This window comes from Anabas testudineus, chromosome 3 (assembly GCF_900324465.2).
Source record: "Anabas testudineus chromosome 3, fAnaTes1.2, whole genome shotgun sequence".
NCBI classification, from domain to species: Eukaryota; Metazoa; Chordata; class Actinopteri; order Anabantiformes; family Anabantidae; genus Anabas; species Anabas testudineus.
The window spans coordinates 2616516-2760694 of NC_046612.1; the positions used below are offsets into that span (position 1 = coordinate 2616516).

Here is a 144179-nt window from a genome sequence, read left to right on the forward strand (position 1 = left end):
TGTTATGAAATGACAATAAATGAGAACATAAGAATTTAGCTGAGATAATTGAAAGTCTCTTATTGGCTGGAAGGACGAGCCTCACTCAGTCACTTTAAGGCCTTAAGTTTGGGTCACAGGAGACTTTGACATTTCGCCACATCAGGATAAGTTTAATAGAAAATTATTCAAAAGGTTCATTAGATTTTAACCACCTGATGTACTGACAGATGACTTTATTCACAGGTGAATATTTGATATTTATTGTCTACTTGTTGCTTGTTTTTGCTTCCTGTTTTGTCTCTGCGTACCTCACGGTGCCGCTGACTCACAGTACAAGCCCGTTTGTCAGGTTGGTGTTGGGTTCTGGTCACTGCGGGCCTGGGGGGCACGGGCGATGCCGCCTCACGTTCTCCCCGGGTGAAAGGTGAGAACTCTGAGAACAGAGCGTTCTGGTCTGATAGACAGGACCTGCCTGCTCTGTTCTGCATGCTTGAGTTTGGGCAAGGGGTGACACGGGGGTGGGGAGAGGGGGAATAGGTGAGGGGGAGAGAGAGATGGGAGAAAAGGTTCAGTGCAACTGAGGACAAATGACGGACTTTCACATCCACACAGGGAGAAAAAGAGTGATAATGAGAAAGACAGATGCATGACAGGAGGGTTAACAGTGATTTGGACAATAACAGTTTTAAGACGTGGATTTTAAATTAGCATCAATTCAATGTTTTCATATTAACTGTGGATCAAATGACTGTAATGTGAGAGGGGGTGAATCCTCAGACAGTTAGAACCTGACGCTGCAGCTCTCATTGACTTGTTTTGGTTTTATAGCTGCCAACTTTACTCCAACTACAGGATTATTTCACAATATTTAAGATTTAAGAAACTAATCGGATGGTCAGGAGCTCTGCTGTTTTAAAAAAAGACGTTAAACAGGGTTCACTGGACGTGTTTTACTTAAATAGAAACGTTTTCCCTTTTTATTTTTATTTTTAAAATGACTAGAAATCTAGAAATAATGTTCCACATGTCACAGCGTAGACATCGCGAAATCTTTCTGTCACTTTAATGCTAATGTCCCTCCAGCAAGTGTGTGTGTGTGTGTGTATGTGTGTGTGTGTGTGTGTGTACACTTAATTACTGCGATCTCTCCCTCATTGTGATTGCCCCTCTATTAAATTATATCATATTTAACCGGCACATACTGCAACTACTATCACTGTTACTAGTAATAAAAAATAAACAGTCCTGAAGTGTGTCGGTACATTTTAGTGATCATTTCTAGATAATTTTTCATTCTTCCTTCATGGAATAAAACCTGAAACACACATAATGACTGTGAAGAAATACAGCTAGGGTGTCCGGTCTGAGGTGTGGAATAACATAACATACAGTAAATTACTTTGCACTCCCATTGCCAATTTAAATGTAGTGAGACAGGTCAAATTTCACCAATCTATCATTCTGTAGACACGCTGTTTGCCTGTTATTTGACACTTGTCCTTTCTGTCTGTCGTGTAATGATGGAGGATGGAGCAGTTGTTTCAGAAGCAGTGGCTGTATAAAGATTGAAGGATACCAAGAAATAAAAAAATAAATAAAAAGTTGCCGCCATGCTTCATGGCTGTCTTCAGAACAAAACAGATGCGCTTTAATTTATGGCCACTTTCTGTGATTGGAGAAGAAAGCTTAGAATCGATCTAGGGCCTCTCTCTTTCACCTGTTAAGAGCTTTCCTCGTAATTGGCTCCTGCCATCACGGCCACTGCCAAAACTGCGGCCTTCTCCGTAGCACAATAGTATGTTAAAGTATGTGTAAACTGGGCCTATTTTTCTTCTACTCCGGCTATTGATTTTTAAATGAAGTATCAAAGAAAATCAATAGTAATCAACAAATAGAAGGCAACACGCTGTAGTGTCAGATCCTGGGGCACAGCTTAATCAATTTAGATGCCTGTCACAACAAGGGGACGAAGGGGAGATGTAAAAAAAAGAAGTTCAGAACCTGGTTTGAATGGAAAGTGAGTTGTGGGATGAGCCATTTATCATTAGCGATGAAGAGAGATAAAAAGAGAGAGATGCCAGGCTTGTCATCTGCCCAGCCCTTCCGTCTCGATTCCTCCAGGCTCTTCTCTTGCTCCTGTGGACTGTGACAGAGCGCTCACCCATACTTTGGGGCGAGTCATGTAAATATATTACAGTATCCCTTAGGCCCGAGATCAGGTTACACCACAGCGAGAACTTTCCAAAGAAGCCTGTCCAAAATGCTTAATGAATCTCCAAGTGAACTGTAAAACAGGTAGTCTACCTGCCACTCGCTGTCAACACCTAGCCATCTGTCAGTGTCACATGTCTGCTTTCTCATCGCATACCTGAATGTTGAGCCAATGCTGGGCCCGTGATGGACCCGCTGTGAAGGAAGTCGGTTACTAAACCATGAATGAGTGACTGATATTATTTTAATAGATGAGCACAGTTACACATGGTGTCCAAACAATGGACCAGTATCTATTCGAGAAGTTCACCCAAACCTAGAAGCTTACGTTTGTGTATTTTTTACTGAACAGCGTTTTTCCTCCAGTTGAGGCTGCACTGAACCCAAGAATCTATCAAACCGCTTTTGGACAGTTTTCTTCCTATGGTACTACCATCGGTTCCCCGTTAACCTCCTTCTAATTCTGGTCAAATGTCAATCAACTGGGGCAAATCGCTGCTCACTTCCATTCATTTTGAATACAAAAGGACAGGGAGCTGAGCCAGTTCTCCCCTTCAGGCTACACTTTCTCAGTCAATCTGAAACTGTAGCCAAGTTTATGTTTTTGCCCTTGCAGGTCTATACTGAACTGTCCACCCCCCCCCCCCCCCCTCCTCTCCACAGTCCCCCCCACTCACTTACCCACTCGGCCACCAGGAGCAGACTGCCGTACCAGGCCTCCCTCCAGGCCACAGCGCTGCGAAAGTGACAACATAAGGTCCATTCTGTTCCCTGTCACTCACAGCCCCAGGCCCACTGTTAAATGGAAAAGGCTTTTAGAGGCTGTAAATGGGGAATGGAAGCAGAGAGGGAGGTGGGACACAGTGGACATTTCCGTGTGTGTGTGCTGTACTTAACTGTAGTATGTGTATGTGAAAAGGCTTCCTTGTAGATCGGAGATTACTGTGTGTGTGCGTGTGTGTGCGCGTGTGTGTGTGTGTGTATGTGTGTGTGTGTGTGTGTGCAGCACATCTAAAGAGCACAGCACAGCAGGGAGCTGGGGAGCCCACGCTGCAGCACAGGTGAGGCTGGATTAGCCTTTTAAATGGAGCATGCCCTGTAACCCATGACTGTATCCACTGGCCTATTGTTAGCACTCAGTGTCTCCAGGACCAGTTACAAGTAAGAGTCTCCACTCTTAAGTATCAGTGTCTTTGTTTAAATAATTTACTTTGTAATGGAAAATAGGTTTTATCCTCCTTAGTGATAAATGACCTGTTTGGTCACACAGTCACTACAGTGGCTGACTCATATGTTACAATAAAGCTGATTTGATTCTAGTGCACAAATTAATTTCCACGTCTTAACAAAACGTGCAACTTAAACGTTTGCCCATAGCACGACTGCAGAAAAATATAATGCATTAAATGCATCCAGTCACAATGCCTTTGCACAGATATATGTCCTCTAGCAGAGCATGGTAAGCAGCGCTAAAAGCCAGATTCCTCAGTGATCTCGTTTTATGATGAGGGTTGTCTGCATCAATCCCACAAAGGGGTGAATGCAGGGACAGTTTTGATTAATGGATTATTAGCGCAGCTTTGAAGCCTTGTGTTTTCTCTCTCTTTACCCCGACTGATTACTAATATTTATAACCATCAGCCATTTAACTGGGGCCGGTTTAGATGTAATATAGTGCTTCACTGTGGGTCCTCATTTAACCTTGAGGACTGTAAAGCTGTCAAGCAGGAATAGTGTAATATTCACTTTAATGAAAGGGCAGAATACAGCCCACACTGGGCAGCTAAAGCCTAAAACTTCAATTACATAATTTTAGGCAAATTTGAGAAGCGTACCATATGTTAGTGAATGAAAAAGGAAAGTTTTATTTCAAACTAAGAGAAATTTTAATGAATGCTGCCATGGAATTTTAATAGTGTCTGGAGCATGTTGTTCTCTCCAGATGTAATGAAAACAGCGATCAGCATTAAGCAGTTTACAACCAACACATATTTATTTTAGAGCACATTTTTAATACTGTCATGATTTAATCAAACTATTTGGTTTTTATGCTCCACTGCACTTCTCTGCTCTTCTCTCATTCATTAAAATACAAACGTTAGATATGAAAAACAGACGCGAACTGATTCAGCATCAGGATAGTTAAAGTTAAATTCTTATTTATCCAGATGCAAAAGATTTTTCTTGAATCTGTGTGTGTGACAGAAATCATAAATACTATATGGAATTTCAGATTTTTCTCTGGCTGCATGACAGAAACTATACTCAAACCTACAGTAATTACCCACAGAGGACAGAGAATGGAGAGAGATGGATGCTGCTGATTGGATTATAATTGATCTGCAGCTGCACAAGAAAGCTGCATCAGGGCAGGGGACCCTGCAAAAATATGCTTTTGCATGTAAAAATTAATGCATAGTATAGAAGCCTGAGGCTCGTGGTCGCGAACAGCTTTTATCTGTTACTGCAGAGATCGTTTCTGAGGTTTTGCAGACTTGATTTTTCAGATCAGATTCTTTTGTCACTGAATAAAAAAAAATTTAATATAATTTTACAAAGTCAAATTGTACTTTTTTGTATTGTTTCCTTTTCTAAGAACACATGAAATCTCTTCTGTTTCTTCTTTAATCTTAACAAGACATCAGTGTTTGCATTTTCTTTGACAGAAAACAAATTTGTCCTGTTTTTCTTTATTCACTTTTTGTTCTTGTTTTCCTTTGGAGGTTGTGTGGTCCTGGTTTCATAACCTCATGTAATTTACAAAAACAAAAAATGTTCCAAAAACATGAGGCTGAAACGTCTCCCTTTTAATTCCAGAACAGTACAGTGGAGGGACGAGCTTTCTGTGTGACAGGAGTGATGGATTGACTGTGGTGTGTTGTGGTGTTGTCAGCGGTGAGTGTGATGGTAGTCAGCTGAAGGCGCTCACCTGTCGCTGCTCAAGTGAAGTGAGGGGACGACTGGCGCCGACCCAGTCTAAACAGGAGTCGGCCCTCGTTGTCTGAACAGGTCCGCTTCACAATGAGCACATCCCAGGGAGGGAGAGTGAGGGGGAGACACGGAGGAAGAAATTCAGATATTCACACACACACAGACACACAGACACACAGGAAATCCCCCAGTCGTTCACACATATCTCTGCTGCTACACACTCCTTTATATTTGTTGGTTAGCATTTAGCAACACACTTCCTGCCACACTGACTACAACAACATCAAGACACGTAACTGTAGATATGACCAAAGTATTTATATCAACAGTGAAACTTACATGGAAGCAATGAAATGCGAGATTATCTGCATCAGTGTTCAGACAGTTTGTGTTTATTTGTGCAGCTGTGTATGTTTCATTGCACAACGTATGGACTCGATGGTGTTTAATGTATTTGTTGATGAGTGTGAAGCAGCTGATGTTTTGTGTGATTTCATCCTAATTTCTTTTCTTTTTTTTCCAAACATGCTCTCTGAGACACACCCTGCCCTTCCTGATCCCAGCATGAAACTCCCAGGCTCCCTGTGTGTGTGTGTGTGTGTGTGTGTGTGTGTATGTGTGTGTGTGTGTGTGAGAGTGATGGTGGAGACAAACCATCTGTTTGGCTGAATCTGGGTGTGCTTGATATACCGTCTGCCTTGGTGTGGCTGCCCTGCAGATGTTTTGGTTGTTTTTAGCACGGCGTTGTTTTTGATTTCTCCTCGTCTGTTTAGAAATGGAGGGATTACATCCCATCCACTGTGGGACATTTGAAGAAGTGTTAGTTAAATCTCCCTGTTGTGCCCCTTCTATAAAACTCTCCATGCCCTTCCACTCATCCTGAGACCGATCAAACACATTTACAACATGAAGCCAGAGAAAGAAGAACCACCCGAGTCCTGTGTTTTCCTCTGATTTCTTTCAACACACGCTTGAATTAAGAACATAACCCGATGCTCTGTTTTTCATTAAAACCTCTGGTTGCTTGTATCTGTGAGGTCAGAACCACAGCACACTCCCAACTTTGCTATAACATGGGTTAAATTTCACGATTAGTTTGCAGCTGTAGTTCTCGTCCTTGGCTCGGGTGGTGTTATATCGCCTGTATATCGGCTGTTTCCTTGTAAAAAATGTTAATACAGCAGTTTTATGATGGCTCGGAGGAAGATATGTGTGTGCCACCGTCAGCTACAAAGCAACAATGAGGAAATTGCTGCAGTGTTTTTCTAGAGACATTTGTTAAATCCTACTTTTGGAAAGGAGTCTCTTCTTCCCCTTTAAACTGTGTTACCATCTGAAATGTGTGTTTATGCTACGCACACTGTGTGAAGTGTGTAGTGTCTACAAAACTGTAATCCATCATGTGAAAAGAATGTATGCACGTCTAAGGTCGAATTTCTTTTACTACTACCGTATGTTCTATGTTGCGATAATATTGGCTCTCATTCAAAATGTCCCATTACACAATTAAGTGTTTTTTCAACTTGCATCATAGAGGAATTCTGTCCTCTCATCATTCAGTAACATTTTAATTATGAGTGATTATGAGTTATTCCCTGAAATGATAAAGTACTAGCGATGTAATTTGAGAGTAAATGTCAGGAAGATAGTTTTGTAACGATCCCTGAGTCTGGCGTGGATCTATCTATGACTAAGATGATAAAACCAGTTCAGGCTCTGTGCATAATGAACTTTTACTGTAGGTGGAAAACTACAGTAGTTCTACTGCGATTAGGCTTAGGAGAATTGATTTGTTTCCCTCAGCTTCAACCATCTGTTTTTTGGCATCTGTCATTAAAGGAAATGACTCATGCTGACTTGAGAGAATCTTCTGGATCCAGTTTATCTCCCTGTTGCCTACAGAGCCTCTTTGGCTCAGTGTTAGTGGGATCTCACTGAACAGTCTTATCTGTTGGTGCCAAGGCGGGGTTATCAGCTCTGGCCTACCTCAGGCATAAGGACGTCAGACCTCCCACAGACCGCAGCCCGTTAGTGATGTTTTATTTCTTGTAGAGGACTCCTTTTCCTGAAATAACACACCTTAAATAATATAAATACATTTAATTTTTAAACTGCGACACGTCAGCGTTTTTTACACTTAGTTCCCATCACTCTTATCTGATATGTACATTTGCTGTTGGTGTTGGCAGTGTTTGTTTTGGTTGAAATTCTCCCTACAGTATCTGAACTTGGCTCAGCTATGCGAGTACAAATTAGTCAATTGTTATTCTTGTCAGAGAAGGGGCAATAAGCCTACACTTGCCCCATGTGTTTTGAGTTGGCCTGAGTCTGAGAGGGGCGGGTAGTGTTGACTCTCTGGTGAAAAGTGGCCTTGATCCATCTCTGCGTGGTCACTTCCAGGTCAGGCTGTAGGCAGAGTTGTTGCGGGGCATGGAGGAGGGGAGCGGCAGGATATCAGAGACAGGCCAAATAAACAAACCTGTCAGCCGTAGCATGGGCCTCTGACCTCTCCTGTCCCATCTGTTTTCTTATCTACTCCACTGCTAATACTGAGAACAAGTGACACCTCTTTCTGGCAAGTACTCGCTGTTTTCCTTCCACTTAGCCACAGCAGAGTTGCACAAGATACGCACACGGTGAGGAAGACAGTGTTGTATGACCTGTAGAGGCAGAGCTATAAAAACCTGGTATTTAATACTCATAATAATGAAAATAAAAAGAAAATGAATGACTAAAATGGGCTTTCCTTATTTTTTAAGCACCTGACGTGCAGTGAAACATTGTGGTGTCCACACAGAGAGACCACTGCTAACGATTATTAAATCTGCAGAGAATATAAAAAGGAGAAGACAGCATCAAAAGACAGTTGGTAGTAATAAAATAATAAAGCTACCACTGGACAGTAGCACGTTGTGCAGCTAAAGGCTCCTAAACTTCGTTACTTCTGTTCCTGCTTTTGTCTTCAGTCGGTTAAGGTCAGACGAGACAGATTACACCAGTAACTACTGTGTTTATAACCAGAGGCATACACTGTCCTTCTTTCTCCACCTTCTCTCCAGCTGTTACTCTGTGTTGGCTAAGAAAGCCATATTGAGCCATCATCCATTTAAAGGGGCGGAACAGATAGGCGGTTGATGGTGCCAATCATTGGTGAGGGCGGAGGAGACGGAGCCTGTTAATGAATCCCCGAAGGGATAAGGATTGAAAGGAGGGAGTGAAGGGGAGGAGCGGCAACAGGAGAGGAGGCATCGAAGGTGGAGTGTGTGTGTGTGTGTGTGTGCTGTGGTGGTGATGGGGTGACAGGATGGCACACTGCAGGAAAGTCTGCTCCAGTAAGTCACATCTGCCAGTGTGGGCAAGGGCCATGCCTCAGGGCTGCGAGGTTAAAGGGCACGACGTCCCCCAGCAGAGCGCTCAGATCACATATCCAACCCAGTCAATAAAGAGGCTGCTGTCACTGTTACAGACACTTTCTATAGACTTAACAGAGGGTGGAGCATCACAGTGGTTTGTTCTTTATGTCTTCTGGGATCCTTGTAACTGAAAAATTGCACTTTGACCTCCTCTATTAAAAAAATATATGTTTTATAAAACAGCTATTTGACTTTTTATCTGCTGCTTTCTAACTGGAACTTAACAGTCGGACTCCTGATTTCTGTTATTAAAGTCCTGATACTTACTATCACACTGTGTTTATGAGCTAAATGAGAAATGATGCTTTTGTTGCTAAAACCAGTTAAACTAAAATCTGTTCTCTACATTTTTACTTTATTCTTGAAGTGAAACTTTAAAAATAGCTCTAATACCCGTCTCGCTGTGATAAATTCTAATCTGGTGTTAGAGTTGCAGTTTTTCTTGGCGTAGTTATGGTTCGGTGCAGTGGGAGGTTCCCTTTCAAAGCTGGCTCAGAGGCTGCTGACCAGCATTTAAAGAAATACGACCTCCAGCTGTGTTGTCCTGCTTTCTGACAAATCAGAAAATAGGTATCCCCCTTTTCTTTGACCTAACCACCATCTGATGTCCTGGAGCCACCCTAACTTAAAGTTTGTTTTTCCTAGATCATCAGATCTTGTACCCTAACCTACTCAAAAGAGTGGGAGTACAGACTGCAGCCAGCACCCCTCCTTTTTCATTCCTACCTCACCAGTGTCTGTCCCTCCCCTGCGTCTACTCGTCTACTGGTTTTGCAAAGCCCATGACCTCCGGGTGCAGCTCCCTCGGCGAGGGATAATGGTTTATTTTCTGTCAAAATGCATTTTGGTTCCACTCTGCTTAAATTTTCAGGACAAATTCACCAGTTGTGCAACTTGAACCAGTCATGAGCTCACATGTTTACAATGCAGCGCTGCCATTGTTTGTCACACTTTTCAAATAAAAGGTAGCCAAGATGGACAGTGTTTACTGGATGCTGGGAGCTGTCAAGGGCTGCGGGTGGCAGCTTTGTCCACTGGGATGGTGTTTGAAGGCTGATTTGATTATTGCCCAACCTTCCCCCTCTGCTCAACTGCAGCCAAGTGGTGCCTGTCTGGATACTTCAGGGTCACCTCTTGGTTTGGACATTACTGTGTTTAAAGGATAAAAGACAGTTTCTTCCTTAAACAAGATGTGTGAATAAAACTAATGCTTTCTAAGTTATCTTTTGCCATATTTGTGTTGCCACAACTTTTCCTTAATGTGAAAATGTCAGTGGAAAAAGTCGTTTAAGACCAAATGGGCTGTCATATGCCTTTTACTTAAAGTGTTAAGTCATTGTCTTAAAAGTCTGACTGATGGAGTGTTGTTCAGATAGTCGTCCCTGTGTCAGGTAGAGAACTTCTGAAGCTCTGTGAAAGTGACTGTTGGGTTCTTGTCCCCTCCCTGATAATTAAGATCCTTATTGACTCGTTGCTTTGGCCAAATATTCCTGGAGGATGAAAACTTCTTCTGTTTTGTAATTACTGAGTTCACCATGCTCCTGGGAATACTCAGAGCCAGGTTTAATACTCCTGCTCTTACCACCAATTGTATCACAAAGGTCTGCACTTACTTGTACATCATGATTTGTTTTCATCCAGACATTTAAAGTGAACTGTGGGACTGTATATACTGTACAAAGGTGTGGTCTCCAATCAAGGTATAGACACATCTCAAGGACAATCTAAACCAAAACAGAGGCACCTGACAACAGTTGGGAGTGCCAGACTTCAGTTTGTAAGTGTTGGACAATGCTAAACTTTAATTTTGTTATTAGAGGTTATTCATTATACAGTACATGTTCTGCAAAATGATCAAACTAAAAATGTTCTTAAGTGACAATGTGTAAAACAGCTGCAGAAACAATGGAGGTACTGTACCGAGGGTCGTGATGAGGCAAAGAGAAAATCTGAGTCCCTACATGAGCAGCGAGTTTAAGACCTTTAGAGAATCTAGAACTGTTGTTTTTGTCATCCTCATATTTCACAACCAAACCAACTGTACACACCATCCCAAGGTTTGTGTGTCTTTTGCAGTGGAACTATTGTTGCCTGAACGTCATTACAGCAGGGACAGAAAGAAAGCATGCTAATCTTTTTGGGTGTTGAGTTTCAGCCAGGTCTCTTGTCTAACAAGCTTGTTGACTTTCTGCAAGTTGGTCAGATTTCTCTTTTTAAGCTCTCCAGACACAGAATACCTACTGTATAACCCCATATCAAAGGACAAAAATCCCTCAAAACACAATCCGGCTGCAATTACACTGCATACAAAGACGTAGTTGTAGTTTAGTTTATTGTATTGAAACATAATTATTAGGACACAGTTGTTAACACAGGCAAAATGGAAATGGGTAAAAGAAAAGCTAAATAATTTAACAAAAGTAAAACAATGAATTATAATTTACAGCACCAGCGTTATTGTTAATGCAGTGATTCCACTAAACACTTGTATGTATTCATGATGTCTGCAGGTACATTCATAATTAAAGTGTTTGGACTCTGGTGCATGTAGCACCTGAGGGCGTTTCTCCCAGCTCGACTAAGCATTTGTTTAGCTGTGTTGAAATGCGTGCGGCAGTGTGTCAGTTTCCATCACACGGTGTGTTTCTGTGTCAAATCTGCTGAAACAGTAGCAGGTCCGATCGCCCTGCACCACTCCCACCGCTGTCTGATTGACACCTCCCCCCGTTCTTCCCCATCTGTTGCGTGAGACCTTTGGAGTCATCTTCTCCACCTCCTCAGTTCTCCTGTTTCTCCTGACCTCCCTCATCCTATTCTTTCTCCCATTTTCTGTCTCCCAGGTACTTCTTTATCCTCATATTCATCGAGCCTCATCTCCTTCCTCCACCCTCAATGTCAACTAATTAGGGGGGTGAGGAAAGGGCAGTACAAAGACCTTATCTGGCCCACCCACTGACCCCATTCCACCCTTTTCCAAGCCATCATTTCTAGTCATTAGCCCTGTCTTAGCCTTTTTATTAGGGCCAAGAACGCCTGGACACAAAGGGCTAATCATGGGATACGACTAGCTGGACTGTGTCACTCACCTTTGGGACTGTCCCCTTCCCGTCCCACCCTGCCTACTTCTCTTGTTCGTCTTTGGTCTGCTGCTCAGGAGCTGAGTCTCTAATCTAGTTGCTGGTCAGTGAGGCAAACCGTCTGTCTCTTCTCTTGCCTGTCATTAAAAGAGATGTTGTCTTTCTGACCTGCCATTTGATTATATGTCATCTCCTGCTGTACCTTGTTCTGTTTTGGACGACAAATTTCCCTCTTTTTGTTTCCTTGAGACAAGCTGCAGCAGAGGAAACTGAAAATGCAATGTGAAATCCTTCTTAAATTCAAAGTCTAACATTACTAATAGTTTGTAGTGCATTTCTGAGTCAGTAACACATGAGGGATCCCTCTGCTGCAACTTGACATATCAGCACTTCAATATTGTACAAATACCAGCTTCCAACCTCCTGAAGCTTCTTTTTAGCATGTGAATCTCCTGAGGACACAAAAACTTCTGTGTGACCTTCCTCCAATGTTTGAGTTTGAGTAACGTGTTAAATTAAATCTTTCCATCGTGTCTTATTCTTCTGTCGTGGTTTAGGCCCCAACCTGAGAATTAGCAGTTTGTCTCAATTAACCCAGTATTTGTAAAATGGTATTAGATATAAGACACGTAAAATTCATGCTCTTGTTCAAATTGTCTGGATACATGATTAAAATAATAATAACAGTTCATTTACCTGCACAAACGGAGATCAGTTGTCGAAGAGGACCGATTGAGCTTGGTTTGTTTCCCTGTAGTAGTTGTTGCTTCTGCAGCAGATTTACTTCATGAAGCTTATTGATTTGTTAGTGGGACACACTGCATTCTCATACTAAAGGAGCCTGTCCTATGCTGGGATGCTTCTGCCATTGAGGTTGATGAAGTAAAAACTATCACAGTTGTTCTCATACGCAAAGAAACTTGTCTCGTCATGAAATCACAAGTACACAGTTCAGTCAACAGCTGCTTGTTTACTAGCAGGCGGCATCCAGCCAGTTGAAACCAAATCATTTTGTCGCATGCCAACACGCCTTCCTCCTGACTGCTGCTGTGTGATGAAACCGTTGAGCGGTTGATTTGATGGACAGAAAGCCGCTTAGGTGCAATTGAGGGGAAAGTTTCCCATGTTTTCATCAGAAATGTGTTACAACTCGCAAGAAGTCAGAACAAAGCACCCACACTGCGAGACTGTCATACTCTCTGCTTGAAGTTGGCAGGGCAAGCTCGAATTATAGAGAACGCGTTTGATCTTTCAGATCTGTTTAAGACAAAGCGTGTTCATCATCTTAAACTTCTCCAAAATCCAGGTGCATTGAAATGTTGTTGGTACAAGAAAAATGCAGCGCTGGTCTTTGGATGTTTTGTTCTCAACTTTTTTCTTGTTATTGACCTTTTCCAGTCTGTTCCAGTTCTTTCCTGAGTATAAACCACATTTAGAATCACCGGTTTATTTTGGTGAAGGGTTCTATGTGTAAATCTTAGTTCATTCATTTATTTATTTATCAAATCAGCTACTTCTTAAAACCAGACAAAGCATCTGAGTTGCTACCATCCCTGCTAAACTGTCTGTGTGTCCTAACAGAGAGCCTTCAGGGTGAAATGTCCTGGCAGAGCATAAGTATGTCAGCAATGCAAACAGAACCTACAGGCTTACCTGCTGCTCAAAGGTTCTGCACATAGCAGCTACTTCTTAAGCCCATTAGGGTGGTGTTCACCTCACACTGCCAGAGGTTTGTCTGTTAATTCCAAAGGTTTCACAGGTCATTTCTGCAGCAAACACGCTGCATACAAAGAAGTGTTATTTTGTATTTGTGTTATTTTATATTCGTAAGTTCTTTCATTGTACAGATTTGATAGTTTGTCGATGCAGCTTTCGTGTCTAATGGAACAAAAACCTCTTCATTCTATTTACATCTATAAAATCATTGCATGGATGTATTTTTGTCACATAGGACGTTGACTGATGTCGTTCTTCTGATGGTTTCCTCCTCTTCCTCCTCCTCCTCCTCCTCCTCCTCCTGGATTAGAGCAGACCTCCCTGCTGCAGCTCTCACACAGACCTGCTTCTTCTCAACTTCTCAGCCTCACTTCTCACCCCTGTGTGTGCTCATGTGCAGAGATGCAGTGTTTTGTATGAGCATGTTTGAGTGTGCATGCAAGTGTGTGTTGGTATGTAATGTGGTTTGTTCGTGCACAGTTGTTTGTGTTTGTATGACTATCATTGTGAGGACCAGCGTGAGTTTTTAACCATTGGACTGAGGACATTTTCACAAAGTGAGGACATTTCAGATGAGATGAGACGAAAGTTTAAAGAGCAACTTCGGGGTAAAGACCAGATTTTAGGGTTGGGGTAAGGCAGTACACGTGATAAATAAAAAATTGAAACAGAGTAGATTAGCATGGGGCCTGCACGACAGCAGGGGGCTAGGGAATGCATTATGTCAATGAGTGTCCTCACACTGACTGCCATACAAAAATGTGTGTGTGTGTGTGTGTGTGTGTGTGTGTGTGTGTGTGTGTGTGTGTGTGTGTTGGTGGTGGGGGGGGGCGCATGTGTTGGCTTTTGAGATTTAGCAGGAATGTTTTGAGGATCACTCTGTTTCAGATTTCACCTCAGTTTTAAAGGTAGCATGGGAGGTTGGCGAGTGTGTGAGTGAGAGAGAGAAACAGGGAGGAACAGAGGGGAGGAGAATGTGGGTAGATGAGGGAAGGGGGTGTTTAGGGTAAATCTTTCCTCTCTGAGAATAATTTGATCCCTCGGCTTGGCTGGCTGCTCTTGACTGTGTCTTGTTCTGTCCGTCACTGAACAATGCAGATGGAGTAGCGTTACAGGTCGGAGGGGAACACTGATTCTCCAGACAGGTAGTCACTGCCCCTCCCTCCGTCCTCCTCCCGGCCTCCTCCCCACATCCCTCTCTCTTTCTCATGCTCGCTCTCATCCCTTCCCCTTCTCTGCCCCTGGTTCTTATGTTCTCATTGTATTTCTCTTTCTCTCTCGCCCCCTCCGTCTCCCGTTGATTCAGTAGACAGGTAGTTTCCTCTGACCCCACGGCCCCCACCTCCACCCCCGTCCTGTCTTTTTTACACAGCCCCATGTGCATTCCTTTGCAGAGATTAAGTATTAAGCACTAGCCTGACCCCCTTAAACACCCCATTCAATACACACTGTTCACTCTGTTCCTTTGTTTAATGCTCTGACCTTTATCGGACCGTTACACAAGAAGAGTGTTCATCAAACAATAAGCTGTTGTTTAATTGATTCCCAATGGTCGTATAACATGTTGTTAACCATATTTAATTAGCTGCAGTCGTTAAGACCTGATGTCTTCATACTCAATTCAATTCTTTTACAAAAAGGGCGGTACATATTTTAACAGTGCAGGATACAGAGATCACACAAACTCCTTATTCAAAGTTTGAATAGTGTTCAAAGCCAAACATTATTCAGAAACAGAGAAGTCGGGTGTAATTAAATGGGGAATTTTTGTGAAATTGTCTGCTTTGGGTCACTTTTTCATTAATTAATTTATTTATTTAGTATTATTATTATATTATTATTGCATCAATTACATTTCAGTTGCTACAATTTTTTTTTCAAGTTTTGTTGGACAACAAACTCAAACTCACTCCCATTAAATCTAAGGTGCACATAACATGATAGCATTACATAACAGTAATGTTTTATCAAATAATTTACAAATGAAACTCACTTCATGCTTTAAACTTATTACATAACTCCCACAAATTGGACATGTGAAATAAAGTGTAGAACATTTTCTCTCTGGTCAAAGGTTTGAACTATTCTTACTCTTAGGAATTTCACTGACTATCTCTGTTTATTTATCAACTATTTTTTACTTGTCTGTCATTTAATTTCCTAGATTATCTTAAAAAGCTCAAACATTAGTAGCTGGTTAGTAGCTGCAGTTGTCTCTTCTTTTTTAACCCTTATCAGTGTGTTTTATGCTTTTTATGGAAATTGTCTTGTAATTAACTAAATGTCAGAAATGTTTTTATGAAATTATCAGTAAATTATCTGCTAAACAAAAGGCCTGCTACCCCCCATCACTTGACATGAATCATAATAAATGAATATTAACAAAACTGCTAACGTCTTCTCCTCAGCTTTGCTTCGCTTTAACAGCACAGTGTGCTGTCAACCATCGTCCTCCATCGTCAAGGTCTTTTTGCCCTTGTATGTTGTAATACATGTGATTATAATGTCTAAAAAAAACATAAAGGGACACAAAATAAAGGGAGAGTGCTCGTGCAATAAAATGGATTATAACTTTTCCAAAATGTATGATGTAACATCAGTCCAACTTTTCCGGAGCTTCATAAAACTCCTTCTCTTTCATGTCAAGCATTAGAAATCAAATTAAATCCTCAAATGAATTGACTCTTTCAAGTTTACAGCAACAAATACATTTTCCTATTTTCCAATCTCCTATTTTTTCTCCCCTCAAATGTACAGAAAGTCCATTAGTACCATTTATCATTAACCTCCCTGTGTGTAAGTTGTGGATCCACGTGGCCGTGTTAGTTTTTCTCCCTGCGAAAACACAATCATTTCCCAGCGCTAAGAGCCCTTAATGGACTGGAATGGGCACTCTGAGGCTCATTAGCATTAGCCAGCTTCCTACTCTCCGTTAATGGAGAAATGCTCTTTATATTTATAATGCTTTTACAGGGAGGGGCGATCAATATCATAATCTACACGATTGTGGAATATGAAGTAAGGTTTTTTTGTGTGCATTAGGGAGAAAGTATTGGTTTGAGTTGCAAAACAAGAAAACACATTGATAAGGGTGTGGTTGCTGTTTAGTGGATATATGAAGCCTGATGCAATAGGTAGAGCATAAAAAGATTCTGTTTATGTTGTATTAAATGTTGCAAAAGGAATTAATGAGCTATTAAAAGTTTGCCTGAAACTTTCGAATCCTCCTCACTTTTGTAATTCATTCGTTTTCTGGATCAGGAACTGCAGACCACCCACTCAAAGATCAAATAAATACCGTACATGTTGGAAAGTTGACTCAGTGCAAATACAGAATGGCCTGTACACTGTCACAGAGTCAGAGCATGCTGACTGGGGTTTTGTTTGACTCTGGTGAACAACTTCCTGCAAGTCTTTATCTTCTTTCTTTGAGCAATGTAAGACAGACTTCATGGCTGAGCTTGGTTCTTGGTCCAAAGGGGGGGCTTCCTGAGCACCTCTTCTTCCTGTGAGTGTGTGCTTGTGTGCAGTGTGAGAGATTTCTGCTCTTGTGTTATCACTGGTGTTGAGAAGTGTGGGCCAGAGAAGATTGTGACCCCAGAGAGGAATCCCGTCGCCTGTGCCTGCACCTCATATATACGTAAGCAGAGGTAAAGGGTCGAAGCGTGAAACTGTCGTTAGATATTTGTTATTTTTGAGGCAAACACCATCATGCATGTTAACTCTTTATAAGACTATATTCCACAGATGTACTTTAAATACGAGGAACAACAACCGTAAGCAGTCATGCACAGACACACACACATACTCAGAAACACCAGGAAGCTGTAAAAACCCTCAACAGCCATGGTGGTCTGCTGGGATCTGTCTCCTTCGGGGCCTGGCTTTACAGTAATGGACCACAAGAAGGACTCAAAAGCCACATCATCCTCATTCCACATCTCACACACACATCATTTTAGCTTCAGGTTTATCCTCACTGCACATTCGTTCTCCTCCCTCTGGATTATTTTCACCTACTGGTGAATGTGCTGTTCTGGACTGTGTTTATGTTTCTGTCTGTTCTGGTCTCTCACCACCTCTCTATCGCTGAACCTCTCCACTCTCCATCGAGCCTCGGGACTGATGTCTAGATCACTTGTTCTCCATCACCAAGGTCAGACTCGTATGTATTATGTATGACACACATGGATCAACCCGTGCTGCTCTGTCAGTCCTGTGTCTTTGCTTCATGCTGGGGGAGAGGTGCGCTGATACCGGAGCAGACAGTAACTTCAGCAAGTTTACCTCCGGCACATATTGATCAGTACGGCTTAAGTAAGTCGAGTCATTAACTAAAACGACTACGGTGGCAAAATGAGATACCTGGAGGAAAACATCTCAGGGCATTTCCAGGGCTGGTTAATCCAGTTATTCTCTGTAAAGAAGCATCCGGAGGACTTTTCCTTAGTGTAAGGCTCATTTTGAAACACACATAATAAACCATTTACTAAGCACCAGCCGTGGAGTCAGTGCTGCTGTGTCTGTTAAGCTTCTCACTCACAGTAACAGGTTGAGCTCTAAACGTGAAGAGTCGTTTTTGAAGCAGTGGGTCCCTGATTTCAGACAGAGAGATTTCCAATGTGCTGACTGAAACATTTCAGGCTCATTCATTTAAAAACATGAACTTTGTAAAGGATGCACTTTATATACTGTAACACGCTAAGAGTGGGCTGCTTAAAAAATCATGCCTGAATCTCTGCTAGAGGAGAGGCAGCTGCTCTCATCCAGACAAATAACCACATTCAACATACAGCAGAACTGTGTGTGTAATGTGCATGAGCAGCCTCGGAGACACTGTCCCTAAACGTCCCTAATAAATGAAGACATCACCATCGACCCCAGTTTATACTCTCACTCACTTCTTTCTTATTTATCTCTCTATGTCATTATACACAGATAATACCTCCTCTTACTCACTGTCTATAACACTCAAATGGATAAAGATTGATTTTTGTTTCGATAATGTTGCTTATCTGTAAGTTTTCCTTCAAAAGATAATATAAAACAATTAAAAAAATGATGCAATTACAGTAAAACCTTCCTTCAACTGTGATAGATCACTAAACACTCAAATTAAATCCTGTATATGAAGGAAAAATACATTTCATAGTTTTAAATAATGTCTTTGTTCTTATCTTAAATAAGTTAAAAATACGTTTTGGACATATTAATAATAAATAAATAATAACAATAAAATAATTATTGTTATTTAGCAGAATTTCCTGTCTTACTGCATCCTTGTGTGTTCAGTGATTTTTCATGTGGATGTTCAAACACATGCTGAAGCACAGTTTACACAGCTCAAGTAGCCGCTCTTTACAATAATCCCCATCCTGTCTCTGTCTCACACAGATGTAGTATAGCTGCTTCGTTTTCATTTTACACACAGAATCAAATACGTGTGTAGAGAAGATTTAAAGCATGAGAGTAAATTCAGATGAACATTTAGTAGTGTTTGTGTATGTTGTGTACAAATCAGTAAGTCAACCTTTATTAATTCCTATTAAAGAGCCTGTTTGTTGTAGGTTCATTCAGAGTCCAGCAGGTGCTGCTGGAGAGCAGCAGAGTTGACTGTGTGTGTGTGTGTGTGTGTGTGTGTGTGTGTGTGTGTGTGTGTGTGTGTGTGTGTGTGTGTGTGTGTGTGTGTGTGTGTTGTGAGAGTCCGTCCCCACAATCTGGGCTCGTCACCAACCTCCTGTCAGCAGACAAGACCACGACTCTGTTCGTCTCCAGAGAGACGCTGATAGAAAAAGCCGCAGCAACACTAAGTGGCAATTCACACCTGAGACACAAATGTTTGCAAATTACGCTTCAACCTGCTGTTGTTACAGGATCCAGGATGTGTTTTCTCACTGCATCAAGACCACTGTTAGTGATACTGTGGTCAGCTGCTGCTCATATGTGGCAGTTTAACCCAACAAATTTGGCCCAACAAGTGAAGGCTACCGTTAAACCAGTCCAGCTAACTGGTTGAACTGGTTTTCCAGTCACTTTTAGAAAACAGTGCAAATCATCTTCAACAGCTGACTGATTTCAAACTTTGCAGCCCTGCTCACTCAGTTTAAAGGAGGTAAAAATATAAATAAATTAATTAATGATAATGAAAGTGTTTTGATATGATGCATTTTTACATGATTTGGTTGAAGTGAAGAAATAATCATGACTAAACCAGATGGTCGGTTTGTTTGTATCTCCTCTATGTCACACTTTTAATCTGGAACGGTTCATCCTGTTCAGACTCTTTGGGTTTTGTCACCATCGTGTGTTTACCAACACAGCATCACTATCCCACAGCGTCACATTATCGTCAAAGACTGACGCTCCAGCGTGTTGTTGATCATTACCGTCAGTATTGAGTTCCCTCGGAATGAGAATGATTTTACTTGTTCAGGCACCACAGTCATGTTTAGATGTCACACACTGGACAGCTAAACATGATGCCCCTCTATGGCAAAAAGAAGACTCCATATGTCCCATGAGCACTTCTCTGATCTCCTGATCCATCTTCCTATTTCCTGTTAACAGGGTATGAACTCTGGAAACTGAACTGTGGATGTACGGCTCTGACTTAGTTAATCTCGACTGATCCCTCACCACATGAGGAAGTTTTGTCTTTTTGCTTTATGACAAATCTATCTTCTTGAGTTTACTGTTATCATATATCTGTTTTCATTTTATTTTCATATGAACTGAAGCCATATGAAAATAATATTCTTTAAGACGTTTAAGCATTATTGAACTAACACTCTTTGAGGATGTAAGGGCATTGTCTGAAGTAAAAATTGTCTTTTGTAACTTGTCTAATCCTCTTTCCTTCACCCAGATAAACCATCTGTTCTGGAATTCAGATTGGATTTCATACAGAGTTAAGAAAGCTCAACTAAGTAAATTCCCACAATCTTACCATTACACCATTACAGTATGATGGACACTGAAAGATATCTGTGTACACTGTATGTTTGGTAATATATCAGCCAGCTGTAGACTAACTCTAACCCTACAATGACATTTGTGGTTTGTGGTGAAAAAGAAAAGTGGTGTAAATGTTGATTTTTACCTGCAGCGTCATGAAGTCTCCAGAAGCTCTTACTGTAGCATGTTTTCCACATTAATTAGCAATAAGTCAGCACATGGGCTACAGTACATTTATATTACATGGTCCAGCAGCTAGTGGGGAAATTAACTGGTTGTTTCTAGTTTCTAGTGCACAGGTGTCCATATAGGTGAAGTGACATTAATGTTACTGTGTCTTAAGGTTTAACAATTAACTAAAATCATTTGGCAGGATTTAATTTAAAAACAGTAGGTATCAAGGAGGAAGTGTGGCTGGTGTGTTCAGTAAGCTGGTGTTTACTCTGAGGTAGTGGAGACAAGGCATCGTCCCCAGCTCCTTCTTTAGGTTGTGGCTCCGAGAGGAGACGATGGAACTGACTGGGAGCTCTGATGCAAACCAATAGGAGATGAAGACTAAACTAGTCGTTTCGAGTTGTTTGTCCCTACACGCTCATCTGACCCAGGTCGGTGATAATAACCTGTCCTTTGTTGCATATACAGTCGTAATACTTGAATATTTAACTTCATGTTATCCTGTGGTAGGCGACTTCTGGGCCATCAGCCACTGACATGGTTAAGCTGTTTAGAGTAGGTGAAGAGATTACACAGCTTATTATCCACATCTCTCTCTATCTCCCCCCTCACTCATACACCCCTCCCCCAGGGTGGCCGCATGGGGCCGCTCCGAAATTTAATACCATGTCTACAACAAGATAAGGCTTTCTTATGGACAGATTAACAATATGCCCATTGTTTGTTGCCCCGGTGCAGTCTTGCAAGCATGCAGACACAGGCAGCCCAGGTACGAAAGTGAGGGAGACAGGTTGTCCGACGTGAACTCTAGCCGAAAGAGAAACAAATGTGAAAAGAGAGAAAGAGGTGGACGGTGGGAAGATGGAGTGCTGAGGAAGAGATGGAGGCTTAAAAAAAGAAGAACGTTAGGAGACAGAGGAGAGAAGCAATCAGAGAATATAGACAGACAGAGAGGAAAAGGCAAAGAGAGAAAAAGAAGGAGAGAAAGGAATTCAGCAACCTCAGATAGTCTGTCACTACTGGGTCAAGTGCGGCATACTTCCCCAGTAACAAGAGACTGGGGAAGGCATGTCAGCAGCCAAATTGGCCCTCAAACCCACTGACAAGGATTGTCAGCAGAGAGGGGAGAGAGACTCTTTCTGGCAAACTCTCATGCCAGGGTTAATCACTGGCAATTACAGAGAGGAGGTGCAATCAAAAGGTCGTGATGGCGATGCACTGGAGTGTGTGGGCTGCGGTATTCAGGCGTCATAAGCCACCATGACTCAAACCAACCATTTCTCAAATGCTGAAAAAGTGTATGTTTCAATCCTGGAGAGTCTTTATGCATCTGTGTGAACTGAATGTTGAGGAAGGACTGTGTGTGTGTGAGGGGTGGGGGGCGGTAGGATTACGTGGGTGGGGATTCTGAGGTGATGAAGCTTTAAACTCGGGGTCCCCAAAAGACCCTGCCATCTTGAGCACCTGGTGTCAGATCATGTCAGAGGGCAGGGGGCCAAAAATTCCAAGTTTGAGCTGCTGTGAATGTGATGATGGTGAAAAGGTGCAGACGGATTTTTCTAATGAGAATTTTATCTTAGTAAAAAAAGATTTTTCTATATTTAAGATTGCAGGTCGCTCATAAAGTAGATAAAGTACCAAAAAAATCAGCTGAACATGAATAAATCCATTTAGATTTAAATACACTTTAAGTGTAAAATACTACAATAAACTCTAATATTTATTATATTTATCCCACGGATGCGGTGCATGCTGCACTCCTGCTCTCATTGCAGACTGTTTGTATTCACATGGTGACAGTTGACAGCTGTTTTTCCTTTAATAAGATTAGGCTAAAGAAATTAGTTGTGCACTCTTTAATCTGCCATTTAACAGAGGGGCCCGCCTGGGGCTTGCCTTATCCGCTCCTCCCTGAATGGCTAATCAGAGATGGTTTGATTCACACAGGGATGAGCACAGGGCTCCTCTGCACATAGAAACTAACCTGTACAAGCTAATAAATGAATATTTTCCCCTCTAAAGGAAAAGATGCAGAGTTGCTTACACCGGAGCCAAAGTGTTAATTTAGATCCCTTTGTACACATATGTATGTGTGTAACTCTAACAGTGTCCTCAAGTAGTCACACATATACAGTACAATACTTTTGTACTACATTTGTTAGAGGAGAGGATGGTTTTTACAATAATTTCATTTAATATGTTTGGTTAAACTTTCTTCTTCTTTGTCTTATCTATTCACTATGTTCTGCAGTAGATGTTGTAGTTACAGCTGTTCCTAAACGTAATGCACACAGTGCTGGTGCAGGAAGGTACTGTCACCCACATTTGCTCTCAGAAGGGGTCTCTACATGTTGGTTAGTGTGGTTTCTCCGCAGTGGGAGCTGTAGTGGGCTGGTTGGGAGAAATCAGCTCTGGCACAGCTGCACAAACGGGCCTTTTACTGGGCAAATCAATCAGGCAACCCCAGGTTTGGGCCAGTGCCCAGAAAGCACAGTTTGGAGGGAGTCTCACCTTACCCCTCTGCACTGGCTGAAAGGAGCCACTATTATCACTTTACAGCACTCACCCGGCCTTTCGTTCTCCACTTCTAGCATCATCGTTCCTCCTCCTGGTTGTATTCTTCTCCGGTCCTCCTCCTCTTTCTCTCCTGCTCTGGTACCACTTACACACTCCAACTTAGCTGATTGCCATCAGGAGGCTGTGATCTGAGGAGAAATGTCATATCGTCCGCTGCTATTGGCCCTCAAATCAGTTGTGACAGTTTCTTATTACATTGTTTACCTGCCTGAAGGCGGAGGCAGCTGTACTTTAACCATATTCAAATCTACTCGATCTACAGAGACCACAAGTCCATGCCTAGCTTCTTGAGGCTGACATGCGGGTTATAATGCCTACTGTTATTCCAGTGTGGATTGGTTGGAGAATGAGGACCAGATGGAGAAAGTTATCATGGATGTGGAGATGTTTATGACAAGGAATAAACAGGAGCTTGCTTTAAAATATCACAAATCTAAGACGCTCCCATGGAATTCCATTTGGGATTGAAATGTTTTGAGTGAGGTCTTGCTGATGTTGGAGCTGTTAATGGTTACAGGCCAACAGATGGATAACGTTTCTTTGACTTCCATGATGACTTTCTTTCTATTGGAATACTTCAGGTGGTTTGTTTCTGCATTTGTAAAGAAGTATTATAGAAGATATTCGTGGGACATTGCAGATTAAGATACATAAATGTTTTGCCATAGTTAATTAAAACTGCACAATGCAATACATCAGTATGCATCAGCTCTGGGTGTAGCAGCACTGGCTTGTTAGGCATGACAACTCCTTATTGTTCCTGCTTCTTATCTCAGGAAACAGGTCATCAGGTCAGAGAGATTAGATTGTAATATGGCAGAATTTGACAAGCGAGTGAAACTGGTTTCTTACAGTTTGTTGTTTCTTCACCCGTCACAGCTCCTTCTCCTCCTTCAGCTCTTCAAAGGCATGTTTTAAACTCCTCCTGCTTCTTTATCATTCTATTAAACTTACAGTGTTCAAACATAAAGAGAAATCTGTGCTGTGTGAGAAAGAAATGAAAAGAAATGACACAGTGGCTGAATCTTCACTGACGTAAAGAAACATCTCACAAAAACGCTGCAAGAGGTCGAATTAGAAAAGCTCATTTTGTTCTCTTAAATATTGACTAAATACTTTTCTCCTCCAGTCATTGCATATTAATAATACAGGTGAAGGAATGCCATCCACGTCTGCTGGTGGTCTGCCAGGGGCACAGTAATTGTAGAAATCTCCAGACTCTGACAATTAGTTAATTGAAAAATGATGTACCTGTCATGAATAATAGAATAAAGTCTGTGAAATTAGAATTCAGAGGCACAAATGAATGCTCAGCAGCAGGATGAGCAGACACCACTGTTTGGCTTTAGTTTTCCAGGTAATGTCTTGGTTTTAGGAATTAATTTATTTAGACAAAGCCGCAGAAATACTTCACTCAAACCTCAGTTGAGCAGGAATCCTGTAGGAATATAAAACTACTGTATATTGCACCTGAAGGAAACACGGCTGCGCAGAATGAACCCAGATGTCTAAATTCTGTTTTCTATGATAATTTAATTTGCTGCACGCTGCAGTAATGTGTTCTTTTTAAATCCTATCGATGTTGAATTTGTCACATTCACATGTAAACAGAACCGTGCAGACTAAATAATGTGGACTTGTCACAATCATTCACAAGCAAACAACACATATGGTTCATATTAGAGAAATTTAAAGCAGACTGCCACTAACTGTAAGACCTTGACTGTAAGTCACATCTAAGGAGTATATTCAAATTCCATTCCTATAAATTATCATTATAATATAATAATTGTGACAAATATACAAACTAAGTACTCTGTCCTCCTGTACTTACCAAAATAAAAAGCCATGCATCTTTAAATTTCCTATCAGGATTCAGTTCAACATCAGCATCCAGCAGCACTGCCCTCAAATTCAGCAGTTCTAGTATGAACGCTCTGCTTATTATTTTATCTTATTTATTTTTTCACCCAAATAATCCAACTATTTAGAGTCAGAGGTTTTTAGAGAGTTAGACCCTGGTGCTTTTACTTTTACTGCACATTCTTCATTTTCCTCTTTCACAATTACATTTTTTGTGCATAATTATTTTTCTGTCCATTGTTTTTCTGCTGAAACATTTGAGAGTTAACTCTGGGATGTGTTGGTTTGTCGTTGTAAAGCTTTCCTAGTTAGCTCCAGTGTATAGCCGCGGTTATCTGAACAGGGCCAACATGACGTGCAGGGCTTCTTTACACCTGCTGCGAACACTTCCGAGACTTCTCAATTCCCTGCTTTTGGCACCCAACCAGAAAGCATCTGTCACTGTGACTTCTATTGACCAGCTTTAGCCCCAAGCTGATAAATAATATAGAGACATGTGCTGTTGCTCATGGTTTCTGTAAAACTCTAAACTCTACATTTATCCTGCTTCAAAGTGTATTTTTCTGTAAGGTGGGGAAATTATTGAATTATGTTGATTTTATTTATAAATAGTTGAATGTATTTTTTTTACTTATCTGAATTAAATTCAGTTATGAAATCTCACACACCTCATTGCGAATGAATTCTCCATTCCAAGAGTTCTGTGTCTTTCAGCGGGGCTCCTTTGCTGTGGTGACAGATAAATCAGCTCTGTGCAGGGCTCTCCCTGCACTGACCAAACTGATCATTTACCATAGGAGCAGGAGCCAAACATTAGTACTGCCACCTCTCTGTTAGCTAGCATGGTGAAGTGCTGCACTGGCCCCGTGCCCGTTTGAAACTGGTCGGCTCTGGAATTACATCAGAGCAAGGATTCCATGACTGAGCTGTATTTACAGAGGACATTTAGATGTTGATAGTCTGTGCTTACAAGCAGATACATCATTTATATGAATAACGGGCTGATAGATAGTGTTTAATATTTATGAAGGGCTTTTAATTGAGCCCACTTTTCACTGGGTGCTGGCAGGGGCAGAGACTTCTGCTGGTGCCCTGTGGTGTAAATGATCATGGCTAGTCACTATAATGCTATTAGGTAGCACAAAGAAATAGCCAGTCCCTCTTAAAATGCCACAATTTCAGTTTAAACTGTATTTAAGAATCAAATCTGAGGTCAGTGGCATGGGAACAGAAAACAGAGACTTCAGCTGTGGTCTAATGAGCAACAAACAAAAATGCAATGAGTAGCTGACATTCTGCACATGTGACCCATCGTCCAGTCAGTCGTGAGTCATGAGAGAGCACAGGGGATACAGTTTTCATCTCGACTTCCTGCCAGTAAACACTGAAGCTTGCTCCTGTCAAACAGTTTTGGATGTGTTGATGCATCTTTTATTGCTTTTATCGAAAATAATACTCCAGTATCTTGACCGATGTGCTTTACCAGCACATTTCTGGAATCAAAGCTGCTCCATGTTCAAAATGCAAAGAGGAACCCAAAACAGGTTCTACAAGGATTGAACTCTTAGTTTAATACAAACATGTTTTTAGAAATTAAAACAAAAAACAAAAAATATGTTGCACATGATTTAGTATCGACCAGTTTTCTGGATCCAGTAAACCTGTGTGTTGCCTCTTAAAAGGTGCAATGTTTGGATGCAAAGGTTAATGTCCGCAAGGTCTATTGTGACTGCAGATAAATGCAACCTGGCCTGTTGAGCCCTGTCTAACACTGACAAATTGACAATAGATGCCTTAGTGAAACCATTTAGATGAAGAATGTCATAACAACAGGCCGAAGTCTAAGTGACATGTAACACACTGAGCACAGCGGTTGTGAGGAGTTTAAAATTGTAAGCAGTGGTATATGTGAAGTCTGCTCTGACAGCTCTGACAAAGACGTGAAAGAGGAGTGGGATTGTCTTGGAGAAGGGGAAAGCTCTGGAAAAGCTGTGTTAAATGCTCTTAGCAGCAACGATCGAATTCTGCTCGGCCTGCAGAGCTGACGGGGGGACTTTTGACACGCTGGGAGGTCTTCTGATGGACAGCTTTCTCTGCAGGACATCCCTTTAAAAGAAGTGGGCTGCACCCTCCAGGGTAGACATACCTCAGCCATTCAGACAAGGTGAGACGGATCCCTCCACGGCTCCTCCCAGAGCTCAGTGAGCTCGACTACTGAAGCAGATCTGGCGACAGGGTAATAGGCCAATTACCAGTGATTTGTACTGCACTGGGCGCGGAGGGAATGTTCACCGGACCTGACGCTGCCAGACAAATTTGACACAAGTATCACAATAATGCACTGTCATGGTGGACTCTCCCTTAGCTTAGTGTTGAATTTCAGGTCAGCGTCTGTAGGTGGATTTTTCTTTTCATTTTTAGAGAAGTTTAATATTTTATATGTAAAATTATTATTATAAACATACAAATAAATGATCCTCTAAGCTTATACCTCTACAGTTTAGTCTCTGTACTACGGCTTGTTGGCATTTCTTCTTCACTTTTGGACAGAACTTGTTCCACTTCTTCTCACACTATCAGGTTCCCCTTTGTCTCTCTTCAGCTTCACTCACATGCTCTCTGTCAGTTAGTGAATCTACTGTATCTGCATCTGCTATTGCTGCACTGAAAGGTAGAAACTGGCCTTTTTCACTGTGGTGACACTGGTCAGGGAGCTTTCAGTCTGCTGCTGTAGAGAGGTGATGGTGATGATGGAAAAACAAATATATCCTCAACCAAGCACAATGAACTTATAAAGTTAAAGTAAAAAAACAAAATTTTTCATGTAAAGTGTTGTACAGATGATTTCGGGAGGCTCTGCTCAACAAAAGATTATTGTAGGGGAAAAAAAGATGATAAAGTAAACATGCTCCATCTCGTGCTGGAAGATACTGCTGACTTTTTCCACATTTATTATTATTTATTAACATCACAATCTTTTCCAAACCTTTGCCAGTACTTCACAGTTAAATTATTATTCAGTTTTACGAGCAGAGCATCTTTTTTACAAAATCACATTTTGGCACACATTGCACATTCTGCATTAACAATTTAAACAAAACAGTTTCTTGAAAAAAATAAGTTTAGTTTATATGATTGTATGATTGTGAAATGCTTTTGCTGTTGTAGATACTCTTGAAAGTGCTTCAAGTCCTCTGTCAGTTGTGTGTGATGTGTCTCTCAGAATATGACTGATAAATCAACATGGTTAATGTCAGTGTTCATCGTCTGCATTGTAAAGTATCATAATACGACTTCAGACATACAGTACATACTGTATGTCAAGCATCTACAGTGTGTGAGTGATTCCTGTCTGTGTCAGCTCTCACTATCACTGTCTGCTGCTGCCAGTGCCCATGTTAACCCCAGCTGTTGTGCTCTAATGACAGCCAGCTGTTTGATCGGCTGTGTGCCTGTCACTGAATATGTGTGAGAAACCTGTCGCTTGTTCCCTTACTCATTTCACAATCCCACCATAACCACAGCCTGCACAGTAGCCAGTAAATGTAACTTATAGTCATGGATAATATGGTTAGGGCTTTAAAGACTGGGAATTCTTTAGCTGTGTTCACTCATAAAGTCGTGTTGGAGAGGAGAGGGTGCACGTTATTCTACGCATGCCCTGCTGTGTATCCTTAAAATGTTACCTTGTGCACAGAGGCGCACTTGTCTTTAGTGCTGTTTCGGACAAGTACATCAAGAAGTAACCTGTGGCCTCTTGGAGACCTAATGGTGTCTCTTTAGTGCCATTTGACAGCCCTGACCCTCCGGTGTCCAAGAGATGCATTGATTTTAGTGGCAGTAGGTGGAAATGAGCCTTCCTCCTTCCTTCCTTCCTTCCTTTCTTCCTTCCTCCTTCCTCTCTTGGTTTTCAGCAAGGAGCAGCGTTGGCTGATGTACAATGGTCGTCCTCCATGCTCAGGTGTCTCAGTGCAGCATTAAGTGTGACCAGGCAACCCCACACACAATCAGTTCCTTACACTGTGGAGGTATTGGCATACAGGTCTCCATCCTGTGCTAAGCATGCCACTGAGTAAGAGATACCCGTTCATGGTATTTACAGGAGGAAGTGCGGCTCTCTAAATTAGGACAGAAAAGTGGTGCGAATTTGTGCTGCTAATGTTTGCTGGCTCATTATGAATCCCGACAGGGGTTTAAGTTGCAGCACTCTGAGAAATCAGACAGTTTGTGTTTGTTTGTGTATCTGCTGTGGACAACTTTGAACTGGTGTTTGGAGGATAATCTTAAGATGAGTTTATTGGAGATAATTGAGTTGAATCAACAATTTTCCAGCATGGTGCTTTGCTTCGTTTCATCTGTGAACAAGGATTTCTTTTCAGGACGTGAACTCAGACAGCAGCGTCAGATATTTAACTTTTAACAGCGTTCTCTTGCTTGGCCCATAGGTTGTAGTCATGTTTGCACACTGCAGAATTTGTCAGTTTGATTTGCAGAATAACTCACTGTGAGATAGCTCTGCACAGCCCTGCTGCTGTCAAATGTTCATTTGATAATTCATTAGATGATGCACACTTATTTAGTTTGAATGAAACTTGACTGTAGGTGGTTAGAGATATTACCGTATGTTGGAGGGGAGTCTCTACTATAAAATCTCTGATAAGCAAAAAGATAGATTGTCCCTAATATCTCTGTAGTTCATCAGCAGCATATCTCATGGTGCTGTCTGCTTGTTTTTCTGCAGGTGCAGTAAATTAGATTGCGTAACACCTCTAAGTAACCCAGTTGCAGTCTGATTTAACTTTACATGAGTTACACGTCACATACAAGGCTGGATCAATACACACTATATAAAATTAATTATTCATAAGTTATAATTCACTGTCTGCTATTAGCACAAGTTAATCACACAAGATCAATAATATGGTAAATACATGTTAACATCTCCTTATACTGGGTCCCAGAAACACAGAAACAAAACAAGGATCAAGTAAAAAGATATTTTAGAAAACATTTTAAAACAAATCAGATACACACATTTGTAAATTCAGGTGAAACAATTACATTGAAAATCCACTAAAGCACCATCATACCAATGCTTTAGCATGGTGCAGCCACTCCAATGCACAACTTATCCAGCTACTACAATTTAATTTGCCCCCAAAACACTCACATTCCTGTGCACAGCAGCAAATCCATCCAAGTATATCATCAACATGTATCTTAGTAAGTCACAACCTTACGGTGCCGCCTGATGTATTAGTACTTATGCATGCACTTATATTCTTCTTGTACTCGTTTTCTGCTGTCATTAGGAAAGTACATTTCCTCTGCAAGAATAAACCAGTGTGACCTTTGACCCCTGTTAATCAATCATGGAGACAGACAAGGCGGGACCAAGAGATAGTGTTGTTAATGCCCCAGCAAAAACTCAGCAAACATGACGGTTTTCATGTTTAAACTCAAGTAATGTGAGAACTTTGGGTGCTTCAGGAGAATTCTTTAAAAAATACCAAAACCGGTAGAAATACTACAAATTCTTCAGAGGAGCCAGATAAACCAGGAACAAACAAACAAACAGGAGAAAAAAGAGCTGAGATGCAGCTCATATGTCAAGTTTTAGTGTGGTTGTATGTGAGCTAATGTGCTCTAATCTCCTCACATAGCTCTGCTCCAACCCTGATCTTACATACAAATTAGATTTTGTAGAAAGCCAAGACTCTTTCTTTAAAGATCTACTTCAAACCCAGTCATGAAGATAGACAGTGAGGTTGATGATTCAGGTTTATTCAGCAGGCAACGTGCAGCTGTATATACAAATCTGTTGACAAACGCTACTGAAATGCTAACCAACCAAAATCATTGTGATGTCAGAGGTAAATGTCTCTAACTCAGCAGGGGTTGTGAAACGCTAAACTGTTTCAGATTTCAAACAAAATCTAACAATCACAGTCTGAGGAAACACAAAATTGTGAACACAGCTGTGCTTAAACTTCACCTCACAGATGACCTGACGTTCTCCTTGAAGAGTCTCAGGTATGGAGCAGAATTCACGTTTCCCCCTGAAACAGCAAAGCATCCTCACAACATCACACTCCCCCCACCATGCGTGACCGTACGTATGATGTTGTTTTTGTTCAAATCTGTTTGGTTTCTACCAGATGTATCAGGACTCTTGTCTTCCAAATATTTGAACTTTTGACTCATCTGTTCACAGAACATTTTCCCAAAGGTTTAGATGACTGCATCTACCTAGTCATGATAACTGACCTAGTGAGTTCCTGGATGAGTCGTCACACAGCTCTTGGACTGATTTTGGAAGATAAGCCACTGGTGGGGAGGCTCCAAGTCTTTTCCATTTGTCCATAATGTCTCACACTGTGGATCTGTGGAGTCTTAGATTTATAAAAAGCTGTTTAAACTTTCCCAGACTGATCGATGTAGTTTAGTGTTTACTTCAAAAAATGCAATACAAGTAGAAAAATGTGTCGGAAAAAAAGTACAGTATGAAAAAACGCAGTAAACTGACCGACTCTGTTTGTAGAGTATTGACATTGTATATACAGGCTATATAAATGCATATCGTGTTCTGAAAAGAGGATGCACGGGCTATATAAACGGGCTTTCCTTTGGATGCACATTTACTGTAGATGTATTAGAAAAGGAAGAGACGGCGGACAGGCTATCACTGCTGTGTAGTATGTCACGTGTCAGTTTACATGTCTTTACATCCTCACTCTAACGCAGTCCCACTTTAATCTACTGACCTATGCTGTTCTGTCACCCTGACATGTTTAACAAATACTGTCTGGTCTGGACGGGACACGCCACGGTGTAACAGAGGTGTTGCTGTCTGTGTGTACAGAGGCTGATGGATTATGTAGGATTCAAGCCTCCTTATCAATATGTTCACACTTCAAGCGCTGCAAAGACAAACACGTGCTAAATACACATATAGACATTCACGGGGAACAGCATCCCATTTAAAGACTCAACTTTTATTTTGTTTTCTTTTATCTTTTCTGGTGACTTCCTGTTTAACAACCAGACCACCAGATGGACTGTGAACAGTGAACAGAAGTCCACCCTCCCCCGTCCCCTTCAATCACTCGGCACAAAAGCAACAAAACACGCCTCTGTAAATATTTCAGTGGCTTCATCACCTCGTCCAGGGTCCTGCTGCTCGCTGTCTACTGGTCCTCAGAGTGAAGCATTGTGTGTCCAACAGCAGACTGTTTTGTTTTGTACTGCTGGACATGGCTGGTCTGTTGTGGAGAGGCAGCGGTGCCTGCATGCATGCAGTAGCAGAGCAGAGGATTAGGGTTGATGTTTCTCTGTGTCTAACTGGCTGCTTCGCCGCCTTGGCACAGCAGACACAATTTACATCATTTAGTTCTGCTCACTAGAGAGTGAAAATCCAGTTTAAATGGACTTCAGATTAGACGTTAAGGTTGGGAAAGAGTTGTGTTTCTAACTACTAACTCCTTTATCTTGGAGCAAGAGACAGAACAATTAAAGTGTTTGTCTGAAATGTTGCATTTAATGACGACAATGACCGGCTCTTCTCAGTCTGTTTCTTTACTGTATTAAAGGTTTTATAGTTTGACGTCTTTTGAGGAAAGTTGTTCATGTTCACAGCCCAAGATGATTGCTGTAATAAACAGGATTCCTCTTTTAGAAAGGACTTGCCCTTGATGTGAGCCACTTCCCTTGGTGTTTCCCTGAGCGAGTCTTCAGGGAGCGCTTTCCAATAAGAGTAATGTCCCTCCAGTGCATGGCCACCATTCAACAATTTACGGGCAGATTACAGATTCTAATAAAATTTTTGCAGCCTTAATTAAAAAATCTGCTTGGCATTTTATGATAGTTCAGTTCCCCTCCACCACTTCTATCCAATTTAATTATTCTGATGTACATAATTAGCATGAGCTTGCCATTGTTTCACCTCATTTGCATATTATATTGGATAATTGAATGAGAGTGGCTGATGATTAAATTAGGGTGAATGACAGATGATTCAGCTTGCAGTGTGGAAAAGTTAACAGAATGAGCAGACTGGGAATACAACATGTACCTTCTGAATATTTATATGTTCCACCGTGGTCGCCCCCCTGCAGACGCACTCTGCTAATTTAAAAAATGTGCAGCACGGCAGCGGCTAAACTTGCGAGTCACAGGAGGCTGTTTCTTCACCTCTGGCTGCTCCTCAGTGGTTTCTACTGTGCCTAAAGAGGAACTGGCAGCTGGGCAATGTTGAGCATATGAGAAATACTTTTTTGGATGTTTTAAATATGTTCCTCCATCATCAAGGCAACACATTTAAAGACTGATAAGACAAATGAGACTAGTGTGGGGAAACTCATTTCCAGGCACTTGCAATGTAAACACAGACTCCTGGTGCCGGCCTGCCTGCCTGCCACATTATGGACGGGCTCAACTTTGATGATGAAGGGTGTCTTGGCAAAAGGCAGTGGTACCTAGTTTAAATAAATTTGAAAAAGACAAATGAGGATATAAAAGGCAAACATATAAACTACTGTACATGTAAAGTCAAAGCTACGCTTGAATGTTTGCGTTGATAACAATGTGTTTTTTTCCTTAAATGCACTGTAATTAATGTCACCAGGCATTAAGATTATATCTACTTTTCAACAACATAGAGCAGTTTTGGAAGGTTTATTAATATTTCCTCATGTTGCTTAAACATTTATTTCTTCATTTTGTAAATTTGTGTAACGACACGATGTAATTAGCAGCTCAAATTCTTTCTCTCCCCAGATTCATCTCGCTCTCTGGAATGTTTCCACGCCGGGTTCGGGCAGGATAAATGTTTAGAGGGAATATTTGGAACAGCTTTAGCCTTTCACATGCTAATGTAAGCACTGGTGGCACAAGAAAGCTGGCCTGACCCAGGGGCCACACGGTGACACAGTCTGCTAATTCAGTGCCGGCAGCCTGAATTTGTTTATGTGTGTGTACGAGAAATAATGCACGTCATAAAAAGGAGGACTTTGAAGGGGAGCCGCTATCCCCGGATGATAAATGCCCCCTGCTCTTCAGATATAAATAACTCTTCCCAATAGTACAAAAGCCATCTCAGGAGTGACTTATACACCGTCATTTCTACAATAACACAGGGCTGTGTTTCTAGCCCTGGTGTTCCTCACATACTCTATTACCCTGTGGGAATTTTGTGAAGCCCTGATTTGGACACACACTTTGTCACTATTTAATTGGGATATTTTAAAGATACTTCCTGATTCAGTTGGAATAAATATCTTCTGCTAAATCCTCAAAACACAGGGTATAAAGCACGCTTCACTGGTTTACTTCAAGGAATCTCCATTTTCAAACACAATTTGCAACACGTGAAACTTGTGTTTGTCTTTGTCTTGCACATACCTTGTAAAATCTCCTCTGTTCCCTGTGTTATAGTACACATCAGTACACAAAGTGTCGTCTCATTGTCTGCCCGGAGTCATTTCAGGGGGCAGAGGAATTTACAGTCTCTGGATCTGTCAGTAGGTGGTATAGGAAACTGTAAAGATAAGTCCCTACAGCAGCTTAAGTTTAGCTTCCTTTCCACAAGAGGTTTCGGCATCTCTCAGATCTCACAGATACAGCCGTGCCCTTGCTCTTATCAGGAACCTGACCGTGCCCACTTCCAGTTTGTGCTTAGATAGAAAGATGGACATCTGCTGTGTATGTGTGTGTGTGTGTGTGTGTGTGTGTGTGTGTGTGTGTGTGTGTGTGTGTGTGTGTGTGTGTGTGTGTGTGTGTGTGTGCGTGTGTGTGTGTGTGTGAGCTTGTATTTGTCAAAGTGTCTGTTGCTTAACACATCTCAGATCTCAGTGTAAAGGATGTTCAAGGTGTCTGGACAAGGACCTCTTCTGTTTTGGTGTAATTTGTGCTAAAATAATAAAATAATTAACTTACGTTTGGTATAAAACCAACCATTAATTTAATTTCACTTTTAGACACTGGCTCCACTGGTTGTGTGTCTTTCTGGTTGTTGAGTTGAGACTAAACACACAAACCCCTTTAAATATTAAATATTACTTTATGTAATAGCAGGTAATAAAATGCTTAACAGGAGATGATGTAACTTCAAACTTCTGTTGATTGTCAGTGCTGATCATTTATTTTTGAGGAGGTAACAAGACTCCATGTTTGTCATCTTAGTTTAGTAATATTTGCTACGTAGAGCTGTGAGGATGGCAGCTATTTTTGTCTAACTGTTTTGGCCTGATGGTGGCGCTACATGAAAATAAAGGTACTCACCGATGTTGTTACTGTCCATCCTGAACAGACGTGAATGTGTGAACCAGATTTCACAGATCAGTCGAGATTCTGCACCAATATTAACATGATGGTGGCGCTATAGATGAAAAGAGATCACCAACGGATTTGTCCTCCGGGTACTAAGGGTGTCTGTACCAGTCCATCCAGTAGTGGTTGAGATATTTCAGCAGCATCATAAAAACCTGCACATCTACACAACAGTGCCTCAGGTTTGTTGCTTGTTGCTGTTTTATACGTTATCTACTCCACCAGTGAGGGGCTTGTAAAATGATGCTGTACTGACTCTAAACAGCTGCACAGTTTCCTTTATTCAGCTCCAACAAACCAAAGTAGAAATCAATTACACAGAAGTTGCTCAATAGTCTCATCAACAGCTTCTTCATTGCTCCTGTTATCCCCAAAATCTCTTTCACTACTGTTGCAAAGAGCCGCTCGACGTGAGCTGACAGGCAGAGAAGCTGCCACCGCTCCAACCTCATGGCCCTGCCCAGCTATCTGCGTTTGCTTTATGTCTTTTCCTGCAGCGAGCACTTGATGAAGGACAATTTGTTTGGATGTTTAATGCTGCAGCACTGGCTGCTGGAGGATTATATGAGATGGCCCAGTGATTTGTGGCGGCTGGTAGTGGGCTGGAGTAAGTATCAGTGCACGTGAGGGGGAGAGTGTGTGTCTGCACACATACAATGTGCATGTCGGTGTGTGTGTGTGTGTGTGTGTGTGTGTGTGTGTGTGTGTGTGTGTGTGTGTGTGTGTGTGTGTGTTCCACGTCGTCCCTCTAACACAGACATCAGTTGTCTTCCATCCTGTTTCTTCTGAGCTCATACATTTATGAAAACGTGTCTCAGCTTCTATAGGAAGACTTTTGTCATATGTTTGTTCTTTTTCACACCATAACGTTCATTGTCTGCTAAAAAAAACAATAATCTTTCAGTTTTATCATTTCAAGATGTATGAAAGCCTTCTCTTGTCGAGTCCTCTTATATGTCTTGGCAGTCAAGAATCATTGACTTATCCTGTGCAGCTTCACACACTAAAAACTCAGCCAAACGCTACTGTGAGCTTTACCAGATCTCACACACTGACAGATTTTACTGACCAAGAAAAAAAAGCCAAGAAAACTATTTCATGTTTCTTGCTAAGCACCATTTAATGTAGTTTTCTGTTCTGTTTCTTCGCTGCCATTAGTTCCCATTCATTGAAAACGCTAACATAAAAGATTTGGAGCATCCTTTCATTGTGGCTCAGCAGTGTGCCATCCCACGACACCGACCAATAACCTCTGTTACAGAATCTGATGTTTATTACGTTTTTGTATTAGTGTCCCTTTAAAATGTGGCTCGGTTCTTGGGAAGATGAACCCCAGGGTACTTTTATCCTCATGAGAGCGGAGAGATCACCAGTTACATCTCAACTGTTGTCCAAAACATCTTGCGACAGCGCTTCATTTGATCCTGTCGAGGCCCCTTTGAACGCTGCTGTAGGACACAGTCCTGAAGGGCTTCACCCTCACATGATAAAAAAAGTGAATTATTGGTTTGTTTATCAAGCTCTTAAACCCTAAAGTGCATTATTAAACAGAGAGCACATTAAAAGGAGCGTATTGTTAAAAGTGTTTTTAAAATCTTGTAAATTCCAGTAATTTATGTCGCAGTGGTCGAAGAGGTTCACCCCAGCCTTCTGCTTTTAATTTGGTCCAGCTCTGCTCTCTGGGGTCTCTACCTGTGATGCTGCCTTTTTTCCCAGCACAATCTGACCGATGTAATCTCCTCAATTAGAGCAGTAGCCTCAGACTCAGGGAGCTGCTGGTCAAAAACCAAAAGATCTTTGGATCAAGACAGTTGTTCGTACACCCTGTGTGTGGGGCTGAGGTTCCTTTTGTTCGTTCATAAAGTTAAAGAACCGTGTGTGTTTTTTAAATATGACACTTTTCTCATATTTTTGTGAGAAAAGGCTCGTCCTTCTCACCAATAAAAGAAAGTCAAGCTGAGATGAGAGACGTCAAAAAAATATTCTTAATGTTTCCTGACCAATAAAGTACTAATCAGGTCAATGTGATCTAAAACCAGGCCTCAGTACAGACAAATCATCTACTCTACAGCCCTGGTATCAGACGTTATTGTTCGTTCAATACAGAAATGTTACAATAACAATGCTAACATGAGCATTTACTAATTAACACAAACTAATTAGCACATAACACAAAGTACGTCTGAGGCTCAAAAAAAAAAAATTACCTGATGACATCATCAAAATCTACTGGATTCATGGTCTGAGCGTCATGACGGATGTTTCAGTCTGATCCAAAGTAGTGGACCAGCCCCAGAGTCGTGGTCCTGTCACGGCTGGACTTTAACATCATAATATAAATCAATTCTTCATTCTTTTATTTTATTACATGTTTATTTTATTAGGTGTCATTTTACATGGACATTTTCCTATATATATATATGTGTATATATATATATATATATATGTATGTATGTATATATATATATATGATTATTGTTGGATGTTGCTGCAAATCAAGGTTCTCTGACAAACACAAAAATAACTTCAAAACATGAAACACATTAAAAATATTAAAAATAATAATAAAAAAGAAGCTTCAACAGTGACCAGATCTTGTCCGGGTGTTGCCTGGGACCATAAACCTGCTCCATCCTCTGGGGACTCCCTGGCAGAAGCAACAATGGGTCAGAGCCCCTTCTTTGTGCACTTGCCCTCCCTAATCAAACTAGCCGGAGGAGTGATTGGATTTTAATACTGCTGGGCCCGTCGTAATGGTGTGATGGACGGGGACTGGTGAATTGGAGCAAGATGTCAGCCCTCCGAGGCCTCCATTAATGATATTGCTTCATTTCTTAAAGTGGCAGGGGACACCTGCAACTAGGGGACTGCTCCACTTGGCTACCTTCTTTACTCTCTTTCTATTTTACTGCTTTTATCTCTCTGTGACTCGGGACCATTTGTGTCGCTCTCTGTGTGTCCTTAGTGTGGTGGACCGTTTCTTGAAGTGGGCTCAGTGTGTGTGTGTTCCAGGCTGCTGTGGTGACACTGAGCCCCAGATACTGTAGATGAAATAATTAGTTTGCTTTGTTTTTAACAGCCAGATACATGTAGGACTCAGGGAGAACTACATGCACACGCGTTTTGAATGGGTGTATTGACATGTTATATTCCACAAGCGTTTGAAAAGGTCGATCTGTGTCTTTGACTGGCAGGTACATTAAATCAGTGGCGTTTACATGCCAGGTTCTGCTCCACATGCTGTAATTAAAGTTTGGTTTTGTTCCATCCCAACTCACGAGTCACAAGGTTAATTGAACTTTGGCACTAAATCTAAAAAACAAAGACTTCCTGAAAACATTCTTGAACTCCTGAACTGACACTGATATGACCCTGATGAATGCCAGAGTGTCTCCAGCAAAGCTTTTGATGCCGTTCCTCATTTTAAGTGACTCACACTCGCTGCCTCATTGTTTGCTTCCAGTGACACGTGTTTGTCTTCCTCGTTCGGCTAATGACAGTTCGGTCTTGTCAAAGAGGGGAGGCAAGTACAGGTGAACCCTCGCTGTGTTTTATAGTGAGTCATTGTCGAGTGGGGCGCCTCCAACCTTCCTCTCTCCTCCTAATGGGTGTTGGTGTGTTGTTTTTGCAGTAGATTTACGCGTGGGTGGGGCTCTGTGATTTACAGAGCTCTGACACTGTCTCAGCAGCTGGACCAGAGAGGCTGATTGTGGCTTTCTGTGTGGCTTTGTGTGTGTTCCAGGTGAGCCTGAGGCCCTGCATGCACACACCGTGGGCAACATGGAGCAGAGACTCCTGTGTGCACGTATGAGAACATCATGCACGTAGACACACTTTATTGTTGTGTAATTCTGCAGGCAGATGCTACATTTGCATTTTCCTCTTTAAAGGTTTAGCAGAGGACGAGGACATGTTTGTTGTCCTGCAGGGACTGAAGGCTCATTAAGTTTTCAAAATTACTCCAGTTGAGTTTTCTTTTTGTTAAAATCCAGACAAAAATAGAAGATGATGTCAAAATATGTCAACACTACACAGAAATACTAAATCTGTTTTTAAAAAAAAGAATCTATGTGTTTTTAATGCAGCTTTCTGAAACACTCTCTGCTTGTTGGCCCCAGTGCTTTTAAAAGTTTAAAGGATAATATGTGGATATTTACTCATCGTGTCAGTTTCCTATAAAAGCAGCATTTATTCCCCGAGATCGATAATACACAAGTAGCCTGGAATTACACATAGGTGTTGATGCTGCCCTTTTACGTTATCAGTGTAACCTAAGAGTAGAGACGACTCAGTTCTTGTCAACAGACGTTAAATTGACCATTACCCATCTAAGATAAATTAGTTCTTAAATTTCCCATAAAAACCCTGAGAGGAGCAAAAACACAGAACACAATGTAAAGATGTTGACACAGGAGTTAAACCTCTGTTTGACTGTGTTGTGTGTGTGATCTGAGACAGAGGAGCTGTTTGTGCACAAATAACAGGAAGAGTTCATGTTCCTGTTCTGTTATATGATTTAATTAATTTAAGCTATTGAGACCCTCGGCTTGCTCATTGTTTCCCTACTCCAGAGCCACACTTTCTCTCACCCCCCACCCTCATCTCTCTCTCTCTCTCTCGCTCCCATTTCAGTCTCTGCATTAAGTCAGCCTGTCAGAATGCTTCCCTCGAGAGTTCAGGACTTCCAAGTTCGTCCCAGCAGTTCCTCGGCTGGTGGCCCCAACTGGAGCAGCGAGGTCACAGAGCGCCGGGTGTCGACGTTTTCAGGCTCAAACGCGTAAAACGCACACTACACCTATTCAAACATGTTCCCTTTTCTATGTTGTCTTCTCCCTTCAGATGTGTTTCTAATGAAGAAACTCTTCTTTTGTCTTAGGATGAATGTGGCCTCAACATTCCTGATAGTTTAGATAGATAGATAAATTACCGATTTTTAAAGTCATAATATATTATAGAAAATGTACTTTATGAAGAACAATTTCCCTGGATGAAGGTGCATGAGGGATAATAATAATGGAAAAAAATATAACAACAACAACAATAATAATAATAATAATAATAATAATAATAATAATAATAATAATAATAATAATGACAAATATAACAACAACAATAATAATAATAATAATGATAATAATAATAATAATAATAATAATAATAATAATAATAATAATAATAATAATAATAATGACTTTTCCTCTGTTCTTTTATTTATTTATGTTATTTTATTTATTCTTGATTCAGTTTCAGATCTGATTCCTTTAAAATGCCCCAAATAATAAAAGTGCAGTCAAACTGGATCCATCTCTGTGATCTGCCGGTGGCGACACAGGTTGTGAGATCCAGTTACGGTTGGTTAAAATACAACATTCACAGTCATGTGTGGAAATGTGAAATCAAGATTAAAATATTTAAGTATAAGCAGACATTTTCTTCAAATCACTGAACTGTTAAATTTTGCGTTTTTTTACAGTTTTTTATGACATTAATTAAAAATCACCTCCAGAAAAAAACAAGACAAATAATGAATCGTTGCTTTTTTCTTAATTATGTTAAATGTAGAGTTTGAATTAATCATATGTTACAGCTCCATTGCTCCTTTTGCTAAACTGCATTGTCTGGGTAGGAACCATGTACAGTTCGTGTTTAGTGGATGATTGTGACGGATGATGCTTTAAATCATCTTTAAAACAAAACAGAAAAAATTCCCAGAGTAAGAATAAAACAAAAAAAATACGATATCAAATATTAGAATTAAAAGAATTTATCGGAGTTGATGCAGAATTGTTTCATTAGACTGAATTAATACGATTTCCACTCCTGAACCACTAAACTAAAAAGAATTCGCTTCGTGAACTGAAACAACAACAAACTTAAATATTAACAATTAAATATTAAATATTAACAATTAAATATTAACATGACGTTTTTTAGTTAGTGCTAAATTAGACCTGGACACACTCGGGTGTTCAAAAGGCCAAAAAAAATAAATGCAGCATGTGTTTGAATGTTAGATTCACTAGAAAAGAAAGAATTGAAAATGTGAAGACAGTAAAAAATCCTGAATATTCGCTGCTCAGCTGCGCGCGTCTGTCAGTCACCGTGTCGAGTGTCGGTGGGCGGAGCTGCAGGTCCTCCGTGCTCACCTGGTGATCTCATTACGTCCAGCCTTCCACCAATTAGAGAATTACATCACACCTTTAAATGGACTCGTCTTCTTAATCATTCATGATGCGGTGTCATTCCCCCTGACAGCGTCTGGTTGCGCTGTGGCAACTTGACACATGCACACTCGTTTTCGGCTGCGGCCCAATCACGCTGCTGCTGCGAGTTCATCGCAAATACCGCGAGAGCTGAGGAAGTCAAACAAATAAAAACATTTGTTAGCAGTTAATTCGCTTCAGGCCCAAACATGTTCCCGTTAAATGAGGTCAGTCCGGCCCGTCACTGGTCCCACACTGCAGCTGGACGTGTGCGCGCTCTGGACGGAGATCACCGCGCTGTGTTTGGGTTTTGGATGGAGACGCCCATTGATAAACTTGATCTTAGGCCTTACAGGTCCTCAGACGTCGTTTTATGGGTGTCAGGACAGACAAGCAGGATGACTGAAGCGGAAAACGTGAAAAACGTCAGCTGTGTTGCAGCTTAATGAACTTCTGATGATGCTCGTTTAGAGTTGGCTGCGGTTCCGTTTGTCCCGTTCAGTCTCACATCCATTCCTCTCATTGAATCAGTGGCATTAATGGAAATAATTCTGATTTTACAGGTGTGTCTTTATTTATTTGAGCGAACGTGGCTGAATTAAAGCTGATATTTGGAATATTACTAATATTTTAGTTAATGTTCGTTTCACGCGCTTTGGATCCTGGACATGAACTGTTGTGGCTCCTTTATGATTTTCTGCTGGAGAGCAGCAGATAGGCCTGCATTCCTGTGTGTTACCGCCATTGTTATTCTTCTTCTTCTTATCTGTGTTATCTTAATCTGCTCACATTGTTTTCTTATCGTATTCGAAATAGCTCAATTACAAATCTATTATCTGTCTTTTGTCATTCAAACTTCCGACCAACACGCGGTCAGAGCAGCCTATTAGATTTTCACACTAAATCAAAACACACTCATCAGTTATTTGCTGTGTTAGAGTCCAGTTCTGTTCCTCGATGCATCAGTATAAACCGATTTATTCACTATTTAATTTGGAATAAAACTAAATAAAACGCGACTCTCGCCTTCCACGATTTAAATTCCTCACAATCTCACCTGCGTGTCCGTGTTTCCACTTCTATGATAAAAAGCATTTTAAGACATTTTAAGAACAGATTCATCCACTGGTTTTCAGTTCCTACTCCTCAGCTGCACTGTAAAAGAGGTCACTTCATTTATTCTGAGCTGTCATCTCGGCCTGACCCGTGCGCAATAACGCAATTCACTGAAGGAAAATAAACCGAGCAGGAGAAGTGACCCTTTACGAGCTGCTCTCTGCTCCCCTCACTTACGAGGGGCTTCGGGGAGGGTGTGTGTAGCTATGTGTGTGTGTCTGTGGAGGGGGGTTAGTTAGTTTGTTGTGGCTTCAGTGAGTGTATCGCTTGCAGGTGATGCCAGGACTAGATAAGAGGTCGCTGATCCCTGCGCGCTGTCTAGACTCGGCTTGTGACTCTACCAGAGAAACTGGACTGAGCACAATTTACAGCAGATTTTTGCCCCCAAGATAGTAAATGACCACCAGCCACAGAACCGAAGGGGAAAGCAGCGGAGATGGATGAGGATGATAAGACAGCAGAGCCTCCAGGCTTCAGTTCAGACAGGCCAACATGATGGTGATGGAACAGGACGAACGACTTGTTCAGTTCAGTGAAACTCGAGTTTTTCCTTTTTAACGCAGTGAATCTGTTCCTCAAACACAGACACAGAGGATTAGTATGTGTCCAAAATCACAGATAACTCGCTGTCATGAAGACTAACGACCTGCTGCCTGTTTGGATGTGGACACTGATTTTTTTATTTTTTTTTTTTGTTGACACCATTAAATCTGATTCAGCTTCTGTAACTCAGCTGCTGTTCTCGAGTTTTTTGCTGTAATAAAATTCAGCTTGATTTTTTTATAAAATACGATTCTATCAGTTCCAAATGCAGCTGTGCGCCTGAACAGACACTGGGAACGAAGACACTTTATGTATTCAGCTTTTTTTATTTTTATCAGTTAATAATCCCTTTACGAATTGTTTTCCTAACAATAAATAATATAACAATAATTTACTTTTTGTCCGAGAAGCTCAAACAACCTTAAGATGCCCCTTAAGATGAAGTATTTTACAACACGAAGAAATATCATGCTCTGACCTTAAGACTCGACAACGCAATGAACGTATCAAAAGAAAATTCTCATGATAAAGAAACAAGACACAGAATGATCACAATGAAATAGCAGAATCTGTTTCCAACTTTGTTTCTGATGGAGGTTTGTTGTAGTAAATCCACCGGGAGCTCTTCTGTACATCTTCTCTCTCCGCATCAAGTCATGCAACAATTGTTCTGCTTTAGTTTTTGTCAATGAAAAATCTCCAACAGAAAAGAACTCGGAGTCTTTGTTCCATCGGCTCCATGTGAGAAAAGAAAAAACCAAAAACAAGCTCCTCTCTGTAGTTTGGGCGATGTGATGAGCTGCTCACATGCAGGGGACCGGGATCATGCTGCAACTGTCCTTGCAGGAAGTGAAGGGGGGGTCCGACAGGTCTGAGGGGCCCCGTTTCACGTCTCCACCGGGCTCGGTACCATACTGTTGGGGGTGTCCGGTAGCTGAGAGGACAAAGAAGTCACGTCGCTGCCCGAGGAGTTCCCGAGAGAGCCCGATTCAGAGAAAGACACCTGGAGACAGGGAACACTGTGATAAGACTTTTATTATAGACAGATGACAGACAGACAGACAGACAGACAGACAGACAGACAGACAGACAGACAGACAGACAGATAGATAGATAGACAGATAGATAGATAGATAGATAGATAGATAGATAGATAGATAGATAGATAGATAGATAGATAGATAGATTATTTCCATTATTTCCACGCACCAGTTGTTGGAAGGCTGGCTGGTCCAGGTCGCTCTGCAGGGCGAACTCGCTCAGGGCCTTCCATGGAGGCTGGTAGGTCTGAACCTCCACTGGGTTTCCCTGCACGGTGCTCTCATGTCGGATAGGGCTCCCAGCCACAAGAGGCGTCCCCGTGAGGCCCTGCAGGTTCTGACGAAATGTTCAAAACACATTTTAAAATCTGTCTGTGTCCAGGATTTTATTAGAAACGCATCAGCTGTTTGAGTAAAGCTTGATCTGGGCTCTGATAGATGCAGAGGACGTTTTAATCTTTCAGGTCAAGCAACTGAAGCCAAAGCTATTGATGCATTATTCATTGACTAAAAGTTTGAATACAGAACAACTCTGGAGCCAAGTGGAAAACCTGCACTGTGATCCACTTCAACTGTTTGGAAACGAGTCAAAATAAGAGCAGAAGACTAGAACCAGCAGTCAGACTCATCCAGAACCGAAGCAAACACATGTTTATCAGGTTTGTGTTGAACCATCAGATTAAATACCCACAGGAGGATTCTATCATTTTAAATAAAGCAAACAAAGAATCAACGTGGAATAAACGATGGAAGTAATCAAGTGGTCAAACTTACGAAGATGCTTACAGTCTTATCACTGTGCTGCTGCTGCTGGAGCTGCTTCATCAGGATCGATTTCTTTTTGTCTTTGCAGCGCTTGTTCTGGAACCAGACCCGGATCACCCTGGGGCTCAGGCCGGTCATCTCCACCAGCTGCTCCTTCATCAGCGCGTCCGGCCTCGGGTTGGCGTTGTAGCAGGTCCGCAGCGTGTGGAGCTGCTTCTCGTTCAGCACCGTCCGCACCCGCGTCGTCTTCTCCGACTGCTTGTGGACGTGGTTCCGATGCGGGGCCTGCCGCACCGTCACCGGGTCTGTTGAGGACGCAACACATCTGTTAGAGGCCTGGAGAAGCCTTTGACGCGCTGCTGCAGCGAGCGGCTGTTCTGCTGCGTCGTTTACGCAGGAAAAGACAATAATGATTTTAATGGATGTGATTTCTTCATCTCATGCATGGAAATAAAAAAGAACTTTTGTCTTTTCTCTTATTTTTAACACGTTTAACTTCCTGCATTGCTCTAAAATCAGGGCTCGTTTGTTTTCCTCTGAAGTTGAGGTGAACCTCTGCCGCTGCAGGCGCTTCTCGTTCCTCTCAGCTCGTTTGAGTCGAGCTTAAAGCAGGAAGCTGCTGAACATAATTCAAACATTTGCTTTGTTCTCTTTCTGTTGGCAGGAGCCCTCGAGGTGACAGCTCGGCGCACACGCGCACACGCACGCACACACGGCCACGGCCGCGACTTAAAAACCAGATAATTCAGATAATAGAGGCCGGACGGGTCAGTGGTGATGAGAATAAATAGGAAATGAGCTAAAGAAGGAGGCAGCACACAGAGTGCTGAGTGCACAGAGACACGGAGGCCGAATTAAAGGAGTTCAAAAATAGAAATGACTGAAATCCTAATTTACAGCTTTTTATTTATTTAACATTCAAGTTTTGCTTCTAAAGTAGTGAAACATGTCTCTCCAGTATTTCTTTAAATTCAAGGGCCCTTCTTAATAATAATGATAATAATAATAATAATAATAATAATAATAATAATAATAATGATCTGACCTGCCAGGTGCAGCGGTCTGTTGGAGTGGATGTGTCCGGGGCTGATGGGGCTTCCTGCGGAGCTTCTCTCCAGCAGGCTGTGGTCCGCCCGGCACAGCAGCTCGTCTTCCCGCAAAGAGAACTCGTCTCCCGGCAGCAGCTGCCTGCTGCACACCGAGCACCGAAAACACTCGATGTGATACACGTTATCCCGGGCTCTCATCACCAGGTCGCTGCTGCTGAAGCCCAGGTTGCATTTTGCGCATTTTATTCCAAACAACCTGGAAAATTGAAAAACGATCAAAGCATTAAAACAGAAGAAGAAATGTTAAAATTAGGAATAATAAGAACAAAGTTTCGGCTGAAGTGGAGGAGATTTAACTGTTGCTCTGATACTTTTATTAATAAATGTGTGGTTTTATATTTTTACTGTAGAATTGTGGATCAGCTTTCTGCTATTTAACTTTATATTTTGATGTGTTTTACTGAGCATTTTAAAATCTAAATTAGTGTTTTTATTTATTAAATAGACCCACGTTTAACTTAAATGGAAAATTCTTAAACGAACTGTTGTGTGTAAGGTAAATATCTCCAGTAACTCCTACCTTACATAATCTCTTTTGCAATAGGTTTTGCCGTCCCGGACGAAACAAGTGCAGGTTTCATCCAAGTACTGGCTGCACTCCGCGCACTTCAGGCAGGCTGCATGCCACTCCAGGTCGGGAGACACTCTCAGTATGTACTGGTCATGGATCTGACTTCCACATCCTACACACATGGCGAATCCTGGCTTCTCTGTGAATCCAAGTCAAACACTGTGAGCACACTCTCGTTTATTACTGTCGTTCATTTATTAAAGTGCAGTTTGCGCGTCTCAGTCTGCGCTGAACTTCTGTCTATCAGCTCTTCATGTAACACATGGAGCTTCTGCCAGCTGTCGTCAAACTTTACACTGAATTATTTCATTTTCTACAAAGGAAAAAAAAACGCGCAGTCACAGAAATAACGCGCAAAATTGCGCTATTCTATAAATTCCTTCAGGACGCGGCGCATTGCTGAGTATATATCACGTAGCCCACAGTGACGCCGCGACGAAAACAGTGTGTGCCACTGGAAACTCAGCGAGCACTGGTGCTGTACTTACTTTTGGAATGATCCCCCATATCACCCAAGAAAGAAGAGCTGAAAATAATATCCACCATACAGGAAGGGTGCAGGGGACGGTGGTAGAGGCAGAAAAGATGAGGAGGTGACTGGTCCTTCGGATGCCTCCCTGATAAGTTGTGTCTCTTCGGACTGGAGGGGGGGAGAGAGGAGGCTGCAGGGTCCCACACGCCGCTCCTCTGACGTCATGACGCCGACACCGGATTATCCAATCTCTCGATTTCTCTCAACCTGTGAAAAAAAAATCAATCCAGGGCAAATTTATGGATGACAAGAGTCCAGTAATGCAGATATTGATGTTTAGTTTCTCCTCACAAACAGTCAAAGGGAGAAAAATAAATAAAATAAATGTTGCACAAAAATTCTTCACACTAAAAAATAATCATCTTATTATTATTCTTATTAAAATCTGGCAAAGTTTCTACTAAATTTATTAAGTTAAACAACATTTTAACTTCACACAGTGAAACACCGGCTGCTTGTTGGGGTTTTATTTTGTCCACGTCACAATTTCTTACATGATGTACACAGAATATTCACACAGACAAGGCGTCGTTGTCATATAATTAATTTGACATCTGTTGTGACTGTAGTTTTTACTGACCTTTTTAAAATGTTACTTGTTTTTTTTTTTTTTTTTTTTTTTTGCAGTGCTGCAGTGCTGCTATATGAAACGGGAAAAACTAAGCATATGTATATATATATATATATATATATATATATATATATATATATATATATATATATATATATATATATATATATAAATATATATATATATACAATTCAAAGCATACAGTCCAGTCTGTGGTCTGAGGTCATAGGACCCCTGCTCACAGCTACTTGAGAGCGCCATCTACTGGACACAAACTGGAACATCACTCATTACAAACAGGTTTGCTTTAGAAACGCTGAACACACGGAAGATTCATCTCATTTTAATTCTGTGAAGATATTTAAAGGCTGATTTTATTTACACAATTCCGTCTCCGCAGTTTTTTCAGATGCCGGCTCTTATTTTGAAAGACACACCCTCCTGCTCATGGAAACCCTGGTTTGATTGGATCAGGAGCAGCAGCTTGTGCACCTGACAGCTTCAAGGGGCATTAGTTCATTAATCAGCGACATGAGGCCTCGGAGATGTGTGGATATGATGTCGAGTCTGTTTCTGAAGCTGCTGCAGGTCAAACTGTTTGTCAGCTCGTTCATGGTGGTTTAATCCCTCAACATGTGAGGTGGGCCTCCTGCAGCCATTTGAGATTCACTTCAAATTGTAAAAGCACCACGTTACCTCCAAACTAATATAACGTAACAAACTGAGAGTTGGTTTGTGGAACTTCTCCTGTCACCAGTGACGCTGTAGAAAATACAGAGATGAGTTTATTGAGCCTCTGTCGTTAATTGAGCTAATTGTTGTTGGATCCTGTCTGACCACTGGTACCAGCTGTTTGAAGGTAGGCAACACATAACACCTGCAGCTGTCCGTGTTACACTAGGTACAAATTCACATACACAGTCATACGTATCCTACTGTTTTTTACTTCATGCATCACAAACAGCTCACAGACCACAGTTTTATTATAAACAAACACAAATTGAACCTAACTCAGTGAAAAGCATTCAGTAGTGGTTGATATGAGGTGAAAACGCAGGAGAAAAACAAACCGAGCAGCATCTATACCACAAAACAGCAAACAGCAGAACAAGGAGAAGCATAGATGTGAAGTTAGCTGTCAGTTTTATCAATAGAAGAGTCATCTCATATTTAGGATGAATTAAATTAAATCTGTAACGTGGCTCTTATTGAGCTTTATTTCTAGCCTGGACCAGAATAATACGCTTTATGATGAACTCAATACTGAACTCAGCAGCATCAGTGAGTCCACATTTCACTGCAGGTTTTCAAACCACTTTAAGTTCCCTTCGTACACAGTGTCTTAAATATAACATTAATTTGTTGAATATATTTTAAACACAGACTAAGCATTACCTCGATTTTTAGTCCCCAGAGAGCTTATTACAAGCATTAAATTTAAAAGTCTGAGTCACTGTCACTAAAGATCTGTGAGAGCTCTGTAAGCCTCAAATGTTGTGGTTCCCTTTAAAGAATCTCCTCCCCGGAGTCTCTGCTAAGCTGGACGTGGCTGTAGTTTCAGAAAATACTGAGGTCAAATCCCAGGGCACTGTTGTCAGGACCATGGAGAGGCGGCTGTTGTTGTTGTGATAAATGTAGAGGTGGAAACAACAATGTGAAGATTAACGAGGGGACAGAAACAATATAGAACAAGTAACGCTGCTTTAACGTCGTCCAAATATTTTCTCAGAGGTTCTTTTGTATTTAACTTGTATCTCTGCCTCACTACTACTTTACTTTTATTAAATGAATCATTGCAATAATAGAAAATAGACAGATTCCTTCTGTGGACACGTTAAATGTGAAGTGTTGGTAAATTGTGGTTTGGAATACTGTGGATTATTTATTCTCGTTGTAGTGCAGCAAGATAAAATATTTGGAAGAGCTCTGCAGGTCAGAGTTTCATATACGTCTAACGTGCAGTGAAAAATCATGGGCAGCATCATTGTTAATAACTTTCAGTCCACGTCTGGCCATCCTGGCTGTCACTCCAGCATAAAAGCCTCCCAGAAGAATCTGTAATCACAACTTGATGGGGCCCATTAACCTCATGAAATATATATGTGTGACTGAAATCATCCACTTAAACTTTGGCAAGAGCCAAATGTTCTTGTTTGGTGAGGGGGGGTGGGGGGGTTCTGGGCTGAATTACTGAACTTTTCACAGTGACTTCTCTTCTCTTGAATCTTTTAGGGTTCTATGGCACTTTGCCTCTATTGTCAGACCTATAACTAATTTACTATGGCCATCGCTGCGAACTCCCCGAGCTGGATTCAGTTGAAGTTGTGCCAGTTTGTTTACGTCCAGTCCAACGTTCTCCTGTAACGTGCTTGTTATTAACTGGTGAACTCTAATATCTGCAGTTTTTAGCATGTGTTACTAGAACCCTTCGTGTTCCTGTTGCCAACATGCTTCTTATCACAGTTAATCTCAGAATGTGTCTTTAAAGGAGCGGTAATTCATTTCATTTATTTTGCGTTAATGGTAGAAGAGGTGTGCTGTTGCTGTTGAAGTGAGATGTTCAGTAGCGTTCAAGCCTAATTACCGGTTCATCTTTCTGCACGAGTTGTGATGTTAGCACTTCTCCCCTCTTGTCTTGGCCAAGATGAAACCTGCCTCATACGAAACAGTGAATATTTCAGACGCTGGCCTTGATTCAAAATCACTGAGGCTCTAAAATGATTCAACAGTAAAACATAAAAAGCTTTATTTTCCTAAATGTGTCACTGTCCTTGGCATGTTTGGGTTGTGTTCGACGCCAGTACTGTGTCATTTTACCTGGACGCTGACATGTGAGCTCAGCACATTGAAAATCTTTATTGAAGTGTTTGGTAGCCAGTGTACTGTTACTTCATCCTGAATTGATTTGACGTCATGCCCTTGCAGTTTGTTGCTTGTGATGCTTACACCGAGCATTTCCAAATGTTATCTGCCAACACCTTGTTCTGAACTCCTCAGATTTTTATGGCATCATATTTTATGACTATATGAACAACAGCAGTTTCCTGCTTAGCAATGGAAATCCTTGCTCTCCTCCTAAAGCACCAATTGAAAAACCACTCATACGCTCGATTTACGGTATCACGGAAATCTGCAGTTCAGCCAGATGCTTTGTAAAATTCACATTTTAATGTACTTATTGTTTTGCCATAAATTTCAGACAGTTGATTGGACTCTAGAGGTTTGGCTGCACTCACAGACCAGCCTTGATCGATAAACTATAGTTTATGACGTGAGGAATTATAGCAGATTTGATCTAATCTAGTAGTTTTACACCAATGCCACCTCTCCTCTGTCCTCTGCCAACCGTCTCTGTGTCCAACTAGGTCCATGTTTAATCACAACGACTCCCTTTTACTGTATAAAGAGGACTTTATTATATCTTTGAAGTTAACTTGCAAAAAAGGGAATCCGTACAGAGCAGAATCAGATCAGCTCAGTTTAACGTACAGACAAGGACTCTAGAAACACAGGATGTTACTGGAGTTTGAAGGCAGTTCATGGATTTTGATGGATGTGCTGATTGTGTTTCAAACACACTTCAGTCCACACTGGCAGCTGTTAAGCTGACTGGGTGAAGCGTGTTCACAGAGCACAGTGTATCTTGGTATATAGATAAATGGAAGTTGGTAGTTGTTAAATATCTGTGATATGTCTTGTTTATTGCAGAGAATACTACAGACATACTGTGCATTATTTAACCAACATGAGCACGCACTCATCCTCTCTAGGACCTTCACAGTGTGAGAGGTGAGTGGATGTGAGAGCCACAGACCTGTAGTCATTTAGTTCACCTGTACACTTTACTTTGGGTACTGGGACGATACAGGCTGCGTCAAACCTGTTGAAGAACTTAAGTCCACATCATCCACTGGTGTCTGGTGGTTCTTTTGTTTTTGTAGCCAGTGAAGTTGTTATTTCCCCCCCCACACACACACACACACACACACTTCTCTGATGTTGTTCTCTATTGTATTTCTGTAGTCATCCTCAGCCTGCTTCAGTTTCCTCTTCAGCTTACGTTGGACATGTGTGAGCCTTTCTGTGTCTCCATTTAAATACCACTGTTATCTGGTTAAGGATAGTCTTGATCTCACACAGTTATAACAGTGTCTCCACAGAAGTTGATGTAATCCATGAAACACTCAACCTGTCTGTCAATGTCCATGCTTTCCCTTCTGCTTCCAGCAACACGTTCCAATCTGTGCATTCAAAGCCGTCCCGTAGAGACTCGGCAGCCTCAGGTGCCCACTTCCTGACAGTGTTGGTTGCAGGTTACTTCAGTACACAGGGTTCATAACATGTCTGCAGTAGAACCAGACAGTGGTCTGACCTGCCGAGTGGAGGTAAGGCAGTAGAGGTTTAGGCCTCCGTGACACTTGACACTCCACTAGTCAGGAGACAATCTGTAGAAATCCAGTCAGGTGTCAGATGAGAGTCCCAAGTTTAAAATCTCCTGATATTACAACGATGCAACAACCTGGTAACAGCCTGATGGACGACTTCACATGCAACATTAGCATTTGCTCTCGATTGAATGTAAACGAGTATTGGAATGATATGACTGAATTTTCCTGCGAACATAATACAGTCTGAGACCATTTGTCCGGTCAACATATCCTCTGCCTGACAGTAATATGACCAGGGTTACACCATCTCCTGTATACAAATACAGCAAGTCCTCCACCTTTGTCTTGCCACTCGCCTGAGCATCTCTGTCTGCTCGTAGCAGGGTGAAGTTTGGCACATCCACATGGGAATCTTCAGTGTTTGGATTCAACCTGAATCAGTAAAACACACCAGGCTACTCTTTTGTTCAGTATAGAGTTGACATTTCCCATGATGGATGGATGGTGGGAAAGATTTCTATCTCCATGTCTTAGTCTTTAGTTTATCACCAGCTCGACATCCACGGAGAGACCTCTTCAGCTCAGCTGGAGTGAGGTGATAAACTCCAGGTTTGCTTCGTTGTGATAAAGGACGTCATCTCTTGTGTAGATTCTTTTTCCCACACTAATATCCATAGGTGATTAAGATATAAAATATAACTCTGGTTAGTTATATAGTATGAATGTGTAAAATATGTCCAAGAGAGTGAACATTTTCAGGAGCTCGAGACTCTCCTCTTCTAATCTGTTCTTAAAACATCAAACCTACTCTTGCACATCATTTACCATGTACAGTAAGTTGTAGTGTAAATACTAAAATCAGTGTATGAATGTTAAATATTCTTTAATTGTTTAAATGTACATGTTCACAGACACTTCGTGCTTCCTCTCCGAGACATTTGAACATCAACATTTGAACTTCCTGAAATGTAATTAATACTGGAGCTGCTTGAAGGCTCTAAATGATTTTACAGAACCAGCAGTGACTTCGCTTCGAGTCCGCGCGTATGTTCAGAGTCAGCGAAAACTCAAATTAATGTAAGCACTCAAGCTGGAAGATATTAAAACTGTGTAAACAGATGTGGCCTCAAATCATTTTATAATAACCCCAAAGACAAAAAGGTCAAGTGTTACCTTTAAGATATTACATTATAAATAGTTTATATACCGTATATCACAGCAGAGATGTTATGACCTGCATCCACAGTTATTTGTGACGGGTCCAAAAACAGTGAGGGGAAAAAAAATTACATCGTCATTCAAGCGAAGCCGATCTGAGAGGGGAACCATGTTGCAGATTTATAATTCATCATTCAGAGTTAATGCAGTATTCACATGATAATTAGTATTAATTTTTGATTGGTGCCTCAGGGCAGCTCTGCATTGTTGGGCTGAAGAACCTGTGCCATTATTACCTTATTAGTGTAACTGTCAGCCGCCTGTTTTATTTTACAAATGCGCGTCTTGTATTTTATTATCGGCTGCTCTCGTCAGCACAGAGCATCAGTCATGTTGCTTATTAGTGGCTTTAACAAGAGGCCGTGTCACTTAAATGAAAAAAGTAGCACCTCTGTTTGGACCAGTCAAAACAAAGCTGTCACTCTGTGCGTGACACCTCAGCACCCACAGAAACAGTCAGCGCAGGCAGAACGGAGAAATAAAGAGAATCACAGTCCACCTTTAATATCAGGATTTACTCTTCAAACACAGACACAGTGTCAGGGTGGGATGCAGCTTTATCAAACGTGAAGACACAGTTTTGTCATTTTCTCACATTAAAGTGTACGTGTTCATTATACAGTGTGTTTTAACTCCCTGAAGCAGAGTGGAGACGATGGCTCAGCTATAAATGAATCAATAATCAATAATTGATTTATGGCCAACTATTTAGTGGTTGCAGCTGAAACTAAATTTGATTAGTTTTTTTTAATACTAATACTAAATTAAGTTTCTTTGAGTTGTGGAACATTTGAAGCAAACAGTTGTTAAATTGAGGCACACAATCCAGGCTTCAGTCGTCTTCATTGTTCACCACAGCGTTCTACTTCCTGAGCAGCTGATTAACTCAGTTGTGTCACAATCTGCCTGTTTTGTGAAGCACCCGTGTTCTCACACCTACGAGAAGCTTTTCTGTGTGAAGGAAGAGGTTTCAGCATCACTTTGGGGTATTTTATTAACAGGACAGCAGGTGCACGGCTCCCTGACCTGCTCCCTCCACCAGCTGTGAGTGTGTGTGAGTGTGTGAGTGTGTGTGTGTGTATGTGTTTGTGTAAGATTGGCAAATCGACTGGTGACTCTGGTGAACCAAACACCGCCTGCTGCTGCCTCCGTCAGCTACTTTCCAGAGGAAACTTTTGTATGCAGCTTGAAGCTGAAGGCGAGGCGGCGTGCTTTTCTGTGCTTTTTTTTTTTCTGTCTCTCAAGTGAAAAAACGTTCCTCTAGATTGACAGCGCCTTTCATACTCTATTATCCGGCCTGGCTTTTAACTCCAGGAGAACTGTGTTCACAAATTGATGCTCTGCTCCTTTGGGGCTGTAGCTGAAACATTAAATTGTACTGAAATATTCATATGTGAGTGCATTTAGCTGAGAGCAATTGATGTGCGACTCCCTAGAAGCCAGATGGAAATTTTGCAAGGCCCCAGCACACGCTGGCAGACACCCCAAGCTCAGGCCGAGGCAGCGAATGTGATTTAGTCTTGGCTACTGGATTCAGGACGACTGATGTCGGTGTCCTTTCTGGTGGCCAGAGACACTTTATGATATCTGTGCAAACCGTTTGGCAGCTTGAAGGCTGTCTAGGAGCTCAGGACAAATAATAATATAGAAAAGCAGTTTACCGGCCCACTGCCCCTCTACTCAGGCTGATAAAATCACTCACAGAAAAAAGCATTAATAAGAAATATAATGTTCCGACACACTGATTAGGGACCAAATTTAATATTAGCATGATTCTATACTATTAAAGCAATTTCTAATTTAATGAATTCACTTTTCCATCTAGTGTCAGGAAGTTGAGCACAAATGAAAGACTTAAATTAAATGTTAAATAAAGTCAAATAAAACAGAACAGAGATTAATTTAAATGATTCATTTTCACTCACTGTAGGAATTTTTGTCTCAAATCATTGTATATAAGTGACGGTAAATATTAAGTCAGGACTTTTATGAATGTGTTCCAGCAGTATGAGACTGACTGTGAATATATGTCTCCAGTACGACTCGAAGAACTGTTGAATTCGCTGCAGACATTTCCCTAAAGAGTTGTGCTTTTTACTCTTGCACAACTCAGCGATGGCTAATTTGCTGTTCATGTAGCAAGTCATGCATAACTCCATACTTACACGTAGAATTGCTGAATTAATTTTGATGTTCTGTAGATTTTTTACATTCAGCTCTTTGGAGCACAAACTGATGCAGAGTCCCATCTCCCGGAGGACTAAGTTAGTAGTGTCCTCATTGTTATCACATAACTAGCGTACATGTTGGTCTGATTGATTATAACTTCTACAGGAGTATTTTTTTAGTTTTACATTACACACACTGGTTTTTGTTCCTAGTTTGTTACTGCTCTTACAAAACTGATTTCTGTTTAATATTACTGCATTTATTCAGAGTACTGAGTTGAGCTCAGGCACCCAGGTGACAGGTCAGGATTTTTGTCCACTGACCCACTTTCACTGAAAGAAGCATAACAAGCACGACAGGGAAGGGTACCAGAACCTAACCCCATGTAAAAAATTCTGCAGCCATGACAACAGTCTCCTGAGTGGATTTCTTCCACCAAGCGACCCTCTGGATCCTGTGCACTTAAGAAGTATGTTTCGAAACGAGAACCTGAGAAGCTTTTTAAAAAATGATGTATAATTTATTTGTATTTTTCTCCTGCTCCAGAGTCTCTTGGAAGGACGTCCTGTGTGAGACGTGTTCTGAATCTGTCAGACCGCAGCAGTAATGCAGTCGGCCTCACAACATCTATTTGTTCTCAATGAGATTGACCCGTTTTAAACATATACCCAGCTGTTTGGTGCCGTGCGGCCGTATTCTAAATCTCATCCAGACACTCGGGAAGAAATCCTATTTAAAAACAAGATCACCTTAGTGTTGTTAGTGTCACTCATTGAGAGGTACAGTATGTTTGTATGTTGAATATATAAATGTAGAACATTTGCAGTTCCAGTTACTTTAATGACACCAATAGGTTTAATCATGCTGTACTTAGAGCAAATATAAAAATGAGACCAGCTGGAAATGTACTGCATCGAAACCTTTAACCTACAGTAACTGTTTGTGGTCAGTTGGTGCATTAGGAGCGAGCTGGAGACCATGACGTGCACATTATCACCAGTTTATTACGACACAGAGCAATGTTCATTTGCAGCCATGTTTCTGTCCACGTGATAAAAAGTAAATGCAACACTTATTCTCTATTTCTGTGGTCTCCACTGACTCCTGAGGGAGTCAGTCTGCTAAAAGCTCCACTGTGTTTGCCAGCTTGCATGAACTTTGTCTTCTGTTTGGTGCTGGGCAGATAACAAATAAAGAGAAAAGCCTGAATGTTTGACCAGGGTCCTGAGGGCCTGAGGGGATTCAGTGGCTCTCCTATGTTGTGGTGGACATTTTACCAACAATGGTTTAGGTTTCTTGTACCTTTAAGGCAGAAACACACCAAGCTGATGTCAAAGAATCAGTAGCGACAAAGGCCAAGTGTCAGCTTCATGTATGAAACTCTCCCTACCAGAAGGTGGCAGTAGTCTGTATTTGTTATTCCATCACGGGAAGAACAGTTAGAACTACACATATACGTACAGAGCTGTGAAAAAGTATTAGAGCCCTTTCCTGATGATAACGATGAATATTTTTTGCATATTTGTCACTCTTAAATGATTCTGATCATCAAAATAATAATACTTTATAACCAGAGATAACCTAGGTAAACACGAAAAGCAGTTTTTAAATGAGGATTTAATTTAAAAAAAAAAGAAGTCTGGTCCTATGTGAGAAAGTAACTGGCAGTAATTAGTTGCACACTGTGAACAAAGCAGCATTTACTATTTTCAGTCTACAGTTTGGTGTCAAATCCTATCCTATAGCCTTTGAAACCTACATGCAGCTGAAGCCTCTAGAGCTCCGCTGGAAACAGAAGTGTGTGTATATATATATATTTCCTCATCGGTGTGGCGTCTAACATGTTGGTCCAAAATCTCCCACAGCCTAAATGTTTAATTGGGTTGAAATCTGAAACGATTCACATCCTTTTCATACTCATCAAACTAGTCAGTGACCTCTGGGAGCGTGGTCAGCCTGGAAGAGACCAGGATAAAGGTGACCACTCAGAACAGCTTGTCCTCTCCAAGGGGACGAGGAGCGCAAACCACAAAAATACCCCACACAGCATAAGAGAGCCACTAGATGCCCTCACTGTAGGGAGGTAGTAGTAGTAGTAGTAGTAGTAGTAGTAGTAGTAGTGTTTTCCTTTCATTTGTCAGTCGCCTGTAGACGACAGTTGAGACTTTAGTAAAGGTAAGAGCAGCAGATTTGGTTCATTCTCTGTTCTTTTACATGGAAGTAGCCATTTAGGGCTCTGACTTACTGAACGGTCCAGAATATGGAGCAAACATCTGTTATTTGTAATTTGTGTCAGAAACATGAATCAATGTCTTGATATAGAACGACATGTTAAACTTAATGTACTGACCCAGATGATGCTCGTGCAGTCCTCTCTCTTATCACAGTGGAACGAAGGATAGAACCTGACACACTAGTTTATTTAATACATGTAGCATTACTCATAGTTTACTAAAATCAAATTATTGTTTAAGATAACAACAAGATGACAAGTATGATTTTAAGGGTCATTTGATTTTGCCATAAAGCCACAGAGTAATATTTACTATAGCTAATAAAATGCATTATGACAATATACACAGCTAATTCATAATGGTAATTAAAACGTAAAAATGATCTTTGCAACTTTATTATTGGGAACATAAATCTAATATCAGCCATCAGACTGTTACTTCTGTTTTATGATTTAACCAAAATAATTTTATTTTATTGGGAAAATCATTTTTCCAAAGTCAGCCTGTTCACATAAAGGTTTAACAGAGAGTTTCCAATAGTTTATATTAATGGAATAATTTCTCATAGACACTGTTGCTGCAGGGATTTATTTATTTTGAAGAAGGAAGGAAGTTGTGACCTTATTGTACCCGGAGTCAGTGCAGATGTAAATCTCAACTCGGTTAATGAGAAGGAAAACAATGATCATGTAATGTTAATGCAGTTAAAGTAACTCCCTCTGTGCCATTATTAAAACATTTCAATTATTAAGTGTCTAATGGTCACTGTTAATTCACTTATCTTCCCGCGAGCGTGGCAGGGACTGTACTTCTAGTTTCACTGGAGACATCCCAAAAGCAATTTACTTCTTAGCTCGTCTCCTAAAGGTCTGCTCAGTGTCCCCGCCTGTCAAAATTCAACTCTTAACTCAGTCTGACCTGGTGTGATACGTATTGACAAATTGGGTTCATATGAATCATTCAGACACATTTGTCATGTACCCTTTAGCTGGAAAGGAAAGATATTTGGCATCACATACTTTGTGTATACTGCCTTTATGATGTACAAATCTCTGAGTGGAGCGAGGTGGACTCTGAACCGTAGGTGTCGTCTCCTCTTCTGCACAGCTGGGTGAGCTGGAAGGAGTTCAGCTTAGAGGCACAGCACGTCCGCTTGAGGCATTAATGCCAAGGCAGCTGTGACAGACAGAGGTTGAGCCAGGGTTTGGCACACACGTTCAACAACAGCCGAGTTCATTATTTATTTACTTGTAGCGTGGCGTGCGATAGGGGTTCTTGTTTGTGTAAACGAGACCGAGGTGACAGCTTTAGTAAATACTGGGAGGCTGCAGATCTAGGTTATCACCTTACATGTCACTGGGTTCATTTGATTTGATTCTATATTTAGGTTGTTCCAGAGCTGGGTTGTTGGTACAATTAGATTTTTTTTTTAAATATTAACTAATGACGAATCTTACACCATGTTACTGTTTTTACCACATGGTTTTAAGCCTGTGAAGAACAATAGTGTATTGCTGCTGGTCCGTATTTAAATCGATTAAAATTCTCATCGTCTAAAAGAACATTTTAGATTAGTTCACCTTACTGTTGTTTAGCCAGGTTTTCACTTATCTCCCAGTTTCTCTGGTCATGATCAACTATTCATCATCATGCTTTAATAATTTAGACTTAGAGTAAATAAATGCTCCTAAAGTGGTGTGATAGACAATTTACTAATGATTTGCATAACGAAGCTAAACACACAGATAAAAATGTGGAAACAGACACTTGTGGTAGTTTCTGTGTAATAACTATGAAACTGCTGTAAAATGCAAAACTACCTGTTTTTACTTTATTACATGGTGAAACTGTACGAGCAGTGATAAAGATGGACGACATGTCAGCTGAAGTGAGGCCGTTTTAGTAAAGACCAAAAACCCCATTTTTTTATATAGAGAGATGTAATATTTCATACTGATTTTTACGTTTAGTTGGTAATTTTTTCTGATGAGTCAGTTCCACAATGTTTCCTGCTGCTTTTATCTGTTCTTTAATTATAGTAATCACCATGATACTACTTTATTAATGGGTTATTAATTAGTTATTATTGACAAAACACCGTTACATTGGTCTATTTGTGTAAAACAACCAAATATTGATCACATTCGTTCAACTGCTACAGCAGTATTTGTAATTGTCCCTTTAGTCTCTGTATTTACACATGAATTAAACAGGGTCACTAAACTGCCTCTCAGATCTTACTGCTCCCTGTGTTGATAATTGTAACCAACAGCAATTAAAACAACCTGGACACGATTAGCTGATGTAAATCATCTTAAATCATTTAGATTAAATCATGTTCAAATAATGATGCTAATGAAATAAAGTGTGAAAACGAGCCCGAGAGAACAAACTGAATTTCTGAGTTTCGAAAATGCTTCAAATTGGCTTGTTAACAAAAGGCAGTGACGTAGGAGCAGTTACAGAAATACTAACTTTTATTGTTGCTATTTTGATTCAAATGACAACACCTGCATTTGGCAATAACTTCCTCCATATCAAGTTTTACAAAAAGTGTCAGTAAACATTTAAAGTGCAAAGAATTTGCTTGCCATTTAGGGCACATATTTTTTAAAGGTTCATGCTACAAGCACTCCAATCTAGGTTCATTTGAGTAATCCAGTCACTTACCTGTTCATTTCACCCACACAAATAAACCCTACAAAAACAAATATGCTTTTCAAATCGAACAAAGAGATGACAGAAAGGTAAAAATGATGAAAAAACACTGGCTGTGTTGATTCGCTAAGCCAATCTTACAGTTTGTACCCTGTGGCTGTTTGAACAGAGAACAGCAAGTTGATATTACAAACTAAAAGAAAACATAACGAGAAAGATGCGATAGAAAACACTCATTGGAACTGCAGAGTTTAACAGTGTCTTGGTTTGCAACACTGTTCAGCATTTAGGGTTTTGTTCAATGTAGGCTTGAATGGCCCTTTGCTGGTTTTAAGTCATGCACAGTTCAGTGCATTTAGGACATATTCAAAAGTGAGAATTCCTGATGAAGAATGTGTCCGAGAACACATTGGACACCCCGCTAGAGGGATGGTATTGTCTGTTGTGCTATAGGAGGGCGTTTCTGATAGAACAGTAGAAATTCGTCACATAGGAACAAGAGAGGTTGGTCAGTATGGCAAAGGGCCTAAGAGTTCTTATTGTTATTAAGTTCTACTATTGACTGAACATGTCAAGTTAAGGAGAGTCAGTGTTAGCTGGAAGCAAAGGCTCAAGCTTGATCTGAATTGGCTAAGACTGGATTTACACAGCAACCGAAAGATCCAGTTTTAGAGAGTCCCTCTCGTGAGATATATGCCAAACAGAGAGGCAGTAAAAAGAGAAACTGTTTCTGTGTAAATGTAGTTTATGTATCTGACATGTGCCCCAGAGGTGTGTCAGCTGGTCCCAGGAGCCGGTACTTCTCCTCCAGGGACGGTTCAGTGGTGCTGCCCTGCAGGTGGATCAGTGGCTTGGTCTGCAACAGCACGCAACCCTTTCCCCGGCCTCGCCTCTCCTCTTGGTTCCTGCGATTGAAGATGTTTATTCTGTGGTCCAGTTCAGGACTGGCCTTTTCTGAACCTGTAGGACTTGGGAACTTAAGGTTAACAGGGTCCACTGCCAAGCCCTTTTGAGCAAGGCAGGAGTCCTCAGACAGGGAGGAAAGTAGCTCCTGCACCACCATGCTGGGGTCCCTGCATGGGTCCTGGCCTGAGAAGGAAGCAGGGCAGCAGCGATGAGAGCTATAGCTCTGACTGAGGTCCTGAACTGTGCTGCTGCTGCTGCAGTCTGTCAAAGACGAAGCCGGGGTGTGGCTGCTCAGGCTGTGGGGCCGGGCCGTCAGGCTGCCGCTGGACCGCGATATGCTGGTGGAGACGTCACTTATAGCACTGCCCACCCGCTCCATAGAAAGCATCGGGTTTGACTGGATGGGATTTATATTAGTGGGGAGGTGGACGTCAATGGCAGCCGTGGTGATGATCCGGGTCCCTAAGCCAGGGGCCCCCGCATCTTGAAAGATATTTAGAAAAGTCAGACGACACAGATAAACCTCAAAAAAGTCACAGTAAAGAGGCACAGCAGGGGACTCTGACCAATGAAGTGTGAATTAATTATGCTGCTGTCTGTTCAACAGATGAAATGTTTTAAATTAAATGTAGTCAGAACAGTCGTAACAAGATTCTTTTGCTAGGCTAAAAATGTTTAAACTACATTTAAATATTTCATCAAATCTTCTGAAAGGCCAGAACTAGTTAAGTACATAACCAAACCAAACTATTACCAGCTTAAAACCAGTCAAAAACACTTTTTACAATTCACCAGTTAGCTTATTTTTTATATTTACTGGAGTTATGATGGGGTGCATAGTAATGACTTGTTCATATTTCTTACCACTGCTTGCTTCACTGTAGTATTGGCTGATGTAGTTGTTCATGTCATCGTGCACAACTGGACACGAGTTAAAACAAAAAGAGAACAAAATGATTTGTTTCAGTTGACAAGGCTCCGACTTAAATGTTGTATTTCATAGTTTTCTATCTTTACATTCCTTGTTTTTTTTTTAACCCTCCCCACATTCTTGATTACTGCAGATTAACATACTGTCACCTACTAAATACATGGAACTGCTGTAAAGAAACATTAACTGCAAAAGATCAGAGGTGTTAAAATACTTACAGTAGATATTTACTGAAACCATCGGCCAACAGACCAAACCATCATCATTACATTCAGATTAAAGTACTTACACATCAAGTATATGCTATTACTAATCCCAATACTTCATGTAAGTAGCTAGAAAGAAGGACTTAACAAAGATACAGTTATTTAGTCATTATCATACTGCTGTTAAATAAACTTCTATGCACTTTACTACTTTCTGAAGACCCAAAAGCGTAGTTTTTACAGACCCACTGACTTGTTTGTAGCCTGTCATTATATAAAGTATGAGTAGAAGTGTAAATATTGAATATTAGCAGTAGTATTCTGTGACTAGAATTGGATTTCACGCCTCTTTATCTCTACCTTGATCTATTTTAGTGCAAACTAAAGTATTCTCTACGTTTACAACATAGTGTTGACATGAGATGACTTCTGCCCCAGGCTACAGGTGCTTTATAGGCAAGTGGTCAGGATCACAGACTGCTACACTGTGCATTAGCTACATCCTAGTGCACCAGAAATAAACAGGGACGGGGTGGGGTTGGTTTCAGGGATGAGGGAGTGGGAGCTCTTTGTTCAGCCTCTGATCACTCCGGTCTACCGGGCCTCAGTGTGCGTGGTGAATGGCTGCGATCTGCTCGCTTGATTGGTCTTGAGCTCACTATCCACTGGCTGAGTGCGAACCCAGAGTACCCTGAGTGCTAGCCCCTGTCCCCCGGGACATGCTGCAGACTCTGATGGGTAATTTCATTTATTTTTCAGTCTAAAATATTAATCCCCGAGCTACCCCTGGAGAGGAAGCATTGCACTCACTAAAACAAGACCGAGACAATCACTCCACAATTAATAACCCATGAGTCTTAAGAAAAAAGAATGGGCTGTCCAGCATGAATAAAAGGCTTCTTCTGCCTGTGACAGTGAAGTTACCAGGCTGTCATCTATCTGTGAAAAGAAGAGGTGACATGCTGAGGTGCTTTTAGTTCAAATCTAAACTATCATTTTGATGGGTGAGTCTCACTTCTGCACCACACGTGAAGTAGTGAGAGTACACCTCACTGCAGCTACTGTTTTATATTATAAAGAATCTGCAGGAACTTCATGGCTTTGAACAAATGTTGCATGTATTGTCGACCACAGAGGGTTTTAGCCACTTCAGTCAAATTGCTCTATGGGAATATTAGCCTGTTGGTTTATTTAGATACTCACAGTCTGCTGGGAATTAATCCTGACTCTGTTGTACTTTGTTTTATGCTAATTAGCAAATATTTCTTATTATTGTCATTGTGACCACTGGGCATTAGCATTTAGCTCCAAGTCTCACAGAACCATTTAGCATGGTTTGCTCTCATCTGTTTGAAAGGACAGAGTGTGTATTTCTACTCCACTCTACTGTCATTACTCACTGAGAACTCCACCGGCTCATTGATTAACACTGATTGTCAGTGGGTGTTCTTTAATCTACATGGTTTGGTACTTTGAGATGGTTAAACCATGGCTCTCCTGAGACAGACGCTCTTATCGAGAAGACCATTGAGACATTTTGTGCAATACTGGCCGATCAAATAAGTTGGAGTTGATTTGTGTTGACCTGATTTGACTTGAGCTGTGGTCTGCGTGTTCATCTCTGTGACCATGTTTCTGTAAAAAGCCCCACTTGTTCCCGAGAGCCAGATTTCCCTCTATGCCCTTGAGGTAATTTTGTGGCCACATTGGAGCCTCCTGGTGCCCTATTGTGGTTTGCAGGTGAAGGGAAACAGATGTTGACAGGAGCCCACTTTTTTCCTAACAAGACCCAAAGCACAGAGCACTCTGTACCTGAAACAGCCCAGTGGCCTCGGCTGCCTCCACTGGCCCCGCCATGAGGGAGGTGGTAATAGAGATAGTTGGGGCATTACGAGAAGCCCATGCAGGCTGACGTGGTGTCGGAGAACGTGCTTGTTTTCTCCAGGATTCACCACATCCTAAAAGCTTTTTTGCCTTTATGTTCAGTTCAGAGCACCTGCAGTCAGACGGGTGTCGTGTGTGAGCACTGAGGGGCTAAGAGCCTGGCCTCGAAGATGCTCCAGGGCTACTGCTCCAGATTAACTGTACACTGCTCTGGCATCAGGTTCACCTGATGTTACACCACTAGAGACTTTTTGTTCCACATAATTATGTACATACAGTATGCTGCGCCTCTCTACTGGTTTGTCACGCTGCTTCCTCAAGCAAACACTGCACCTGGCGTGGTATGCATGCAGATTTGCCTCCAGTATTTTAAATGCGTTCGTCTTATATGCTGATATTTTCAGTTTGAACTTTTCATTTCTGAACCAGTACCCTTCAACCCCCTCCTTTAAAGACATACTATACCTGCAGTGGCATGTGGCTCCCTGGGGTTCCTCTGGCCACCCTCATCATCAGACTCCCCAGGAGTCAAGCCTTCTACAACCTGAAAACTCCTGCCCTGTTTGCCCCATATGTGGTGGATCTGCATGGCTGCTTCACGTTCTGCCGCAAGGTCCAGGTCCTGCTGGGCCAGATGGGCCCTCAGCTGCCGGATCTCAAACTGGGGATAGTTGAGTTGTGGAAGAGGAGAAAAGTAGAAGGTTAGTTGAATAATAATAAAAGAAGGGCAGGTGAGGAGATGATTTTTGATTTTATTGATTTAATTAATCTTTGAACTTTTGGCCTTGAACAGAACCACAGACAGAAACCACCGGAGCAGTAAAATGAGTAAAGAGACACTGTACACGCTTCACATACAGGGGCCACGTATCACTTTTCTTGGAGCAGAAACCTGTATTCCTAATGCGACTACATTCAAATCACATAAACATTCAGGATAATGTATCACCTAAGTGCACATTAAATCCATACCTGAAAATCTACTGCCAGGACAATTTGATTAGGTAGAATTTTTGGAAGGATCTGATCATTTCCTTTATGATGATTTAATTATTTATTCATATGTCTCTGGCCTCAGACCTGAACATAGTCTCCATCATTATTTACTGTAGTCTTCTTTTTCCCTATCCTGTGTGTGTGTGTGTGTGTGTGTGTGTGTGTGTGTGTGTGTGTGTGTGTGTGTGTGTGTGTGTGTGTTCTCAGAGCTGTCCTGATGAAAAACACTGTATGTGGAAAGTCATGACCTGTTTGTGAGGCTCTGCTGCCCTCATCTGGCAACAGAGAAAATATCACTTTCAGTAAGTGTAATCTGAGTTTGAGCAGCCTTAATCGGGCCATTACTGCCCTGAAGCATTTACAATGATAAATCCACAGTCAGCTTTTTAAAGAGTAAATAGCTATATTCAATTGCAATTCTATGTGACCATAAAGTAGCTATAACTTGACAATAAAGCACTGACTGAGAAATGAATGAGGCACCACATGGGCCTGTATGTGTCCACGTTGACAGTTTTTAGTATTATACACATATTCCATGAGTTAAAACGTACTCTTGTAAAACATTTCACATGTTGGTTGTGGATTAAGCCCATTTAGTGCTTTTTGTGAAAAAGTATGATTGATTTTATTCCTGTTATCTAATTTAAACAAGATAATTTTGGGGACATGCATTGGGACCTTCAGCCTGAATGTGAATTTAAATAAGTAAGTAAATCACTGTTTGTAGACAGGATCTACGTTGCTTATTAGAATTTGTTATTCAAGAAGAGATCGGAACTGATGTTGTGGTGATTATAGTTTGTTATAAAGTGAAGAAGAGCTCAACAGACGTTTGTGCTGTTTGTCATATAAATACTTTTAAGTCAACTGAGTTGTGTTTTGTGTTTTTTGACTCACAGCTTGTTCCTGGCAGATTTGAGTGAGACGTTCCAGCTGCTCCTCTCTCACAGCCTTGGTCTTCTCACACTGCTGGATCTCCAATTCCATCTCCACTTTGACTTGAAGAACATAAGCTAATGGAGGAGGGGGGGGGGGTGAAAGGTGCAGAGTTAAAACATAATAACTGTGTAGGTTTAGAAATGAAATCACCAGAAGAAGTTTAATTTTAAGAGACATCTAAATGAAAGAAAAGTCCCTCTGGTCAGACAGCTGTTAAAATACACAGATCAAAGGTCAAAGGTCAGGGTTGGTGGACCATTAGTCCTTTGCTGCATTGGTGTCTGTCAAACCTCATTAATTACTGGAAGCTGGTAACTCTACACCTGTGCTGAATGAATTTAACAAGATGTTGAAAAAGGTCCACAGAGATGTTGGTTGATATTTCAGCAGATTTAAACTGTGAACGCGCAGTTTCACCACATCCAAGAAGCTGGGTTGACATCTGCAGCCCGTCTAACATCTTAAAAAAACTACAGTCACAGCCGTGGGACTGGCTTCAGATAATGGTGGTTTCACTGAAAAAGACTGGCCTCAATTTGTCAAGCTTTCATTTTAAAACCAAATATGTGGAAATCTGTTTAAAATCTGTTTAATATTCCGGAAACTGCGACTCGAGCCCGGGATGACGCCCCCTCTCACATGTCAACTGTCTACTACTTCACCAGAGTCTGTCAAATCAAAACAGGACCCCACCTCGACCTGCTCAAACACAACATTTTGACAAAGTGTTGTGAAACCAAGGTACAACTTTCAGATTGTATTCTTGTGGTGGTCTCATCACCACCTCAGCTTCATCTTCTTCTTTCCAGTTTACACAGTATTCACTCTCAGCTGATACGAGTAGTGTGTCGACCGTGACCTCCTTCCTACTACAGTGTTGTACTGAATCATTGCCAGCATTCTTTGGCCTGCCTTGAATTACTCTTGCTTTTTTTTTTTATCTTTCCCACTGATTTTGTCAACTCTTCATCTTTTTCCAGGAGCATCTATGTTGGAACTGAGGCATTGAACACATGCACTACATCATCTCTATCAGTCTCTTACTCCACATCTTAGATCCTGACTGCCTGTTTTATTTATACATGACACACTTTCTGGGGCGGGATGGGAAGGTGTACCTAAAAAAGGATACCTGGAGTAAATTTGGATACCTGTTGTCATCACAGTTGGCAGAGAATCAGTCCCTCACACCTCTCTGTCATCACATTTGTAAGTCAGCCACATGACATCACACTTGGCAAAGCTGTGAGGACGGCTCTGAACAGCTTAAATCAAATATAAGGAGTAATCTTGTTCCAATCTCTACCTGAACTATTATGAGACTCGAATGGCAGCTTTGTCCAAATACTGAGATGAGGGTGGGCAGAGCAAAGCACACAGCCATCGCCACATGCTCCTCATATCTATTTATAGTCACTTTGGCGCACACACATCGCAAAAGTGGGGACATCAGATGAGGTCAGCACAGTCAGAATTCAAACAAGCATGAAAGGCTCAAGTTCACTATTCAGCCTCACAATAAACAATAATAATGCATTTAAGCTCCTCAATATGCAAGCGTGGCTAACAGCTGGTGGCAGCACACACATAGCAGTGTAATAACACCACGACGGATCGCACGGCACTGCTCCGGTCTCTCCTCAACCACAGTCAAGTGTTTCACACAAACCTGCGTCACTCAGATCCCGCCTCAGTCCACACACCTCCGTTTTCCTGCACTGGGATGCTGTCATGGGCCAGTTTCATCTAATTACATTTTCTGGGAGCTTATAGTGCAGTTTAAGACCTTTTTTTCCCTTGTGTTCGAAGCATTGTCATCATTACAACTCTGGTATTTTGTGAGGGTAAAATGCTTCAGTGTTTTTCCCCTACCTCTACGATAACCAAGTCCGTCCCTCAGCTGTACATTTATTGGTTTGAGTGGATTTTTTTTGGTGCTGTTGCCTAAGAGCAAAACTCAATCACTCACAAATATCAAACCCAACAAGTCGAGGTGTGTGGCAGGAAAATTACAAGTTAATTTCCTGGAGGCCAACCAGCTGCAGATGCTTGTTAAGAGTCTGAACTAAACCATAAGAGACATTTCTAAAGAGATTCAGGCCCCTGCTTTCTTTACAAAAACACCATATACTGTCTGCGGTTAGCTGTGGCATTACAAGTGGTACTGTTCAGTTGATCTAACTCTAACTCACCTAAAATTAGGAAATAGAAACAACCCTCTACTTGTCCACTCTCTCAGTGGACATGAACAAATTGCACACTGAGTTCCTGTGTGCAGCTGATCCTGTATGCAGCCAGGGGCCTGTGGTGAGGGTGACCTCCGAACAGATATTGAACCGTTCTGCATTAGCATAGAGGAGAACAACCACTATATTCATTATAGTCTCTGTGAATCTATTTAACCAGCTCCTTACAATCAATACAAGTTAGAGTAGCAGAGTGGCAGCAATTTACTCTGAGGGATGATCAATATCTATATTGCTCTGAATTGTAAATAATTTCTATAATCATGGAGAGAATGGGGTCATTTGTTCTTTTCAGACCAGCTGTTCTTATGGGGTATATACTCAGTGTATATATGTGTATATATGGGGTATTTCCCTGCTCCACGAATTGAATCTGTCTCAAACAAATCAGTCCACCTAATGTTTAGTTTTTTTTGCCTGGCTCACCATCAATGATCCTCTTGATCCTCCAGATGCGTAAGGTGATGATGAGGCTGATGGCATCCCAAGGGCTGTTAGGGCCGTTGGCCACCGTTGAGGCCACCATGGGGGCCAGCGACAGCACGATGACAGCACCATCAAACACCTGGGTGGGGGGTCATACACACAAGCACATATGCAATATTCAAATATGTGAAAATGTGGTGTTTGTGTTTTTCTGCCAAATGCTGAAGCCTTCAAGTCAGCTCTGGGCTGGTGGAAGGACTTATTGTAAGGCTGGTGTGTCACTGCAGACTGTGTGACTTCATGTCACCACATTACTAAAAACATATGAAAACCTGAGTAAATGTAAATTTTGTCTTTATGCAAACTGGTAGCCCACTTCATGGCAATAAAAATCTCTCAACAGGCTGGGCTAAGTGAAAATTGCTTAAGTTAGCATCAATCTGTCAACAGGCACAAGCACTTACCTCAACTTTGTTTTCTATGTAGTCCCAGATCCCGAGCACAACAATTCTGAAGACAGTCTGAACCAGACAGAGATTCAGGAAAGTATTAAAACAGACAAATGAGGGACTGTGATGATACAATACATATAAAAAGCTCCAGTCACATTCTCAGTCCTTTTGAGCTGTCGGACATGTTTCTCCTGCTAAAGTATGTGTAACTATACGTACTGTATGTGATATATCTATATATAAATATACATACATATACACATACCTCATATTGATCGACCTACACAATAGCAACTTATTATGTGATCACATGTCAAATTCTGCATTGTGCTTTTGGTTATGGGGCCCTTTGTTGTGTCGGATCATTGATTTACACTCCAATTAGCATGGAGCTGTCGCGAATGGGTGGCCCCGCTAATCCATCATCTGGAGTGTATGTTGGACAACAGTGCTGGTGTCAAATGAGACAGGTATGCACACAGTCCACATGTTCCTGTTCTGTGATTGGTGCACTGAGACCAGCTGGTGATAAGCTACATCTATCTAACTCCATTCCCAGATGACTCTTCCCCTGTGATGTCAGTGGGCGAGGTGTTTGGATGGATCGTATCACTGTAACCCCATCCCCACTGCTTATTAAGCTCAGCTTTAATTATTGCTCCTGCTGGCTCCCTGGTAATGGATGTTTAGTTTAGGGCATTGGGGCTGAAGCTGTCAATGTAATTGGTTTGCACTGGAGTGGCGGCCTGTGCGCCACATTTTTCCCCATTTACATTTGGTTTTTCACATTTCCAGAGTGATAAGACGTTTATTTTATCAAACAATGGGATCAGATTTTACTGGTTCAAATTTCACTTTAGTGATTGAACACTTTGTCACCCAACCAGCCTCAAGGTAGCGATTCTGACACTGAAGCTAAACCCTGACTAGACAATAGACCCAACAATAATGGAAATTAAATGGTAGCCATCTACTCTAGTTCCCCCTGGGCAGTACCTGATTTATAGAACTGGAGACACGCTAGTTAAAGAAATATAGTCTAATAAAAACTATGTGAAGACAGATTTTATTAGTGGTGGTACTAATACGATTTTATGGACCCTAAAACACACAGCGTACCTCTGAAAAGAAGAGTGACAAGATGATAAGGCTGATCCAGTGGATAATGCTGGCAAATTGGAAAGCGTTGGAAACTGTTGAGAGAAAACAAATATTAAGCTGCAAAGTTGTAAATACACAAGATAAACATCAATGTTTCTATATTTATGACATGAATTTACATTTACAGTTAAGAACAGTTTTTTTAATCCTCTGTTGTTAGGATGCTGGTACTGTCGCTCTGATTTTAAAAAGATGCAGCAGACTGAAAGCATTTCATATCACTCTTCTTATTGCCCTTATCTCAGATCACTTGTGCCTTATTGTCTACTCTTCTATTTGTCTTGTGGGACTGTCAGTGGACGAAGCTTTACTGTAGATTACAACCGATCTGAAGAGTCCTTGGAGTCCCTGCAGCGAGACTTAGGTCTCATCAGAGCTGGATGCAGGCCAGTAATTAATGGGGACACAGGTCTGCTGCCATTGACGAGCGATTTGGTGCATTATCACCTCTCTCCATCACCATTTACTATCCTAGCTAGCTAAACTAGCTCCTTTGTGATTGACAAGACTGAACACATTGATGAAAGATCATAGACATCATTGCACGTTTTATCCTGACAAATGTTAGGGTGCTGTAAATTGTAAGTCAACACAATGGAATGATTTGTAAATCATTTAAAATTTACAGTTGATTAATATTTGGATTTTTTGTCAGTTTGTTTTTCATTTGCTTTGAATTTGATGCCAGCAAAACATTTGACCAGGTTTACCTCTGTGCTGCATCCCCTCTTCTTTTAACTGTTGTATTTTCAGACATAATGTGCCACGTGTTATCAGGGGAGGATGGGTCTGGACTGAAGGAAGGCCAGTTTCCAGAACATCCCTCTATCTTTAACCCGGAGGATCCAAACTTTCCAAAGGAATTTCATATTTCGACTTGTCAGACCACAGGATAGATTCCCACTCCCTCAGTCCATCTTAAATGAGGCCAGGAGAAGGCAGTGGTGTTTATGTTCCTGTCTATATAGGGTTCTTACTTTGCACTGTAAAGGCTATACTTAGATTTCTGGATGCTGTGACTAACTGTGTTCCCTAAAAAATGGTTTTGGAGGTGTGCCTGTGCTGCCATTCACTACTGGTTTACAACCTTGTCCATTGCATACAGAGATTTCTCTGGAGCCCCTAAATCTTTTACATGTACATGTACGAATGTTTATCACTCAAATAGCATCACTTTAACTTGTAAAGACTCGTTCTAATGCTGAAGGACACCAGCATGCCAGCTTCCCACTGCTCTGCGTGTTGGATGCACTGGATGCCTCGCAGGTGTTTTAACAGCAAAAATATGTATTCTCAGCAAACGTCTCCTTGATAAAAGATAAAGGTGAGAAAAGGAGAAAAGCAGCCATGCACACTATTTACACTGTAGGAGTTTGGTGTCTATGAGCAGTTCCAAAGACAGGAAGAGCACCACCAGGACGACACAGGCCACCAGGACACAGTTGAAGCCAGCGCTGAGCAGACAGACCTGCCACAGGGCCACTCGATGACCGCAGCACGGCTTCAGCCAGTTAGACCTAAGGAGAGTAAACAGACAGAATCCGGTGGGAGTTGTTAGTATGGATTATTTCTCTGTATTTCTACATTAGTGATACATATTATTCTCCTTCACAAGACTCTAAAGAAGCTTATAATCATTCGACTGCCTCAAATGAAAATGTGGGGCCTTTTGAGATCAGTTTATGGCCTTTAGACAAATTCAAACTAAGACCAATAAAGTGAGTGATGAAACTGACGTCAATGAATAATGATGTTACTGCTGTGCAGTAGATGCAGGAACTGACACGGTTTAGTGGAAAGCTGAGCAGCTTCTGAACAGTTTGAGCATTTGAACTCCCTGACATGGCCAACAGAGGGTAGTGGTTTACACTTAAGAGAGGTGGTAGTGATGGCCAGAGCAAAGGGGTCTGTGTGGTTCAGAGACATCATTGACAGAGATGGAGACAGTGAAGCTCTGTGAACTGGGGACTTGACCATCAGCTGTGGGTGTGACTGGAATACTGATGGACTCCTTTATGCATGGCAATAAAGGGAGTCACTGTAGAGGATGCTGCTTAAAAGCAAGGTTTACATGTTCAGCACAATCAGTGTGTGACATATAAACGAAGCATCTAATTAAATGTACAACTGTGTGTTTGTCAATGAAACTGGTTTCAGTGAAATAAACACGTTAGTAAGAAATCAATGTCCTGTCTGATGGAAAAACAGGTATTTTCTATTCTTTTCAAGAGTTCAAAAGCTTCTTCTTGCCAGGCAACGAGAAAGAATCCAGCATTTAGGTCATTAAAAGGTTTGGCAAGTTGACTCAATGCTATTTTGAAATAGTGGGCTACTACAAGGGCTGACAGTAGGAACTGAGAGAAACAATGCCTCTCACCAGCTCTCCAGCTGGAGTGGAAAGTTGGCTCGGCCCACTACCTTTCCCTTCTCCCCATGCACTGGCATGGAGGAGACAGACGTTGGCAGAGCATTTCCCTCCTCTGATCATGTCTTCATTCCTTAGTGTGGCACTAACATGAGCTGCAACTGTGGGAAAATTGCTCCATTTTTACTGTGGCTGCAAATCTGATTATGCTGCACTCGTGGGAGAATTTGGATATTTCATCATCAGTTATGGACTATTAAAGCACACATCCTTCTCTCTTTGAAACTGCAGGATGAAGACTTGCCCTAACCCTGAAATTATTTTTATAGGAGCTGAAATTGAATGGGAAATGAGACGATACAAATTAAGCATCTGTCATTAACTCCGAGAGTCCTAGAAAGAAACAAATTAAAATACCTACTTCAAATCCATGTTTGCTGTATAAATAGTAGATCACAAAATCTATTTATTAAAATATTATCCTCAGAAATGACAGAATATGAGACTGTTTAATTACGACTTCTAGGAAAGTATATATTGCAGGATAATGTACAAAACAGACCCGCAGCACTTCCTGTAGTAAAAACTACACCCAGACGGAGGCTTTTTTTCACGTGTCACCTACTAATTTCTGACACTGTATGTGCTTCTGCTCAGTCACTGAAAGAGGTCACACATGTGCCTTTTCTACTTCTCAATGTCTGTTTCATCATGTAGAAATTTCACATAACCTGTACAACTTACAGCAGATTGATACCTTAGATGAATAAGAAATATACAAAGGAGAACATAACATCATGGAAACATGGAATACCAGAACCTCTTTTAGGATTTCTTCTGTGCCTAATAAAAGACTACAACATGTTTTAAATCAAACATCACTAAATGATAAACTGCTGATAAAAGATCCGAATAGAACATTTTATAAGATCACCCTCAGTATGTTTTCCTACAGTAGCATGTGTCATAATAAAGTAAATGTTTTCAGCAGCTGTCAAATTGATCACTCCATCCTTCCATCAATCGCTGAGAAGGAAGTATTCGTTACAGGCTGGCATGGGCAAAGCCACAAGCCTATAAACAATGCACCACTAATCTAATAAAGGCATAATCATGCTGATAGCAATCATCTTCTTGGCTTTGGGTGGGGTGGCACAAGTGTGCGAGCTCCAGATGGTGCAGAATCTGCTCCACCAGAGTCTTGACGAGACTCTGCGGATGCCAGGTATCATGCCGTCCTGCATACTGGCCTAGGTGCCAGGACACCTGTGCACGTTGTCTGCAAGATACAAACTATTGGTCTAATATGCTGTATATTAAATTTTATTTTACATAACGTTGCCGATATGGACATATTAAAGCTATTTAAGTGTAAAAATCTCAAAAATCTGAACCCATGTTAAACTGGAAATCTGGCACAAAACAGAAAGGAAACAACCACACATTCACAGACAAACTCCAAACTGTGCTTCTTATAGTCTCATGACGACATTACACACCTGGATGACAGGTGAACTGTAAAAAACAGGGGACAGGATTCAAGTTACCAACGTGCTCAGAAGTCAGAAGACCTCCCTAACTCATCAGCGCACAGCGAGCAGTGGAGTGTCACCTCCAATCCCAGTGATGGGTTTGTGGCTGCAAGACGCAAAGACAGAAGCATATGTTACTGGTGCGGCTGTTCCAAATGTGCAAGGAGTCCAGGTTTAGATATCAACAGCAGATGGTTCATCTAAATCTGTAGTGTGCAAGTGGGGAAAGAGGAAAAAACAAGAGCTCCTACCCTGTGCCACCTACCACCTTTAGGCCAATGGTCCAAATGTTCCGTTCTGCATTGCTGTAAGTGCTGGCCCATTTGCAAGTTTTGGAAAGTGAGAAAAATAAGCATGGCCCTCTTCCAAAAGTCACAACCAAATCTGGAAAATGTCACGGTGAAAATTGACTAGACATTTATAATCTAAACCTAAATTAAATTGCGATATTTAACATAACAGGGTCACGTAAAGCACCACATGCTGTAATTTCGTGCATTAACTTATATGATCTGAGGTGCAGTTCTACCACATTAGATTAGGATTTATATGTACCTCAGTCAGGAAGTCGAGCCAACAAAGATTTGTTCTAACTGATGTGCTCCCAAGCCTGCATTCATGGTTCACACAATGGAAAAAAAAAAGTCAAATATCTTCTTTTTGGACTAATGCATTCTCTGAAGGTTTTCACTCGGTCAAGCCAATTTGGCCTCATTTAATTAGAAAGCACACAAAGTTGTCTGAGACAGCAACCAGGGAGTGACCGGCCTCCCCGTTATCTCCCAGGCTTCTTAATTCCTCTGCCACAGGGATGGCTGCAGGCCCACTAAGTTTAGAAGCTACTGTAAGTGTGAATCTTTTGTCAAATACATGTTTAGGTTTTGTCCATCTCAAGGATAAAGTGACCTTATATTTAAAATAAGTCCAAAATCTAAACAGATGTTTGTCCCTTTATTTTGTGATTATTTTTATTTACAGATCTCATTGTCATTCCTAACAGCGTGTACGTGGACCACATATTTCCATAAACACAGAATAACTGAAACTGTACCAGCCGTCCACAGCTGCCTTTCATTTGTGTAAAAATAACAAAACTGCCTCAAAAACAGAGAAACTCAGCAACGTTGTCAGAATAATCCAGTTTCACTGTGTTATTTCGATTTACTTCTAGTAGTGGTTTGTTTGATTCAATCTTCAGTTCAGCAGGATGGACTAAAGGTTTAATGTGCCTGCATTATGTTGTAGTTGTGGCTCCTCTGTCATGTTACAGCCTGGGTCAGTTGTTTTTAATAGAAATAATATAATGAAACGCTATATAAAAATCAGACTGTAATGTACAATGCTAGTGGAAAGTAAAGTAAATCCATGAAAGATAATTGATTACTGTAGTGCTAGAGCATGCAGCTGCTATAGAAAACCTGAAGCCCTTGTTAATTAAGCTCTATTCAGCGAGGAATACATGTACATCTTGTGTGAAAGCACCATACACGATAAAAGGAGACTCATTAGTCTTCTTGTCCATACCATCACAATGCATTTATATTCTTTTTGTGCTGCATCTTGAATGGCTTTACATTTACTGAGTTCAGTTACCTCGGCTGACAACCGTAACTAACTGCAGTCTGTACACTGATCTACGTTGGCTCTGATTGGTAGCACACACACATATTGACCTTCCTGTCCCCTTGTAACATACAAATGAGTCTTTCCCCAGCACTCCCACAGGACGTGTGAGGAAAAGCTGAACACCAGGGATCCTTGTTCATGTTCTGTGTTCTATCTTCAAAGTCTCTATCAGCAGGTTAAACATGGTCTAAACCCTGACGTTGGTAGTATAAAGTGTGATGCCTCTCAGCATCATGTATGAAGTTCTTTTGACCAGTAACACTCACTCCTTTATTATGTTGTGGGAAGCAGTGAAAAATAACTACTACAAGTCATTTCATGTTACTTTGTGTTTTGATTCTGTTTTGTCTCTTTGCAGTTTGACAGTGTGTATGTTGTAGTCCTGTAGATAATTTACATTAAGTCGTATTTAATTTCTGTCTCTTTTAGGTCATTTTACACACACTGTGATAATTCTGCATCACTTAATGTTCATTTGTCATCATGTTTTAGTTGCTTTGTGTAATTTCTTTGGAGGTGTACCTGTACCCTGTCAGTTTGTGGCATAATACTGTCTCTTTCTGTATATTACTCTTGCTTTAGTGTCTCTGGACATTTTGTCTCGTTGTAGTAATTGTACATCCCTTTGTGTTTTTTTTTTTGTGTCTGTGTGTTCATTTGATTTTTCCTATGTGACAGTTCTCTCTTAGTACAATTGTTGCAATACATCATCAATCATATTTATTTAACCAGCTATAGTACAAGCTAGTACGTTATTATCTGCTGTTGCTGACATGACTGGAAATGAGCCTGGGAAGCTGTAATGTAACTGTCATCCATAAATTAACATTTTGAACATTTGCTTGCCTGACAATTTATCTGACATAAGATGGTAATTGATGTACTGTTTAATATGTGACATTTCTTTCCAGCTATATTTAGTTGAGGTTTCTAAAAACAAAAGCTGCTCTAGATTTGAGCAGAAGTCAGTCAGCTACCTCTGAGTCTTATATCTGGACTCCAGGGTCACTTATATATTCTTTTGGTTGTGTTTCCACAGAGAGTGCTGCAGGAGTTTGCCTCTTCCCTGTTGATGTGCTGTGATCAATGGTGCACAAGCATTGGTAATGGGGAACCTTTCAGATGTAAAATTAATTACCTGCAATCTGACAGCATCAGGGAAACTCAGCATGTATTTTACGCTTAGTTGGTACTCCCCCTTTCCTACGCTTGCTTTAGCATGAAGCTTTGTGAGCGTTGTTGAAATGTGGAGTCTGCTGACATATTCCTTTCTATAAGGGAGGATGAGCTGCTGTTTGTAGGGGGTTTCTTTTGTTATATTTGTCAGGTGAGACTGAATTTTGTCCTGATTCAACTAAACTGCAATAATAAATATGTTTTGTAGGAAATGTATTAACACAACTGCGTTGGTTGACTGTAACTGCATTTCTCTTTTCTGCTCTATGATTTATGTTTTCTATCCACATATAACTGTTTGTTAATAATTGAGGTAAATGACAAGTGGTAAATATGTTGATACTGAACAGATCAGTAAAACATACCCAGACAGGGACAGAGAGCAAAATATCCGGCACAACAACCAGCTTCATGACTGCGGAGTTATTGTTTTTTAATGGAATTAACTGCATCTAGTTATAAAGGAGTGTGGTCTGGTTTCATATGTCGACGTTTTAAACTTCACACACAATGTGTTTATTAACAAAACCAAAATCTTTCTGTAACCTTGAACTTAGTGCCTTTCATGCCTAAACCTAACCACACATGGGACTCTCCAACCACCTCCGTGCAACGTGCTTTAACTACATTGAACCAGAACTTCTTCGGGTTAACTCTACTCTTTTCTGACATCTAGCGGTTACAAATTCCTACATTTTCCTACAAATGACACATGCCAGCTAGGTAGTTATGGTCAAGTAAACTACAGACAACAGTTAGTTCAACTTTGTAATATGTGAAATATGTCTGATCTAAAAAGACAGATTAAAGTGAACCTGTAAAACTAACAACATTATCTTAAGTTGTAAAATTAGCACGCTAACATGCTAAACTAAAAGTAGATAATTAATCTAAACGATTAAACCTATTAAACTAGTTACTAGTACTTTAATAAAGTAAATAAACATGATTAAATTGGTAAATGCCTTGTTCTGTCTCTTTCCTCTTTTGCTTTATGTTTCTCAGAGTAGGTGTAAATCGGTTTCATCCACTGGGGTCGCACATTTTTACATAAAAAGTGTTGCAATAATCTGAGTGAACTTCACAGTCACACCTCTCATCCCAGGAATAGTTGTCATCGCCAGTTTCAAAGAGACTCACATGATTATCCAGTTGAAGAAGACTTGTGAGCTGTGAGTAAAAATAAAGATTAAATTACACCCAACAACACTTCCATGTTGCTGTCAGGAATTTAATTTGGATTGTGACAATATCTCAGGGAGGTAAATCCATCTGGAAACTATAGATAATCAGAGAACTTAAACTGCAGCTAGCAGAGCATAAAGAACCAGAGAGCAGGAGGCCTTGTCCTAAAAACCATGCATCAACTGACCATTTTATACTTATATACATACGGTAACAGCAGAATAAGATCTAACGGGACCATAAGGTGCTGTGAGCCTGACAGTCGTGATGTCTGGTGGCTCATTTGACATGCTGGTATCGATTACATTCACTGATTTAATCTTCCTCCTCTGCTGCTGTGTCCTGCTCCACTCAATCTCACCAGTGGTGGAAAACACTGACAAGCTATATCAACGTGATGCACACTGGTAACAGAAAGTGTGTAGAAAGAGAGACTAGATAAATACAGAAATGTGGACGGAGGGTGAAAAGCTTTCACAATTTCACTAAAATTACAAAAGTAATCCGATTATTATTTGGTAATTTAGTATTTGGTTGTAAAAAAAATTTCAATGTAAAAGTCTATGAAGCCGAATGCAAGAAAACAACCAGTCTGAGAGGTGACCTTGTCGGCTGTATGTAGTATCTAGTAGTGACTTGAGCCAGGTGGATCTGTCAGGCCGTCAGGGCCGAGTGGGTCAGAGAAACAGCATTTGCTACTGTTCTGTTGCTTTAATAAGACTCATTAATATACTGCATGTGTCACCAGCAGCGTCTGACTGCGTCCCCTCTGGCCTGGGCTAGTTTTGGCATGACATGAAGGGAGGACACACATTTACTGATTTTAGCTTTTTTCTTTTATAAATCAAAGACTGAGCCTCCACAGTCTGTAAACTCAATTCCCTTATTCATCAGTTTGTGTGTGTGTGCGTGTGGTTGATGTATTGGCTTATGCAGTACATTTAGCCTGTAAAAAGAAGGTGCATGTTATTCATGGCGAGCAGATTGTAACTCACACGTTTATTGCCTTGTTGACTCCTTTTAATATTCTCAGATGGTAGATCTGATCTTGGCCAGGATGCTGCCTTTCGATGTGCTACAAACAGGTGAGCTGCGTTATTACTGGATGTTAGGCTCAAAGGGACCATTTGGGATGGGCAGGTGGGGGGGGTAAGGATTTATTGGATCCAGTTCCACTCAGTAGTAGTGAAACACACATTTTTCATCAAAGGGTTTAAAGTTAGGGTACATACTTGACCACACTTGGTTAAATCTGACTTTAAACTTAACATCCTAGGAAACAGCAAGCGTGGCTCTGTCCCAGAACAAAAGAGACGTCAGTTTACGTAACATAACCTCCTGCACTTGTTGTCACCTGTGAGGTTGTCAGACGACCAGCAGACACTCCCGCATGGCACCATGATAAATAATAAGTAGTGACCTTTAAGTAGGTTTGTTCACTTTTTGCACACTGCACAAGTATAACTTTACTTTCTGTCATATTAGTTTGAATATTTGATGTGTTTTACAATAAACTATGTCAGTGAAAACTGTGGTTGATTAGTTTCGTATGTGCATAGAGAAGGCTGCAGAATGCTTTAGTGTTACACTAATATACTAACGTATATCTATGTTTAAAAAAGTCATGATTTTGGAGACATTTAAACTAGATGTTTCCTTTGTTATTAGTAAAATAGTGATTTCTGAAGTGTGTTTACCTGAATTGCAATGAGCTAATGCTTAATTTCATATTATATACCCCCTTTCTAACAGGCTAGTTCCAGGGCTGGTTTGAAGCCACTGCTTAATTCCTGTAGCAGGGAGTTTGGATAAATGAGACTGTTACACTGCTGTTTGCTCTGTGTGCTGTTAGGAGGCACAGTTCTGTAACACTTAGAGAAGGTTATTCCTGGAAGTTGACTGGTGCAAATCCCCAGTGCCTTGTGGAAAATGTGGGTAGAGAGGGTGAATGAGTAACTCTCCTCACCTTCAACCAAGGTGTTCTTCAGCCAAGTAGCAGTTAGTGAAATTTCAATGAAAAGCTGATCATCACTTACCCAGTGGCAAGAAAAAGTATGTGAACCTTATGGAATGTGGGACTGTGGCTTCTCTACCAAGAAGTATGCAGCCAGTCAAAATGACCCAGGGAGCACAACTAACGCTCATCAATGAGGTAAAGAGACAATCCAGAGTGAGAGCCAAAGATTTGAAGGCATCATTAGAACTGGCTAACATCTGTGTTCATGAGTCTACAGTAGATAAATCATTGAACAAGCAGGGTGTCTATGGCAGGACACCACGAAGGAAGCTGCTGCTTATTAAAAAGAACACTGCTGCACACCTGAAGTTTGAAGAACACATTGACACTGCACAGCAGTATCGGCAAAATGTTTTGTGGACTGATGAAACTATATTGAACTATTTGTGAGAATATCTGTACGTCAGCTGAAACTCTGTAGAAGTTGGAAGTTGGGTGATGTTACAGGACAACGACTTAAAACAGACAACAGAACGGCTTCAGAAGAAGCAAATCCACATTTTGGAGTGGCCAAGTCAGAGTCCGGACCTCAACCCAACAGAGATGCTATGGAACAACTTGAAGAGAGACTTTAAGGTTTTTATAGTTTGTTCTCACTGAAGATATGAAAGATCAGATTTTTTGTGTGTTATTATTTTACTTATATTATTTTAATTACATTATATTTGTAACTTTTCAGGACAAATTAATGGAGAAAACCATTTTCTTGTCGCTGTATAAATGAATATATACTGTAGTATATTCAGCACTGATCGAATCTGACGCCAATCTAAATCATTATTATGAATAACACATAAAATTGCTATTTCATCTAAAACTCTATATGGAGATTTGGAATTTCTTACAGTGAACCAACACCTTGTACTAAATGGGTATTTTTTCTTTATATCATCATAGAGACGATACTCAATCAGTTATGAGTCACTTTAAACCTTCAGTGCAAGCTGCACATGAGGCCATTCAAATCTCTACGATCCTGTGTTACGTGAGGCATTTTTTCTCCAACAAAGTCACACACTGGCAGCAGCTTCCACATATACAAGCTGAAATGCACCAAATCCTTCAACCTAAAAAAAAAAAAAAAACAGTGAGCAAACAAACAAAAGCAGCGTGATGACTAGGGGGAGAGTGGGCGGCCATGAAAGTGCTGAATACAAGCCCATGCCACCTTGGTCCTCCCAGCACTTTTCCTAGACAGGAAGATGGATGGGCCCAACTCTATTAATAACTACACTCCACTTACCATGGCGCCAAAACTGCTAACACTGCAACTGCCCCCTGATGCTAGCTAGAACAACCACCTCCCACAATGTCGCCCACTTCTCTCCTGATAGGAACACTGTGTTAGGCAACAATACAGTAAACTGATGCTGGAAATCTCCAACCAGACCACCTATCTTCCTTCACCATGAACGTGGAGGCCCCTGAAGGTTTGTGAAGGGGCCTCTGAAGGAACCTCTGGACTTTGGTTACTGTTTTGTGTTGATAAGTGTGCGTGGCATGATTTCCAGTGGTAAGGTGCTCCTTGGCATTTAGTTTTGCGACAGGGGGACTGGTTTTCACTATGGGAAGGCATCGTTTGTGTGAAATGGAAGACAGAAAAAGATGAGACATAAAAAAAAAAAAAACGTTGAGGCAGTGAGTGTGAAAACTGAGGGACTACTAGGAGAAGCAAGAGAACAGAGCGAAATCAGGAGAAGAAATACAGAAATATGTAGAAAGGTGGTGAAAGAGAGAGAGAGAAAAGAAGTAAAGCATCAATGAAGGAATGCCATTGTTCCTAATGAGGTGTGACAGCCCAGTATAAAGCTGAACCACGATTACAGGGGATTAGATAACCACCACTACGCAGTGCAGTGCTTTTCAGACCTGGCCTCATTTCCTCTCTCTCTTTTTCACTGTATAGATACCCTATGTGCTGCCTTTCTCTTCATATGCACAAACGTATACGTGTGTGTGCACTGTACGACAGCTAGCAGCGAGGTCAGCTCCACCTTCACAATGCTACAGGCTATGATATGCAAACATGGCTGACAATAGGTGCTTCATCACACAGTGGCAGCTTGGCACAGGAGCCTTTTCTCTTGATTAATCCCCTCTGCTTGCTTCCCGCTATGAAACCCCGCTGCAAATTTACTGTATAGGAAAAGCATGACAGCACAAAGCTCGTTAAGCATCTAATCTGTAAACCTGTGAGCCATTTCTTGTTCCCAACATGTAGATATGTGATGTATTTCCTGCAACTTTCCACTGAATTTCTATTTCACATTCTCATCAACAACAGACTATTTCATTTAGTTTAAAATATGCTACAAGCAGCCGCGTTAAATTTGATGTTACAGGAGAAAAAAATACCAGTTAAGTTTGCATGTCTTTAATTTACACTCACTTTCATTCTGTAGATGAGAAAAGTTTTGCTGACGGAGAGTCATTGCTAAACTGCCAGTGAAAATAACTTCCAGCCCCCACCCAATGAACCGTCACCATGTTGATGAAACACCTCTACTGTGCTTGTGACATTCAGGAGTGCATATGCCCGTTCTGCCAAACATCACTACAGAGCGTGCCTAAACATTTCCCATGCACAGCTTTCTTCATGACGCTCCTTCATTATCTCAGAAAGCCAATGAGCCAGCTGATGCAGGCTGGGAGTATAGGAGGGTGTGTGGGAGGGGGGGAGGTGTGGTGGAGCAATCCAACGGAGCAGCCAGCAGATTCCTCTCCCACATACATTTTCATTTGGATGGCTGTGAATCGCCGTCTCACTGCAGGCGCCTTGCCTCCGCTCTTCACTTCATCATTCCACACACTCATTAAAAAAAGGTTCATTTCCTCTGCCCCATTTCCCTAAAGGTGAGTTTAGCAATCAGTCTCTGCTGGATGTAGTCCACCTTCTCATATTGGCAATCTGAAAGGAAAACTAGATACGGCCCTGATGGTGCTCCACATGCCATTATGGCCCAACAAAGTCAACTCACAGGTAGCTGATGCAAAAGAACCGATTGAAGAAACCCACCCTCTGCCGCAGGAGACTGTCGTAAAACATGATGACGGTGCACGGGCGTGGCGTTCCTGAATGTCATTTAAGCAAGGCTAATGGCCGCTGTCTGTTAGAGAGGTAGATCGATACGGTAATGAGGAGACAGAGGCACAACGATAATCGCTGAAAAGCCCACCTTGCTAAAATCCCCAGAATAAAGTAGAATTGGGTCGTGGAGGTTAGACGACTGACATATTCAGTGAGACACACTGTAGGTAGATGGCACCGAGTCTAATGATGTGGCCTTAATGTCAGAGGCCTCTTCTCGGTTTTTCCTCCACGAGTGTTGATTCTCACTGGTGTGGCAGATATTCCATGTAAAAATCTCACAGGTTTGAGAAACTTATAGAAGTTCAGGTTTGATATATTTCATCTCCATTATCATAAACCTAATATAGGAGGATCCTGTTGAAATTTCCCAATAGAAGTCCAGACCCAAGGCCTGGCAATAGTGATTAATGTGAATGATTAGGACAGTGTTTAAGGTATAGTGGAGACATAACGTTACTGGAGCTCATGCTTGGTGGATTTAAATGGAATTTCATTAAAGCTAAAAGAAAGAATGATGACTTTTACAACTCCCACTGGCAGCATTTTTACAGGCAGGCATTTCGCACTAATGACTTGAATATGAAATAGTGACCCCATCGCACTAAGCACAGTTTGAGTAAATTGAGCTCACTGGTAAAATAACCTTCACCACAGTGCCTGGTAAATCTGCTGTTAGAGATTCTTACAGCAGCAGCTCTTACTGTTGTTCAGCCTCAGAGGCCAGAAGGGGAAATTTAGTCTCTTGCCCCTCAGATTCAAGCTCATTTGAACATATTGGTTACTCTCGATTTGTGATTACTCAACAACAGCAGGCCTGTGACCCAGTTACTGGATAAGTCAGAGTTTAAGCAGCCTTACAGGTATTTCACAGGTTGAGCTGCAATAGGAAATGCTTCATGCATAATTTATCACTGTACACCAAAGAGTTTCCCAGCAACACAATTCAAGTGAACACGCTGCATCAAATCACGGCCGCAGTAAACCCCTGATACTGTATACTGGTTGTACTGGTTGTGATGGGAGCGCAGTGTGAGTGTCGGCATCTGTGACATCCATCTGTTTCTGACCATGACCATGGCTAACTGAGGGGACCCAATGGACTGAGACCTGATTTGGTGTCAAACTGAGGACTTGGATGAGGTACTGTGTATGAATATGCGGTGTGTGTGTGTGTGTGTGTGTGTGTGTGTGTGTGTGCGCGCGTGTACTTTGGACCCTGTGCTACAGCTTATGGTGTTTATGTGCATCCTAGTGAGAACTTGTGCTAAGAGCCAAGTTTGAGTCACAGTTGCTGGACAGAATGGAAAGGCTGGACAGGGAGCAGGTTTTGCACTATGAAAAAAATCTGTTAATATTGTGACTAATCAAAAGGACAGCTGTGATGTGACCTCATATCCATATGCCATACCAGCACTGCACACAATCACGTTAAAGTGGGACAAACAAGAACTGTGATAAGTAGCTCGTAGATTTAACTTGAGTTCAACTGAAACCAGTGTACAGGACCCCCCCCCCCCCCTCTTATCTTAACTGTATAATTTGTCATTTTACATTAAGATGCTTTAAAACACTCTTGAGTGTTATAAAGTCCTGTCTGTGCAAGGTGCAGTGGGAGTTCTGATGAAATAAAAATCCCTCATCATGCATCTAAACAGAAATACCAGTCAAATACCATACAAAGTACAAATACAAGTATGAGTCCTAAAAACAAGTGAACACAGAACAATTTGCCGACACATAATGATTAAAAAAAAAGGACAAAATCATTCTGAGAATTAACATCAAACTGTAAACTGAGCTATAATAATAACATCAAACTTTGAGAAACAACTGGAAGTGTTTTACATTTCAACTTTTAACAATCTGCTTTTGATAAAGTTCAAACTAAGTAATTGAATGTGACGGCATGTATAGTTAGAAAGTACAAAAGACTTAAGTGTAAATTAAGAGAGCGATCTTATTAGCTTCTGTTAAATGTCACTTACAATAAAGGCTCCTATTGACAATGGGTGGGGGGGGGGGCGGATATTTAGTCTGAAATGATTAATTGATCTGCGTTAGTTTATGGATGCTGGACAACCCAGAGGTTGTCACTTAATGATAAATGCATGTAATGCTGAGCAATGGAGACTGTAAGTCAAGGACTTGAGGAGGGAAACTTAACACATGATGGATGATAATCATCGTACTATGTGGCATTTGTGCAAGGGTGATGGGTGTGTGTGTTTGTGTGTGAGAGACAGAGAGAGAAAAAGTGAGTGGTTGTGGTCCCTGATATGTGATTTTAAATTCTATGGGGTCTATGGACACATACATATTAAATACATCTACACAGTACATACTGTACACAGACGTTTGGAGGTCGTCTGCCTGTTAGATGTGACACTGACAAAGTCCACTAAGCTGTAAACGTGCTGGTCTAACAATAAATCTGTTCAATATACTTCATGAGTTGCTGGAGTTTTGACCTTTTCAGTTTGCTTTCCCTCATCCATGTACTCTGACAGCAGGCGAAGGTGTGCCAGACACTCCTGCTTTGCTCCGAGTCTGCTAAATGTGCAAAACTCCTGCAGCACCTTGATGAAATATTGTATCACAGGAGCTGCAACTAAAAAGGTTCACCAAGTTGTAAAGTATTGTCTAAATATTAGCAACAAGACTAGCTTGTCAATAGTTTGTAAAGCCTGCAAAGAAATTACTTAAACAGGGAGGCTTCATACGTGATGTTTGAGCTCCACAAACACTATGTTTTCAATAAAGCAACTTGATATTGTCTGATGTTAAACACTCCTACATGGTAAACATCTCTTTCTTTTCAACCCCACTATTCTGTTTTTCATTCTAGTCCCACCTAAAGCTACAGGACATAACTCATTTATAGTATTTCTTTTGTTAAAATATTCTCCAAAGCAGACCTTAATGTGCAGAGGTGCTGTCAGACTCCTTTGTGACCCAGGCTGAACAGCCCGGCAGCAGTGCAGAGATATTCCCTTCTAAATTGCTTCTCTTCTAAGCAATCAGACAAAGCCGACATCAGGGGTGGGAGCTCACAGCTGTCAATCAGTCAACGAACATTCAAGCAAGATTTCACTATGGCTGAATCACAGAGCAGCAAACTTGTAATTCCTGCATCAGCTGAGGCAGCGAACGTGACAAAGAGGTAAGTGAAGGGCTGAGCAGAGGAAAACGGAGCAGGGAGAGGGTGAAATGGTTCGGATGGTTTCCCCTCGAGTAGCTTTAAGTGTTTGTTGTAGTTACACACATTTAGGTTCAGACACTGGCGCCAACAATTTACATTTACAGCACAAACTATGAATTGTTTGTTTTTTTTTTACTTTGGTTGAAATGATCAAAAACTTCCTTTATTACTGCTTTTAAATTGAGCTTTGTTACAAACGAGGCGGCACAATGTTGTATGAAAAGGATGGAGAAAAGGCCCGATGTGTGTGGCATGCTGATTTTAGCACACACAGTAACAGATGAATTGAAGTCTCTCCTGGAAGTCGCAGCTCTCCCACACTTCCTATTTGCTAATGACTCCACAGTGGTGGCTCCATGCTGGACAGGCAGTGGTGAAAATGTTACATAAATGGCCTTTAGTCATCTTTCTTTACAGTGTTTTCAGTACAGATATTTGTTCTATACAACTTCCAGAAAACTCCCTTATGTCTCCATTTAACCATTCTAGTCATACTCCAGTTGACTCCAGTTGCTGTCTTTGCATTTTCTAAGCCTAAGTCCAATACAAGCTGTACACCTGCTGTCACTGCCGACAGGTTAGATCAGCAGTTTGCTCTGCATCAGTTCAGTCCGCATTACACATGCTATAAGGAGAATTTGAACAATGGACACCTTTTGAGCTGTACAATTATATATAACAGGTGAGAATGAAAGATTGAGTCAATGTGGGGCAAAGATGATAAGCTCTGAATTCATGAGCTGTTTCACTCTAAAGAATCTGAAGTAGCTATAGAGAAGGTAAAGTTTATGTCACGCTGTGTTGAATTTCTATTTACCTCAGTCACAACAGTAAAAATTATTTTATCTATAATATCCAGGTAGGGCATCGGGTTCTGTAGTCTAAGTAATATGAATCTATAGTTAGTTCGTTCAAACATAGTTTTTGTGACTGAACTACTTGTTGTTGGGTCTAGTTGAATTCTGTTTTGAAAAGTTGAATGATTTAAGCAGCTTTTTAGAAAAACAAGTATGCAGGTAACCGCCGTAGCAGCCACATATAAAGAGATTACATACATCACAATATACTGTATATAACTTCTATATACTCTATACTAAAGTAAAACACTTCAGGTAAATTTGTCTAATCACATATTTTTTACATTCACATATTATCACATTAATTGTCTTGTAATACATTTCAGTGTTTTTCCAGTGAATTTGGATTTCACCATAGGGTTGATGATTCTTACTAAAATGTGGGAATAGCCCTGAAATAACATTTGGAGTATCTTCGTTTTATGATACAATGAGCACTATTCAGGTGAAACAGTGACTTTAATCTGAGTAGATCTGTGAGTTTTTGAACACAATCATAATTTATATTAAATGTAATGTGCTACAAAGAAATTTTATCTTTATCTTAGGTAAATATTTACTAAGGTTGAATCACTGGTTATGAAAAAAATCATGAACATGTCAAATTAGGAATCAGACTAGTTCTGTTGATCCTCCACCAAATAGAACACATGCAGACAAGCAACACTTTGATCATCTGTTACGGTGGTGTGAGATCGACTCTGCCCTTCATCGTCATGTCACTTCATAAGATTGGTTTAAAAAAAATTATTTATTCTTCTAAATTTACACTTCTAGCAGAATTACCATGTTATCTCAATACTGACTGTGCTTGGTTGCAAGTAGAAGAAAATACCAGCAGTGTGTCACTCACGTCTCCCTGTAGCCAAATTGTCCACACGAGCAACATCACTCTAAATTCATGGAAACAGCTGTTTTAAACCAATATGTGTCACTCACACTTGCCACAGAGGTAAAACATAATAAAAGCAAACAAAAGCAATACTGTCAATCAATCACGAGCTACACCATCTCTCCGTACAATGGTTGGTGGTTTCACTCACCCTTCCCTGTTTTCATCTTCATCTGCATTGGAAATGAGCTGCGAGCCAGCCAGCGAGAGGTCCAGAGCCGTGAGGGGCAGATCTCTGTAGCCAAAACTCACCAGCTGGACTGGGGGAGCCAAGCACTGGTTCTCATCCTCCACCGGCTGGGAGATGATCTCCAAGTCTGACAGACCTGCCTGCTCCATTTCCCTAGTTACATGCCAACACCAGCAGCAGACAGTCAAAAGAAAGAGAAAAGAGAAAGGCATACATTACTATAACAGAGCAGTATCAATGCTTCCAACACAGCATCCACTCTCTCAGATAATGTCTTTAGGTGCAGATGGTACATCCATCCATCTTCTTAACCGCTTGTCCACTTAAGGGTCGCAGGACTGCTGGAGCCTATCCCAGTGGTCATCAGGCGAGAGTACACCCTAGACAGGTCATCAGTCCATCACAGGGATATATGACATATACAAACAAACAACCACACACACTGCACCTGTGGTGGCTGTGTGGAGTCAACCCTTAACCTAACATGCACGTGTTTGGACGGTGGGAGGAGAGAACCCAGGGAAAACATGGAGACTCCGACCCCTGGATGGGCGATGGTATATTTTCTGGTTAAAAAGCACAGTTAACTACAATAAAAATAACCTCTTCAAAGTAGATAAGTGATAAGGCAAAGACATCACAGGGACGTACTGTAGCAGAGGAAAATACCAGAAGTTTGTTGAAGCAGCGTATATGTATGAGCACAAAAGCAGTGCAGATAAAAAAACATTTTAATTATTCAGCCCAGCTACTTCACTAAGAACACATTCTTATTTACAGCGATGGCCTCGGGCAGTAAGCGCGGGGTCAGAGAGGGTTACTCACAAACACCCACTCAGCACCAGGGAACTACTGAGCACTCGCACAATCCTACACAGCTGAGGACCAGAGGAGTTGCTAGTACAGTGCCTTGCTCAAAGACTACATGGGATAAACAGTGAGATGATGTGACTGCAACAATGTCTGTATTTAGTTTTAATAATGTTGATTTAAACTGTCTCTATTCTTAGGAGCCCTTCCCTTACACATTGTTCTAATTCTTTACAGTTTCTAATGCCTGTGCTACCTTGACTACCTAACTACAACTACTGCAAAGTTTAAATCCACTGATGAATGACAGGTTACCATAATAAGGATATTCCACTATCCTCACTGTTCCTTTAAGATCTAAACCCATCGAGGCCACTCGGTTGCGGTCCAGCGCCATGTAACCCAGCGTGCCCACAAGCCCCAGTTGTGTAAAAGCTGGGCCATCTCAACAGCGCGTGGAGGTGGAAACAAATGCTGAGCGCAGCTGCAGACTGACTGTGTGTGCCCTGTGGTGTGTATTTTTAGACCAGAGCAGATGCTGGTGTATCATGTCTGCTGCGACGTCATCGCCTCTCCCTTTGTCAGCTGAGCGGATCCCCACTCTCCTTCAAACCGTCAAAGGAAGTCAGTGAAAAGGTGCATAATGGAAGGAAAACTAGAGGAGCAGTGGGACATTTAAAGTTGTGTGTTACATGAGGGAGTTTGTGCACTAACCAAAAATACTATATTTCAAACATACCGTTCATTATTGACTGTAATTAATCCTCACGTCTAAGCTTTTCTTTATCACGATATTGCAGATTATTCTCTATTTTACTTAATAACTAAAACTTTCAAGTGATGTATTGATGGTTGTTTGGTTGTTTCCCCAGCAGCCATTTTTTATAAATGAACACGCTGTGTCCTCCTAGGGTCATCTTCAAATCTGCAGAGTGACCTGAAGCATTTAGTGGAAGAGCCTCAGTCTGAGCCGACACAACCACAGCTTATTAAAACACACAGTGATAAAGTCGGTGCTAAAAGCCCTTTGATTCTATCTGGAGTGACCTAAACATTTGGAGGGCATTCGAATGTAGCGTGAGTGCGTTTGTTGGTAGGTTGTTAATATTTGTTAAAATATTAACTAAAATAAATGTTATGTTTGTTAAACTTTTAACAAATCGGTCTTTGAAGGACCAAACAGCAGCTAGCTGAACCATGGACAGATACAGCATCTAGATCTATGTTTAGAATGAGTTTGAGTTTTTTTCTTAATAAATAGCTTCACAGTTTCTCAGGTGTCTCTAAACAACAGTCAGGTGGCCACAGGAACATGTGTGAGCATGTCTTTCATGCTGTAACCGTTCCTCCTGTTCACACTTTCTGTGGATCGATCTTTTCCTAAAGCTCCTGCAATGGAAGCGTTGAGAGCCAAAACCCACTTTCCTGCACAAAAATGTATTCAGATGTATTCATGTATAAAGCTAATTTGTGGTTTCAGCAGACCGAGTTCATCAAATCAAGTGGATCTCTACCAAAGTGTTTTTAGTATAAAATATTATTTTAATTTTGTACTAAAGAAGCTGCAGTCCATCAATGTGATAAATTACCATTTGCCTAATATATGTATTTAATATACTGTATTTTTACACAGGATTTTGGCCCCCATCACTTTCTGTATATAAGAGGCATATCTTGGCGGTGTCTCTTAAGGGCTTTTATCAGCTCAAAGAGTGATTTAGTGGTTTTTGGAAAGATAACAGCAAGTAAAACCTGTTCAGTGGTTATATAGACACCTGAATACTGTTTAGGAAATAAAAATAAATCCAATTTTGCTTGCACTTGAATCAACTGAATAATAATTAAATAAAAAACAAATGAAAGGGGTATAGACAAAAATAATGATATCGTGTGATCAGTCATTCAGGTTGTTAAAATGTATATATATGTTTAAGCAACTTGAAGTCCCTGAGACTACAAAGTATAATACCTAGAAGATTAAGGTCCATGGGATTGTAGCCAGACTGAACAGAAGCACAGTTTACATGTTAGACAAAGGGCCAAGGACAATCAGCAATACAAGCTGTCCAAGGTAAAGGCATATCAGAGCCTGATCATCTGTCAGTGGGCTCCATCGAGGACATCGAGCCACAAGATCCTTTAAACTGATGACAAAACACACACATCAGCTCTGCTCCCTCTCTGTAGCAGGTCATGGGTCATCCAAACCAACAGAACTAAACACTGGAATATTCTGAAGAGGTCCTGTAGAAGATAAGATAATAGATGGACTAAAACCCTTCAAACCTGGGGCAGATGGAGCAGTTTTCTCAAGAGAAGTGGAGCAAACTACAGTAGAAATTGCTTAAGCAGCAGAAGATTAGGTTAAGACTTCTATCATTTTTGACCATTTCACCATTCATCATGTTTTATTATAAAAAATATTCAGCTCTGGTTTTTTTTAGAAAACAGCGCACAACAACCTAAATGAATGAGTGACAGCCTGTGTGTACAAGTGTACACTTCAAAACTGTTTCAGGTGAAGAAAGAGCTTTAACTGCACTCATTCTCTGTCCCATGGAAATTCATATCACCTCACGTTGGAGAGAGTAGTTGAGAGTTGAGTTCCTCAATAGAGCAAAAGACAGTAAATCAGTAAAGTGGAGGATTTCAAACAGTGTTTTCTATGAAGGTAAATTACAACACAGAGTTACAATGATTCTTTCTACTGATATAATGACGAGTGTGAAAAGTCTCTTTAAAAAAGTAGCGATGGTCCAGTAGCAGTTCCTCAGAGACGTCTAGCATCACTGCAGGTACAGCATACAACAGTGGTTTGTGTTTTTCATTAATAAAATCCCTTTTGCTTTGAGAGAGGCCTGTTATTGCAGTCTGGTCTCAGGAGCGGCTGCCCTCATCCTAATTTGAAAGGTTTATTTCCCTCGGCAAGACGGTCTCACACAGTCAGAAAGTTGGGATGCGGTTGACTCCTGTGCAATGTCATATGTATTAAACAGGGAAAATGAATAATGAACCAGCAGCCAGACTATTGCTGGTAAGTTTCTAAAGGCGCTTTTTAGTGACATATATCCAAGTACAGGAAAATAAGAGTTGCATGGAAGTGAAGAGGATGCTTTTAAAGGTGCCTCTCAACACTCCCCACTGCTAATTTAATAAATAAAACTACTTCCATGTACCATTTCTAGTGTATCACCACTATGACTGATTTAGTTCTGCAACTAGTGCTGCACTGAAAAATGGCCACTCAACCAAAAGGAAAAATGTGCCATTATGTGTTCCACTACAGTAAATCTATGTCAGGATGGAGTAGTACGCTCTGGAAGTTGTTGATGTGCTTCTATTACAAATTCCTGTACGCTTATTTTACTTGGAAACAAACCGATCCCCACCCTGCAACTGTGGGTATAGGCTCCAGTATTACGCCACAGTACGTTGGCCTGATAGATGCTGTTTTCTCCACGCTTCTCCTACACACAACATCTCATCCATACCACCTCTCATCTTCAGCACAGCAGCAGGTTTGGCTCTCTTCCCAAACAATCAGGGCCATACACATAACTACTCATGACAGACACAAGCTGTCCAGAGCCCGCCGGCTCACAGCTTTCAGTGATGTACCTGGTCTGCCAGTTGAGATATCATGAAAAGGTGCTGAGCCATCCCATAGATCTGTACAATGTTCAGCTATATTTGTGATAATTCAATGAATGACTGAAGTGCTACTATGTGCTGTATTCTACTATTCACAGAGACTTCAAACTGCTTTATCAGGTTAATCCATTGTACTGTACGATGTGTATACACTACGTCCTAACAAGAGTAACACTGATGTCTGGAATGGAAATATTCAAATACACACTGGGCATCACAAATTCAACATGGATCCTCATTTGATTTTATAATTTCAGCTCATAGCATTAAAATATTATAAATAAAGTGGGGTTGTTCTAACTATTCATTCAAATAATCGTTATTTTAGTAACTATAATCCAATTTATGTTCATGACAAGTCTCTCTTTTAATTTCAGTACAAACATACGTACAACATTTCTGTGTCTTATATACGACTGCTGACCTTTGCGTACCCCTGATGTTCTTATCTAATGGAAAGACTAACAAGACTGCAGCTGCAGATGAGCACCCAGAGGAAAGAAGTGATATTCAGGGGAGCAGAATTCCCCGAGGGCAGCAGATATAATTAAATAGTGGACTGTAGTGTTGTGGGCCAGGTAGGAAAGGTCATTGTGTGACAAACGTAGCTCCAGGGATTTCAATGACCAAAACAGAAGGTCATGCAAGTAGCTGGGGGCCAGTGGTGCTGAAGAATGTTCTTCCTCAGACAACTGGAAGTGTCCCGTGTGTGACCCCGGTGCAACAAGACACACTTACAAGCATTCATAGGAAAAAATGAATAACTTAGCTTTATTTGCTAATTAGCAAAGGTTAGCAAACTAATACACTTAACTAGGATAATGAATATAAAGATTAGCATATTAGCATTGTCATAATGAGCAGAATAACATGCTGCTTTAAAGAGCTGCTAGCATGGTTGTAGACTTGTACTGTTGTGTCAATTTCTTGAATTTAAATAGAACAAACATTTCTTTCTTGTATTCTTCTCATTCACAATCGATTAGCAATAAATAAATATTCACTTTTTTAGAAGCTAAGGTGCCCTGGGGCCCTGGGGCCCTGGGGCCCTAAGGCTTAGTGCTTTCCTGTTGATCAACAGGAACTAAAAGTTGCAAAATAACCCTGAAAAAAATATTTTTAAAATCTAGAGAGAAAGAAAATCTGACTGATTTCCGTTAAATCAGTTTGACTTCAGAGTGCTTTAAAGTGAAGCCAGTACATTAATATGCTGTTTAAATTTTTATTGGACTTATATTCATAAATCATAAATTCCACTTACATTCTGCATTATGAAAATAAGATCTACTATCCTCTGAATAACATCCACTTATTAGCAGAAATGCACGGTTAGTGTTCAGTTAGCTGTGTGCAATCATCAATCTGATTTGCTATCAAACTAGAACATATGGAAATATTAATATAAATCAGGCCTGTGTTCATGTTCATATGTACTGAAAGCACATGAATCATAAAAACTAGGAGCTATTATTCATCAACTATAGGTGTTGCCCCGTCCATCAGCTCGCCTATAAAAGCCCAGTGGCAGCTTTCTGGGTGAGTCGAGAAAATTTATTTCCACCCAGGCACATTTTTATCCTGAGCCACACGCCACTCCATCCAGCCTCAGTGGACTACTAAGATCAACACACACGCTCGCGCACACGTTAGATTAGCTTGTCTGAGCACTACGCCTGAGGATCTAAAACACACCCAAATTTGGCTTGAACACTGAACACACAGCAGATGTTCCCTGCTCCCACCAGCTGCTGTGAAGAACTTTGGAGATGCTGGGAATCATTGTGTATTAGTGTTACAGATTCATCGCGTGAGTGTGTAAATCGTTGGTGCAACAGCTACCTGCAAACTAGTCCACGAAGTCCATCAGACGATGCCTGATTCCTGTTTGATGACTAAATATAACAACGGTGGTCTTCATCCTCCTGTAAGCCCCTAAGGGACTTTTCTAAAGGATTCAAATTTTTCTTACAATGCGCATTTTCATCCTCACTCAAAACAACTTTGAGTCTTTTCAAATCAACAATTCAGAAAACAAACACGGTGTTGAACATAAAGTTAAGTGGCTGAACGAAACACCTGTCACATCTGCAGAATTTCCACGTTCACACGCTTCAGGTAATCTCTCCAAACCCACATTTCAACTTCTAGAGAAACTTTTGTAATTTCATGCCAGCGGATATTAATGAAGTCTGTCAGGGACTTTAGCTCATTAATAATATTACAGATTAAACTATGATGAAGTGGTGGACTGCACAATGGACTGTTCTGGCCCTGGTGTGACCAGTCTCTTATCTGACCTTTACAGAAACAAGCTGTAGAAACACAGGAGACACAGAGACCGTCGTGGGGCAGGACTGAGACAGCAGTTGTACAGAAGCCTCCACCTTTTTACACTGTGTCAGTATCTAATAATAGATTATTTTAATTTCTACAGACACTTAAGGTAACACGGGTCTTGAAAGACTTAGAGATTTGTGTTGGGTTGTGAAAATGACTTCACCGACTCAGTCTGATGCAGTGTGTTTTTGTATATACAGCAAACGTAGAAGACGTACAGTGTGTTCTGTAGGTCTGTGTTTGTTGCCTGTTGCATCTTAAGAGTGACGTAGAGTTTATTAGCAACAGTTACAGTCTTATTAACTTTTGAATGTTTAATTTAGTTAATGAATAATTACAATGGCTTTTCCAGGAACAGGTCACTGGAGGGAGACTCACAGAGACTGAAAATAAAAATACATGTGGACATGAAGCTGTAGCAATAAAGCATAAAGATAAAGGCATAAAGGATCTTTAGCCTGTAACTTCAAGATAAAATGTTGTTGCCATTCAGTACAGGTCATTACAAAAGCTGTAGGTATCACCAGCACTCCAGACGGACACGAGACTGTAGATTTTTCATCTACTAACCTGTATTTGTTGTTGTTATTCATATTTATTAAACTGTGTATATTATATATATTATATATTTTGCCTGCGTACATATAAAAAGAGACAATAAGGCCGAATATGAAGCCACTAACTGACAGAATTTCTCCCATCGAGCACAAAGACACCACGTGCTTGTCACCTCCCACCGTCGTCCAACCTCTCCACCTTCCCCACCGGCACTGAATAAACAACATGCTAAGAAAGAGAAATGACCCATCCGAAGACTGGATTCAGTATAAAATGTTCCTATGAAGTTGATCGTTGAAAGCTTGAGTCGACCTCAGGCGTCATTAGGAGACAAACACAGATATGGTCAGCTAAAAATAAGCTCAGCCACATTTTTGAAGTGCTTCACTCCAGTATTTCCATTCCCTGCTTCTGTCTACTTCAAATTCACTATTTAATATGATTTAATGTTCTGAATTTAGGTGACAGTTTATTTTCCTTCACATAAGGCCCAGATATGCATTTCCAGATTTTTCATATACATGTATGTACTAAAGCTTTGTGTTTGTCTCTTTCCCACCTTATTTTATTTGTAACCGAGTTGTCACATATCAGGTCTGTTACATTAAAAATCTACTTTCAGTTTGGACTTCAATAGTTAAACTGAGCATGTGTCCGACTCCTAGAAGTTGCTGCTATAATAACTTCTACTTATCATAACATTTAAAAAGACAAAGATACACTTTAAAAACACTTTGGGATGGATGATGAAAAAGATCTCATTTCAGTATCTAAATGAGATGATCACTATTCTTTGACACTGAAAGTTTTTTTTCCCAGAGGAACCATCTACAGCAAATGTGATTTGAGCTGCAGTCATCTGTTTTACAATAAATTTCACCTTAAACACAGCACGACACGACATTGCTGCAGAGATCCGCTGAGCTGAGCTCTGTATGGAACCAAAAGCAAAATTAGTTCTCATAAAAACCCAAATGGAGCAATGATTTGGGGCTATTCATCTAGGTCAAGAGAATAAATGCAGCTAGTTAAGACGAGACAAATGAGGGAGTCGTGCTACGCCAGCAGAATCGTGAGTTGACAGAGAATAATGATTTTCACTGTTCTCCTTTACCTCTAACTTTGTCTGTACACACAAACAAACACACACACAGGCTACAGCACGTTCTCTCGGCAATGCATCAGCTGTTCTACGCACACGCAAGGTGCAGATTAAAAATGGAAAGCTGGTAGAAAAGCAGAGGAGGAGAACATACATTATAAGAAGTTTACCACTGTTACAACCAATCAACATGATGTGGTGGTGTTGATGGCTGCAGAATGGGAGCTCTGTAGTCAGGTTGGAGCAGGTGTGTTTGCATGAATGTACAAGTCTGAGACTGTGTGTGTGTGTGTGTGTGTGTGTGTGTGTGTGTGTGTGTGTTTAGTATTCAGAGCGGTGAGGGTCACTTTAACTGTAGCAGCGTCTGAGTGAATAGAGGTTGTTGTAGAAATCGAGAAGACATGGTAAATATTTTAACTACATATTGAAACTGTCGGGAAGAAGATGGTGGGTGTGTAGTTCGTGGACTGTACTTACTCAGCATTCGCCATGAAGCTGGATGATGGAGAGAGGACAGACGTGGAGGTTATCACAACGTTTCCACTCAGTTCTACACTTCAGCTTCTCACCGGGTCAAAGCTGCTCTCATGTTGCACCTACGAGGAACATGGGACAATACCGTCAGTGAAAGTCACTTACAGAATGATGGAAAACTAAAGCAGTCGAACACATCAGCCCCGTCTGACCTTCCTGTCATGATGCTCACTTCTTGTTGGGCTCGGCTGAACATCGATGTGCTTCTTATATTTTTACCAACCTGATTTCTGATTTCTGAAGAAAACTCCACGTTTGTTTCTAAAGTTGTTCAGTTTCAATCAAAGCAATTTGAATTGTCATAATTTAGTGAAACCACTACTCATGAAAGATTTGGATTTAAATAACTTCAACCACACATTTTGCAGCACATAAATTTGTTCTTAAGCAGCTGTCATCAGGACACTGTTGAAGGGTTTGTCCTTGGTGTAAGTGACAATGATAAATATCGAAGTCAAACACAGTCGAACACAGTTAAATACAGTTAAACACAGTCAAACACAGTCAAACACAGTTAAATACAGTTAAACACAGTCAAACACAGTCTGAATTCAAACACCACTCAGAGTTAAGATCCACTCAACGAGGACATTACAAAGTGTGTGGTCTAAACTCCAAGTAGTCACCAGAAGCCTGATGTAAACTCCAGCTTTAACTTTTATCTGCTCACGGTTCTGGATCAAGTCCTGCTGGTAACTGTACTGAAGCTGCACCGGTTTACTTGCAGGTATCAGGTCTCACAGAGGAGAAACTCGGAGAGACTTCTGTGTACATTATTTATCTGAAGCTAATGACCTACCTGTGTGAGATTTACATCGTGTGCCTCCCGCTGCACCCTCTCTGATAGTAATGTCTCCCTCGGTGGTGATCGGAGTAAGTGATGCTGCAGCAGCAGCAGCAGGCTCTCAGTGTGTGTAGGCTGCAGCTTTCCTTGGCCGTGTGCATTAGACGAGCAGCGGGTTTCAGTGCAAAACCAAAGAGGAGCTGAAGCTCAAATGCAAGAAGCATCGTCCCTCGGCAAGATCATATTAGCTTCTAAGTGTTATCAGAGCAATCACATTACAATCCTATGAGTCCAGTCTCCTCCGGGTCGGGGGCTGCGTGTGCTCCAGCTCCAGGTTCCGCGCCTCAGCCGAGGGTTTCCCCGGCGAGAGCAGCGGGGAACCCTGCGAGAGGAGCTGTCCAGGTGCTGAAGTGAACCCGACGAAGCCTCGGCTCGATCCCGACGCCCCGTCCTCAGCAGCAGCCGGCAACGCGGGGCGATGTTCATCCACACGCCGTCACAACACCGAGGTTTCCATGTCGGAGAGCGACAGCAGCCAGTGAGTCGTGTGACATTTGCATCGCTCCGGTCACGACATAGCGCTCTGGAAACGCTGTTCGTGGATGTGTGCGCGCGTTTGGAAGAAAACCTGAGAGTAGATGGTTCCCAGCTTCAGCCTGAGGCCGATCTGAGAGCGGATTATCGCCACAGATGATTTTATTAGCTTTACGCCTGCTAGGTCGTCCCTCTCCGTGTCATGAGCGTTTTTATGGTTTCCCAAAATAAAGATACTATGGGAATAGAAACTGCCTTAACAGCAATTGGCTTAACCGTTTGTCATTCACCGGGATTAGCCAGTCGATGGTTAAGGCGCACATCAATCAATCTCCAGCGCCTCTTCCTTTATTTAAAAACGCCTGGACGTGGGCTGCTGGAGACGTTATAGGCTGAGGCTCACATTTCAGGGTGTGCGCAAATAATGAAGAATTACTGGTAGTAGGCCTGTACCTACAAGAAGGAAGGAAGCCTAAGACCCAGTGGACCCGGGGACTGGGTTTAAAGTTGCAGCTGTGAGGAGGTCAAAGACATACGAGCGGGGAAACTATTAATATTCCCAAAATGTTTGTTATTTATTGAGGAGATTAAGCAGCTATCATTTGGCACATGTAGAAAAGTGCAAAACATCTGTTCAATGAGACATAAACACTAACTTAAGACACTTTAATTTCCTTTTCAACAACTACAAGGCCAGAGGTGTACATATGATCCACAAAGGGAGAAATTTCTATTTGAAGTAAAATATTGGAACATTAAAGGAAAGCTACAGTTAGCATCACCTATCTTCATCTGACCAAGAAACATACAGCTAGACGTGAAATTGCTCCGTTTTGTCATTAGGACATTTTTCTTAGTGAGGAAAAATCAAGTCATGCATCGATGCCATGAGCATCTGGAAAACAATCCAGATGCAGCATTCAAATGGTTTTTACAGAAACCAATATTCTCCTATATGAAGGCATATTAAAGCTGTTTGGAACGGGAAACTAATTTGTTGTGATCAAGAGTTCAAAATGAAACTTCACCATTCAAAACTGTAGCACAGAGCACCAAACATACATTCTTTAATATGGATGAACCTCCATCTTCTAAACTTAGACATTAATGTCCAAGCACCACCAGGTGCCTCCCAAAGTCAGAGACTGATGAAGTGGAGGTTTCTGCAGGTCACCGTCGCAAACACAGTCTACAGGTTCTACTCTCTTCTTTTTTTACACTGACGTTTTCTTTTAGGCTGCAGAAGCTGGAGCAACAATTAGACCCAACCAGGAAACAGATCTCGACTGAATTAACTGCACCCAGGTGAACTATGATAGATAAATAACTTGCCTAACCTAGAGGCTAACACGGTTTCACTGGTAATAGAAAAGTGTAAAAACCTTATGTGTAAAACCTACATAAGGAAGAAGGGCATTCAAATCAAAGTTAACTTGATTTTGTGGAAGAAGCACATTCCACATACTTACATGACCAAAAAGTGCCTTTGCTGTTTAACAATACCACCAATAGCTCAGGATATAAGAGTTGGTATAATCTAATCACCTGCAAAGCAAACAGAGCAGGAGGTTCATGTCAGAAAGTAAGAACTCATCTGAATGTGTGGGAGATGTGGGGAAAGATTTACACACATTTCACATCACATGCGGGTGTTCACAGAAATGATGGTTTTGTCTTTTAGGGTCATGTTTGGTCCTCACTGTGAAACCCACTAGTTTTAATGGGACAGATCTTCCCACGTGATGGCTGAAGGGATCAGATTCTGCTTTATTAGCAGAGACGTATTGTGAGTTTAACATTCTGTACACGTTTGCTGACAGGAACAACAAACGAGAGCATGATGGTTTTGTTTCCTGTGTGACTGTTGTTACTGCAGGTCCGTCAGCCTAGATGAACCAGGGTCATGACTGTGGTGTACTCATGCTGCAGACTGTCCATTTCAGTGTCACACAGTGTGTAGTCATCTTTAACTATTCGGTCGCAGCCAATCTCGCCGTTACCAAACAGGCCGAACAGGGGGGTGTTGGGGAACACCTTGTGAAAGGCGTCAGCCTCTACATTGGCTTGGTTGTTGTAGAAGTTCTGGCCTCTCCCCACGCAGGCAAACATGAACCCCAGAGTGTTCCTCTCTGGAATTTTTGCTGCCTTTAACCGCCGGATTGTGTCTTCAGCCGCCTTTGGGGTGCCGATATCTTGGTCCAAGAGCACGGATGCCCCCTGCACCTTAGGGCCACTGAGAGCCAGGCCCACCACGCCATAGGCACCCTGGCTACAACTACAGAGTGAGAAATGACAGCAGAGGGAACGGGTGCTTTAAATATTTGCTGATAATGTAGCTCCAACATGTTTATGAGGTTATACTCTCTGGGGGTGTGGATGACCAGAGCTCCCCCTGAATGTTCACAAACAGTAAGACTGATTGACTGATATTTTTGTATTACTTCAGTACTCATCCCATGTTTAACCAGAAATTGTGTTGATATTACAGCAGAAAACTCTCACCAGTGCCTGGGAGGAGAGAAGGCACTTTCTACCAGTCCTCCAGCAATCAGAGCTTTGCTCTTAGCCAAAGGCTCCAATATCTGGTTGAGGAAGCGTGCTCCTCCAGGTTTATATGCCTCATAGACAAAAATCAGCACCACGCGTAGATCTGGGTTGTCGATTAATCCTGAACAAATACAATAAAAAAGCAATACAAAAATTACGTTCTTAAATACTAAATAGTTTAGATTACAACATATTTGCCTGCACTCACCTGCTTCTTTCAACGCTGTTGGGAAGATGGACTTTTTGCAAAAGTGAAAGGGCTTGATATGGACACCCTCCATGTTCGGGAACATGACTGCAAAACCAGATTCCCCTTCTTGGTACTCCTTAGGAGGGCTGGAGCAGGAGCCAGAGGGAGTCACTGCACAAAGAAGAAAGACAAAGCACAGAGTAATATGCTTTATGGAATAACTTATAGACATTATGTGTCATGGAGGAAAAAAAGACTGCACACCCATGTACCATGCTGACATACAGGGATAGGTTCCGTTAGCCAGTTCCATTTACACTGAGCTCCATAGTCAAACAAATAATTCATATTCTGTTTAATTTAGTTTCTTTGGCCTCTCTTGGTACTACAGACATGATGACGTATGCATAATACATGTATATGCAAAATATAATTTATTTCACTTGTATTTAGTAATTGACAGAGTTGAATGAATATTTTCACTGTATCTTTTTACAGTAGAGTGCAGGACATCTCCAATCCACTCAGTGTTTTGGGTTGTAGTAATTCTAGAAATTCTATAGAGTTTACCACACACTGTCAATTTGGAAACATAAAATTAGAATTTTGGAATTAAGGGCAATAAAATCTGGACTGATATGAGATTTCTTTTAAAGCCTTGTTATGTACTTAATGATTCCTGATATTCTCACAGAAAGACCTTGTATTTCAAAGTTGAAATATTTTGGTGAAGACTGTTTCTGATTTATCAGTGAACTCTGATGTGGTTTTGCACTAGCTTTGGGTATTTTTCATTAATTATCAAGAAAACATATGCTAACCATGATCAGAAAGGTACACAAACTACAGCCTTATAAAGAGACAGGAAAACATATGATTTAACTTCTCAATGGCACAACCCAAAGCACTCACATATGAAACTTGGAGAGTTCAGCAGATGGATGAGCTACCATGCAAATGAGAAAACATATCAGGATGTGTCACCATAAATCCACAGGATCATCAGGACTGGCAGTTCCAGGTACCACTCTAAAACTTACATTTTTTGCTGAGGTACACTCTTGGTGTGAATTTAAACTTAATCACAGAAAACCTTAATTGGATTCAACATAAGCAAATGCTGCACAACAGTTTCTCATTTATCTTCCACTGTCTCACAGCTGGAAATTTATCAAGGATTGTGCAGAAATGCCATTTCCATGTGTATCATAAGACATTTGTTATATGGTGCAACCCTGCTACCAACATTCATAAATGATTAGATGTACTGTAGGCTATGTAAGTTCAAGCTTATCTTATCAAAGATTTATTCAAATTGACATAGACATGTGTGGTGACCCCATGTTGAACCTCAACTGCAATAGAACAAAATGAGTGTTATCACAAACAGCCGAGGCTGCCATTACACCTGATACACGATGGAGGCCTGATAAGCAATCATCTTGAGGAAAGGGAACATGGCTGATGGAGAGTCACTTCTCCGGAGGGTTGTGATTATATGGAGAAATGGGGAGCACAGCAGCAGGCAGACTAGGCAATCTATCAGAGAGCGAGGCAGAGAGGTGGCAGCCACCAGTGGTGCTTTCGAACGGAGCAGCAGCAGTGGGGATTAATGCATAGTCCTCACCGCTGAAAGGTGAACTATTCCTCTTAGTAATATCCAAGACATGTGGTTAGCTCTCATTTTCTATGAAGCATTCTATTAGATGTACATGAACAAGGCCACATTATGCTGATATTGAATTAAATGACTCCATGGGCCTATTTTCTCCTCTATGAATGAAGAATGACAAGTGAGACAGAAAAGTGTAATACTTACAGACTATGCCTGGTGTAGTTATGCCCAGGATGTCACAGCCTTTAGGGAAGAGCAGCTTCAGTTCTTCAACTGTGTCTAGACTGTGGCGACTTCTTTTTACTTCAGAGTATTTGAGAAACACATCAGTGTCAGAGGTCACAGTTTAATATAATATTTAATGATTTTACAAAAAAGCTGCAGATCCAGACAAATTCACATCAGTAAAATGTCACTGTCACTGTGAATCATGTATGTTAAGTTTATTCAACTGGAGGTAATAATTAAATTCTGATTATACTTTACAATACAATACCAATTAATTCCCACTGGTGAAACAACCTGATGAGTGAAACTAACAGAAAACATCAACACAACCAGCCTGGCATTTAAAATTGTAATAATAATAAAATGTTATTTTATATGTCACAAACAAGACAACATACAGTACACAAAGGAACAAGCAACAGTATGACCCAGCAGCGTTCACTGATTAAGCAGCAGTGTTCACAGCGGCATAGAGAGATATCTGTAGTCTGTAATTAGGATTCTTATAAATGAAACAGAAAAAAGGTACAAAAGATTTAGTTGTAAATATTTATCTAGTTTAGAAACATACACACTTTCTATAGCTTTATTAGCATGAAACCATTTCAGTTTTGTCAACAGTTAGTTACTTTATAGGATTAATTTTGGATTATAGGATTAATTTTGACAAAATTAGCAAAAGTCACAGTTCAAACAATAAGATATATTATAATAATATACAGTATAATAATAATAATAATCGTGAGATTTAATATAAGCTGACATTGTGAGTCAGGAACAAAACATAATGAAGCACAAAAGCACCATAGTATGTTATTTAATACCAACCTTTATTCTGCCTGTAGCAATAGGCTTGTCCATTGAAGGCCTCACAGTCTACCATGGCCAGAACAGTTTTAGGTAGGAGAAAAACTTTCTGCAAGTAATGAGAACCAAACAGTTTTAAAAGTGTTCACTGGCTTCTGAACATAGTAAGAATACAAACTGATGAATTAACGTCGGTGCCAGAAACCTGTCAGACTAATGTTGGATAAACTGAAACATGCATGCTGTCTGCAAACAGCTTATGAAGACCTGTTGATTTACCTCCACCTCCTCTGCCAGGATGCTGCAGAGGGCGTGAACCTCCGTGTTGGACGGTCCACATGCGGACACCCAGGTCGGCTGCTGCGGGGTCCGGAGCACCCTGCAGGCACAGTTTCTCCACAGCCTGCACACACTGCAGGGGGCCACAAACACACTCAGCGTCACTACTGGGTCCAGTAAAAACACGGCAGAGTTAGCTAGTCAGTACCCGCCTCTGTGAAGTGCCACCACTGAGCTCCTGTTCGCTGTCACACGTCTCCGAAAGTGAAAAACAGTTTCACTTCCGTACTAATGCTAATAACAGTTAGCGCTAACTGCCTAAGCTAAGTTTAGCATACACACATCCCATCTTACCTTGCGATTTGGAGGAGCGATTTAGTTGGTACGAAGGTCAGAATTCGCTCAACCACTTCAGCAACATTGCTGAGCACATACGAAGCTTTACTTTCCAGTAAAGAAACGGCACAATCTTGATTTTCACCCATGCTTCTGTTTCTAGTCGTGGTTTGTTTCTGGTGCGACCGCCCAGCTACGAGCGTTCCCTTTTGTTCTTCCGGTTCTGTCCAGGTCCCTGATGGGGACACACCGCCCCCTGCGGCCAGGAGGTGCTGACGCAGTTCAGGTTTCCCACCACACTTGTTTTGTAGACAGAGGTGGATCCAGAAGTACATTTACTCAGAAACTGTACTCAGGTACGAGTTTTAGTTACTTATTTCGATTTGGTTCAGTTTTTATTTTGGGTTTTACACCATGTTTCTTAACATCAATTCCAAGATTTTTGTCATTTATTACACACAACTAAAGTTCCAGCTCCAGTTCCACTCTTAATTTTCATTAATTACTAAAGTTTGTTTGGGTTTGTGGTTCTCTTATTTCTCTCTGTGCATAAATTAAACTCACCAAGGCCGGGGCATTTTAGACTTCTACAGAAACCTTATTTATGAAGTACATGTGGAACAAATCTGGACTAGACCTGAACATTTGTGTTAACACCATGTTCAGTAGTGTTTACAATACTGAAGTAGTTAAAGTAATACTTCTACTACTAGTGCAGCACTTCTTAGGCAAGTATTTGCACTTTCAAGTATTGAGTTTGTGCACTTAATCCACCGGTGACAGGTAGTTACAGTGTAGAAGATAAAAATAAAAACAATTCTGTTATGACCATTTTTTATTTCTGCCGATGTCTAACTTTTGCTTCTTTGTCTTGCAGAATTATGGGTAACTTTACCTCTTTAGCCAAGTTCTTTAATTAGTTTTAGAGCAAAAATCACTTCTGTCAACAGTCAGGCTTTAACTTATGATTTCTTACCACATGTAGACTTTTCATAATTTCTTACAAACCCATAGAAGTTGGGAACTGCAGCCTAATAGTAGATACATGCAGCTGATCCGTGTATACTGAGAACCACAGAAGAAATATATGTAATAAAGTCAAGACTTGGAGTAAATCCTACTTCATTCAAACATTTATTCATGATCTTTACATTTCCAGATAAAATGAGACAAAAAAGAAGAAAAAAAACATCAGTTTCTCAGAAGCAAACCGAAACGTGAAGACAGTGCGAAAACACGTCTTTGACTTAGCGGGAACAAAACAGTACATTCAACCAACAGTGCTAAGAATTCCTTCCTCGCTAAACTGTAAGCGTACATCATCACTGACACTGACTAAATGTGTAACGGACAACTTTACAAAAGCACACACAATAAATAAAAATCTGTTTATATAACCGTGGCTGAACATATGGCTTTATTCATGGTAATGTGCAGTAATGGACAAAGAGAGGTACCAAGTTCTCCAACAGTGGGCAGGTTTAGGCACACCGAGCCTAAAACTAAAACTAAAGCAGTCCTCCTTCATGAAGGTGATCATGTTCAGTTTTTGTTGAAACGCTTTTTGACCATTACTTAAGACGTAGTTTATGGTGCTGTTGATCAGTTTAACATGATACAGTTCTGTTCAGTTCTGTTCACCCCATTTACACCAATGAGGTTCAATAACAAACAGCTCTCTGTATGATGCACAACTGTTCCACAGCAGCACAAACCAGTGCCTCCAACATCATCACACTGCTAAATCAACACCTCCACATATGCTTAATTAAAACTGGACATTATCACCTTCATGAAGGAGGACTTGGTATTAGACAGCACTAGCTGTAGCTAGGTGTGCCTGATAAACTGCTGTTTGCATGTGAAGTTAAAGAGACACAATGAATTTGAACTGACCTTTGATTACAGTGTGTAATGGAAACAGTGTCATTTAGCTGTAGCGCGCCAGTGCTGTTTGTGCTACCTGGTGTGGAGCTCGTTTCTTCAGGATGACAAGGTCAGAAGAGACAAACAACTCCCCATATTATCTGTAGCAGCCACATATGGGAGCCAGCCATATTCAGAGCAGGTGAGGCAATGTGGGGAGGGCAACAGAGTGCGTTCAAATGTCAACCATCTCCATTAGAGTCTGATCCATTAGCTGCTTTATTCTCAGGTTCTCTTCTTTAGCACGTGTGACTTTATCTGTTAATTACAGCATTGCATCAGTTAAAAAAATAAAAAAGCATAAAACAAACAGCGTAAGGTTGCACAGAATGTACGCAGACAAAGCTCTAGTCCAGGCTAACCCTCAGTGTTAGACAGGCTGGATTTCAGGAGTGTTAGGAAATGCATATGCTCAGCTCTATTACACAGGGTTGTAGTCACCACTGCATGAATCAATACAATCTGAAGTATACATGGGGAAACCTTCCTCTTCAGTCGTGACATTGTTCGTCTGTGCAACACCTTCTAGTTTGTCCTTGTTTATAGTCCTCTACACTACACCTTACACCTGCTGCAACTCAAGTTTTACTGTTACACGCTGTCTTCATTTGATTTCTGGAGGCAGGTGATATTTAGCACGTTACACCTTCCAATTATAGGAACAAAACTTTGACTACGTGTTCCATACAGTGTGCAGGGTTTCTTCATGTTGGACTGGGGGTCAGCACTCCCATCTGTGCTGCTCCTCCCTCTTAAAGGATGTCGGGTTAGTTGGTTCAAAGTGTTAATTCAAATCTTAGATATCTAACACTCTACCGTGCTGGATTTGCGTGAGAATAAATTTGCTCTAGAAAATCACAGGGTCAAGACAGTAAAGACATCATGACAGTGTCTTGATCATTGCTACTATAGAGATAAAAATCTACTCACTATTTCAAATAACTAAACTAATCAGTACAGCAGAACCCAGTACAGTAATTCTTATGCTTGATTTGTCCTTTTTGTAGATGTATTGAGTGATGTAGAACGGATCCTGGAAACCTTGCAGCATTTTAATTCTTCTCCTGCTTTAAATAATAGCACCATGTAGATTATAACTTGATTCGCATGTAAGAGTCCCGACAATAGCTGGGAGAATGTTTTAAAGCCGTAAATTGTTCGTAACCCAAGCCCGTCTGAGCTCCCACCTGAAACCGCATTTTGAGCATGCATTATATCAAACTTTGCTCTTTTTATATAACAGTATCCAATATTCCCGGACACTGTGTTTCAGAGAAAGCAGAGACGCCGTTCTGGCTTACGCCTCATTTAAGGCTACTCTCAGTTCATTGGTCAGAAGACGGTTTTTCTCAAGCTGCTTGTAAAGATGGTCTTGACAGTCAGAGAGCAGGAAAGAGAAAAGGGAAAGAGACAGAGGGCAGGTTAGTACAAAAAGAGGATTTAGTATTAGTTCACAAAGTGTCATTTTGTTTTTAAGCTGTTGAACTGCCGACTTCATGAACACATCAGACTAAAGCAGTAACTCACTGTATTTGTCACATTTCCAAATGGTCTCACAAGCTGTCACCAAATTGATGTTACTCACAGATATGTTGCTCACTGATGCCCTTTAACATTTTCTGCATTTACTGACTCATTTCCTTTCCCTGCATCACTCAGGATATCCTACTGCTGTTACATGTGCCATTAAGCCACACTTGTTGATGCCACATTCAACCACAGGAGTCGCCAAATCAACCTGGACTGAAATTGTAAGGATTCCAGCTCTTAAAAAAAGAAGAAGGAGATTTTATGGTATAAATTTATCTTTCAAGATGTTTCAGTAAATTCAGAATCCCAAATGACGCAGCTGATCCTTCACAGTTACTTTACTAAAACTCACTATGACAACAGCTCTTACTTATTCAGAGGAAAACCAACGGTTGTATATTATGGGAACACTAGTTTGTTCTAAGTAAATACAGTTTATTAACACACCAATACTGCCATGATGTCACAGTCGAACAGTCCTCTCAAAAAGAAAAATGAACAATAACTGGGAGAGGAGCTTCAGAATTTATTCGAAAGCTATTCGACAAAATAAATTAAACACGTAGGAAAGAAAATGAAAAATGAAAATGGAAATGATGAAACATTGTAGGAGAAAATGGGAAGGTCTGACAAAGACTGAAGAATGTTTATTTTACAGAAAGCAATACGCTCAAAAGGTCTGTATAAGAGATGGACATATGGATGGTGGCAGCAGCAGCAGCAGCAGCTCAGTGTGCAGTAAAGAAATGGAGACAAAAGGAGAACAGAAAGTTGGGCTACGCTGCACAGGAGAGAGAGGATGAAGCTCAACCAGCCTGGATTTAACTGTGAACAAAAAGAAGAACAAAAGTGTTGGGAGAAGTAAAAAGAAGGAATGGAAAATAAATCACATGCAGAAAGGAGGAAAAGAAAATGCAGAACTAAGACAGAAAAACAGACGACAACAAGTTCTACTGAAGTAGAATAATGTGAGGAAAACATGTGAAATCTAGTCTAAAGAGCCAGAGTTAGTTAGACAAGCAGTGAAGGAGGATTTTAAAAAACACGATCCACTAGAATGTAGCACAATGAAATAGTCAGTGCACTCGAACATGCCACAGGAGGGAGCTATTGAGTGTCATAAGAGTGGTTAGTGCTAAGATCTAAGGCACGGAGCAGACACAAGCAGCCGGTGAATTACATGGAAGTCATGTCGTTGAGGGCGTGGTCCAGCTCCTCGCTGATGGCCTTGTACTTCAGTTTCTGGGCGTACAGCTCATCTATAGTGTTGGAATTATTATGAAGTGGCCGTAATCGATTTAATCGATTAAGAAAAGAAAAACAACAGCGTGGTCAGACAACAAAAGTCAAAGTAAAAAGACAGAGAAACTGAAAATAAAAAGCAGGACAGAAATAGGAGGGGCGCATGGAACAGCTGCTGATGTTGTGTCAGATTCCTGAGGAGTCACCGAGAACCTGCCTCACATGTCCCATGACCCTGAGAGAGCTGCTCGAGACTAGCTGGCCTTGAACAGTCACTACACCAGAATGCCAAACAGCACTGCGATGAGAAATGTCACTGCCAACGTGAATATTATCACGCCAGCCTCTGAGTTAGTGCTTTGTTTTCTCCCTACAGTCAGCAGACAACTGACGGCGCAGAGATTTAGTCTGAGGACAATATACCAGCCTGTTGAGCAGGTAAATAATCATAATAATAATAATCATCACAATGCTACGTTTACCAAAAAGGAGGAAACTCTTCCTCTTCTATGAGAGCCCCTTTGAGTAATCAGAGAAAACTTTGACTGCCTGAATAGTGACAAACGTTCCCTTGTATGTTGTGAACAATGGAGTAAGAGTAAAGGATTCATACCCTCCAGGTCATCAATGGTCTTTTCAAGCTTGGCGACTGATCTCTCTGCAAACTCAGCACGGGTCTCAGCCTGAGTGGAGGAAATACAGGGAAACATTAGTAATTCCCATTACGGGGCTCACACCACAGGCCACAGCCCTAAAGGATACGTAGAGCACTTAAAGTAAGTGCTGCAAAAGATGAAAAATATAGTGTCAGCATGTTGGTGAGTCGACATCCAATCACAGACTCAAAGAACATCTATGATAAACAAACATTTGAAATAATCATCTGCTGCTCGTTTTTGATTCCAACTCACCTCCTTCAGCTTGTCTGTCAGGACCTTGATCTCCTCTTCGTACTTGTCCTCCTTCTGTGAGTACTGTGGTTACAAACAGAGGTCGATATTAGTAAAACTGAGTCACAAGTTAGCTACAAGACCGTGTGAAACAGGGTTTTTACTGTAGATAATTGACCATCTTACCTTCTCTGCCTGAGCCTCCAGAGACTTCAGGTTGTTCTGCACTGTTTTCAGCTCCTCCTCCAGCTCAGAACATTTACTATCGATTTACAGTTTGGTTGAAGGAGAAATGCAAGAAAATGAAAAATTACAAACTTTAATCTTTAAGAAAGCAACAGAGATGAAAAGGATGGAAATGAATACCTCTCGGACAGCTCAGCACGCTCTTCTGTACGTTCCAAGTCACTCTCAATGATCACCAGCTTACGAGCCACCTGTTGTCACAATACACATAGTTCAGTCCCCACATTAGTTCGACTCACCAACCTAAGGTTAGAGTTAAATTCCTTTATGTGTTTACTCGAATCGTAACAATCAGTTGTTGCTTAGAGGGCGAGAACATCCATCAGACGGCCACTGATGTCAGCTGTCGCACTAAAATAAAGGAATGTGGAGAATGCTCAGCCAAAGTTCAGAGTGCAGGGAACAGCTGAGAAACTCACCTCCTCATATTTGCGGTCAGCCTCCTCGGCGATGTGTTTGGCCTCCTTCAGCTGGATCTCCTGCAGCTCCATCTTCTCCTCGTCCTTCATCGCCCTGTTCTCAATAACCTTCATTCCTCTGAAGGAAATAAAAAGGAAACAGTGAAGTGAGTTGAGCAGGACGGAGCGTGTGTAGTGTGTAACAGTCATGTTTAATATGCAATCTTTGATTTTGAGACTCTGATTTGCACATATCTACAAATACACATATCTTGTATTGGTAGATCTACAACAGCATAGAACCTGCTTTTGAAACACACAGTACACTTTCAATCACCCAGCACCCTGTCCTGAGTCTGCCCCATTCATCTTTTTACACTGGACAGATGTGGGATCTGGTTTTGAGGTGTACGACGCACCCACCTCTCACTCTCATCAGCAGCCTTCTCAGCCTCCTCCAGCTTGGTCAGAGCTGTGGCCAGACGCTCCTGAGCCCGGTCCAACTCCTCCTCGACCAGCTGGATACGTCTGTTCAGAGAAGCTACATCACCCTCGGCCTGGGAGAGCAGAACACCACAATCACATAGAGTCACATCGGTTTTTATCAGTACGGAGGACGAAAGGTGGCGTATCTGAAGTGGCTCTGTAGGCTTCCTCAGCCCGGGCCGGACCGGACCAGCTGAGGAAGTGATGCAGGTGCTCATGTACACGTTTCATACACAGAACAGAGACGGGGCGACGTTTCTCTCATTTTAATTACATTAAGAAGAAGACCCTGACTGATCTATCCCCCCCCTTCCTTCCTCTCTTCCCTGTGTCCCAGTCATTTCCTGTCTTGTCCATAAAGGAGCTCTAAGGTTCTGGACCCGGTGCTGACACAGACTAGTGGCCTAAGCTGGTTTTGTGAAGGAGAGGTTTCCTCTCTGAGGACCTGCTGCACTATCGTTAGCCTCCCCACCGGAACAGGGCGGTGTGCTGACTCGGGATGCCCCGGGTGGGGTCCCTCCACCTGCCCATCCTCTCGGTGCACTAATTCTCTGACTCTGTTCGAGGAAACGGTCGCTGTCTGGGCCTTGCAGCCACGCTTTTTGACCAGATCTCCACCTAATTCCGTCGGCAGCCTGAGGACTAATTGCCTTAAGTCATTAGCGGAGCTTACTGCCTCCCTCGCACTCCTCTCCTGGTTCAGGTCCCGCTGCAGCCCCGCAGCTCGCTCCTCCGCCACCAGCACCTGGTCCTGCAGAGACTTGATTTTCTTCTTCACAGCCTCCACTGAGCTCCCACCGGCCATTTTCCTGTGTGTGTCTCGGCTAAGCTAGTTTCCCGTCGGCTCGCTGTGTCTGTGTCTGTCTCCCTCTCTCACACACACACACACACACACACTCAGACACGGACACACACTTGGAGACGCGGCGCGTTTGATCCCTGCCCCCACCGCCTTTAATCAACCTCTGATGAGGATTGGGCCGTGCCACCGGCCCCGGAAGTACCTGATTCACACGCAAATAATTCAATATGCTAAATAAATACAAAAATACGACGTGTGTTTTTATCACCGAGCCTTCGAAGTCTTTTTCTGTCGTTTTTATATTTTTTATCAGGTCTACAACTCTGTCATTTATGATCTGTTTAACGCACATCCCCTGCTGATAAGTTGAACTAGTCCTGTGGAAAGTCAGACTGCAGAATCAGCTGAGAGACATTATTCAGCTTTTAATTAATGAACACAACTTACATTAGAACCACAATCACTTCTAATTACACCTCAGTTTTCCTGGTACAATAGTTTCACCTGATGCTGCAAACACTGTCTGCAGACTATTTACCATTACACTGATTTTACACTCCTGTACTATTTGTGTATTATTTACACAGAACCTCAAGTTTTTTATGTGTCATGTTGTAAATTTCCATGAATATTCAAACTTTATAGTATTCTGCTACTTCATTATTTTGTGGTTTGCATCTGTTTTTGTCTTGTGTTTATCCATGAATCAATCAAGAACGTGACTAAGTAGGTCCTATAATTACTACAGTACTACAGATTTGAGGTACATGAGTATTAAGGGTACATTTCTATACATATCTATTTTTTGCAAACAAAATCTTTGATAGACCTTTGGCACCATGTATACTACAGTAGCCTATATACAGCTACAGCTTGTAAAATAATAAGATTTAATAACTGTTCAGTAATTTAAATGACAGAACTTTTGGCAGCACAAACCACTTCAAATCAAACAATCAATTCATTTATCAAGAAGGTCACACAGTAAGCCTAATAATAATCTAATCAGAATACCATCTGCTCCAGGGGACATTCTTCTTCAAGTACTTTTACAGTACTTATATATATATGTATACTTTATGCAGATTGTGCATGGTAATCTTTGTATTGTAAGCATGGGTGCAAGCATCCAGGTGTGGTATTAGTATTTTTACCTAAATAAATAATCCACATCCACAATCCACACGTTGTTACAGTCCAGTACAGTACAGTTATGTTTCCTAAAATGCTGATATGTTGGTGTTGACCTTCAGTTACCTTAATCAACTGGGTCTAATTGGTTGGTGAGATTAAGTGCAGTCAATAAACTGGTAATTTCACCAGGGTTGGACATATCTGCAGAGAGCCAACTGAACCCAGGACGACCACGAATCTGTCAAGGATTTTAGAGGCCGAAATATGCTTGTAACAGGCCTGACTGAAACCCTACACTGGCCCTCAGATTAATCCAAATGGATGTGGTATGTTCTGGTAAGTCATTGAGCTGTGTCCTTACCATATGCAGCACAATAGCTAAATTTAGCTAACCATGTATTTATCATATACAGCCCATGGCTCTCTTATAATTGTTTACGGTTTTACTTTATGACTAGAGTAAATCTGGGCTGGTAATCGTAGTTTCCGGCCAGGATGGTTCATGGGTGGTTCAATGTCAAACTATTGGGCAATGAGTGCCCCACTGGGGCAACACGTCTGTTGTACTATCAGTCCAAACTCACATCTGTGGCTTTCTTCTCAGCAAGCTCCAGTTTCTCTTGGGCATCCTTCAGGGCTTCAGAGTACTTGTCCAACTCATCCTCCGTTGCCTTCAGTTTCTTCTGCAGTGCTACCAGGTCATCCTCAAGCTGTGACAGGGAGAAGAGACATGTAAAGACAGACATCCTTACTCTCATCAACACAGCAGTGTTCAATTAAAGTTTAAGGAGTAGAAATAAGGGATTTTTGTGCTGTCTCAACAACGACATTTAGCAACACAAACCTTCTTGACTTATTATTAAGGTTAATCATAAAGGTTAAAAAATAAATATTAAATGTGAATTGTTCCCAATTTTGCCGAATTCGTAAAGTGCAAATAGGATTTTAAAGATTTTGTTAATCCTGTTGTGAAGAAGCGCGTATTAATCCTCAGTGACCACGCTGCGTCAGGCGCACTGTGCCATCGGCACCGGTGCGTAAAATCACCAGAGGGAGTTTCACCGTGGATGCCGACCTGTTTGCTCCTGTCCTCAGCTGCTTTCTTGTCTGACTCAGCCTGCTCAGCTCTGTCCAAGGCGTTCTCTTTGTCGAGTTTGAGCATCTGCATCTTCTTCTTGATGGCATCCATGGCTGCTTAGTGTGTGTTATTTCTAAACTTAAGATGAATGAACGGATCGGAGCGTCTGAACCTCACTGAAGGCTGAGCTGGAGTGCGAATTCGCTCAGGCTGCAGTGAGTCAAATATGAATATTGTCTGGGCTTGCGGGGTTACTGGATACCCAATACCTTTTTGGAAACAACTACAGCTGCTTGCCAAAGCGGACCGGTCCTTTTTTCTGAATCTCTCCACTGATTCGCTCTTGCATGATATTTGACCTCTTCTCCTACTATACATGGGTTATGTACGTCAGAAGGTCACTCCCCTACCTAACCCTCCAAGTGACAGGCAGGAAGCAAAGTGTCAAGACTCAAAGGAGCAGTAGCTCTCCTGAGAGGAATTGTCTTCATAATAATAACCTAATTTTTGCCTCAAAAAATAACCCACAGTCTTCAAGTGAGCTCATGATTGTGCCAAAATCAAGTGATTCAGACCTTGTTTAATGAATCCAGCAGTCATTATATATTTACAGCGAATTACAACAAGTTGGGACCATAAGGAATTGTCATAGCACCTCATGCATGAGAGTTATTCATACTAAATAAATGGATCTGATTGGATAAGCCCCTGTGAAAGTTCCTCTCCCTCTGTGGGGTGTCATATTAGCCCATTTGTCTTCCAGGAATATTTCAGCAGCTTCCTCACAACATAGTTTAACATCCGAGCAGCAATCAGATAGGCTTTGGTCTCTGTGGAGGTGTATCATCAAGCTTGTCCAACTCCTCTCTCGGCTAATGCAAGCTCGAGAGTTATATCTCCAACGAGCTGCAGTGGATCTAGTGGTGTGCACAGTGGAACATACAGAAGCTTTGGCATTTCACCAGCCCCTCTGCTGTGCCCCTGTGATAGTTCACAGTGCCATTGGCACAGCCGCAGCTGTCACACACAACCTGTGGTCAGGACGGGTGGATGGTTGAGTAATAGCAGTTTACTGTCGGCTACAGTAATTAATATTTGTACATGTTGGGAATATTGGATCTCAAGAAGAAGAAGAATCAAATACAAGTATGTGAAAATAAGATGTAGTGTAATAACAGTACACACATGCACCAACAACCTCAGCCAGTAGAATATTCTTATTCTTCAAGGAGTCTTTGAATTTTAGAATCATCTACTTTTTTATTTGCTCCGAATACTCTCATTAGATTTTACTGAGGCATATTTTTGGTATTTTACTACTTGGAGAGCACCAGCTGGTCTCTGTCCACCGGATCCTAGTGTCACTCCCACTTAGCAGAAGCAACTGGGCTGTGGGTTGAATCTCTTTGCTCTGAAACTTTGACTTGTTCTATATACATTTCATGCCACCTACATATAAAGTTAAGTTAAATTATTCCCCGTTTTCACTGTTTTTAACCCTATATTTTACTTCTTGGTGGTCTGGTCTGATTTGCCTCTTGTGGTACTTTTTTTTTAAAGCAGTCAGCTGTTACTGTGTTGTCATCCTGCCATGTGTTTTGTGGACTGTTTAGCAGCCAGCCAGGCATGCCAGTCATGTCCAGAGATCAGAGGATCATGGTGCAAACCATGTCACCCTATCACCCAGGGTACATAGAGAGATAAACATTGCTGCACTGTACCTGTCCAACAATTAATGATTTACAGACACAGTGTTTGGAGGAGTTCATAGAATTGTAATTTTAGTTGCAAGGATGGATGGCTAACGTGGGCTATTTTCCTCATCATTGTCAAATGGGGTCATTTAAACTGCTGACAATCTGAAATCTAAAAGTTATATTTACACACACACACACTGTTTGTCTAACCATGTCTAGACCTGAGTAAACTGCATTTTCTCATTATTCCAGAGGAAATCAACAACAACAACAACAAAAAAAATGTGAGTGAGACTAAGATTATGTCACTGAATAGAGATTCTATTCAATTTTATTTGTCTATCGCCAAATCACAACAGAAGTCCTCTCAAGGCACTTTACAGTGTTTTAGTTCTACAAAATATAACTGTATACAGAATTATATAGAAAACCCAACAACCCCACTGAGCAGCACCAGGAGTGGAGAGGAAGAACTCGCTTTAGAGGAAGAAATCTCCAGAAGAACCAGACTCAGGGTGGGCGGCCATCTGCCTTGACCGGTTGGGGTGAGTGGAAAGAGAAGAGAGAAAAGAACAGCAGGCAACAAAAACAACAAGCCGCAAGAACACTGGACAGGTGGGTAGGACAAGTAACTGGACTCTGGAGATATACAGCTCCAAGGAGGAGGATACCTGCAGAGGAGAACAGAGAGAGGGAGGCAGAGAGGAGGAAACACTACAGGAGAGAGAAATGACAAAATAATGACATGCAACGGTAGCATTGATGAGATGATCTCATTGTTGATGTACAGACTGCAATTTGTCACCTTCTCCTTAATAATTAAAAGTTCTGAAAGAGAATTATATTTGTGATTAACCCAGTGAACCTGAGTCAAACTTCTCTTCTCTGCTCTGATTCAACCTAATTACACCTGCCATGACTGTCTGGATGAGCAGCGCTCGTACAGATGGTGAGGTCATGTAAAAATGTCAGTGTGATGAGTCTCTGTGAACAGTGCTTGTTGCAATGTGTCATGGCTGTGTCATTTTCCATCAATGGAGTAACACAGTCATCCACCTGATCCGACACGTTTTCATTACAATCATTTTTATTCTAATAAAAATGGAGCAGTGACAGCAAAAAGTAACAGAGAAGAATAAATCAATTGCCTGTTTAAGTCATGTTAAATACACCTGTCGTCTGTGGATAAAGGCTCTTACTGTTCTATGTAGCATGTTACAGTCATAAGTAACTGTATCCGCGTTCTGACTTTTATTATAATTAGATTTAGGACATAAAAATAATGGATGATATCAGCTGCTTGTCCACATTAAATTCAATGCCCTTGTCTGTTTAGCCAGGGTTTATGCAGTTTAAGTCAGTGCAGCAGGGCTTCCTATTATAAGTTGCATCCAGTGTGACAGGAAAATGTTAAACGGTCAGTGAGATTTAGACTTCTGTCACCTAGAGAGGCATTTCGTCGAAGGAAAACCTGACTTCATGAGGAAATGTCAGAAAGTGGATGCCAGATTTAAAAGCAGAGCTGGGAGCAGCTGTGCTACTGTAATTGACATTGCCTCCTCAAATTTTAGTGCCTGACAAATTTAGCACAGACCTCAGTTCATAGCCTGGACTCAGTATAGCTTCAGGTTTAGTGCTGACTCAGAAACACCATCTTGTCCTGACACTAAACTGACACAGACACTTAAAGAGGCCAGAACACACCTCTGTATTATTTACTTGGACTGGAGGACTTGTGGTGCCCCTGCATCCTGTCGGTACTGATGCTGAAGCATCCTGAGAGAATTTATTTGGCTTCACAGCATTGAGAATTTGCATGCGTTGAAAGTATATGTGCAGCAGTACTGATTCATTTAGGTGCTTCATCAAATATTCATGCTTATTACTAATGAAAAGAAGAGTAAATACCCAGTGGAAAACAAAAGACCAAAGAATAACAACGTCAGAATCTTAGTTACATTGAAATGCTTTATTTTCAGTGAGTACAAAAAATAGTTTTGAGGCCAGATAAATATCTTTCATATTGTACGTTATCGCTTATCTTGACTGTAATAACTTCATAATTTTATTTCAGTTAAGGGAGAAAGACATAAAGAACACTTCAATTACTTCACATCATTGAAATGTGTCACGACATCTTAATCGTGACAGTTCTATAGAAATGTTCTTATCACATTTATCTTTCATAGAGGTTTAAAAGCACGAGAAAATAAAAGCCCACCCAACGTTTCAGTGACTTCATAACACACAGTAAAGCAGTGGACACACCCGAATCTCAGGTCTGTCATAGTTTAGAAGCACTGGAGTATATGCACATGGAACGCAGTACAAAAATGTGTTCATATATATATATAATATACATACTGATGGAACATTTGAAACTGCAGCACATTGTTGTTTTGACTGGCGGACAGCTGTCCATCCCTCCCACAAGGCCGTACATGGGGCAGAGAGAGAAAAAGAGAAAAGGGGTGCAGCTGTTCCAGCACTTGAGGGGACCAGTATGTTCACAAGTGGGACAAAGGTAGAAAACCCACAGAGGTGAACCTACATTCCCAACAAACTGCTTGTCCAGGACCTTCTTTTGACCGATGAGGTGAAACTGTGACTCAAGCAGACCAGACACTGTATGGGCTACAGACTAAGGCACTAATAATGACACTACAGACTGCCCTGATGAACAGTGGACCCTCCCCCCTACATACACTCAAGAAAATAAAAAACCTGAATCCAGACCCCACTCTCCAAAAAAACTGAAAAGTAATGGTCTGTCTTTAGCCGTCTGTGGTACATCGTCTGCATGTGGAGGCCAGAATCCCTCAGCATTTCCTTAAAAGTTGATGCTGCATAAACAAAAGATGCATCTGAAGCACAAAGCCATGCATTTTCACAGCAGGACCTAATCTTACAATATAATATTGTTTAATATTGAAACAGCGCAGACAAGGAAACCAAACACACTACAATCCAACTTGGTAAACAAAAAAGTTCCTCTATTGCAACAAGTAGTATATTCAGTGAAGTCACACGGAGCACCCTTATATTCAGACACTGACAGACATAAAAGAAGGAAGGATTAACTGCAGTGATCAGCGTTTGTCACTTCACTTTCAATACAGTTATTTTACTTGCAAGTCATACACATTTTTTAGAGTTTACTTATTGCTAAATTATCTTTAGATTTTCACAGAATTAAAGGTGAATCAACTCAAATCAATCTCTGGCAGTGACTGAGTATTGCTGGGGAAGAAATTGCTTTCCAACAGTGGAATAGAAACTCATTTTGGGAAGGGCTAAAGTATACGTGCAGGGAGTAGTAACCCTCAGAGAAAGAACAGTGTGAGTGCACAGCGTTTTAGAAGTTGCACTGCATGTCATTCACTTTGTTCCAAAAGTCTGAGGTATTTACAAGTTCTCCCTAATTTGCATGATATTGTCACTAATCAGTGCATCTGGTTTGAGTTTGCATGGTGTGAGGCAAACCGAGACTGCCCCCTAAAGCACCATCCACAATATTGCATCATGGTGTGATACAGTTTGCACTGTTTGGCCTCAATACATGAAATTGTAAGTGGTAATTGAGGTTGGAAAGATGTATAATAAACCACAACAGGATCTGCTATTGGTGGAAAATAAATGAAACTACTTCCACCTCCCAAAACCCTCTTTGCTAAAAATATTTAAGAGTAATAAATATTCCCGCTGTGGTAATTCTCTTGTAGAAAAAAAGCATTTACATGGTAACTTAATGCTCCTTAAATCTGGGTGGCTGCATAAGGTGGCAGCTCTATTCAAACACGTTGTCTATAGAGCCTCAACAAATCTGCATAAAATGACATGAAATGAAATCAAAGCAAAGCTCATATGACCGTCTGCATTAAACGATGTTTACAGCCAGAGGAACACAGATCAGCAAAACAGTACCTTCATATTGTGTAAATGACCACTGAAACCACCATTAATGTGATTGACATGACTTAAACAGAATAAGGTGCGTGACTGAAAAGTAAAGGCAGACAAAGACTTGCAGCTGAATGCTTATATGAATAGTAATACAATCAATTCTTCATCTTAAAAGTTTATGAGCTGGAGCTGCAAACTGTAAAACAAGAGAAACAACTTGTAGCTTATGGGCAAACGAGAGCGTACGAGCTATAGTGCTTGTCACAAGCATGTCACATTCTGGTTCAGAGTACATCAGTCAAAGTAGTTCATGCTATACAGGAGGACAAAAAGCAGTTCATCAGGCAAATCACCACAATCTTTAGATTCTTTTCAGAAAGTAATCAGTTCCATTTCAAACTTGCCAGTAGCTGTTGCTAAGATCTTTCCATGTGATGTGGACTCAGTGTTCACTGTAGACTTGGGCTTTACTGACCACGTGTGCCGTTAAAAAGGACACACATTCACACACAAACATACAGTATGTGCTCTTCACACTGCTTTATGCGTGTGCACCAGCGACGGTAAGGTTGAATAGTTAGTTGTTGTCCTCTCGTAGTTCGCTGGGCAGGAACTTGTACTGCTGCTGTCTGATTTGAGCCAGCTTCTTCCTGGCTTCTTCCAGCTCTCTCTCCTTCCTCAGCATCTCCTCCTGAGCTGCAATAATCTGGACACAGACAAAAACATCTGAACTTAATGCATGTCACACGACAATATGAATGTTAGTTGTATAACTAGACACTCTCTTCACACTGGAATAGCTTTAAATAGTGTAAGATCTGTGATTCCTTCCTCGCGCCTGGTATCACATGAGGTAGTCAACAGAAGACACACACACTATAGAGATACCTGAATGTATTACCTGTGCTATTCCACCCACAAACTTTGTCTTCACCACCACATTGTCTTCATCTGCTTTGTCAAACGCTGCCTTCTGAGCGGCCCGCACCAAGTTGTCCGATGCCTTCTTCACAGCATTTCCAGCAATCTGCAGAAGAAGAGCATAAAGTGGCATAAAACAGATATAGCAAGGTAAAGTAGCTGAAATGGTATTTATCTGTAGTACTAAAACGTAATGCTAGGTGTTGGTGTTGAATCCAACTGTTGTGTGTACCTGCAGTCTCCTCATGGCCTCAGAGTCCTGGTCCGCCTTCACTTTACAGGCCACCAGCAGCTGGGCTGTGGACGCTGCCACCTGTTTGGCTGAAGAGATGAGCTTCTCCTCGCTGGCGTGGCCCTGCACTGACGCGTTGGCTGCCTCACACAGGTTGCTGGTTGCTGCTGCCACCATACGTGCCTGGTGGAGAAAGGTGAGTGATCTTGAGTGTTCTTGTTCATAACTCAGTCTGTAAACTGTGTAACACACTCCCTCGTACTTACAGCTGAAATGAGGCCTTGTGACCACTGCCCATCATCCACAGCATTGGCAGGGATGAGGCCCACTTTGCCCTGAGCCACCAGCTCCCTCTGGGCAGCTGAGGCTGATTTGACCAAAGCGCTGGTGGCTGCAGCGATGGACTTGGCTGCCTCCAGGATCTGCTCCTCGAAGTTCAGAGTTTCGTCTGCTTGCTGAGTAGAGGGAGAAGATCAGATCAGACAGGATTCATCACTTCTAGTGCTACTAGGATTTAAATTTTAAATCATGGTTCTTCCCTCTGAGTGTAAATTTAACTCTGGTCAACTAATTCTACAGCTTTTCTTTACAAGTCACACAATTTATTTCACTATAACCACCACAGGCTGAATTTACTACACGTTGCATATTACATTAAGATTTCTGCATCAAAAGGAAATCGATGTGATTCACCATTCATCCTGTTAAATGGGAGTTTGTTTGGGATCTGATTCATCATTTCCCCTTGAATACTGAAACAATTTGTGACCAAGAGGAACAAAAGATGGCATCCACGAGCTTCACACAGCCAGATACAAAGCATCTTATTAAACTGCAACGGCTCAACAGAGGAAGCAACAAACATCATCTGTCAGTCCTGCACATCCAATCATACTTTCATGCACAAACACAGTCACACCACAAGTCTGTAGACAGAGCGGGACACTGTAGGAATATGTTTGATATATAGTTGGGACTGAATAACAACCTAATATATCAAACATATCAGACAGAGCCCTGCAGAGAAGGCCTCCGGGTTGTGGGGGCAGGCAGGGAAGTAGGGGAGGGGGTTAACTGAGAGCCAGACTTTAGATAGAACTAGCACAGACAGATGATCACAGGAAGAGGAGAAGGAGAAGGAGGAGGAGGAAGAGGAGGACGAGGGAAACATGTAAAAGGGGACAATATTAAGTTGATGAGGTGAGGATTTCATTGAGTTTTCACCTCAACAATCAGCTACAATGAATAAAAACCAAAAGGTAAAATGCTGGTGAACATGGATAGCCAATGAAGTCTGAGAAAGTTCAAATTAAAAGATGAAGTAAAGATCTTAAAGGTACAGTGTGTAAAAAGTAGGAGAATTAGCAGGATCTAGTGGTGAGACTGCAGAATGCAGACTTGGACCACATCCTACACCCACGTTTCCAAGTGTGAGTGAACCCATGATGTCTGAGAGGTGTCATGGTGTCTTCTACGAATGTGTCAAGTGATGAGGTTCCTTTAGATAGCAATAGATTTAGAAACTGCATTGAGGTAATGTATTTAGAGTGTAATACTTAAATTATTAACCCTAACCCTAACCCTTTAATGACGGTATAATAATGAATACTATATTTCTGCTAATAGATCCGTCTAAATGTTACAAACTGCACCTTTAAAACCTATTTGAATGTGTAATCAGGGAGGAGGTGGGACGAGACACCAGACGTGATTCCAACAAAATGTGTTTTAATTACTGTGAAATATTAAAATAGAAAAAACAAAACTACTAACACTGGTGCAGAACATCGATAAAGCTATAAGTATGGGTGTATTTGTGGTTTACAATATCAATAACATCCTCATTCAGTGTTCAGATTTCAGCCAACACTGCACTCTTTGTTATGTACATCAAAGTCAACATATTTCATATATCTAATATGTTAAATATAATATATTTACTTTTAAGTATGTTGAATTCTTAGATTTGCAGATTATATTTTTGTAGCTTTACTTAAGTGAGCTCTACTTAAAAGTGCTTTTTATGTTTAGGTATCAGTACTTCTAGTTACGAAGTAAAAGATAAGAACACTTCCTTCCACTAGAAACACGTTACTCAACAGTAGTTAAATCCGTTCAAAGCAGTAAACAAACTGACCCACTAATGAAACATACAGATTTTAAATACTAAATACTTTAAGTACAACTTTACATATACATGAAATTATGATTGTAATGACACTTGTATGATTCATAACCTCCTGATGGAGTATTTAGTTTAGTAGTCGACCATCTCCTTTTCACTAATTCTGCCTTCCTTCACTTGTCCGGTTACTGACAAACTCTTCGTTCATGCAGTCACTCACCTTGGGCTTGGCTCTGGGTTTCAGCTGCTCCAGCTTCTTAGCTGCTGCTTCGATGGATGCTGCAGCTCCGAGCAGCTCTGTTTCTGCAATCACTGTTGGGTCCTCGGGGTCCACCCACTCTGAACCTGGGACACGCATGCACGTGCAAAATTAAGATTAAAACTCAAATGTGATACCAACTACTTCACAAAGCCATGTGTTGACAGTACATGCCTCACAACAACAGAGTGATCACACAGAATAAATGAAAAGAGTGCTGCCACTGTATATCATCACATCCCATGCACAGCGGATGGAGGCACCAAACTGCCATTCACTGCAATAAAGATGGAGTGATTTATTTAAAATGAAATGGCACACTAAAACCAAGCTTGATGGATGGAGCTCACTATATATAAAGTGGAGAAGCCTGAGAGAAGCTGGATGTCAGAATGATAAGAAAAGAATGGATGTTAGCGCTGAGAAAAGGTGCTGAATGGCTCACAACCGGTGAAATCAGTCGCAGAACAGAAAATAATGCTAACTTACCTCCATCTGTGGCGAGAGAAGGAGAACATGAATATTAACAAGAGCTTGTTAAGTGGATGTTTCTCTGTTATTTGGGGACTAAAACGTTTCCTACTGGTGATTATCATCAATGAAAGAGTTTGTTGGAAGCTTCATTAGTAAAAAAAATAAAAGTTATCCCTTACTGATGAAGATATAAGTTCATCACACGTAATACTGTAAAAGTAGGCAGCGTGTATTTGTGTGTGTGTCATTACCTTTCATTGCCTCTGCAGTTTGGATAAGCTCTGTGACGGCTCCAGCCACTCGTTTGGAGCACGCCGCCAGGTGCTGCTTCTGCTCTGCACCGGGCCTCTGCAGGACCTACGCACACGCACACGCGCACACACGCACACACACACACACACACACACACACACACACACACACACACACACACACACACACACACACACACACACACACACACACATTTGGTTGAGAAGGACTCGAACCCACAAAACATAATTTGTCTAATATTCCACAATTTCTCAAGACACCATATATATCAGAATTATAAACAAAGCTGAGTGAAAGTATTGATGATATAACATATTTTTTTAAATTTAAACAAAACATGTGCTTTTAAAATTGTGCACATCATTTTAAAAATGTGAACAAGAAAAACCTCTGAGCAAACGTAGTGGCACAGAATTCAACCCACCAGTAACACTTGTTCCAGTAGATCAATGTATCCTGTTGTACACTCTGCCCCGAACATCAGCGCTCGGTTCTTCACCTCTTCATTGACCTCTGGATGGTAGGCCGCTTGCTGGAAGACAGAAAATCACAAGACGCTTTTTACACTGCAAAGTTCCAGCTACTTTACACGTAACGACATTAGGTTGGGTAAGACGGAAAAAACAGAACCTTGCAGGTGGTGAGCATGTCTGAAATGGCTTTGCGGCTGAGGTTGGCTGTATGGATGATGTCCTCCTGCCGGGCAGAGTTCCCTGCAGCCACTGCTTTAGCCGTTGCCATGGTGATGCCTTTAGTCATGCGAATGAACTCCTCAGGTGTGGTGGTCTTGTTGGGAGGATCCCTGGATTGAAACAGCTGGGGACGACAAAGTCGGTCGGTGTCAATTGACAAGCAGAGTGAAAATCTGACTGGGAGGCTGACCAAAGCCTCCTCCGCATAACAAAACTAACTGAGTGTTTGCTGTGTCCCTGACTCTAATCCCAAATTCATCATTCAGCATCAGTCGGTCATATGTAATATCCTTCATTCTGTCATACTGGTGATATTTCTTATGCCTTAAACCATCCTCACAGCCATTTCCTGTTTGATACACTCGATGGTGGCCTCCAGCGCTCTGGTGCCTCGGGTGGCCTCGTCCTCCACAGCCTTGACAGTCTTCAACAGGGACGTCACGTTGGTCACCATCACCTGATGGTAAACATGGAAATAAATCATTTATCATTAAATCATCAGTAAACGTGTTTTTGTCCAATGATTTTTATGCAACAGGCACTAAAAAAAATAGTTAGATGGACAGACACCAGTTAGCTGAGTTAATCAGTAAATAACTCACATGACAAAATCTACTTGGATTGTTTAGGACTGTACAGTTGTACTACAGCAGACTGAAAGACAGGGGGAGCACAGCAACCACGCAGAAAAGCCCACAGTCCTCCAGACCTGATACTTAAATATTAAAAATGCTTTACAAGGCGTCTCATCCTAAAACTGTATGTTGTTACCATCTGAAACACTCCCCGACACACTGAGCTGCTGCAGACTGTGAAACTTCACAGCTCGAGGTGATAACAAGCAGACAGCAGTGTCAGGAGCAGATTATGAACTGGAGCTTTTAGAATTTAAACTGCTTATGCGTTGAAGAAATGCTGATTTGTCTTTGTTAGAAATATTCCAGCTTCCTCTTTAATTGAACAGTCATTTACTGGTTATTTGTGTTACTGTGACAGTCGTCAGGTTAACTCGTGAACAGGGTTTCATAATGAACAAGTGCCCTACTGTCGCTGAATAATAGCTCTGTCTGAGGAAGAGGAGTCTGAAACATGCTGAGCATACTGTGTAGTATCATCTCCAGCTTTATGATTATTTAACAAACTGCATTGTTGCCCGTCAACAAATTAACATATATAATATTTGATTCCTTAACTCTAAAGATTTCTAAAACTAATTGTGTTCAAACCCCCTGGAGACCTTTACATTAGATAACAGCCTCACCTTGGCAGCGCTCTTCAGTTGGTACATAGATGGATCATCTGCTGCTTTGCCAGCGGCGCACTTGGTGGCACTAATGAGCTCAGCCAGCGCCTTGGCCACATCTTTGACAGCATTTATCAGAACCACCTAGAGAAAGGACACGCAGATATCGACCAATTTATCGTCACACAGTGCAGGAAAGAGACAAAAGTCTGAAAGGTTATTGCCATTCACAGCTCATTCTTGCACGGTTTTGTCTGATAACATGGACAGAGAATAAAGGACAAACAGAAAACTGAGGGAAGAAAACAAGACGGATTAACCTGTGTCTCAGGGTCGTCCGAGCCGATGCTGGCAGCTCCCAGTTTGACCACATCCGTGAGCTGGGTAATGGTTTTTGCAGAAGACTGTGCAGCCTGAGCCAGCTTGTCCTGACCGGAAGCTGCACCGGACACGAGCATCTTTGTGTCCTCGACCAGAGCTTTGGCTGTCTTCAAAATGTTTTCCCTGAGACAGAAGATTGGACACGGCGCAGAAAGAGGAGGTTTCAGTGAAGACGGGATCAGTAAGGTAAATTCTAATCATCAGAAATGATGCACAAACAAAGACGGAGGTTAGGGGTTATGTAAGATGTCAGGTTACTTATTTCTCTAAAGTGATCAGAACAAATTGAGGAAGCTACTGTAAAGTTTCCTCTTGATTTAACTGTGTGATTTCATTCCCTTACATCCTGCCCCCAGTGGTACAGTAACGTTTCTGTAAGAATCTAGACTCAGGATTTTTAGACAAAGAAGCATGTAATGCTCCAAATTTCACTGTGATCAATCATTCTGAAGATTTCTACCACACGTTTTCACACAATGTGGGATTAGAAAGAATATAACCAGAATAATTTCTAACTTCTGAGTCTTTTCGCACCACAGGAGGAGTCTTAGTCTAAGAACAAGAACAGTGGAAAATGTGACACTTCCTGCACATCTTTCAAACCCTGAGGGTAATTTGTAGTCTAACAGATTTCCTGCCTCTGTTCACAATTTAATATGTCATTCTGTCAGTTATAGATGACAGATAACCAGAGGGTAGATTTTAGGCTCCAGTCAGGACTTGTCTTTGTCCTCTCACAGTCGTGTGTGTAAACACACACAATCGGGTACGAAGACGATTTCCAGCTCTAACCTGTGGTCAGCGAAGGATTCGTCGTTCTCTGCGTTGAGCGTGCCGGCTGAGGCAAACATGATGGTGGTGTCCAGGTCGGCGATGATGCCAGATACTGCGCTGGCCGCTGTGATGCAGGCCTGTGTACCCTTGTTGCCTGCCTGGAGGGCTGAGAGCACCAAGGACACCTGGGGACACGAGCAGACACCAAATCCCATGAACAGACAGATGAGTATGTGCAGATTTCTCACATTTACATTTTAATAAGGAGGATTAATGCTTTTATTTGTTTTGTTTTGGTCCACTGAGGTGCAGTGGAGCACACCTTTAATGATCCAAACAACTCACCTCGCATTTTGTACTATTGGAACATTATAAATAATACATTCAACTGAAAGGCTCAACACACTAGTCGCCAGACAATTTAAAAATTTGCTGCGACAACAAAATACCATGTTGGTGCAGAGCAACACACAACATCACTCACTCTGTGAAATGAGTACATGTCAAACTGATTCCAACCACCATTTGTTTTCCTCACAAATGCCTGAGTGGCAGCAGAAATGGATCAACGGCTGTTTCCAGACTCTCGCTACTACAAAAAAGGACTTTACACTGAAATTCTGGAAGGTTAGGAGATCGAAACAGAACAAGCATGACATGTTACACAGAGAAAAGGTTTTTGTTTTGTCTTAGAGATCCTCAGCAAAAGAATAAGCAGCTTTTGAATAACTATTTAAAGTGGCAATAACTGGAAGTAGGGGATTCTTCTAACTGAGTAATGTATTTGTATTCACAGGGCAGAATGGTACAGTGTTTCCAGACTAGTCGGATATAACACGACAAATACTTAAACATAAATTATTAAACCAGACTCTAGAATAATGTATTTTCCAAGGACTATGAATTAAACAGTCACCCTCAGAAGCATAAACATGCCTGTGGCGAAGGCTTGCTTACAAAATGTTTTTGTTCAGGAGGCATCCGACACGATGAATCATAGAACTAACCAGCGCCTACTGATCATATCATGACGGCAAAAAAATAGAAGTTATTCCTTACTATCCAGGCAAAGATCAACTCTATACAGAAACTGAAACAACTAACTGATTCTACCTTCTCCGTGACTGCACGGGCACAATCAATGAGCTCTCGTTTGGTGAAGCTGTCGGAGGGGGTGATCTGCAGAGCTCCGGCCTTCTGGACCAGGAAGATACACCCATGTCCGAGCTCCTGCACTCGAGTCTTGATCTGGAAACCAATCTGGATAAGACAGAGGGCAGCAATAACACAAACAAATTTACTGAAGAAAATAAGAATTCAGGGTTCTAAATGTTCTTGACCTGCCAGAGACGATATAGATAAACACGAAATACCGTAAAGGTTAATACAGAGAACACGTCTCTGTGTTGTTCACATCAGAATACTGCTGAAGTACCGTAGTTAAGAATATCAATCTGCCACACTGAGGCAGCAAAGGTGTATAATAGGCGAGACATTTTGTCTATGAATGTCGCCCAGGTCCTGCTCACCTCCTCGGGCTCAGCTGTGTGAGCAGCCAGTCGCCCCTGAACGGCCAGCTGGCTGTAGTCCACGGTCACCTGGGAGGCCAGCGCTCCCAGCTCATCTGGAGCTGTCACCGATTTGGTCATCTGAGGGATAAACACACACCAACTGTCATCCCAAACTAAACCACACATGTGAAAGTCACTTTGGGGCTCGTTGTTTGCAACATTTTGGGTTTTTCCCCCAAAGAAACACAAAGTGCATAAAAGAAGAATCATGAAATTCAGCCATCACTGGTGTGAAGTGTGTGAAGTGTCATCACACAAACCACTTGGTGCTAGGATACAGTGAAGCGACGGGGTTAATGCTGAATGTGGCTCTAGCTGGCTATGTCTTGCCATGTAACGATGAAGTCATATTAGCATATGAATCAGAAATCAATCTTTAACAAAGAAGGAATGATGAACACATTTCCACTTGATTCAAGCCATTTAACATTTTCCATGTCAAATCAATCAGTGACATATTGTGGCAGATAAACCACATTTTGGCATCTGTGTCATCATAAATAGGTTGGATTTCCTGGGATTTAGCCTGAACAGACACTTTATTAGGTACACCTGTACTTTAATAAGGTTATACATTAATTAAACTGTATGTTAATTACTGAGTTCATAGTGAGCATTGGAGTCTTACTGCAGTGCATTATATTAAAGAGGTGGTTCTAATGTTTTGGATTATGTAAATATGTTAAACAGTCTCATGGCCAAAACAGTTCACAGTGTAACCCATTCTTTTCAAACTTTACCATTTCCTGAGCAGTGACAGCAATACCCTTGGAGTATTTCACCATACTGGTCTGGTAATCAACGAAGGAGCCTTCAGGTTCAGGTGGAGTACCTTCATCCAGCTGAAGAACGACACAAACACACAGCGAGTTAAAAACAAAAGTGAAATTATCATTTTATCTGTGACTCGCCTGTCCTTCACAAAACACGAAGATAATCAATCATTCATCTCTTTAGCTGCAATGACATGTTAAATCGGATCTACCCTTCAATTATAATAATTATGCCGACTGTGCAGGCATCAGTAAATCTGCAAACCAACACTAATGCCATTTTACATTCAAATAAACACAGAGTATAAATGATAAACACTCATTATAAATTATCCCCCAAATCCACTGTGTAATTACAGCTTCAAAATATCATCAACTACATTCACACATTACGTTTCTAGCATTTCTACTAAATTAGACTGTGCTCAACACATCTGTGTGTCATGGTGAAGCTGAGGAGTCATGAGCGAGATGACGCCGTGTGGGGAGAGCATGTAATGAAAGAAATCCGCAATATTGCAGGTACACGATGTTCGCTTCCCCGCTGAGTGAAATAACACCTTATCTTGGGCCTTGACTTGCCTGGAAATCCTTAAAATCACCTCAACTCTTCACAACAGGGGGTGATCATTATGCCAATAGATTATCTAAGAGGATTATGTCATTTTATTCAAGTGCTAACATGCACACACACACACACACACACACAGCGAGTGACGCGTCAACAAAACACACACCTACATGTCCATGATGCAAACCCCAAAACCACTTTCAATAATTATTTATGTCCTCTGGTGACCCACACCATAACCTTTTCTTAACCTATTAGAAAACTCCAGCTCAAGAAGCTGAAGACGTCGTCAGCTGATGCTGGTTTTCCTGTGATTCAGCAGCTTGTGGTTTGTATTAATATGTTAATCAGTGAATTTAATGGTGCTCAGGAGATGCTAATCAAGACGTTACAGACTGCAACAGGAAAAATAAAAGGAAGTCTTCATTAGTAAATTATGAGTGGACAAAGATCAAAAACTCTCCTGTGTTCAACACAACTTCTAACCAATAGATCCCACATGTCTCCTTTGAGGCAATTTACATCAATATTTCAGGTACACCAGGAAAACATTTCATTACATTGAGCACCAACATCGACTTAAACACCTCTCTTCAATAAGGACAGACCATCAGTCTACCAGTGGAGAGAGAAAGTGGAGGGAGTTTGTCTGTAGCTGCACAAATAACCAGAAAGTGATATGAGTTGTATTTACTCAAACACAGTTTAAGCACAAGGGTAAAATTTTGGTGTGTGTGACCTGATCCCCATCGTTTACCCTGTATCCGGCCATCAAACCCGCTGTGTGAGAGAGACGGTGCACAGGGGCACTCACCTTGGCCATGGCCTCTGCGATGGACTCCACCATTCCCCCCACCATTCCCACTTCACTGGCGGCCTCATTCAGTGTCACCATGATATCGTCAACTGCCTCCTTCATGAGCTGGGCGGCCTCTGCTATGGCATCATGGGTATGGGATGCCTGTGAAGTTTGACACAGCACAAGGGCATATCAAATATTCATAGATGTAGGATAGCAATACATGTGCTTATGCATACAAATTACATCACATCATCCTGTACATACAAAGAATATTTTTTTATTTAACAAGGTAAAAACCAGAGGTTAGCAGCCTCTTTGAAGGGACACCTGCCCAACGACATAATTAGACAGGACAATACATCGACATCAAACACACTAATGATAATACTGAACTGTGCCGAGCACAGAGCCATGTGGACCTCCATCAACAACAGTAAGTCAGTCTGAACTGAGGGCAGCTTTCATACTTTGAGATCGTTAGTAAACTAGACAGCACTATATTCAGAATCTAGGGACTGTCCAGACAAGTGTGCATCAGTGTAAACACAGACCACAAGGAATAAAATGGAGCATTAAATGGTCGTACTTTTGGGTTTCCTCCACCCTCCTTGGCTGCATAGAGCATCTGCAGGGCAGACTCGGCCAGGGTTTTAGTTTGGTCCAGGAAAGTCATCTGCTGTTGGTGGTCTTTCAGCTTGGACGCCACTCCTACAGAGGCCTTGATGAGGGGTTCAAAGTAACGAGCCAGCTGGGTCACCTGAGGCAAACAGTTAATGAGACCTTTGAAAAGATTCTACAGGCGCTTATGAGGTGCAGGCTCAGGTTCCAAGAGGTTCAGGTCTCTGTATGAAGTGGCTTGTGTGAAATCAATAAAGGTTAGTTAAAAGACAGAATATGACCAGGAAGAGTATGAATAAAATAATAATGTTGTGATAATTATCAAAAGCTTAATTTTGTTTATCCACTCCTAAAATGCAGAAATTATGCAGAACTGCTCATAAAAAGTATCTCCACAGTTACAGTGTTAAAGTAAAATAATTAACTCGGTGCCCTACATACCTTGTGTCCTAGTTGGGAAGCTTCGCCCCTGGCAGCAGTGGAAACGGGGTCAATTAAATGGCCGATTTCCTGCACAGTGGACGTCAGCTGCTCTTGTAGCGCCTGAAGACAGGAAATAAAAGGAAATTTGTTTTTGTATTGCTCTTATGGGCGACAGAGGTGCATTTGAGTAAGTCGAATGGAGTGTGCCTTAAAGGACACCTGAGGAGTTTAAACTCTTCTAATTCAGTCAAAGTGCAGCAAGAGCTACAAACTGCAATAAGACAGGTTCTACATTAAATACTCTGTGCCAGTCTCAGGAATGGGTAGAGCTTTATCTGCAACAATCAGTTCTGATCTGCAGTGTAGATTCGTTTTTATCAATTCTGAGCTGCATCTGACCGACAACAGACAGAGACCTAATTAAACCAATAATTGATCCATAATTTGACAGGCACACAACAATACAAAGACGGGAAAAATAAAAATAAAGACAAGTGCAAACAGAGTGATTCCAGCAGCAGAAAGTAAAAAACACTGAGTCCTTTTATGTTGGTTGCTTACCTCCAATGAGATGTCGTCCCTGCTGGGTAAGTTCTGGCTGACTGCTGCCAAAGAGGCCTGTTCAATGTCCCGGATGCATTTGTTGATGTTATCAATTGACGAGTCGCACTCCCTCTGGCCTGGAGCCTTGTCCCTGAGAATAAAATGGGAACCGGAAAAGGGGAGAAACACAAAGCAGTAAAGTGGTTGGAAACAAATTTTAGAGTGAAGTTGAGAGATGGTGATAAAAAATGGAAAGATTACACACAGGAAGAGAGAAAAGAAATGTTAACACAACACAGACAGGCTCCAGGATGTCTCTTTAACATCTTTCCTTATAGTTTCCTCCATCTCATTGCTGTTCAGGTCACATCTGCTGAAATTTGGCCTGTGGGGTCTCGTCACTACACAGGGAGATCAAGCCGGGCAGCCAAATTAGCTTTGAAGCCTCCAAGTGGCCTCACGGGCAGAATAAGTTTAGTTAAATGTACATTTTGATGCATGTTGGCACACTAAAGGGAAAACTGAAATAAAACCTCATCTTTTTGAGGAACAAGACTCAAAGTTTTGAAGTTGGCTTTTACTGGATGTCCATTTGTATTCTATCAAAGGCTAAGGCCAAATCCCGTCACCCAATTTGCAGTCCAAAAGACAGAGCCCGATAAAGGCATCAGAATTGAAAGAGATGCTAAGCCGGCTGCGTGTGAATGCTAATGTGCAGATGTTCTGAGCTGAACAGGGACCTTAAAATTCAGCAAGTGTGACACAGGGAATTAAATCCTCATGGGCATCAGTTTTGTTCTGATCAAGGTCAGGTACAAAAAGTATGAAAGGGAGATTAAAAATGTAAGCTGTGGAGGTGAAAGAACAAGCATTTGTCACATCGTGGTGCAGAATTTTGATCGTTTGTTGGGGATGCTAAATTAATTTCACAGGTGTTGTATAGACCGATGTACCATCAAAGGTGTTTAAGTACACAAAAGAATGAAATGATCAAAGTCTCAGCCAAGAACATCCTCATAAAACCACAGCACAGCACACGGCACCATGCAGCTTGTTATATCTGAATGTACGGCTCACTAACCGGATGGCTGTGATAAGACTCTTGATGGAGTCGGAGACGATGCGAGAGTGACCTGCCAGGACAGACCAGGTGGGCGGGTCTTTGGGGTTGATAACCAATGAGCGTGCGGTCTTGATCAGATGGGTGGAGCTGTCAAGCATGGAGCGTGCTGACTGGAGGATCGGCTCCTGTGCCGCAGAACCCTACAGAACAACAAAAGTTAAGGCGTAATGTAGACACATCTGCATTTAGTATAACATCCTGTCACGACCATGAATGCTGCACACACTATGATTCACGTGACTTTACCTCGCTGCTGATTTGAGCTGGAACGCTGGCGAACTCTGGGTTGGAAGCAAACGTTGTCAGGTTTTCCACAGCCTCAATTAGTGGAGCTGTGGCGACTCGACACCTGTTCCTGTTCTCGTCTGAGAAATCACCATCTAAAGCCTAGACAGTGAGAGACGTGGACACATGGCACATGAATCAAATCTGATTAAACTAGAGTACCCACGATTCAGGAGGAAAACTAATCACTGACAGGCTGATAAAAATTAGTTTTAGGGAACAAATATCAGCTGGAATTCACTCAAAGGGACTTGGTCAACATTGTCCCACATCAATTCCAAAAGATATCACATTCAAAGCTTCATCAATATCAACATAGTGCTATGCCAAATAGATGACAGGGCCAACCTTTGGACAGGCCTGGCAGAGAAATCCTACCTTGATGGTTTTGACCAAGTTGGCAGTGCTGTTGGCCACCTCCTTGGCAGACTGGACAAAGTGCCTCTTGGCAACTGGGTTGGTTGTCTTGGAGGAAGCCAGGCGACAGGTGTTGCACAGTGCCGAGGTGTGCTTAGCAACAATGGTGGCTGCAGAGAGCACCTGCAAACAGCAAAACGTTCAATTACAGATGGTGTCACAAAGAAATCGTATCTATGCAAAATGAAAATGCACATATTTCGTGTTGTGCCCACATCAGAGCACTCTGAGAATAAAAGTTGAAGTTCGTACAACTGACTTTTCCACTAGGAAGAACTTTCTTACTCTTACTCTGCCCTTAAACATCTGATATAAACTGCTCAGCTGGAAACTGACTTCTGGGAGTCAGACCATTAGATATAAACTGCTGACCTTCAACTAAGACTGTTAGAGGAAAATAAGACGATCAGGAGATAAATATTAGAGTCAGTTAAATGCCCCAAGAAAATACTTCTGACTACAAACACGTATGTGTGCGCAGAATATTAAACAATGTTGACGGCTATTTAAAGATGATAGTTAACTTCAATAATATAAAGCTCACTTCTTTCTGCATTAGATGGGTTCTGACTGTTAATATGAGGCGCTGTGGTGCGGGACTGATAATGATTTTAACATCAGATAAGATGATGATGATCTAGGGATGCATCTAATGTCAACATGCTGCAAGGATTCAGAGATGAAACAGAAGAGAAATTATCTCTTCAAAAAAGACGTGCATGTATCCAATTACGTTGCAAAAGCCTGACCTTGTTCTAACATTTAACTCTGGGTGACTGATACACAGAACATTACAACACAGTAGGCGTTACCTGAGAGGGACTGCTGTCTGGGTCAACAAGATTCTGACAGGCCATCTGGATCGCCTGGTTGGCTTTGGCAAATTGGATGGGGTCCACCAACCCCTGGTGTCCTGCCTGACTGTTGGGATCAGACACACCCACCAGGTAGGAGGCCTGTGGAAACACAGCAGCTGTCACCATCATCACCTCTACAGTAAAAATCCCATATGAACCCTCTAATAGCTCCTGACACTGTACCTGTCCTGCAGCTTCAGTGAGGCCACACAGAGCCTTTGAGGCCGAGCCCACACAGTCTCCAAATGCAGACACATCTCCAGTCTTGCAGTTCTGAGAAATACCTGCCATGGACTCTCCCAGGACCTGGACAGAGCACCAGCAGAGCGAAGAGAGAAGAAAGGGAGAATCACTTAGGATGCTACGCTGTATGTGTGTGTGCTTGGTGTTTTGATCACTTGGCTGTTTGATGGGGGGGACCTACCTTGGAGTTCTCCATCACACTCTCAATGCAGTCGAAGTAGGAGAGGTCACTGACCGGCTCATTGGGGTTGCCCAGCATTCCTCTGACAGCCTGAGTGTGCAGTAGGAGTTGAAGATGAGTATTTCATTGGTTCATTATGTTCACTATTCTCTCTTCAATTATTATTTAATTTAAGATACCACAAAGTTAATAAAACTAAAGATTTAAGATGTGGTTATCTCGATATGATCACTTTGTTGATATTCGTGCTGAATGTTTCATTACAAAGTGAGAAAGTGGTGTTTACCTCCAACTCTCTGAGGGCATTATCACACTCCTTCTGGCCAGGAGCCTGCTGGGTGCACAGCATGATCAGCTGGTTAATGCTGTCAGTCACTGCTCTGAAACAAAGAAATGCACAGAAATGTTTGGTAATGAGATATGATTTGATATGTTTTAGTGTGTATGTGAATACCAAGCATGTCTGGTATACATTTGCATGTTTGTATGTGCAAGATTCTAAATAATGATTCTTTCAACATGGTTGTTTTTCTGCATTGGTGTTTATTTATTAATTTTTGTTTCTGCTTTCTTACTGTTTACCAAGGTTTGTTACCAGGTTGGCAGCCGCGGTTCCTAAATTGGTCGTAAAATCCTTTTACAACCAATTTACAACAAATAACTTCCACTGTGAGCAGATGTCTGAATGTCTTTATGATAACCCGGCCATCGCAAAAAATATGTACAGTATTACCATGGTCCTCTATGTTTAAATAAGTGCTTAGTGGTTTAAAAACAACAGTTTACAACAAAGGGCTGATGGACATTTTATAAATACTACAACAAATAAACTATGAATTAAAGCATTAAAAGACAGTATGTGCTTCTGTATGGATGTGAATGTGGGTAATTGTGGTACCTTGCAGCAGCAGCTAACAGGTTCTTGGCATTTGCTGCAGCAGGATCTACAGACAGACTCTTAGCTGCCAGCAGCAGCTTGCTAGAGGCCATCGAGATGTTCTTCAGGTTACCGATCACCTGCACCTGATCATCCTTTTTCTAAAACGACAAAATTCGTTAACAGTATGACCTCTTCAGACACACATCAACACATGAAGCTCAAATACAGTGAGACATACCTGAGTGTGCCCAGCCATCTCGATACCAGCATCCAGAAACTCGTCAAAGTCTTGGCTGAACTTCCCCGAGGCCACCGCCAGCTGGCTGCTGGAGCCTCTGGAGGCGTGGACCACGTCGCCCGCTGACTGGTTCAGGTCTGCTGCTGTTTGGTTCAGATCACTCTGGGCCTCCTGGAAAGACTTGGAGGTGGGAGGGATCTGAACAGAGGACACAGACAGAAAGAGTTGTGGTGTCAATGCTGTGTCGCACATGTGCTGGGAGGGGTTTGATGAGTAATAGAACAAACTCACGGTTTCAATCAGAAGCTTCTTGCTGGCCTCCCCGATGCTCTTGAGGGCCATGTCCACATCCTTCTGACCAGGCAGACAGTTGACGCAGTTATTCAGCGAATGAGACACAGCTTTGGCCACCTGGTGAACGGAGCACATTCATGTTCTTTATCTACACGGTCCAACGACCACATGAGGCAGAGATTCAATCAAGAGCCAACACCTGCTGCTTGTATCCCAATGTTGACATGATCAAGTTACTTTTCAAAACCAGCTTCATTTGTGTTTCTCTGACTGATTTTTACTTTTCTATCAATAAAACTTGTAATTTATTTGTTATGTGGAGAAGGTTTGATAAGTCGTGTATTTAATGTTTTACTAACCAGATGCTGACATTGATTTAGCAAAATAGTGGAAAAAGAGCTACTGGACAAAAGAGCAGGCCACATGGATTTAAACCCATCATTTAATTATGTGAAATAAATGTTCAGCATCTTAAACTTTATACTGTATATTCTATATTCTGCCAGAATTGTTGTTCTAATGAAAACTATTCTGTATTGTTTGTTATTTTGACAGCACTGACATTTGGTGGTCATAGCTTCTTGGCACAGGTGCCAAACTCTGACAGAGGGATGCACATTGGACAGAACCGTCTTGCCTTAAGCAGAATTCATGCCCCTGAGCAATTCTGAACTAGCTCACCTGTGCCAGCCTCTGCTGGCTCTCAGCGTCTCCAGGGGAAATCAGTGCCTGCTTGGCCTCGTGAATGAGAAGCGCCGAGCCCTCCATCACATCACGGGCTGAGTCCAGCATACCAGCTGCAGCCTTGGGGTCTGTGGTGGAAGCAGCGACACCACGGGCTGCCTGGGCCAGAGTTTTCAGGGCCTGAGCTGTTTCTCTGGCTGCTATTCCTACACACCGGAGGACAGACAGACATCATCAACAGTCTGACAAGACATCTCAACTATTATGAAGAAAAGTAAAACACATTTAGTTAATTTTTCATCATGTCCTGTGTCCTTTAACCAAGGCCACCATAGAGGATAAGAAAAGTCTCTTCACCAAACTATGTGAGTTGAGGGATTAGTCAATCACATGTCAAGTAATAAAAATATTTTAAAATGGTGAAAAAGAAGCTTTAAGCCTTTTGTGCACTGCAAAGCAGAGATGCAGTAAGATGAACTTACTACTTTACTACTTTACTTGTATGGAGTACTTTTGTACTCCATACAAGTATTTCTTATTCTAGCATCAATACTCAAAGCAGCTGCTGGGATCGTGTATGTTCACATAGATGTTTTATTTTTAGGACTAAAGATTCAAGATGATTTTTTGAAAACTCTCCTCTTGATCTTTAAAATCTGTCACAGACAAATGGATCGGAGTGATGAAAACTATTTAGTACAGTGTTCAGCACAGTACATCAGCAGTACCAACCTGTGTAGTGTTCATTTCCTTGTGCAGCACAGGTGAGCAGCTGAGCCATGGAGGAGCCCACTGACTTAGAGGTGCTGCCCAGATCCTGAGCACACTTCTCCAGCTGAAACAGGAAAAATGAAGTGATTATGAGTGAGGGAAAAGTTGCATAATTGTGCATATGGTTTGTATGAATCTCAAATGTTATTGTTCTAAAATGTCTCTTACTGATTCTCCAGGTAGAGGTTTTAGTTGGGCATTAACTGCAGCTAGCTTAGCATCTTGCAGCTCACTTCTCAGGGTCTGGATGGCAGTGAGTGCTGAGTCGATCTCCATGGGGCCGCAAGCTTCATGAGCCTGGAAAATGAAGCAGGCTGTGATCATTTACCCTCCTTTGAACTCATAACTAGTACTGGTTTTGTCCTTACATACAATTAGGTTTATTATTCCTATATAAAACTCAGTGAGGTACAGTAGCATCTTGGAATGATGTCATTGTTTGTAAAAGTCTGTTTGTGCACATTGCTGGCACATCCAAAACACTGCCACATGTGAGTGTCTCTGAGATCTACCTTCTGTGCAGACGTCCTCAGTTCAGCCAGGCAGGTTGCCAGGTTCTTAGCACACTGACCCAGTTGCATGGCTGCAGCCTGATCTGTCACCGTGGGAACAGATGACTTGGCTGAGGTCACCATCTTACTACCAGGCTGCAGAGTGAAAAAGAAGAAAATGCATCAATGTCGAAAATCTTCAGAACAATTTTGATAAAAACGTTTCAACTAACCGAGGAACAAAAGTGAAACTATGTGGTGGATAGTTCAGTAGAGTTTTCTGGAGCTCTGAAAGTAGCACTTAGACATTCAACACCTAACACCACTACAGCAGTTCTTCTATAACTGCCTGTCTGGTCCAAAAAGAGGTTACAGGCCTATTTTTAATGGGTCCCCACATGACAGAAACACTATTTATACTTTGTTTAGCCTGGTTCCAAATCTAGGGCTGAAGTTACTGAGTTTGACTATGGACGCATAAAGTTTTAACAATCCATTTTCCAGTGAGAAATGATGAGGTTAGAGTGTGTATGTGAGCACGTGTTGCACCTGTAGAAAGTTCTGGCTGGCGATTATGAGGGCGAGTTGTGCACTGAGCTCCTCTGGTTTGGCCTGACTGCCACGCACTCCCTGGACGAGCTGTGGGATGTGGTCTGCCACTGCCTATACAAATATTTATACATATATGCACAGGCTTAAACAGAGTCACAATAGAAACAATATAGACAACAGCTGCATTAAACAAACTATTTGGATGCATATAATTTAACTGTAGCTAATAAAAAGTGTGCAGAAAGTAGGTTGTAGGTTTAAATTGTTTAAATTGATCCAAATTTTAAAACTGATCAAACGAAAAACATGAAAAAGTAAATGCCACCCTACTGCCTGCTTTGCATCCTCACCTTGCAGCTCTGCACCAGCTGTTGATGAGCAGCGGTGTTCTTGTTGGAGGCAGCAGCGTTTTGAGCAGCAGCGATGGTCTGTGTGGCTGCAGCCGCGGCTTGCTTGGCAGCATTCTGAGAAACCAATGATACACATAGATTAAGTCTTTAATGCACCTCGTCTATATATAATGTTTAAATGACTTTAAATAATAAAAAAATATCACTACCACACTTGATGTTAATTAAGTAAAACAATATATATATATATAATGAGCTGAATATTTCAAAGTAGTGGTACAGAGTTATAAGGCAAAGGATGAAATTACAACACAACTGAAATCTGTCTAAAAAGTCTGAAAGTCTAAATTTCTCACTGTCCCTATCTATTTGGGCGGAGACTCATATCCTGTAGTATCCTAATATATTCTCGTGTGGAGATGGTGACAGCTTCATGTTAATGTCATCTTCAGTCAGTGGAACAGAAATTGTGACCTCCAGCCTGTTGATCAGTTTCTTCTTAATGGCACTCTGAGCAGCAGCGTTGGTGGCCACGCGCAGCCCCTCTGCAGCCTCCCTCAGCCTCTGCTGCTGGTCCTCGTTCTCCGGGTATGCTGCAGCCCCCTGAAAACACACGCAGATCATGATGTGCGAACAGCTGGTGCAGGGATTATATTTTTGCATAACTTTTTTTTTTGCGCCTTAAGATTCCCGAGTGAGTCAGGAACATGTTAGCACTCGTCACATCACACACACTGACTGAAACAAGCAGCAGACACACCCACACCTAAGCCTTCAGAACAAACAGTTCAAGTAAGCTCAGAATATCCACAGATCTTTGAAGAGGAGGCCCAGACTTAATCACTGCACTCAAACTCAGCTGCAGCTCCTCCTCACTCGAACAATCACCGCTTTGTTGATGGCTGAATGTCAAGAGATGTTGTTTATTCATATAATCAAGCATCTGATTTCATGTTTCTGCTTCTGTGACCAACAGCACAATTTAGCAGGGTTCTGTGGAGACCAATGTCAGTTAGAGAAAGCTAAGCCCTCTGCCATTTGGTTAATTAACTGGGAACTCGGTAGCTTCATCTGCAGCTAAACAAAGAGAAAACCCATGTCATTAAGGTAATGTTTAACCCCAGAGCTGCTGCAGGCAGGAGTCACTACAAACAGAGATATCGTGAGACTGAAATAAAATTATTGATCAGTGCCAGTCAAATCTGAATGAATCTAAAAGTAAAAGACAAAGTGCCTTACAGTGACGCAACAGATGTGTTTTTCTTAATGTGAAAGATTACCTGACGAGCATAAACCTGCAAAGCATGCTGTCCAAAAGCTAAACTGCACAAGCTCAATTAATCAGTTACCAAGGCGACGGCTGGCTCAGGTCGCAGCCTGGATTGACACAGACGAATATACAGCTGTGACAGTGCTAAGTCTGGCATCAAACTCAACCAACCAGCTGGAGGGCGTCATTTAATTTTCATGGTGGAAGTGGGAGAGTTATTAATATCAGTGTGTGATTCTGTAAACAGATAATGAGCTGATGCAGAGTGAGAGCAGATAAATAGTTTGGACAGAAGAAGATGGGATAAGAAGCAAAGCTAAGCCTGCCCCTCAGGAGTCTGACGTCCTCTTACTCTTAATCATGTTTCACTGAAACCTTGGCATCTGAAATCTCTAAACTCCACACGGATCAAATAGTCAAACTCATAATGTTTTTATTCTCTACTCTATATTTTCATAACTGCTGTTTACAGGTCTATAACTGCACCTCCACAAACATTCCTATTAGCCTGAAGGATTAGACCTGTCTGAGGCTAAATCAATGCACTGAAGAGGACTGTCGAGTTTCAATTAATTAAAACTGGACGCTACGATGTTGGCACCACACATTCAACATGATGCACAGTGTCAGCAAATCAGCAGCTTCTCTTTAGCCGTCCTGCCCTTGGACACGACACCCTGTAGTAGAGCCATCACATGCAGTTTGCATGTTGAGGAGCCACGTAAATCTTTATCTGGGGTTCTAAAAATGCTACTAATGGGATTAAAACTATTTTTTTTTATAATTTACTCTCTATTCAGTCATTTTACTGCTTTTTATTGAACAAAAATAAAAAGGAAAATGTAAAATTTGAATCTTGATGTTTTTCAGCTTACCTTTGCGGCCTCCACCATCCGTGCGGTAGCATCAGCCAGCAGTTTAGCAGCTGCCAGCAACTTCTTAGAATTGTCCACGTCCACCTCAGCCTCAGCATCAGACCTCATGGCGTTTACCAGGTCTGAGGTGGCCTGAGCCAAGACCCGAGCCTGTCGGACCATCTCCCCTGAGAAGAGAAACAGTGGACGAGGAGAGTGCACACTTTTAAACAGAACTGATTCTTCTACTGGAAACACGTTGGACTAAAACATAAAAACCCTCAAGATGGAAAAGAGGCCATTGCTTCACTAGAGGTTGAGTTTCTCACCCAGTGAATCGGGAGCAGATCTGAATTAACACCTGTAGACGACTTGTTAAGAACAGTTGGCTGGAACTATTCCTCCCTCTCTGGTGTTTTTGACTCCTACTGAAATTATTTTTAGCATCAAACTAATGAGGTAAGACAAAAAGGATAATGGAGGAATCGGTGTGTATATTCTCTGTCTTAAACCTGGCACACAACAAAAGCTATTTGGCGCTAGGTCTGTATAATTCATGTGAGCACTGATCTGCCAACACTCCGCTACAAAAAGAATCAATCTAGTTTTTCCCACTCTTCACATTTCATTTTTGTACCTGAATGCCAGGTGTGACATAACCTGACATATCTGACACCAGTTCAAAGGCCGCGGTCTCTGCATGTGGCATGTATTCAGGCCTGGGCAGAGCAAACAGCAGTTTTATTTGTCTGTCAGCTCAATCAATCTGTCTGAGCAGGGGCATTCTCTGCACAGCTCTCCCTCTCTCTGTCTCTCTCTGTCTTTCTCTGCTGTCAGACTTGTTAACATCACTGTCAGCTTTTCTCTGTGGCTTCACCAGGGCTGACAGCGGTCCATTCAAACCCATCCTCGTCAGTCTCTCTGAGGAGAAGATGGAATGAGTCAAGCACAGATACGCAGAGCTGTAGTAAGCCAGTTTCTAGAGCATGATCAGATACCTTTTCTGTGACTTCAGTTCAAAAGCTTTTCATGCCTGTTTGTTAATGGGAGCATTAAATTCTTCTTCTTGTAGATGGAAACTGTATCATCAACAAAGCCAAGTGCAGGTAACTGGTACAACGCTCTTCATGTCATCATGCTCACATTTCCTAATTTTCACTAAACCTGCAGCTCAAGCTTATGTTAAAGTCTTTAGTTTGTCAGAGATTCACAACAATTCTTTCAACAATTCAACATCTTAAAAACAAAATGTCAACTTCACATCCTGAGTGGTGCTTGAGGAAGATTCAGGGAAGTTTGGATTTTATCCTCCTGTGACCACAAGTGCCTGTATAAAATTTCATGGTGATTTGTTAAATAGGAAATTGCTTTCCCTGGAGTTGTGCCTCTAGCAAAGCTAATAAAAACTAAAATCTTGCTGAAAGTAGATGTGCTGCAGGCTGTGCTTTTCCTGCTGCTTAAACCACAACTGCTTTTCAAATGAAAAATATATTCTCCCTTAAATAGGAATTAATTAACCAGTTCTTTCACCTAAGTACCATTTATGAAACAGTGCCTACTGTAATCAAACATTACATTCAACACATTTCAGATTTATATACTGTACTTATCTAACACAATATGCTGTCAGAGACTCACCTGCATCTCCCATTGAGCTGAAGATGCTCTCAGTGACGGTCATAATGGTGTCAGTGGCCTGGTCGTAGCGTCCGATAGGCTCTCCCCTGGAGGTGTACTGACGCACATGTT

At 41.4% G+C, this 144179-nt stretch overlaps 5 protein-coding genes across 11 annotated transcripts in view; all 5 read right to left on the bottom strand.

The window, feature by feature from the left end:
• Positions 1–43440: 43440 nt before the first annotated feature.
• LOC113174556 (insulin gene enhancer protein ISL-3) lies at positions 43441–47193 on the bottom strand. Its single transcript, XM_026378621.1, has 6 exons — positions 47060–47193; positions 46521–46710; positions 45937–46196; positions 44901–45196; positions 44296–44463; positions 43441–44089 (listed from the first exon to the last, which is right to left on the bottom strand). Exons 1-6 carry the CDS (start codon positions 47115–47117, stop codon positions 43973–43975), a joined length of 1089 nt encoding a protein of 362 aa, XP_026234406.1. The 5' UTR covers positions 47118–47193; the 3' UTR covers positions 43441–43972.
• A 13007-nt stretch (positions 47194–60200) lies between these two features.
• Positions 60201–99168, bottom strand: LOC113174077 (transmembrane protein 266-like). The gene is made up of 11 exons (XM_026377756.1): positions 98413–99168; positions 97557–97675; positions 88583–88774; positions 71854–72008; positions 70450–70523; positions 69343–69399; positions 68879–69017; positions 66165–66280; positions 64734–64929; positions 62112–62168; positions 60201–61730 (listed from the first exon to the last, which is right to left on the bottom strand). The coding sequence occupies exons 2-11, from the start codon at positions 97568–97570 to the stop codon at positions 61087–61089; spliced, it is 1644 nt and encodes a 547-aa protein (XP_026233541.1). The 5' UTR covers positions 97571–97675; positions 98413–99168; the 3' UTR covers positions 60201–61086.
• A 313-nt stretch (positions 99169–99481) lies between these two features.
• fbxo22 (F-box protein 22) lies at positions 99482–105082 on the bottom strand. The gene is made up of 7 exons (XM_026379052.1): positions 104952–105082; positions 104598–104730; positions 104340–104427; positions 103488–103586; positions 101687–101839; positions 101434–101599; positions 99482–101206 (listed from the first exon to the last, which is right to left on the bottom strand). Exons 1-7 carry the CDS (start codon positions 105080–105082, stop codon positions 100813–100815), a joined length of 1164 nt encoding a protein of 387 aa, XP_026234837.1. The 3' UTR covers positions 99482–100812.
• Positions 105083–106054: 972 nt separating this feature from the next.
• On the bottom strand, positions 106055–114845 carry LOC113174613 (tropomyosin alpha-1 chain-like). 6 transcript variants are annotated; one of them, XM_026378687.1, is made up of 10 exons: positions 114663–114845; positions 114172–114297; positions 111589–111722; positions 111187–111304; positions 110888–110958; positions 110708–110783; positions 110543–110605; positions 110245–110314; positions 109570–109648; positions 106055–109214 (listed from the first exon to the last, which is right to left on the bottom strand). In XM_026378687.1, the coding sequence occupies exons 1-10, from the start codon at positions 114774–114776 to the stop codon at positions 109211–109213; spliced, it is 855 nt and encodes a 284-aa protein (XP_026234472.1). In that variant the 5' UTR covers positions 114777–114845; the 3' UTR covers positions 106055–109210. The 6 variants fall into 6 exon arrangements, with proteins under 6 accessions (XP_026234472.1, XP_026234471.1, XP_026234474.1 ...); XM_026378686.1 differs by lacking the exon at positions 109570–109648 and having other exon boundaries at positions 106055–107117; XM_026378689.1 differs by lacking the exon at positions 109570–109648 and having other exon boundaries at positions 106055–108230.
• A 3467-nt stretch (positions 114846–118312) lies between these two features.
• Positions 118313–144179, bottom strand: part of tln2a (talin 2a) — a 71675-nt gene continuing 45808 nt past the window's right edge. Inside the window, exons 21-59 of one of the 2 annotated variants that reach the window (XM_026378258.2) lie at positions 144069–144179; positions 142452–142618; positions 140781–140909; positions 140307–140420; positions 139954–140067; positions 139426–139560; positions 139082–139210; positions 138875–138977; positions 138140–138348; positions 137456–137575; positions 137165–137362; positions 136945–137084; positions 136333–136426; positions 136047–136136; positions 135806–135928; positions 135578–135721; positions 134727–134888; positions 134310–134450; positions 134022–134203; positions 132959–133091; positions 132416–132517; positions 131943–132113; positions 131369–131515; positions 129951–130052; positions 129169–129288; positions 128753–128899; positions 127658–127824; positions 126805–126988; positions 126503–126628; positions 125582–125698; positions 125180–125365; positions 124974–125081; positions 124528–124633; positions 124292–124297; positions 123764–123888; positions 121685–121873; positions 121419–121601; positions 121167–121292; positions 118313–120971 (exon numbers count right to left, since the gene is read on the bottom strand). The exon at positions 144069–144179 is cut by the window's right edge and continues 49 nt beyond it. In XM_026378258.2, coding sequence (XP_026234043.1) covers positions 120843–120971; positions 121167–121292; positions 121419–121601; positions 121685–121873; positions 123764–123888; positions 124292–124297; positions 124528–124633; positions 124974–125081; positions 125180–125365; positions 125582–125698; positions 126503–126628; positions 126805–126988; positions 127658–127824; positions 128753–128899; positions 129169–129288; positions 129951–130052; positions 131369–131515; positions 131943–132113; positions 132416–132517; positions 132959–133091; positions 134022–134203; positions 134310–134450; positions 134727–134888; positions 135578–135721; positions 135806–135928; positions 136047–136136; positions 136333–136426; positions 136945–137084; positions 137165–137362; positions 137456–137575; positions 138140–138348; positions 138875–138977; positions 139082–139210; positions 139426–139560; positions 139954–140067; positions 140307–140420; positions 140781–140909; positions 142452–142618; positions 144069–144179 — 5279 coding nt within the window. In that variant the 3' untranslated portion in view covers positions 118313–120842. The remainder of the gene's footprint in view (positions 120972–121166; positions 121293–121418; positions 121602–121684; positions 121874–123763; positions 123889–124291; positions 124298–124527; positions 124634–124973; positions 125082–125179; positions 125366–125581; positions 125699–126502; positions 126629–126804; positions 126989–127657; positions 127825–128752; positions 128900–129168; positions 129289–129950; positions 130053–131368; positions 131516–131942; positions 132114–132415; positions 132518–132958; positions 133092–134021; positions 134204–134309; positions 134451–134726; positions 134889–135577; positions 135722–135805; positions 135929–136046; positions 136137–136332; positions 136427–136944; positions 137085–137164; positions 137363–137455; positions 137576–138139; positions 138349–138874; positions 138978–139081; positions 139211–139425; positions 139561–139953; positions 140068–140306; positions 140421–140780; positions 140910–142451; positions 142619–144068) is intronic. The other variant, XM_026378259.2, reaches the window with a different exon arrangement.

Bases quoted from the DNA above. Each gene is read 5' to 3' on its own strand.
- LOC113174613 (XM_026378686.1), bottom strand. From the start codon at position 114,776: ATGGATGCCATCAAGAAGAAGATGCAGATGCTCAAACTCGACAAAGAG. The intron at 111,305-111,588 runs GTGGGTGCGTCG...TATTTCCTTCAG, and splicing joins GCTGCTGATGAGAGTGAGAG to AGGAATGAAGGTTATTGAGA. The intron at 110,315-110,542 runs GTGAGTTGGAAT...TCCTCCACTCAG, and splicing joins TGACAGACAAGCTGAAGGAG to GCTGAGACCCGTGCTGAGTT.
- fbxo22 (XM_026379052.1), bottom strand. From the start codon at position 105,082: ATGGGTGAAAATCAAGATTGTGCCGTTTCTTTACTGGAAAGTAAAGCT. The intron at 104,731-104,951 runs GTAAGATGGGAT...GGCCCCCTGCAG, and splicing joins TCGCTCCTCCAAATCGCAAG to TGTGTGCAGGCTGTGGAGAA. The intron at 104,428-104,597 runs GTAAATCAACAG...CATTACTTGCAG, and splicing joins TCCTGGCAGAGGAGGTGGAG to AAAGTTTTTCTCCTACCTAA.
- LOC113174077 (XM_026377756.1), bottom strand. The intron at 72,009-88,582 runs GTGAGTGAAACC...TACTCTCCTTAG, and splicing joins GAAGATGAAAACAGGGAAGG to GTCTAACTGGCTGAAGCCGT. The intron at 69,400-70,449 runs GTACGCTGTGTG...TGTCTGGTTCAG, and splicing joins TGTCACTCTTCTTTTCAGAG to ACTGTCTTCAGAATTGTTGT.
- LOC113174556 (XM_026378621.1), bottom strand. From the start codon at position 47,117: ATGGTGGATATTATTTTCAGCTCTTCTTTCTTGGGTGATATGGGGGAT. The intron at 46,711-47,059 runs GTAAGTACAGCA...TTGGATTCACAG, and splicing joins TATGGGGGATCATTCCAAAA to AGAAGCCAGGATTCGCCATG. The intron at 46,197-46,520 runs GTAGGAGTTACT...TCAATTTTCCAG, and splicing joins TGCAAAAGAGATTATGTAAG to GTTGTTTGGAATAAAATGCG.